General features: G+C 44.0%; 5 protein-coding genes and 2 non-coding genes across 7 annotated transcripts; 2 read left to right on the forward strand and 5 right to left on the reverse strand.

The window, feature by feature from the left end:
* Nucleotides 1-4,308: 4,308 nt before the first annotated feature.
* Nucleotides 4,309-6,132, reverse strand: LOC132468218 (olfactory receptor 4D9). Its single transcript, XM_060065934.1, has 2 exons — nucleotides 5,892-6,132; nucleotides 4,309-5,634 (listed from the first exon to the last, which is right to left on the reverse strand). The coding sequence occupies exon 2, from the start codon at nucleotides 5,423-5,425 to the stop codon at nucleotides 4,418-4,420; it is 1,008 nt and encodes a 335-aa protein (XP_059921917.1). The 5' UTR covers nucleotides 5,426-5,634; nucleotides 5,892-6,132; the 3' UTR covers nucleotides 4,309-4,417.
* A 10,667-nt stretch (nucleotides 6,133-16,799) lies between these two features.
* plekhf2 (pleckstrin homology domain containing, family F (with FYVE domain) member 2) lies at nucleotides 16,800-42,423 on the forward strand. Its single transcript, XM_060064216.1, has 2 exons — nucleotides 16,800-16,977; nucleotides 37,505-42,423. The coding sequence occupies exon 2, from the start codon at nucleotides 37,516-37,518 to the stop codon at nucleotides 38,245-38,247; it is 732 nt and encodes a 243-aa protein (XP_059920199.1). The 5' UTR covers nucleotides 16,800-16,977; nucleotides 37,505-37,515; the 3' UTR covers nucleotides 38,248-42,423.
* An 8,109-nt stretch (nucleotides 42,424-50,532) lies between these two features.
* Nucleotides 50,533-56,260, reverse strand: wdr73 (WD repeat domain 73). Its single transcript, XM_060064469.1, has 9 exons — nucleotides 56,125-56,260; nucleotides 55,704-55,771; nucleotides 55,432-55,517; nucleotides 55,148-55,236; nucleotides 54,925-54,992; nucleotides 53,834-54,013; nucleotides 53,203-53,577; nucleotides 51,854-52,098; nucleotides 50,533-51,070 (listed from the first exon to the last, which is right to left on the reverse strand). The coding sequence occupies exons 1-8, from the start codon at nucleotides 56,184-56,186 to the stop codon at nucleotides 51,863-51,865; spliced, it is 1,164 nt and encodes a 387-aa protein (XP_059920452.1). The 5' UTR covers nucleotides 56,187-56,260; the 3' UTR covers nucleotides 50,533-51,070; nucleotides 51,854-51,862.
* Nucleotides 56,261-59,836: 3,576 nt separating this feature from the next.
* Nucleotides 59,837-63,399, reverse strand: cfap418 (cilia and flagella associated protein 418). The gene is made up of 6 exons (XM_060064854.1): nucleotides 63,203-63,399; nucleotides 62,871-62,934; nucleotides 62,628-62,722; nucleotides 62,389-62,454; nucleotides 62,117-62,212; nucleotides 59,837-60,859 (listed from the first exon to the last, which is right to left on the reverse strand). Exons 1-6 carry the CDS (start codon nucleotides 63,334-63,336, stop codon nucleotides 60,700-60,702), a joined length of 615 nt encoding a protein of 204 aa, XP_059920837.1. The 5' UTR covers nucleotides 63,337-63,399; the 3' UTR covers nucleotides 59,837-60,699.
* A 173-nt stretch (nucleotides 63,400-63,572) lies between these two features.
* trnas-aga (transfer RNA serine (anticodon AGA)) lies at nucleotides 63,573-63,654 on the reverse strand. Its single transcript has one exon. It is a non-coding gene; the product is annotated as a tRNA-Ser (tRNA).
* An 11,319-nt stretch (nucleotides 63,655-74,973) lies between these two features.
* Nucleotides 74,974-78,856, reverse strand: cd83 (CD83 molecule). Its single transcript, XM_060065126.1, has 5 exons — nucleotides 78,701-78,856; nucleotides 78,477-78,598; nucleotides 78,037-78,256; nucleotides 77,384-77,481; nucleotides 74,974-76,035 (listed from the first exon to the last, which is right to left on the reverse strand). Exons 1-5 carry the CDS (start codon nucleotides 78,747-78,749, stop codon nucleotides 75,874-75,876), a joined length of 651 nt encoding a protein of 216 aa, XP_059921109.1. The 5' UTR covers nucleotides 78,750-78,856; the 3' UTR covers nucleotides 74,974-75,873.
* A 14,615-nt stretch (nucleotides 78,857-93,471) lies between these two features.
* trnai-uau (transfer RNA isoleucine (anticodon UAU)) lies at nucleotides 93,472-93,567 on the forward strand. Its single transcript has 2 exons — nucleotides 93,472-93,509; nucleotides 93,532-93,567. It is a non-coding gene; the product is annotated as a tRNA-Ile (tRNA).
* The last annotated feature ends 34,178 nt before the right edge of the window (nucleotides 93,568-127,745 follow it).

Here is a 127,745-nt window from a genome sequence, read left to right on the forward strand (position 1 = left end):
CTGCACCTGTTTTTGAAGAAGAAGTGTGTATACAATTAAATACTGTCTAAAGAACAGAGTTCTGAATTAAATAGTTGCCATGGATACATAAAGGACATAGTGGAAAGTCTTGCTGTGCTCTGGAACACTGATGTCTGTGCTGGTCCAAACATACCAGTTAATGAGCTTGGGTTTAAATAGCCGATGTAGAAAACGAGAGGAAGCCAGTAAGAGATCATTCATTGTCAACATAAGGTTGTGTTTCAAAACCCTAACTTTTTTGGTAGTTTCAGCATTTCAGCAGTGACACCCATTAATATGAGTTCCCCTCGCCTGCCTATTGTTCCCCGGTAGCTAGAAATGGCGTCAGGTGCAGAACGAGCACTAGGTATCCTGCTCCTCCTTTGAAAAATGAAAGCTCATTTGGCACCACATGTCGTCATAAGGGGCCAAGTTACCTCCCCTTTCTCTGCCTTGCCCGCCCAGAGAATTTTGCCCGCCAATGAGACGATGAGCTACGATCGTGCGAGCGCCGCGCGCGCGCGCGTGTGTGTGTGTGTGTGTGTGTGTGTGTGTGTGTGTGTGTGTGTGTGTGTGTGTGTGTGTGTGTGTGTGTGTGTGTGTGTGTGTGTGTGTGTACACACACTGTAAGCAAGTATTGCACATTTCTTTGTTATTTGGATAACCGTTCTGCTGTTATGGCGTGTTATGGCACATAACACGTCGGGTTCTCTGACGCCTCTGGTATTTCCACAACGAGACTCGTAGTAGGGATTATCTCAGCCATGGTTGAGAAGGAATTGGGTTAAAGGAACTTTGGCTTTGACTCCCTGAAGTACATGAACCACGACGGATGGACGATGGAGGAGAAAGGGATTATTGCCCGCGATTGTCTCCCGCCGGAGCCCCGCTGCCCGCTGCCCCCTGCCCCCTGCCCCCTGCCCCCTGCCCCCTGCCCCCTGCCCCCTGCCCGCTGCCGAGGCGGTGGTGGCTCGGCAGCGGGCAGCAGGGCTCCAGCGGGCAACAATCACGGGCAACATCCCTTTCTCCTCCATGTCGTGGTTCAGTCTACTTCAGATTGATGTGGAAGTGGAAGAACCAGAGACGTCGGAGAACCCGACGCAGTCATAATATCGTCTGGAGGCGCACACAGCTTTTGGCCGTGATAATATACAATATCGTAATCGATGTATAATATGATATTTTTTAGATATAGAGCTCCAGGACTCCCGCCGGAGCACCCGGAGTGTTCTAGAATATTTACAGAACACGGCCAAAGGCTCTGTGCGCCTCGCCATTGCGATACATCCACTGTAAACACGACCGCATGGTACCGTGGCTGCAAGCTGTTCAGGGCCACACCCCCACCCTCCACATTGACCCACCCTTAAAAAACGGCACGTTTGTGGAAAGCTCATTGTGGGAATGGCTCGTAGTGGCTGTAATTCTGCACCAAGGCTGCATTTGAACATCTTCAAGTAATGTATTAAGGGCCCACTAACAGCTATATAAAAACATTCATAAAGCATGCCATGGGATCTTTAAGGACATGTATCTCTCTGACAATCAAAACAAGTAGGCCTACGCAAGTAGCATTGGATAAAAGCTTGGCTAAACGACTTAAATAGTTAATAGTATTCACTCACACAGTATTCACTCTTGGAGGACACTCTGGCAAAAGCTCTCAAATACAACCTCCTCCAAGTCAGGGCTGTGTGTCTTCTATCATGACACCTTTTTATAATTAAACACTACTCAGCATGAATCCTGACTGCATAAGTGAAAAAAAGTAATTTGCTTGAATATTTCCCAACTAAAGTTCATTCCCATGATTGATCAACTCTTTTGTACAAGCAGTCACAGCTCCGCCAGAGGGTAATGGGAAAGCATTTTATCTACTTGCAGGTCGCTGGCATTGTTGTCATAACAGGGACTTGAAAGGCTTTCAAGATATCAATCAAGGAAACCAACGTCCCAACGCTGATGCGTTAACACAGACGTGTCAAATGCTTGGTTTGTTTACGTCATTGAATCCTGTCTTTGTGTAGTAAGTACTGGCTTCACTACAATGATCCCATGTAGTGAACTGATGAGGAGTAAACTCGATGCCTCTGGTATCGTGGTTTCGGGGCTGCATATGACTCAAAGAGTGGTGAAGGTTCAACAGGGTTGTTTATTCAGGAATACGAGGTAAACAGACGTGCACTCTAGAGCTGGTTGAAGCAGCATCCGCCCGACCACAGACAATCTCCAGTCAATATAGATATGGGAGGAAGGGTAAAGAAGCCTCGCATATAGGGTCTGATTCATCACAGACCCATAAAACCTCCATTGTCTTGACCACTATGTGTAGAAGCAGAAACTAGTCAGAACTGGGGATAGCAGTACCAATGTATGGTCCATTAACGTAATAATGGTAGCTTTGAAATTGTGTGGACTAATGAGGTAATAGAAAACATTTACAATCACTTAAAAGCCGGCATACGTGATTGAAAGAAGGGAACATGAAAGCTACTGGGTGTATCCACACCAGGTTTGAACACGTGGTTGCATGCCCTTCAAAACCCAACACTGGACGTCAACCTGGAAGGACTGTGGTATGATGGAGAGAACTGAAATCTGACGAAAAGGTCTCACTGCCCTTTATCGGTGTTCTTATAACAATGTGAGCGAGAGCGAAGAGGGAATTTGTCCTGTGTGTGTGTCCTTGCGTCAATCTGTCCCTCTGTCTATAGAGCTCACTTTGTCCCCATACTGCACCCACACACTCACCTCCTTCTCCTGCGTCTGTTGAGATTACGCACACGCTCTTAAACAGCTCCATGTCACACCCACGACACATGTGCGACCTCTCGGGTCGCACTCCCTGCCTCCGCACTCTGCGCGCTGACGAGATCGGAGAGCATCTCACTGGATGGGCCCCGCGGTATTCGCCCCCGCTCCAGTACCACGATAGGGCTGGCACCTCTTCTCTCGGATGCAGATTTCACCAAGGAGGAAAAGAGAAACTCTGGCCATTCCCCAACCCCGATCCCCGCCTGCTCCAAAAGATAAAAAACATCTGCACGAAATCATGATCCCCTCTTCCTCCTCCTGCTCCCCCTCCCCCTCCCCCCACCTCCTCCCCATCCTCCTACGCAGCTCCTCCACCCCGTCCCCCCTCCTCCCCTGGCTCCCGACCCACCTCTCACTCTTCCCCACCCCCCCCCCTTCTCCTCCACATCCCTCCTCCTCATCCTCCTCCTCCTCCTCTCCCTTCTGCTTCTCCTGCTTTGAGCGTGCTATGAGCCGAACATAACAAATAGCCTTCTAGTTTGTACAGCTGCCCTGTGCCGCAGGAGCCTGATGTTGGCCAAAGGGAGACCACACACCAAAAGCATGCCTGCTAATATGTTTGATAGTGTATGTTTAAAGTTAATTTTTAACCGTGGAAGGGAAGTCCCTGTACAGCATACGACAAAACACCATCGGTGGTGCTTTATATAGTGTCAGGCAGTGGGGCCGTATGAGATCTCTTGTGAACAACATCGTTTTGCTCATGCCTCTTCCATCGCTCCCTCCGACTCTTCGGTTGCCCACAAGCTCGAGGGCTTAACCTCCCCAACCTCCCCCCCCCCCCCCCCTCGCTCCCCAACGTCTGCATTGCTATTCGTCTCAGCGTTGTATCACGCACGGGCTGAAAGAGTTGTTCACGTGACTCTCGTTGTATCTTCCCCCCCTCCAGCGTAGTTGGAGACTGTGGACGGACGACCGCTGATGTGATGCTGTGAGTCGGAACCCGAGGGGATTGGGAGAGAGAGTGACGGGCTGAGAGCTTGTGTCGTTTGGGGTGCATGGCTGCCAGGGGCCCAATCCCTAGGGGTCTGTTCTGACTCCATTAGAAGAGATTTGCCTAATGCCATTGGAGATATTCAATGGCGTGACTTAACGCAAGCTCTTCCATAAACACATCATTAATTTATCAAAAAAAAGAAATTTTATACAATATAATGCACAACCAGAATCACCGGTTGTAAGATGTGAGAGAACACACACACAACTCTTTTTTTTCTTTTCCACAACTCCTTTTCTTTCTTTTTTTGCGCAGACAGAAATATAAGTGAATACATAAAGAAGAATGCTATTATACCAAAATACCTTTTTATTTTTGCATCCCAAAAGGTTAGTCGGCCTACATCAAATCACAAAGGCCGAGCGAGGACCATGCCAACATATTATGGAGACAAACGCAGCGCAGCGGGCTGCTACAACCCATCAAACATGCGACGCACTGTCATAAAAAAATAAACCAGTTCATATGACATGCAGCCGAGTCTCAAAGACGACATCATGGTGCACAGAAAGAGCCACGAACAACGTATATACATGCGTCCAACATCCATAAAGTAGCCATAATAATCTGGTTGTTTTTCTAATGTCCGACGTGTTGTGCAAAGTGTCAGGTGTTTGCGGCATTGCTCCTGCAGGAACAGGTGCACAGCAGTTTTTGCGCACGCATTCTGAACTTCTGGTCGCGCACGCTGTAAATTATGACATTCCAGCCGCTGTTTGTGGCCAATATCCAGAAGGAGAAGAACGAGAAGTTGCACCACTCATTCCCAAGGACGTTCCCCACCACAAAAACAGCGATCGGAGTGAAGGAGGCGGTGAAGACGAGCGTCAACGTCCCGATGATCTTGGCAGCCTTGATGTCCGAGAAGGTGGGTTTGGCTGCGCTTTGGCACTCGCTCTCAGCCAGGTGTTTCCTGCGCTTGGAGTATTGTCTGATGGTTGACAGCGAAATTATGTTTATGACCACCGTGCCGCCGAGGAGGGTAAAATCAAAAGTTGGGAAAAGGAGAAGTATGTTCCAGGCGCGGGTCGGAAACTCCCCGATCGTACCCAGTGCGTAATTACACATCCGGCTGCAGGGGTTGTACTCCAGCGCTATCTCGCTGCTGAAAAGGATGGGAGACACGGCGAGGAAGAAACTCCCGAGCCACGAGAAGACGATGAGTATGGTGGTCCTCTTGCGCGTAATGACCGACTCCTTGTGCAGTGGTCTCAGCACGGCGATGCTCCGCTCGATGGTCAGCAGGAAGATGGTGGAGATTGACACCAGGGTGCAGCCCGCGAACACGGGGCCGATGATCATGCACGGGTGGAAACTTATCGCCGGGGTCTGGGAGTTCTGCGAGATCCAGTCCGGCGCTGGGTCCCGCAGCATGAGGGACACCTCTGCGTAAACGGTGAGCGGCACCACCAACAGGCCCACGGCGAGGTCCGCCACCGCCAGCGACGCCTTCAGGTACCCTTGCGGCGTGTGGAAGTGCTTGGTGCCCATCACCACGGCCAGCGTGAGGAAGTTCCCCAGCAGGATGGCGAGGATGAGAAGGACCAAAAACACCACCAGGAGGATCTTGTTGGTCAGCGTGCAGCAGTGCGCCGCGGCCGCGTCCTCCGACATATTCAGCGGGTGGCTGCACCGTGAGCCGCGAGGGGGAATGACATTGGTTCACTGTTTGGGAGCTGACGACGAACGCGTCTCCAGAGGCATGCCACTGTCTACAGCAAGAGGAGCAGCTGGAGTAAACACATCTGGCTGCGGGACATGACGCACGCTCTCTGCACACACTCACGCACTGATGCTGCTGCTGACACTCCGTCCGGCCGCCTCTGCACGGGATGGAACAGATGATACCATGGTTAGACTCGACAGCAGCTGTAGTAGTAGTAGTAGATATATCTGGCACAACATTATACCACCAAGAGGCTTAATCCTCCGAAGGCCATCAGAACAAACTCTCCAAGTTGCGCTTTTAATCATCCATGAAAACAACCTTATTTAGGTTGTTTCTGGGTACGATCGGGGAGTTACTCAGTTAAATATGACTAGTTACTTAGTGTTATTATCATTCGTCATTATTTTCTACCTTTAATTGTTATCCAGATGTTATTGTCCTCCAACACGTCCAGGCTATCCAAAGAGCGCGCTCATTACGCTCCGTGACGCTCAAAACCGAGGCGAAATACTGCAAAGATGTCTTCTCAATAGCACACTCAAAAGACAAAGGTGCCACATTGCACATGAAAAACTGGAAGATGCAGGCAATCCGCCCCACACTGGTACATATACTAAAACAGATATCACCGTCAGGAAAGCCCTTCGCCGGGAGCCACCTCGTTGGTCCGCGCTGTGGCCCCGCCCATATTATTTGGCCCCTGTCGTCCCGCCCCTATTAAACTGACCGTTCCCTATATATTCCACTTAAAATCAATCAATCTGCTGTAACTCTTATTACCACTATGCTTGACGCACACGCGCGCACACACACACACACACACACACACACACACACACACACACACACACACACACACACACACACACACACACACACACACACACACACACACACACACACACACACACACACACACACATACACAGATAAAGATGTTATACAGAAAAGCAACATTAGAAAATCAATGTGTTGATTTTAGTTTAAATAGAAAGTTTGACTCAAACCCTTGCAGTAGACAGTGCCATACAAAGCATAATAATCTCATGGCAATGTGTTTGTGGTCGATAATCTCACGTCCAGGGGTCATAATGTTCAGCATAGGTCTTTCAGAGCATGGCTTCAACTATGATAGAAGCCATATCAGACATGTGCAGAACACACGTCTGCTTCTGTAAGACGATGTTTGCAGACAGTTAAATGTCCTGAAACACACAAGCACTTTATTCTCATGTATTGTGGAGGCAAATGCATGTGCATATGCCTCCACTTAAAAGCATTGACTGGGTTTTTACAATGTCGGTGCCTTTTACTACTTTAACGGCACCGACAATCCCAAAACCCAGTCGAAACTAGATGGGAAAAGTGTGTAGCTCAAACGTGACGCAGCTTTTACTTCTTCGCCACCTAGAGATTGTTATGTAGGATCATTCAAAAAACCCATGTTATTATTTCCCATAGACATTTGACCGAGGGCACTGGGAGGCTCGGAAGCTGGACTCAGAGGTCGGAACTGCAGTCATGGGGTTGGCTGAAAACGAGGGAGGCATCTGATTGGCTACAGAGAGTTCCTTGTTGAAAGAAATGCATTTGTGAATCTAGCGAAATTCACACATAAATACAGTCCAGTTCACACACAAATGCAAACAAGTTCACAAATGAAAAGCGCCTTGTTAATTCATGTTTAACAGTTTTTATATAAATGTAACAACATCCAAATACATTTTTGATGAAAATTGCAAATATTTTTTTAATTAATATATTTATGGAATTATATTAGGCTACATTTATTCTTTGATGGCCACTGGCCCTCGGTTACCTATTTGATAACATCCTGGACCATTTGGGAAGTAGAGAGAAGGAGCATTATGTCATCCATACGTTGACAGTAGGTTATCTCGGTTAACCAGATGTTTTTAAAGACATAATATTACACGTGTCCAACTTTATCATGGTGGTGACCCGCAACACTGGCCGCACCACTGATATCAGAACCCGCATCCCTTGTTAACACGGAGACCAGTGTCCGCAGCGGTGTGGAGAGCGGGACGCCGGCCACTTTTTGAGCCAGCCTCGAGATGACGAACTATGTGGGAGTAAAATAGAGAAATCATACTTGGCGTGTCTGTATAAAACACAGTGCTATGCATCATGCTTTGGGAGAGGACGTGCTGGTAGAGGTAGGCTTTGCCCAGTGGGAACTTTCTGTCCTTGGTCACTGAGAGCTGTTCAGCCAAAGTCTTTTACTGCTAATTAGTACTTTTCCTGAACCTCGGTCATTTGGTTGGCCATAAAAGATGTATTAAGGCACGAACAATTTGATTCTAAAGGTGAACAGGTGCCCACAATGAGCACAGTCAGTTTTGGAGCTCGGTTTAAGCAGTATTATCCAGTATTATAGTATTCTATTATACTGATAATACTGTTTAAACTATCATAGTATTATAGTATTATATTATACTCATAATACTGTTTAAACACTGTCACTGTGAGTATTACATTATACTCATAATAGTGGGTGCTTGGAGCTATAATGTAAAATCATGTGCCATAAGTAAAAAGTATTTAATAACTAGTTTTATCTCGGTTTTACAGCCACTTGCCCCTCAACCAAATATGAAAAGAGGACATATTGTAATCGCATGAAGCTGGAATGCGATGTTAGTAGTAAAAATGTAAAGATGAACAGAAGGAATTGGCCATTCATGATTTCTGTGTGTGTGTGTGTGTGTGTGTGTGTGTGTGTGTGTGTGTGTGTGTGTGTGTGTGTGTGTGTGTGTGTGTGTGTGTGTGTGTGTGTGTGTGTGTGTGTGAAAGGTATTTCAAAGCTCAAGTAATATAAAATCATAAAACACTTGCCAAATGCCATGGCAACACAGGGGTAAAAACGTTTATAATGAAAGAACAAAAACAAAAAACAAAAAAATCAGTCCGTAGAAGGAGCCACATGTTCATGGCTGACATTACATAGCAACCCTGATTAGGCACAGGGGGAATAAATAACAAGGCCAAGACATGGAGGACACTTTAGTATATATTAGCACAGAGATGCACAGAGTGGAGAGAGAGAGTGAGTGAGTGAGACAGAAAGTCAAACCGAAAAAGAGATGCGGAGAGAGAGAAAGAAAAAGAGAAAGAGGGAGAAAGAAGAGTGGATGCAGACTCGAGTATGAGAAAAAGAAGAGAGTTAAAGAAAGAAAGAGACACAAAGAAAAGCTGGAGACAGAGAAAGAGTGAGACGCAGATCGAGAAAGAAAGAGAGAGAGACTGGAGTATTTACCATGGAGGACAACAGAGCATCAACCGGGCTGAAGGCACCTAATCTCACGGCTGACTACCCTGCTGTCACAGAGGTGGTGCTGGGCATGCAGGCTCCCCTGGGACCGGGAGGGCTCTGCTGCGACCGTGATGGGCATGGGGACAGACAGGCAGACCTGGAGCTCAGGGCCTCCCAGGCCACTGACCCACATATCAACCACTCCCGCGGGCCCTTTAATACCCGCAATCCCAACATAACCCCAGTCCTGAACAAATAACATGGTCACATATACACCCCCTAGCCCTCCCTAATACCCGGGTACCCAGGTCCCTATCGCTGTTCACTATCACACTACACCCTATCGTACGCTATTCACTGTCGTACTACTGGTCCCTACGCTGTTCACTATCATACTACCGGCCCCTACGCTGTTCACTATCGTACTACCGGCCCCTATCGTACGCTGTTCACTATCATACTACCAGTCACTATCCTACTACCGGCCCCTATCGTACTACCGGCCCCTATCGTACTACCGGCCCCTATCGTACTACCGGCCCCTATCGTACGCTGTTCACTATCATACTACCAGTCACTATCCTACTACCGGCCCCTATCGTACTACCGGCCCCTATCGTACTACCGGCCCCTATCGTACTACCGGCCCCTATCGTACGCTGTTCACTATCATACGATCCCCATAGCACTGTGCGCTGTTCATCATCATACTACCGGTCCCTAATGTAGTTCACCTATATATCCCAAGTCACTAACGTACAGTGTACAGTAATATTACCCAAGTCTCTAACTTTCAATTACAAACCTCCGATGCCTAACTAATTGTTTGCATGGTAATATGAGTCTGTGTACGTGTGTGTGTGTGTGTGTGTGTGTGTGTGTGTGTGTGTGTGTGTGTGTGTGTGTGTGTGTGTGTGTGTGTGTGTGTGTATCTGTGTGTATATGCGTATGTGTTTTCATGGTGATATGTAGGCTGTTTGTGGCGGTGTGGTTGTGTGTGCGTAAACATGTTAACATGTATGTGTGTGCGCTTATGTATGGCAATACGTGTTTGGGTGTGTGTGTGGATATGCATGTGTGTTTGCATGGCAATATGTAGCCTGTGTGTGTGTGTGTGCTTATGTATGTGCATGATAATACGTGTGTGTATGTGTGATTTTAGTCAAAAGAAGGGACACTTTGTACCCCCTCCTTTAGTGGTCTCCAGGGCTCTCTCCTGTGAAACTGTTACTTTGATCACCAGGCCGTCTTACAAATGCCTGACAAGCCAGTTTCTCATCTGCATTTCTTTTACAGGCCGTCTTCCAACAGTGCAGGAGGGAATTCACCATTTTAGTTTACCAATTTCTAGTTTATCGAAAATGTTTCCATATAAAGTATCTACAATATTAATCCATTCTTTATTTAATTTTATTTTCAATTTGGACGCACAATTGTTTAAGTTATTTAACTCTCAAGGCAGGCACCGGTTTACAGCTGACCACCCAATCAGGACAGACACTGTCATCTGTCAGTCAGGAAAATTTGAATGACAGCTATGAACAAATGTTGAGTCAGAGTGGCCCACCAAAGGTCTGCTGGAACTGACGACCATGGCGTTCTGAGAATGACAATAGCACCGGGGCTCAAAAGACAAACTAGAACAATCCCAATACAGGCAATGTACTATTATCTTATCGATAAGATAATCATATCTTATCGATAATATTCGATAAAATATGATTGTTCTAGAGCCTAGAACAAATATAGATTATCGTATGCAACTTGTGGTTAATGAAATGTCATGTCTATCATTTGAGGGAAGAATAGATGTACAACACAGACTAACAGACGTATATCATTAACTGACCACTTGTGGTTCTGCCGTTGAATGCCTGGATCCTCCCGAGAGGATGGAGGACCATGAAGAAGCACCTTTTCTGCTTCTTTTGTTCTCCTCCAATGGAACGTCTTGAATCTTTTGGATAACTTAAAGGGGACATATTATACCACCAGGTGTGAGTGTGATTAGCCTAAAAAGCCGTTTAGAAAATCTGCCCCATATGACATCACTAGTGGGCGAGTCCACCTAGATCTGTGCTGGATAGATCAGTTTACCGGCCTACCCAGTGGACTGAAGTAAACGTTGCTCATCTATCCAGCACAGATCTAGGTGGACACGCCCACTAGTGATGTCATATGGGGCAGATTTTCGAAACGGCTTGTAAGGCTAATCACACTCACACCTGGTGGTATAATATGTCCCCTTTAATTACTAAGAAAGTACTTCAGCCTTTAGGGGAGAGCGATGCGGAGAAAGGGACAATTGTACATTTCAGGCGCACCAGGATAAGCTTTTAAAGTACACCACACAAACTAATGAAAGTACTTGGTGTGTGTGTGTGTATCTATGTGTGTGTGTGTGTGTGTATGTGTCCATGCATTTATGCACGTGTGTGTGTGTTTGTTTGTGTGTGTGTGCGTGCATGTGTACGTGCATCCATGCATTTATTCATGTTTGCGTGTGTGTATGTATGTTTCTGTTTGTGTGTGTGTGTGTTCGCCCATGTGTACGTACATGCATGCATGTGTTTGTGTGTGTGTGCGTCTGTGTGAGTATGAGTATGAGTGTGAGTGTGAGTGTGAGTGTGAGTGTGAGTGTGAGTGTGAGTATGAGTATGAGTATGAGTGTGAGTGTGAGTGTGAGTGTGAGTGTGTGTGTGTGTGTGTGTGTGTGTGTGCCTGTGTGTGTGTTTCTGTAGTCTCTGTGCCCCCTGCTGATGGTTCTATTGGACATCATTGGCACAGGAAAGTAGAGTATTCCCATTGTATGACCAGGGCGATCACGATGTTGTGTGGACCCGTCAAGGAACAAGTCCTATTAATACGCTGTTCTTTATGAAAATCCTACATGGTTATTTTAATATGATGTGTAATAGTCCGGAGTCCAGACAGTGTAGCGTCTAAGTGCAACTAATTAGTGCAGACTAATCTACCAAAAAGGAGAGCATTATGGTTGAAATTCAACTATCCACCTTTCGCATTGTAATTCCTATTGAACGATGCTGTGTATATTTATGAAGCATATCAGAGCACACTGTGTGACGATATGGGACATAAGCAGTGCCGCTGCTAGCTATTTTGGGGCCCTAAGCATAACTCCTTTATGCCCCACCCCCCCCCCCCGAAAAAAATAATTGGTTTCTGCCAGTTTAACATTTTATTAAAACGCAAAAGTTAAATCTACTTTGTAAACACAGTTCACAGAACAGCCAAAACATACATACAGTACACACAAGTATTGGAATGTCCAAAATCTTTTAAATTAAATAGTTATCCATAAATACAAACTTAAAACCAGAAGTATACAAGTAAGACATTTTTATTTTTATTTATTTTTATTTTTTGGGGGCCCCCTCAGGACTTGAGGCCCTACGCGCAGCGCGTAGTGCGCGTTATGGGAGCGGCGGCACTGGACATAAGGGCAAAATTGAATGCGTCATGGACACACAGGTACAGTGATGTAAAGGCAAGTGCTGCTCATGATGGTTCACCAATGTGTCCTTGTGGATGGAACATAACAGCAGAGTACACGTTCCTGTGGAAAAAGGCTTCTGAGAAATACTGCTTAGTTCTGCTTTTATTAGTTTTACTTCTTATTCTATGTTAGACCATAACACATCTATATTAGCATACAAATGCAAATAAAGGACCATTCACATATTGAACATAAATATAAAGACCTAAAAGGGTTAGGAGGCCAAAATTGGATGTTGGAAATGGGTAAAATGTATGAAAGAAAATAAGTGTCTGCACAGTGCACACTGAAGACCACTTGTGGTTCTGCCGTTGAATGCCTGGATCCTCCCGAGAGGATGGAGGACCATGAAGAAGCACCTTTTCTGCTTCTTTTGTTGACTCTTTTGGATAACTTAATTACTAAGAAAGTATTTCAGCCTTTAGGGGAGAGCGATGCGGAGAAAGGGACAATTGTACATTTCAGGCGCTCCAGGATAAGCTTTTAAAGTACACCACACAAACTAATGAAAGTACTTGGTGTGTGTGTGTGTATCTATGTGTGTGTGTGTGTGTGTGTGTGTGTGTGTGTGTGTGTGTGTGTGTGTGTGTGTGTGTGTGTGTGTGTGTGTGTGTGTGTGTGTGTGTGTGTATGTGTCCATGCATTTATGCACGTGTGTGTGTGTTTGTTTGTGTGTGTGTGCGTGCATGTGTACGTGCATCCATGCATTTATTCATGTTTGCGTGTGTGTATGTATGTTTCTGTTTGTGTGTGTGTGTTCCCGATGTGTACGTACATGCATGCATGTGTTTGTGTGCGTCTGTGTGAGTATGAGTATGAGTATGAGTATGAGGGCAAAATTAAATGCGTCATGGACACACAGGTACAGTGATGTAAAGGCAAGTGCTGCTCATGATGGTTCACCAATGTGTCCTTGTGGATGGAACATAACAGCAGAGTACACGTTCCTGTGGAAAAAGGCTTCTGAGAAATACTGCTTAGTTCTGCTTTTATTAGTTTTACTTCTTATTCTATGCTAGACCATAACACATCTATATTAGATAGTATACAAATATGCAAATAAAGGACCATTCACATATTGAACATAAATATAAAGACCTAAAAGGGTTAGGAGGCCAAAATTGGATGTTGGAAATGGGTAAAATGTATGAAAGAAAATAAGTGTCTGCACACTGAAGAAATTCAGTGTGCAGATAGCACTGGAGCAGAGATAAACACAAGATGGGACTCTCTGCAGGGAAGCTGATGTTTCCAGTGGCTTCGTAAGGTCCAAGCATGCTGGCTCCATTAAATAGCTTACACGCTGTGACAGATTTGGTTGTTTTGAGCTTGTCCACTTGGTCATACTACTAACGGAAGGAAATCTGCTAATCAATATTAATGACGTACAAAAAACATTACGTTTATATATTTTTTATGTTAAGATATAGCCAATATTGTTGGGGCTTCTATAATCAGTGTGTAATCATCAATTAAACACTATATAATAAGAAGCATAATGTGTTACTCTTATCCAATATGGAAACTCTTCTATATTTATTGATATGTTAGGTTTTCATGTTTGATCTGATTTCCTGTCAAATATTTAAATAATTATAATAATAATTGTTATTATTATTACTATTATTATTATTATTATTATTATTATTATTATTGATGTTGTTGGTTTTTGGTTTTGTTAATTAATTACATTTCCTATAACCTACATCTGTAATTAGTGCAATCTACATTGAGTGACAAGAATGTATAGTATGTAAGTCATAATCTTAAGGATTTAAAGCTTACTGTAATATGGTTGAACTCGGACGACAATGCGGAAAATTTGACCATTTATTTCTTGAGAATACATGTCCGATGATGCCTATCAAATGAAACAGCCTTAGGTCAATCTCGGCTACAATTAAGTAGCCTAATTTCATTACTTCTGGATCTCTTAACATTTTAACTCGGTTACTTAAAAAAGTATTAGTCGTAGGACCAGAGGCGTCGTCAGCCCCTTTTTACTGGGGCACGTGCCCCAGTAAAAGTCTCCAGTGCCCCAGTAAAATTCCATTGATCATTATTAAATTCATCTGCAGAAGCGCCGCTCTCGCTATGGAATCGGCAGGATTCATCAAGTGCATCTCCTGCTGCCTCGTGAGTCTTCAGTCGAGCCTGCCTCTTACCAGCCAATCAAAAAACGAAAGGGGCTACATAAAAGCCAATCAGAAAATAGCCCTATTGTATCTGGGTAAGATTTAACGCAACAACCAATGAAAAAAATCAGTTATTTACGGATTCGTCCACGTGACTCTTCTGGAAGTGTGTAAAGTATGACCAAGTGTTTCTTTCTGTTCAATAGTCTAGATAGAACTTTATCAATCCCCTGTAGGAGAAATTTGTTAATAAAACAATAATGGTAAAAAAAAATAAGGAATCTCCCACTTCCGGCTTCCATGAAAGAGAACCATACTAATTCACACAATAGCGTTGATGCAAATCTAGCATTAAAGGTTAATTTAAGGAAGTTCTCTCCAGTCACGCTGAAACTAGTTTGCTAGTAGTAGCGCTTTAATTTGCAGTGTAAGAGAATTCTGGGAAATCTGAATGCTGACAAAATTCTCAGAATTCTGACACTGCAATTTATTTGCACGCTACGACTAGTGAACTACTTTAAAAAAAAAACTCGACACTGCGACCAGGCGACAAATGACTGGTGAGAACCTTCTTAAATGAACCTTTAATGCTGGATTTAATTATCAGAATTCGGATTTTATCCAAGTATTCTGACATTATTATCAGAATGCTGAATTTATCTCACAATTCAGAGTTTATTAGCCTATTCGATTTCTGAATTAAAATTCTTGTGATGAATAATCTACATTTGTACAGTCGATGTGCAGCACTTTAATTCCCGTCAACTATGTTTTCTAACACCAGCATTTCCACAACTATGCTCATGTTCGTGACTGCTATACAAAACCATTTATAGTGCATCTATTTTTCTGCTGGGTAGTGATCGTCGCCCTAAATGCAGCTTTAATTTGGGCTCTGATTCTGAATAAATGCCGCTGCTGAACTGTGTGAATAAATAAAGGGAACTGAAATCTAAAGAAGACACGTGGTTTTGATGTACCGTGAATTCCAGCTGAAAGTGGAACATTGCTGCCATCAGGGGAAATTAATGTAACCTAGGCATATTGTAAGTAGCTTTCAATTCCTTGTTTTTTTGTTGATCATGTTTCGTTGGAAACCACGGGAGCTGGAAAAAGCCCAGAGTAACTCATCTCCTTTTTTAACGTTACAACAAATTCACAACTTGTTTTACACAAACAATGACAACTTGATTGCTGTTAAAGAATGTTGCCCACATAATTAGCACCAGTTTTCAATACTGAGCGTCTGTAGCCTGTAGTTTTATAGCACACACACACACACACACACACACACACACACACACACACACACACACACACACACCATGCGTGCACGCACACACACGGAAAATGAATAATGAATGAAAAATTGTCTGTCTTCAAAACTTGAGGAAGTTTTAGACAAAAACTTCCTTAACACAAAAAAGGAAATTATGGATATACAGGGTGTTTTTAACATACTGGATCCAACAATGATCCCAACATTGACACAGATAATTCAGATCATTGCACTCACAATTCCTGTAAACAGTTGTAGTTGTGAGCGATCTTTCAGTGTGTCGAGAAGGCTCCACACCTGGCTTAGGTCAACCATGGGGCAAGGAAGGCTTCACCAACTTTCTCTTTTGTCCATTGAAAAGGAGCAACTATGCAAAGTGAGTCAAAGCCACGTTATTGACCGCTTTGCCACCATGAAGGCGCGGCGATACAGCTTAATAGTGAAAAAATAATCATTTAAAAAGGCTCTATGCAGTAGTGTATGGCCTTATTTAGTTTAATTTAAGAGCTTTGATGGTTCTATAACATTTTCCAGGTTGATTGGTGGCAATGAGCCACCTCACCTTAAGTCAGAAATTCTATTAGTTTTAAACCTTGTTTCTTGCCTTTTTAGTACATGTCGTTCTGGCAAAATTATGCTGTTTCCACACAGCTTCTAAATAAATATAGATGTGTAGACTTCTCCTGATAAAGAGGTGAAGGTCATAAAGAGACTTTTTGTTTATTTGTAAATCTTTGAGATGTGTATGTGTTTAAATAAATATAATTGTACGGTACTCATGAATCCATCTTTGCGTCTTTACCTTTACCAGTGCTTTAATATAGCCTACAGTATGACAGTGACAACAATTTTGAAGCTCGTACATACCCTTCTGTATCCATATATTTCATATTGTGCACACGTAAAAAAAAAAATTTTGGCAGTTGGGGGCCTGTGCCCCAGTAAAACTCTAGGTCTAGCAACGCCCCTGCGTAGGACTACTTACAAGTGTTGTTCCTGCCTGTGAACAACAAAATGTGCCCGACCGTCAGGAGACTCCCACCATGTCCCGTCCTGTTTACATCTGTCAGTGCTCTAGTCCCGCCCCGGCTCTGCTCCCAGCCCGTGCCCAGCTCCGAGCCCCGCCGCCGCTGAGACCGCTGCCTGTCAACGTAGCCATATTGTTAGACGGGGGCAGACCAGTTACGATCCTGACTTGGGTTGGGAAGAGTATACATTTTCACCTAGTTTGGAATACAACGGAGTTCAAACTTACTTGGAAGTTTCCCGAACCGCTGAGTGATCGTCGGGTATGTGCTTACCCCTCACCCAAACTGTCTGTTTTGTTGTGTTGGAGCAGTTTTGGTCATGTTAGCGTTGTACTTTTTCCATTCAGGCTAGCACAAGCTAACAGGCGGAGTGAGGGACATTGGACTGGACGAATGAAGCCAGCAGTTAGCTGCAGTAGCACTCCTAAAAGCCTTCATAAAACAATATATAGATTGGGAGATTACTATAGTGCTCAACGGTAGCATCTAGACCATCTTAGTATCAATTCAGAATGGACATGAATGCCTTTTTTGATTCTGTTTTGCACTTCTCTAACTTTCAAACCTGCTACTCTATGGCAGAAGTGAAACACTGCCCAGGATATACTGCTAATGAACAGTGTTGACTCGTAGAGCTCAGCAGGAGAACAACATGCTTCTGCTGAACGGAAAGCGTGCTACTCTATGGGCCTACAACACGTTTAAATTTCTAATCCATACATAAATAAATACAGATATAGGCCTCCGTATTCCACAGCTTTATTCATCTATGAGTGACGGTCGTCAACGTTGTTCGATGGGTTGCTTACTTTTAAACCTTCTGTACGTGTTTACATAGAGCCACCACCACTTATTGTCATTGAATGTGTAGTCAATGACAAGTCGGTCAGAGTATGTCAGGTCACCTGAGCCTCATTCCTATTGGCTGTGACTATAACTTATCATAATTTAGCAATCTGACATGCATCTTCTAAAATAAGTTTTACTAAGAAAAAGTTTAACCATTCTATATAATATGTATCATGTACTTATCTACTTAATCATTGTTCAAATGAATGTTTATTCATAAAAATGTAATACCCTGTTAATCCCCCATAAGCGCTCATTGGACCAGGGATCCTTGCATGGAAAATACTTTCTACTAAAACTCACATAAGGCGAAGCATGATTCCCCCTATTCACATAAATGCTGACCGTTTCTTGAGTGGGTCCAACTCAGGGCTGAGGTAGGATAGTGGAATGTCCCAGATAAAGGCTGATGGCAAATAAATTCCTATCCTTGTGACTGTTCTTCCTGTGAGACAGATCTATTCACTTATTTCCAGGTAATAGGAAACTGCTGTAATTTAGTTTAGACCTTGCCTCACTTTTTTTTTTCTCTAAACTTGTCAGCCTTGCCTTGTCATGAAACTGGCGTTTTCAGAATATATGTAGGCAAGATGAGAGAGGTAAGCTTATCTGGTGAACCCACACCAGCAGGAATCAATGTACTGCTCCTGTTTATGAATGGTTTGTTTTACTGGGAGACCACTGCAGGTATTCCATAAGCAGAGGTGACTATGATGGAAAGGATTTTAATCTATTCAAATAGTCTTCTGTCTCACTTGCACACATTACCACACACGGAACACATGATGTAGACCCGACAGACCTAACCGTATTCTCAAAGGTCCAGTGTGTAGAATGAACCCCCCCTTCCCCATGACTTTGGTGGCCAATACTGGCCTGTATTGTGTAAGGTGCCGGTTGGTATACTATATTCATATTGCGAAAAAATCCACATTTATTATATTTCTGTTAAGTTCTTTCCACTAGATGCATACCACTAACATTGACGTACTACACCTTTAAAGAAGATTTAAGAGAATTTGACATTATTCAGTACAGGTGTATTGAGAGTGGCATCCTATATAATGCCGCGTTTCCACTGCAGGGTGCGGAACGGATCGGATCGCAAAGGGGCGGTAGGGAGGGGGCAGTATAGCCCAGCTCAGTTCCGAGGTCGCGTTTCCACTGCCGACAGTACCCTTGGTGGTAGGCCGGATGTCAATCGCCGCGGCAGCTACGTAAACATCGTAAACAACGTCTTCCTCCGCAAGAATGCAGACGAACGTCTCCACCTCCTTGTTCGCCCAAGCAAGCTTTTTACGCGACATGTTAATTGTAAAGAATAATACCTCGAGGCTACTGTTTGTTTGTTTTTATCCCCGCGTCACCCGGAAGTGACGATTCTGTCGACCAATCAACGGAGGGGGGGTGTAGCTAGAATTCCAGGGTACCCTTTCAGGCGTCTGGTCTCGTTTTGGGTACCGCAACGGAGGAGTCCCTAGAATGGGGTCGGAACGGGTACGGCAAAGTCCGGGTCACGCCCACTTTTGGCGGTGGAAACGCGATCCGACCCGCACCTTTGCGATCCGATCCGTTCCGCACCCTGCAGTGGAAATGCGCCATAACCAGCTGGTTTTTTCCATAATTTCTTCATTACAATGCGGGAAGTTGAGCTAATTATATAACACATTAGAATACTATATATCTTGAAACCAATCGTGGCTACTGCAGGGCTGCATGTTGTATACAATTTATAAGCAAATTTGAGTCATAAACCTGCACTTGCTCTGTCCCTTTTTCATTGCTGCTGCATTTTATTTTTTATTAGACTCACTGTACAGTACCATCATAATAGTTGTCATTTTTGAAGCACGGTGGAACCAGTTTTCCCCGAGCCAGGCTAGGAGAGCTGCTCCCTGCCTCTTGGGCAGGGCAACAATCCAACAGATCCTAAGGGCACCTCCCTGTAATCTAACATGCAAGCCCTCTAATCCAATAGGGAGCTGTGTATATAAGTGGCTGCAGATTACATGTGTACGTATAGATAACTTCCTGTCTGGACAGGATGTGTTCACCTCTGCTGGTTACGACCTGAGCTTAGACTTGGTTAATAAGCCTTTCGGTCCCTTCTATATTTGTGGCATGCAAGCAACAACATGATCTTAAAGAGGCTAACAAGACTACTCCCACGTGGTGGAGGGATGTCTGAGTGTTCTACTGTTCTCCTCTGTCTAGTTAATATTCAATTTGCTAACTCTGGCCTATATTGCTGGGTAAGAGATCACTTATTTCATCTCAGTACAGGCTGCAGCCAGACATATATAGAGAATTAAACTTATCTATGTTGATCTGATGGCAGAAATAATAAGGGTTTCCTTCATTTGCATTTTTATCTTTGTTTATTAACGCTAATGGGTTGAGTTAACCTACAGATACAGGAACTAGGCACTACAATCATAAATAGAGGAAGGGCTATTTTTTGTTGGTCAGGATGTTTGCCATTCTGGAGGGTTCATCAAAATGAGGGCAGACACTTTCTTGTCTGCAATGCTGCATTGCATTCAAATTGTTATCACATTTTAATTAGAAATTTAAAATGTTTTGTCTATTCTATCCATCTACTATACAGAAGAGTGTACTACTTAAAAACTACAGTAAGAAATACGCTGTGAGCTGAGAATGTACCCTGGGCTTAGTGTTCACATGCTTCATACTAGTACAGGTCTGCATTGTTGCTATTGTTACAGCTTAGAGCAATGGACTTTATTCACTATATATGCACACTAGTGTGTTCACAATGTTAGGCTAATAACAAAGAACATACGTGTGGTTTTATAGCATACATTTGTTTCTGCTTTCCTTGTCTTATCTAAGAACTAGCCATGGATCAAGTAAGCAGTGTGCCATAGAAATTAACATCTTCCTTGGAGAAATCACAATAGTGGTGGTGGAACTAGTATTTTTATTGTACCCTGTAGGACATGTTTGAGACACTTGAGTCAGTTGTAACGCCTTGCCCAAGCACTCTTAAGAAAGCAGAAGTGAGTCCTAGACAAATAACCCCCAAGTCAACAATTCACCTTCCGCCTGGCTCCCCAGCACTATACAAGAGACTGTATATTGGCAATGAGTTGATGCTTGATGACCTTGCATCATTTATAGAATTAGAACATAATGCAGCAATTATATGATAAACCATAGCTCCCTATGCCAATGTCATAGTATTTTAAACTATGATAAGCATAAAAAGAGAATAATCTTTACTCCCAACCTAAAGAGGTCATCTTTAGGTTGGGAGTGGGGGGTGGGGGGCGGCAAAAGCTTGAGGCTATATCGTGACGTTGCGTGGACGAGATACGTATGTGCTCAGCCCCTCCCTGCTTTCAACCGTATTTAAAGTTCACCACGGTCTGAAATATCAGCTAGGATCAAGATCTTGTAGGCAAGGCTGTAAATTAAGCTTGCCGCTGAGTAATTTCATTTTTAGTTTCCGGACAACTTGTCTGTCAGTTATTAAAAGCAACTGAAACTTAAGTAGGTAGAAAATAATATGACGTGATGATGATAACAGTCAACCTTAAAAAGGACCAGGACCTCTCCTTATACAAAGCATAGACACAGACTCATGAAAAATTATTTAGCCTGGCTCGGACTCCCAGCCCGTCTGATGCTTGATGCAGAGAGCAACGTTCCATGTAAATTAAACTATATAGATGATATAGATGATGACTCAATTATTTGATTATTTAATACTGGATTTAAGAAATTAACGACATATCGATATATTGCCCGATATTCAAAAATATATGTTGTATATATACCCTTAGGGTGGAACAGGATACCACCGGCTGATAAAATAAGCTGATGGATTCTATTATATTCTATTTTGCCTACAAACTGTTCCTATTTTATTTTTTTCTAATTTTGGAAGCTTTGGTGTTTGCATCCGTGAAGAATATCTTGTCTCTAAATTAAACAGTAGTTGAGTATGCCTTTCAAAGCAAAGAAAGGAATGTTTGAAAGTTGTTTCGACACATGCTGCTGGTCAGCATTTAATGTGGGAATTTACTGATGTCAGCAGGGTGGGACCAATGTACCATTTCTTTTTTCATTTTGTTAGCTGCTGTGATGGTTTAAAGCCATAATTAGCCTCCCCTTGAGTTGGGTACTTTTTTCAAAGGGAAATGACACTCTCCTAAAATAAAAAATCATCAGATCTGCAGTCCAGTATCCTCACAAATAGGGCTGAACGATTAATGAAATTCAAATCAAAATCGCAATGTAATAGAACACTGTATGCAAAAGTGCTTTGTTACCCATTACTGACTGGAATTCAGTACGATTCTTTTATTTTTATTATTATTTTACATTTCAATAGTTAAATAAAGAATAAAGTGTTTATAAATTGTCTCAACACATTTAGGCCTGGCCTAAATGAGAGAGCAGTTTTTATGTTGAATGCTTCCAATGTTGTGTTGGTCATACATTTTTGGTCACACATTTTTTTGTGAAAAATACACAACATAAGGAACCTAATAAATTAAAAAAATCTCACATTAAATCGCAATCGCAATATTGGTCAAAACAATTACAATTAGATTATTTCCCCAAATCGTTCAGCCCTACTCAAAAATGAGACTTTAGATTCATTTCTGAAGTCTGATGGCAGAAGTGTCGAATTAAGGTGAAATCCAGGGACTTTTCTCTTTCTTTCTCTTCCTATTCCTGAGCATCCGGCTGTACTATGGCCTTCAAGGGAAACTGACTTGATAGCCTGCAATAACTTGGACCTCAATGCATCAGCCTTCAGTTTGTTTCAGCACCAAAATACAGTCACTCTCCAACTTCCCATTGAAATAGACAACCTGCCTTCTTATTTTCTATTGAGGAGCTTTGGCCTCCGACATGACAGAGTGTTAAGTATCATTCACTGAGGCCTCAGCCTGTTATTACTGTGATAGTTGCAGTGTTTAGTACCTCATGCCTCTACCCAAACAGTTAGTGTGGTTTTCCCCCTCCTACATGCTTGATTGTATATTGGTGATGTGTTTATGCGGTATGTGTTTAACTTTAGAGACCTGTAGATGTAGTAGTTTCAACTGCTTTGTGGCTGGACATATGGAGAGAGGTCCATTAACTAATTTTACAGTAGTCTGACAATACACACATCATAGAGAAAGCCAACCTTGCTTTGACACTTGAGGTTCATAATGGTCTATGTCGTTTTTCGTAGTTTTCTGTAGATTTCTTCTACATTTAGACACCCCCACTTGTTGGATAAGGGTTAGCACATGGTAATGTTGGATGGTCTTGCTTATAGTGCAGAAAAATATTTAGTTTTGACCAGTGGTGACTTTTCAAAAGTCAAAAATAAATCAATGTTGCTTGTGTATTGACTTTCTTTTGTAAATTGCGATGATATCAAACTGTCATGTTCTCCCAATACTAGACTCGATCCAACACATGACACATGATCGATGGTGCAGCTTAAAGGATTTGTCCGGTCCACTATGACCCCAGGTTAATCGTTAATATTGTCTACGTCCAATTGTAAAGAAGCAGTGAATTTTGACTTTAACTTTTAAGACATTTACAACTACATTTACCCGGGGCCTTAAAGAAACGGCCGAATAACTTATTCAATACCTAGCTCGATGGAGCTTGGTATTTATGAGAGACTTTCTGACGATGGCAATATTGCTCAGAGACAGTGTTTCCCCTTGATTTTTTTGTTGCAGTGGTGCTGTGAGTTGGTAACCTTTTCCAGGGACATGCCCCCCCGAAAGAATTTTGTGAAAAATAACCCTTCAAATGGTTGCTTCTGGTGAGACTTTTTAAAATGTACAGATTGAGCTTCCAAATATGACATAACAACCAATGGAGTCACGGTATCTGCTGAGACTAAATCATTGTGCCTTGAACTTGGGAGAAACGTTATTTTATTTTTTCAGTGGCGCTGACAATCCAGCAGCGGCGCTGAATGCATATAGGGGTAAACACTGCAGAGATAAGGCTGATACGTTTGAAAAACAAAATAAACACTGAATTATCTCTGGCATAATAATGGCAAAAGTGAATGTCATGGATCATTCTCATTAGTGTGAACCGTTACCAGGGAATAGGTTGACCTTTTTTGCCTATTTCATTGGAGTCATGGTTTCAAGTACCCAGTCCTAAATAGCATACATCATTATTCAGGAGGCAGGCCACTATTTGGCGATTCATGCTGTCACATCCGACCACCCGTTAATCGTCCCTATCAGTAGCAGAGCCTGTGTAAGCTCTTTATCATTGTCTATGTTGACATGCAGCGTGCTGGTCTGTGTTCTCCAATTAGGCTATATAAACAATCCAATGTATGGAATTAAATGGTGACGTCGCGTGGAGGAGATGCGTATGTGCTCAGCCCCTCCCTGCTTTCAACCACATTTAAAGTTCACCACTGTCTGAAATATCATATCCCGAGCAAATTCGGGCTATGAAGGAAAATCATTAAAGTTAATCAGGCAGAAGAGGTAGGGGTGGGAATCTCTTGGCACCTCACGATTCGATTACGATTATGAGGTCAACGATTCGATTCTGAAGCGATTAGCAATGCATCTTGATGCAACAATTTTTTTTATGTACATTTCCATGCATGATTTTCAAAAATATATATATACGTACATCTGGGTTTGCTACTCAGAGTTTGCTAATCACTTCCTACTTTTGTGATGATCATTAAAGACATCAACAGATGAATTAACTTATCTAATATTTTATAAGAGAGAAAGCTTTTGTCACAAATATGACTTTTTATGAACAATGCAATAATCAATGCAGCTTGCATTATAACTAGGGGTGTAACGGTACATGTATTTGTATTGAACCATTTCGGTACGGGGTGCTCGGTCCGGTACGGAGGCGTACCGAACGAGTTTCCATAAGGACATATTAAGTAGAGGACCGCATGTGTGGAACATGCTGCAGCCACACATGCACAGTTGCGCACACCATAGCTGTGTTTGAAATCGTTCCCTATTCACTCACTCATTATTCCCTATATAGTGTTCATGATATATTGCACTATTTAGGGAACGAACAAACGAGAATTCGGACACAACGATGAACATTTCTAAACGTAATTTGCATCAGTAAATTCGCCGGGTATTTGTGTGACGCAGACAGATGCGCCCACATCATGTAAACAAACCAGGCACTCACGAGGAAAGCTGGAGGTTGTATTGAAGTTGAATGTTACATTTCCTTGTTCAAGTTTTTTTAAATTAATTTTGAATGTTAAATATTCTATGTTAAATCCCAAATAAATTGTTGAAATTTCTAAACGAAAGCCGGAGACTCTTCTTCTCCTCCGAAAAACACGACCGCATTGCATTGTGGTATACGGGAGTAACATGTAGGGTACATCTATGTACACAAAAATTGTGGGTATTTTAAGTGCACTATATAGTGCATGAGTAAAATTTAATCTGAGCAACAACTTCAAACTGTTTATTGTTGCAATTTTTCAATTTCGCCCATGGAGAAAATATATTTTTTTAGAAAAACAGTCTGAGCTAATGTTATTTATTTTTATTTCTACATTTCACAATTCTAGCTTTGTATTGTCTAATGTTCCCATTGTTAAAAGCACAAAAGTGTGTTATGAACAAGTAGCACATTTATATCTTGCATTTTGTTTTCTTACTGTACCGAAAATGAACCGTACCGTGACCTCAAAACCGAAGTACGTACCGAACCGAGATTTTTGTCTACCGTTACACCCCTAATTATAACACAATATGGAAGCATGCAAAAAATAGGTTTTAGTTTTATTTTCTTTCTAATCTTTCTTTTCTATGTCATTAAAGGAAAAGCTGCTCTTGAATTAGAAGGAGTTCTTGTGTCTGGCTGTGAGTTTGCGCGCATGCTATGCGTAGGCTGAATCGCAAAATGACAAATCAGATTGGCCAATACACACTGAAGATAAATTCAATAATTTTAAGATTACAAAAATTATCCCTCTCTAGCGAACAAAATGTTGCAGCAGGAAAAAAAACTTTTTAATTCCAATTATTTATCTGCATCGAGACAAAATCGTTCTAGCGAGAATCGCGATGCATCGAAGAATCGATTATTTTTCCCACCCCTAAGAAGCATTGCTCCTTCACATAGAGAAGGAGCAATTTATCGGCCATTTATCGGCCATTATAAATGCCGATACCGAATAGTTTGAAAAATGCCTAATATCGGCCTGCCGATATATCGGTCGGGCTCTAATTTAAATACATTTCTGCAAATGTTCACGTGTCAGGGGGGTAATTCCTGCACATTGATGTGTAATAATGTTGAGCCAACGTCGGCTGGTCAGAACACTTACACCGGTATGGAATGCAGAAAGGGCTGTTTCAAACTCAACTGTTGCTCGGGAACCCACCTGGCGCTCTCTCTTTCACTCTCTACCAGGCTACCAGCCACCCTCTGCTGTTGCAGCATCTTTCAATAGCATATGCAGCAGGGTTTCCCACAGCTGTCTATATGCAAGGCACAGGGCTTCTGCTGAATGACTGACCTCTCCAAACCACACAAATTCACTTCTCACCATACGTCTCCATTGTGTGCGTTTGATCATGTCAGCCTCTGCATTCAATTTCCATAGAAAATATAGGCTATGATTGGCCTCATATACTTCATCGGCTAATATGATAAAACAAAGTCTAATTAATATAATATCGGACACTTTTTGATTTGAAAGTGTGTTTGGGAGATGAAGTGCTGCCTGCTGTCTGATATACATTTCCCATCCGATCATGACAGAACTAGGGTTGCAACAACGAATCGATGAAATCGATAAAAATCGATAACTAAAAGCGTTGGCAACGAATTTGGGACGTTCTGGGACGTTGGAGCAATATCCTGGTGTTTTTACACTTCAGTCTGCACTGTGAATTTTACATAATGTTCCGTTTTTGAATAAAGATGCGTCAATTACAAATGTTTATTTTTTTATCCGATTCATCTATTAATCGAAAAAATTATTATTCTATATAATAATCGATTATTAAATAATCGATTATTAAAATAGTCGTTAGTTGCAGACCTAGACAGAACCCATCGATAATAGAATGTAGAAGTTTGACTGATTCCAAATTTTAAATACATGTGAATGAAGCATTACAGCGTATAGAACAAATTCTGCATCAATTTAACAACAGCTGAAACAACTGAATCATATCTTTGTGAATTCTCATGTCCTCAAGGCCACAAAGTGCAATGAAGCGATCTAAAGCGGGGAGCGACGAGGCTTATTTGTGGTCAAAGTCCCCTTGGGTCTAGGATGTAAACTGCTAGAACCCGCTATTGCCCCATTTACCCACCCGCTTTAACGTCGTTGTTTCGGTGCTTCAGTTTTCAGTTGATTGGGACTGCAGATTTCTTCCTGGCTCAGCATCACTTTAGTACTCAGTATGAACAGAGTAAATATGCACAGCTCGTTTTAGAGGCATCATTTATAGACAATATAGACATAAAGCATTCGCCCATCACTATATTTAGTTGAAGGTATAGATCTCTCATTAGATCCAACAATAGCCTACAAAAACCTAATGCAATTGATTTAGGCCTGTTAGAATATACTGTAGGCTAGCTCTATAGACCCTTTATTAAGATAACGCTATCATTTGAGTGCAATTTGTTAGAAATGGCAATGTCCTCTGTCAGGTATACGAGTGAAATGTAAAATGATCTGTTCCTAGTTGACTGCTGTATCAGGCTTTTTAGATGTTAGAACTCTCCTGATTCATTTAGACCGATCATCTGTTCTCTGATTGGTTAGAGGATCTCTGTCATGTGCTATTATAATGCACATAATGCACATTATTATGATTTTTTTCTCAACCCACGGTTGTTTGACTGAGATAACTTTAGTCTACTCTGAACAGTGATAAGAATATATCCATTTTAGGGTCCATCCCTACGCCACTGCTTAACTCTATTCAGAAGTATTTCCTCTCCACTAAACATTTTTTAAAGGGAAACCCTGTGCAGACTGGTTTAAATTACTTGAGCTTGAAGACATGCAGACATGGACTGCTCTCTGAATATAACGTTAAGTAGAACCTGCTCGAAAAACAAACACAGGAACCCGAAAGTACTTGCGTTAACGCAAACCCAAGTGTTAACAAAATGAACCCTCAGGTTACCAAGCAGTCCAAAGACAAGTTTCAGCTTAACTGGCACAGAATATCCATGGCTCGAATTGACCAACGTTGAAATCAGGTGCTCCATTTTCCAAAATTGTAGTATCCAGGGACACATGAAGGTATTATTCAGGAGGATAATTCATACACATTAGAGAATTTAGTCATAAAATAACAGTACATCCAGAAGGGATGGGTCAGAATAATGGAATATTTGATTATTTGTTCCCAAGGGTAAAAAACATTTTTTTACTTTTGGACCAATGTAATTTAATGTGTTAGTATCCTTGGGGTGGAGCAGAGGTCATGCCAACAACATCCTAAGAGAGGAAGAGTGATCCTACTTTGGATAGTAAAATGGCAAAAATGTGGCACTGGAACAGTAAACGAACGGATGACGGACAGATATTTTCCCCCATCCAAGGCCTACTGTGTCTTGCTCCTTCGCCTCTGTGTGCCCCTCACTAATACATTATCTTTTTAGTTAGGGTTATCAGAACGTAGCTTGTTCGGCTGGCAGAACTACGGGCTGACAACCTTTCTAAAACACCCCAAGTTTATTTTTCTGCATAATTTCTTAATTGGCTTAAATTTGATGAGGATTAATACCAGAATAACACATTCTTTCACTGTTAAAGTTAAGTGATTTCTTGCCAAAGATCCATGGCTGCCTTTGTGAATCTGGGAACACATAAAATATTCGATCATTCGTTCATACAGCACCCCGGGTTATTCAACCATGAACATTTCTAGTTATTCACATCCCTTATATCAAGGATATCTTTTTGTCGTTTTTTGATATTGTGTACCTTTCATGCTTCTGAGACCGAAGCATGTCTGGTATGCCAAATGTTTAAAAAGTAAATAGTATATGTTTTATTAACCGAAGAGCTAACAGTCAAAGTCTAAATCCACACGTTTGCTTTCAGATGCGTATGAAGTAGGGTAGTGGCCGACACAACAAACAGGACTTGTGGTAGTGGTGTATCCCCACTTTTGACTGGCCAAAGTACCTGTTGGAGGAGATAATTGCTCTAGGCAGAGGATGTAGAGGATGGGCTGCCTGGACTAACTGGCTAGTCACAACGAGACACTGTGGTTGTCCCGGGCAGATGGGGTTGCCAAGCCAAGTTCTTTTCACGTCACATGTTTCACCACTGGAAAATGTCGGCGCTAAATAAAACTTGTTGAGGTTACCTGGAAGTTACCTGTGGACCACACACCGGTAGAATGCCAATGAGGCCACTTGTCCTGGGGCAGATCTGATGTGTTCTTGTAAAAGGTAGGTCACAGAGATGTATCAAGAAACTGGTTGGGTAACCTGGCTTAACTTTTCAGAAGTGCTCTCGGCTGTAATATATCCACTACTTCGATGTGTGTTTATTAAAGCATGGGTCATACATCTACACTTACTGACTGGATTACTTTTCACCAAAAGACTCAGAGGCTGATATGATATCTGTTTAAGAGTATGAACCTCTATAACCTACCTTTTATGGTTACATTTGGTTGAACACCTGTGGCTAGATATATCAAAGCCATATGTGTGACTTCAAGTACACCTCGTTATTAGATATTGCTGTTGCTAATCAGAAGAGAAAATTGCCCATGATTTCATGGTGAACTTTCTGAGTTGCTGGGGGAGAAAAACTGTTCTTTTTTTTCCAAATTTATTCCATTGTTTTGTGCCTAGTTTTATTCGCTTCAGGGCTGTTTTCTGATACCAGTGCCCTATTTTATTTGCTGTGTGCACAACAAAACAAAACTTATAATTCAATAGGATTGTTTATTGTTTTTTCATTGGCATACCACATCATTGCATGATACATATTTCAAAATTATGTAGAATGTCAAAATTATCTTACTTGAGATGCGATCAAGATAATCCAAATTATTGTATTTATATATCTTTTATGACCATAGCCCCTTTTACACATGCAGCCCAATGCCGATCTGTATAAGAGGTTAGAACATTTCCGGTAAAGTTCAAATGTCCGAGAAGTACGATAATATTAACGGCACAAGCAAACACAACGTACAAGGTGCTGCTGTATGGCTTTGCAGTTGGCGGCTATACATCCATGTTAAACACGTGCAGGAGGGAAAAATTATATATATTTTTTAAGCTGCAATGACATGTTACATATAAAATCCGGGAAATGACTAGGTTACTATAGTGGCATTGGCAAAGGCAGCGTTCTGCTAAAAAGGCAGAAATGGATAGCTTTTACCAGAGAACTGAACCGGCAAATATTAATTGCAGCATTTATATGTGAAAGGGGCTCATGTGTGACAATTTAATGAACATTAATTGTTTTGCCTTTTTAATTCGTAGTCATAGACTTTTTCACAATGCTTCCATGTCAAATTCCATTAGATGATCCAGATGGCACATGATTCATTTATATCATCTAGGACTAATCAATTGATTTAACCGCACACATGGCATACATCACACTTTAATTATTGTGCCAAGTCAGACTCAAGTCAGTCATTGAAATGACTCAATCAAACTTTAAACTCTATCAGTCCTTTCCTTTGCCATTGTGGTATTAGTTTTGTTAATGCCTTCATCACTATGAAGAGTGTACATCACTTCCCCCGATCTCTGATCCATATGAGGTCATGACCAAATATGGATGTTTGGATAAACTACATAATAACAGGCATCCAGTGACTAAGGGCGCCCAATGCAAACAGTTTTCATTTGAGAAACGATGGTTTGTTTAATGACATCCAGTTGCTTATTGTGCTGTTATTTTCTGTTGGCTTCAATACAAATTAACGGTAAAAAAAATATTATCAAACATATTTGAATGTGACGGAAATAAAGATATTTGGCCCAGTGGCCAACGGCCCACGTCGTGGAAGGAGGTGGTCAACCCCTGTGTTGGAGGATCTTACCAGCAAATATAGTTCCTGTATGATGGGTTGCGTCTCTGGGGGCCTGCATGTGGTGAATTTAAAAGCAGTTTGTGTGGGTCCTTGAGTTCTCTATGTGTGTTGTCATGCATGTGAGCATCTCTCTGCTCTGACATCCACCCACCCCCCAGCCCCTGGCAACCTGACAGCCGGGATGTAGTTCTCCGACTCCTTCCTTTGGCCAACAGCTGCTCCGGGCTCTCCACCTAGCATGCAGCAGTCCTCACCGTCTCCATGATGAGGAGCTGTGACCCCCCGCTGGTGTGCAGTCAGACACTCCAGGCAGCCCCTCCAAAAAAGACCCCCCATGCTGTCATCTGGGTCACAGAAAAGGAACCAGCAGAGGATAACTAATAGGCTCTGTCTGAACAATAGCGATCATTGTAATGGTCTTATTGTATGTCAGTACTTAAGGGGACTCTAAGATAAGCTTTAATGTATTATAGCCAACGACTGTCTAGCACTTTGGAGACTGTACACAAATCTTTCAGCCTAATCTCTATAATAATTAAATTCTGAAGTTCACAGACCCTCATTCAGCTGTACTAAGACGACACCCAATTACCTTACAGCATCTCACTGACCAGGGTAAACCCCTGTTGAAACCAGTGGGGGAGCCATGAGACGAGATAAAGGCTGGCCCTCTGAGGGGCAGTTCAACAGCTGTTGAGCTGGCAGAAACAGTTCAACATTATTGCTGTCCTGAGACAAATGGATCTAATATCCTTGTCATTCACAACAACAGATTAGGCTAGTAGAGGCACCATGCAGTTTGTTTCTGTCATAAAGGTTATATGCATCTGCTGTCAGTGTATAGTGCTGAATCAGCCATGGTCTACATACACGTGTGATTAAGTGGCCCGTATGCTTTAAGCCGACTGGAAAGAAAATAGCCACGACTGGACAGAAAATGTGCGCCTAGTTCTAAATACTTAATGTATCTCGATCTCTGGAAAGTAAGAGCAGGTTAAGAATACCTGTGGTTAGGGAGTCTCTTTTGTGTCATATTTCCCAACGGCCTAAGAAGCCAAGAGTGTGGACTATTACTAACTAATGAGAGTACCATATGGTTGTATGGCCCCTAGCGAATTGAAATGTATTGTAGTTACACCAGGGTTATATAGGCTTTATAGCACTTCCTTTTATGTTCTACCAATTCCCTTTGTTGCTCTGAATCCCTAACCCTCACTGTCAAAAAGCATAAGTCTGTCTGTTTGCATTCAGCCAGAACTAGAAAACTACCATAGCTAGCATACTGCTAGAACTAGCATTACCCAGAACTAGCACACACCAGACCGAATACATCTAGAACTAGCATTATTCAGAGCTAGCATACACCAGTTCATTACATCTAGAACTAGCATTATCCAGAACTAGCAAATAGCAAATTGAATACATCGAGATCTAGCATTATCCAGAACTAGCACACATCCAGAATGAATACATCTAGAACTAGCATTATTCAGAATTAGCATAAACCCTGAACAAGCGTCCAGCTGAATATACCCGACAGCTATAATGCATCGTAATAATCACATGCATGCTTTGCTCTCTCATCACGTAGCTGACAAAGCTCGATGACCTACAGGGCTCCAGTGTTTTGATTTGGTCATTGGTAAAGCAGACCCCTGCATGCACCCCTGTCACATGGCTCTGTCAACCAGAGGTGTGTGAATAGGAACAAAACCCATTTAGGGCTCACTTTATATGGCTCATGGATATTTTATATGGATGTTGAATATGACCTACACAGATGAAACGTCTTTAAAAACGAAGGAGTGATTAGTCATGCGAGGGCTCAAGACTGCAACCATTTATCATGTGGATGTGAGGTAATGTTTCCATGTGTCCCATCAGTCAGTGCGTTTACATGACACGAAATCAAATTATTGGGTTAATCCAACTATGATTGGATTATTAAGATGTCGGACTAGAATCGAATTGAGTTTCTCATAGTCTAATGAAGTCCCCTAGATTATTCGATGTTAGTCGCATTAAGCGTGCATGTATACTGTCAATCTGATTTAAATTGGATTTTGCGTTCTGCGCCTGCTCGAGATTTTTTCGGGGGGCCGTGGGGGGGCCATATTTATTTCTCCTCTCCGATATCCCATCCAGCGTGATGGGCCAATATCGGACTGATACCGATGCTGTGGATCGGATCGGGACATCCCTAATAAGAGTGACCCCGGCCCTGGGAGTGCGCATGCATCCAGTGCAGGTGGAAGCACACAGACACTACGCTTCGATTTCACCCAAGGCTGAATTAAAAGTACATGTTTTTCATCAACGAGGTTGTAAAAGTATTAACCTCGAGCACATCTGTCAAATTAAGTGTTTATTTCTTTCGACGTGTGTACGATCATTATTCATTCAATGCGCCGCGGCCCGAACTGATGGGGATATTCTCTGATATTCAGAATCTTAAAGACTGCGTCGGGTTCTCAGACTCTCTGGTACTTCTACAACAAGTAATGACTCGTAGTGGGGGTTATCTCGACAATGGTGGAGAAGGAATTTGGGGAGAGGAACTTTGGCTTTGACTCTCTGAAGTCCAGATTGAACCGCGATATGGAGAAGGGTATTGTTGTCGTATGCTGGCTCCGCAACATAGGTGATCCACAAAAGCCGGTCGGAACAATGGGATGTCGGAGCGTAGGGTTTATTTTTTTTTCAAAAAGAGGGACGTCGGACTAGTGGGCTGTAGACCAATGGGGAATTTATCGGGTTATTGTGAAGTCGAAACAATTGAGTGTCGGAAAAATGACAAGGAGCCGAACTGACAACTGTCTACTGAAAACTACGAACGCCGCCCGAGTTTTTTGTTGCTGGTGACGTAAAGAGGTCAGCAGCTCTATTAACACTACTTGAAATGGGTACATTGCCACCTATTGTACCGGGGCATGACGTGCTTCGGCCAATGAATCGATTTTCTCACCGCCATGTGAACTCGGACAATTGCAGTTGTGCAATTGAGGAGCATGGTCTAAAGGTACGGCCACACCAAACGCGTTACCTGCGTACCACGCATATAAAATCGGCAATTTTTCCATAGGGAAGCATTGGTTTACGCGCGTATGAGGTGCGTACACGCGTATCATGCGTACCAAGCAACATTTTACTCGCTGTAGGGGCGTATGAGGCGCGTACATATACGCGCGTACATGTACGCGCGTACATGTACGCGAGGAGTTCAAAAAATTGAACTTTTTACGCTCATACGCGCCGCAATAGCCAATCAGCGTTGAGCTTGACCCGACGTCACTGGCAGAGAGTAGTGAGCTTGGACAGAAGCATACGGCCGACATCTTTCTTTATTCTGTGTGGAAATAGTAACATAGTTACGCCATTAAATGCTTTTATGGAAACATTTTTAGCGAGAAATGTGCATTTTACTTTCATAATGTTCGCTCGGTGAATGTGAAGGATGTTTGGTTTGATAGTTATGACGAAGAGGGAACGCTCCGTTCACTTGCATGGACAGAGTCTCTGGTTACTAAGCAACCTCAACGTCTTGGCGGACTATATATCTGCTGATCAACACTACGAATGCTGGAAACACACCAGACACACCATGTGAAGTTATTTAACCCGATTATTGTTATTTATATCCAAGATTATTTAATCTAACCCGATCTAAACTCTATCACCCAAACACGGCGACGTTTGGGTTTCCTACCTCGGACTCCAGAGCAGCCATGTCCATGGCAGCCACGGCCGGCAACTTTCTTTATTCTGAGTGGAAATAGTAACATAGTTACGCCATTAAATGCGTTTATGGAAACATTTCTAGCGAGAAATGTGCATTTTACTCTCATAATGTTCGCTCGGTGAATGTGAAGGATGTTTGGTTTGATAGTTATGACGAAGAGTGAACGCTCCGTTCACTTGCATGGACAGAGTCTCTGATTGCTAAGCAACCTCAACGTCTTGGCGGACTATTTCTCTGATGATCAACACTACGAATGCTGGAAACACACCAGACACACCATGTGAAGTTATTTAACCCGATTATTGTTATTTATATCCGAGATTATTTAATCTAACCCGATCCAAGCTCTATCATCCATCCAAACACGGCGGCGTTTGGGTTTCCTTCCTCGGACTCCTTAATCCAGCGCAGCCACAGGCTGGGGGGGGGGGGGGGGGGGAGTTTTGGGCGGTCTCATCTACGCGCGTATGCGTACGCGCGTATCTGACAATTTTTGACACAAAATGGTCAAGCAACATTTTCGCTGCGTTACGCACGTACATGGTACGCGAGGTACGCGCTTGGTGTGTTCGCACCTTAAGTCTGACTGTTTCAGAAGAGCTTCAATGCGAAACGGGTTGCTCACCAAACGATCCACGGAGCGCCTCGTCCTGTAGAAGGACAATATACATCAGACGATTGGATTTAGATTGTGTTCTTGGTTTTTTAATGAAATTAGTGGTAACTGATGGCGCAGCAATGCGCGCCACTTACCAAGGTTTTTTTCAGTGCAAGTTATAGTGTAGCTGTATGGCGGTTTCAATGAAGACGCACTGCTTTGATCATAAAACCATAAAAGTGTATAGTGTGCATGCATTGTGCAAAGTTTTAATGAAATTGCACTGCAGCAGTAGCGCATTTCAAGAGCATGCTATTCTTGTCTGTTGAAGGATCAGCAGAAAATAAAAGAAAGTATATTTTGAGTATGCAACCCAATTACCAGCCTGTTAATATTAGGAGATATTTCATATAGGAGGAGGAGCGCGAAGAGTTGGTTCTAAGGAAAGAGATGTCGAGGCGCTGGCGGTAATAATAAAAAAAGATCTGCTTTCAATAAAAACATATAACACAACTTATTTAAAGTGAGTAAATCTGTTCAAATGATTGATGGTACTTGACAAAGGACATTCTCCTGTCTAGTGAAAAGATTTAGGGTGCCACCAAATGATGATGTAGATGGCACCAATGGCACCAGTAGAAGTGCTAGTCTTGAGCCCGGCATGGAGATGATTGATCAGCCTTCGGCCACCCAACCTCTGCAACCTTTGGCATGTTCACCGGAAGGTTGGCCTTCCATTTCCATTAATGTGTAGTTAATTAATCAGTGTTGGGTCTCTTCATTCAAATATTTGGCTGCATGTTGTTGTTCAGCCTACATTAACTTTCTTCTACAGTTTAATCAGGGCCGAATATCAGTTTTCCCTCCCTCAGCTCGTTCATCTTGTTTCTGAATATTAACTGACTGGTCAGTTATTTTCTTACGTATGTTGGAAGAACACAATTTCCGGCACATGACCGTGTAGATATTTTAAGTTGTCTAAATGTTTTATCTCTTAATTGATTATATTTAATCGTTCATTTCAAGTTAATCTTAATTCAAAGAGCAACATTACAAACAAGGACATCACTGGCTCCCCCTGGCCTTATCCAGAGGCATGGAACAGAAAGAAAACCAGAGGATTAATGAATCCATATCTACATACTTCCAGCTATGGCTGGTGATTTTTTCAGTTTAAATATTCACTTGCAATGTTACGTAACTACGTTGGCTGTGAAAGAGCAAGTGAACCCGCTGTTACAGCTGGGATTGCGTCTTACGACCTAAGTTAACCTTGATACTTTTTTTAGTAACATTGTTTTGTATTTATAATGAACATTGTATAGTGAATACACCATATATCCTGGCGTTATACTGAGAAGCCTCACTTGAACACGGACATCAAAATAAATGGCGGCTCCGAATGAGCGTGATACAAATCCACAAACATTGTAGTGTTGGACTATATTATGTGTACATATTTTTTGTCCGAGAAACCTTACTCCCACGGATGTGATCATCAAATCAACGGCTGTCCATAACGAGCTCCATCACACACACCGTTGTGTCATACTTTAAATGTGTGAGAAGCTAAACCCTCTCTCGGACGCCACATACAGCTGCTGCAAAAGCCGAACCGTTAAAAAACACAGACACTACGTGCACATAGTGCTTTTGGGAGATAAAAAACAATACATCAAATTTTGTTGTTTTTCGCTAAATTAGGATCTTATTTCTACGGTGTTAAAATGGCATAGATAAATGTGTTGACAATCACTAGACATATTACCACATAGATGGGGAACACAACCAATGCATTCGGGCACCTGTGATGACCGACACATGCAGGTGTGTGCAGCACCACCTGGTGCAGATGCCACTCCTTATTACAAGACCTGACCTATTCCATCACACAAAATACGATTAACTCTATTATACTGTAGAAAAAAGGGGTTGAGAAAGATGCTGCAAATGATGGAGCATTTATTCAGGTCTTTTTTAGTTTGTTTAGAGAAAATTAGCAAATATTTTGCTGGTTTGAAAAAGTCGAGAGTGCATTAACAGGGGAGATGGCCGAACACTGCTTTCAGCAGGCAAAAGCAGCTGCAAAAAAAATTAAGTCCAGTGGATACCAGGGAAAGAGAGGGGCAGTACTAAACTGCTGAAAGGTTGCTTTTGGTGATAAATGTGTTGAGCATTGAAATGCCCCCTGTGAAGCTAAAGCAAGGTTTTCAGGGTGGTGCAGACTAATGGGTTTTTCAGCTGAGAAAGCTAATGTCTCTCTCTCTCTCTCTCTCTCTCTCTCTCTCTCTCTCTCTCTCTCTCTCTCTCTCTCTCTCTCTCTCTCTCTCTCTCTCTCTCTCTCTCTCTCTCTCTCTCTCTCTCTCTCTCTCTCTCTCTCTCTCTCTCTCTCTCTCCCATTCATCCAATCTTTCTCCATTCATCCTCCCATCCGCTTACTTTTCTCCTTTAATTTCCTATTCTCCCGCTCAATAATTTCCCCCTTCCGCCCATCCCCTCTTTTCGCTCTCCCTCCACCCCTCCTCTCTCCTCCCTCCGTCCCTCCCCCAGGTGAGGTTACCATGGTGGACCGGCTTGCCAACAGTGAGGCCAACTCCAAGCGGATCGGCGTGGTGGAGGGCTGCTTCGGCGCGGCGGGCCAGCCGCTGGTCATCCCGGGCCGCGTGCTGATCGGCGAGGGTGTGCTCACCAAGCTGTGCCGCAAGAGGCCCAAGGCGCGGCAGTTTTTCCTGTTCAATGACATCCTCGTGTATGGCAACATCGTGATCCAGAAGAAGAAGTACAACAAGCAGCACATCATCCCGCTGGAGAGCGTCACCATCGACACGGTGCCGGACGAGGGCGACCTGCGCAACGGCTGGCTCATCAAGACGCCCACCAAGTCGTTCGCCGTGTACGCCGCCACCGCCACGGAGAAGTCTGAGTGGATGAACCACATCGCCAAGTGCGTGGCCGACCTGCTCAGCAAGAGCGGCAAGTCGCCGACGGGCGAGCACGCGGCCGTCTGGGTGCCCGACTCGGAGGCCACGGTGTGCATGCGCTGCCTCAAGGTCAAGTTCACGCCCGTCAGCCGCCGCCACCACTGCAGGAAGTGCGGCTTTGTGGTGTGCGGGCCGTGCTCGGATAAGAAGTACCTGCTGCCCAGCCAGTCGTCCAAGCCAGTGCGCGTGTGCGAGTTCTGCTACGTGCACCTGACGTCAGCCGTGGGGGGCTATGCCCAGCGCGCCGACTCCTTCGGCCGGCAGGGCTTCAACCTGTCGGACGACGAGGACGAAGACGACAGCAGCGACTGAGGAAAAGGTCTAGCCCCGGCGGACCCCCTGAACCCTAGCTTCACCCCCCCCCCCTCCCCCCTTAGCTCCCTGCTCTTCAGGGAGGAATAGTTTGTTGATTTATTTCCCTTTGATTTTCTTTTTTCACAACCCTGGCCCAGAATCCCGCTCACTAGCTTGAGTTGAAACTTGAACATGCAGCTTGTGACTGCGTTTGGTCACCGTGCTTTGGTGGCCTTGATTTTTAATGAGGATGTCTTCCCGCCCTTGGAGTTTGGAAGTATTGACTTAAGACACACATGCACACACACGTCTCTTTCAGCCCCTTAGCCGACGTGTTCAGACGTCATTACACAAGACAGTGGTGCTACTACATCCCCATGCTACCCCTTTCTGTCTCTTCGTCTCTTCATTTTCCATGATGGATTATAGGCATGATAAGGGCCCTAACATGCTCCACTATCAAACGGCATGGTGCTCTTTTTTTTTGCAAATGTTTCACAAGGCTTTATTTGTGAGTTCTAAACTTTAATCTCCCGCTCGGGATCGACCTTGCACTGCAGGCCCTGGCTTGCAGAACGTGTGTTTTGAGAGTTGTATCTGAAACCTGCAGTAGGACCAATCTATGACTCAGTGGAGCTCTTTACAACCACATTTTGTAGTGTGGAGTAATAATGACAATAATGGAAATATGAGGTCTTCAATAGATAATAACAATTCAGGTAGGTCAGGTTCGGTTTGTTTCACTGTTTTTGGTCACGGTTTTTGGTTAAAACATAAAAAACAAAAAATAGGTTTAAACTCGGAGTAGGCTCACTAAGGCATCAAATACTCTACTCCCTTTCTGTGTCTGTACGTCTTCGACTGCAGAATGTGTCTGTAAATGCTTTAAACATGCCCAAGCCTAGTCATTTTCAACAGATTTAGATGAGAACCGTTTCTCCCCAAAGTTTTGGTCTTTCAAATTGGGTTAAAGAATATGCCATGCATTACATTTTATACTACATTCTACTTTCTAGGGAAAAGCAACCCAGACAATTTATTCCCAGTTTAGTTTGCGAGGGGCAGGATTGTGGCTGGAGCCAGATGGTGGGAATGGTCAGAGATGGTTCAGAGCGAGAATAAGATGATGAAAACCTTTCCTGCTACTGCTCACTCGTCCCATGTTGGTGAGTGTTTTTGATTACTAGTTCCATTGAAATCACCAAACCTTAATTCTCCCGGTCCGTTCAAGTCTCGGCTTGAACTTGAGCTTGTGTTATTTTTGCAACCCAAGAACCGCAGTGGAAATAAACAGTCACCGTAGCATTGGCTGAAGTAGCTCTGAGTTGTGCTCATTATCACTTTAACATTGGGATGGTTGTGTCCAAAAAAACATTGGAAAATCTCAGGAAGTGGAAAATTCCAGATTCTCAGCGCTAAACAGAAGCTCGTTCCTATGGGAGAGTTCCGGGCCCCAGAGACGCTGCTGCTGTCACTCATCCCCAGTCATGAGCGCTTCTCTGGCCTGAAATATTATCAGCATGATGGGTTCTTTGATGACACCCATTCTGGTGGCTGAGGTGTGTGACACCCAAGGAACACATGGACCCTGGCCAGTATCCTGTTAGGTGACTTCAGTGGTTGAGACGTTGAGCAGAGTGGGGTTGCTTGGACAATTTGTCGTCCGTCCGTCCCGCCTTCCACAAGAAAGAAAACCGTCGTGAGGTTTCTACCACCCCCCCCCCCCCCCCCCCCCCATTCCACAAGGCAGTAAACCGTTGAAAGGGCTTCCATTGTGGCCTGCCTCACTCTCTCAGTTTGTCAGGCAGCGATGCGTCATAAAGAGAGCGTTGTTGCTCAATGATTGTTGCTGCCATCCCGTCGCTGACGGCTCTAGTGAGAGGATGGAATAATCAGGAAACCCACACATCGTCTTCCCTTTCACGCCATGTCACACAAAAAGACCACCTGGGCCTTACCGACCCCCTCGCTGAGCCACAGGAAGTTAATCTAACCTACAGGAAGTCAGTTCCCCTCAGGGCCATCCCTCATTGTGTCCATTCATACATCGGAGTGCATTGTAAAGTCAATGACCACGGATTACCCTGGTCATGTGATCAGAATGCAGAAATGGCAGATAGGGAGGAGCTGCTTGGCCGTTGTGATAAAGTGTGTGCGGATGTGTGCACATATAAATGATGCAAGCTGTCAGTCCTGCCACTATTTTCTATTCCTGTTTTTCTACGCTTAACCCTTTATTGAACTCGTTGAGTTTAATCTTTGAATAGGGGACAATAATAACCACAGACATTATTAGAATGTACTTTGTGCCCTTGAATAAAACCGCGACGGACAGTGATTCTAAACTCTGAGGTTGTTGAGCTTCAATTCACTGGTGAGAAGCAGTCTATTTTGTGTGTTTGAGATGCAGCTCCTACACCACAGGCCCAACCCTACACCACACCAAAGCTCAACAGTTGGCACCTATTTGTGTGTGCGTCATGTTGGGTGGCTTTGTGGCCACTATCTAAAGCGAGAGTGGTCCTCTTTGAAAGACACGTCTTCTCCCCGCATTAAGATATATTTTTGTATTTGCCCGACACCCATTTGGATACGATGGGCATGACAGACCACATGCTTTGTATAAAATCAAACGTCACCGTTCTTGCTTTCTGGGTGAGTGTCTTTATAAAGATATTAAAATAACGTTTCTTTAACAGTCAAAACCTAATTCTTTGCAACCAATTGCTACGGTGGTTTCTGAAACGGTCCACTGTAGGACTGTTCAGGCCCATATGGTTGTGTTCACTGCCCCAACTAGCTAAGCTATGCTTTCTACGCCGCCTGCTAACAATCACGTTCCCACATGTGGAACAAAAAAAAGGGATCCTAGTCTATTTTTGTACGTGTTTTGAAGATGATTTGATGTATGCCGTGTGAAACCCCTGGAGATGCTGCGCCGCACCACAGGAGGGGGCGAAGACTTTGGAATTAACATGGAAATCCACATTTGTAACACGACTCAGAGGCTGTTTCATGGGACGGGTTGGATCAGAGAATCTCCTCCCTGCCGTCCAACGCATCAGCTCTGAATTGCACTTAACCCGTCGATCTCCGGCTAAGAGCTTTAAGTGGCCGCTCAAACCGGCACATCAGCGGAGAGCTGGTTCTGTTGCCCCTCTCCCCCCTTTTGATGTTAAACAATGATTTCCTTTTCTTTTTTTGTACAGATTTGCGTTTGTCCTTGTATTGTATTAGTTGTGTGACGACGCTGTCTCTAGCGCCTGCCCCCCCCCCCCCCCACCCCCAAGACAGGAATTCCTCTGGGTTTAGATGCGATGGACTTCCTGAATTACAGAGAGATTGTGTTTGCATGTGTGATGGTGTTTTTATTTCAGAAACTCAAGTGAGGTCAAATTTAATTGTATCGCCTTTGAGCACAGTCAGACAGGGCTTCACTGCCCCACACTGCCCCAAACCACAGACCAGTCTCAAGGGCAAAAAAAAAGCACAGTCGACTGTGGACTTTCATCCATTAATTGGAGGATGAGGGTCACATTGGCCGGGCTGATGCTGACCATTAAAACAGACTGCCCAGACCAGTGGATGAGGCTCCCAGTTATAGGCCACTAGGTCATCGTTAACCCAGGGAGAGGGTGCTTGTCCTGGGCTGTCCTCACCACGTCCACCCCAATATGCTTCAGTCGTTAAAGGAGCCCTATTTGACCACCAGGAGATTACAAAATGGGTCCATTAGTGACATCAGAAGTGGGTGTGTCTACCCGGATATGTAATATAATTGGTCTAAAATAGAGGCTCTTTGAATGGGATAGTGTTTGTGTCTGTTATCTGTGTGGCTGTTCAAGGACCAATCAAACAAGAGGGAGCTGGGGCTAGAGTCGATAGACAGACGAGTTCTGCTCGTGACCAACTTGGAGTTGTAGAGCACAGATCATGTTTAAGGGACTATAATGATATTCAGGTAAACTGATGAATGAATTCTCCTGGATTTCTATATGCGCTCTAATGTGCTTCTTGGTGTTGTATTTTTATCTCCATTTCATTTTTTCCATCGGTTGGTTTGATTGGAAGGTGTTTATTTTTGCATTGAAATTCTTTGTTTTAAATGAAAAGGGCTTCAATTTGAATGTAATCCAGTATGTCATTGTTAGATACAAATTTTGCCAGAATTTTAAATAAAAGAAAATCTAAATATTTGTATGTGTGTGTATTCAAAATAATAATGTGTGTATATATATATATATATGTTCTCTACGATCACTCCAACTTTTCTGCTGTGTAATCAAGCTTCAACTTTACCTGACAAAACAATGTAGGCTTGTAATAATGAAACCCATCTGATAATAATAATAATAATAATAATACATTTAATTTAGACACCCAAGGTCACCTTACAGAGCATATAGTCATCATTCAAAACTATGTAAAACAGACTAGGAATAAAAGGAAAACAGAGGTTAAACATGATAGAATAGGACCCTTATGAAACAATTGGATGGCTTACCTGTCTGTCTACCTACCTACCTACCTAGTACCTACCTACCTACCTACCTACCTACCTACCTAGTACCTACCTACCTACCTAGTACCTACCTACCTACCTAGTACCTACCTACCTAGTACCTACCTACCTAGTACCTACCTACCTACCTACCTACCTAGTACCTACCTACCTACCTAGTACCTACCTACCTACCTAGTACCTACCTACCTACCTACCTACCTAGTACCTACCTACTACCTACCTAGTACCTACCTACCTACCTAGTACCTACCTACCTACCTACCTAACTAGTACCTACCTAGTACCTACCTAGTACCTACCTACCTACCTACCTACCTAGTACCTACCTACCTACCTACCTACCTGCGCCTGCCTGCACTTGCTCTGTCTGTGCATTCTGGCTCATGAGCAGAGTCTCCAATTAAGTCAGGCGGACCCAGAGCCCTGGGGGGACCCCGAGCCCCGGGCGGACCCAGACCCAGAGCCCTGGGGGGACCCAGACCCAGAGCCCCGGGGGGACCCCGAGCCCCGGGGGGACCCCGAGCCCCGGGCGGACCCAGACCCAGAGCCCCGGGGGGACCCAGACCCAGAGCCCTGGGGGGTCCCCGAGCCCCGGGCGGACCCAGACCCAGAGTCCTGGGGGGACCCAGACCCCGAGCCCCGGGCGGACCCAGACCCAGAGCCCCGGGGGGACCCCGAGCCCCGGGCGGACCCAGACCAGGAGCCCTGGGGGGACCCAGAGCCAGACCCAGAGCCTTGGGGGGACCAAGAGCCCTGAGCGGACCAAGAGCCCTAGGCGGAGCCGGACCCTGGTTGGACCCAATTAGGCAGACCTAAAGCTAGCGAGCGGGCAATGTTTGTTGGCTTTGGAGGGAGGCCTGAAGTGTGGGCTGGGAAGCTTACGGTTGAATAGCCTTAATAAAACATTGATTAATGCAAAGTGATAAATTACACCACCTTGATATTCTTTCTTAATTTGAAACCAGGCCAACGGGTTGACCTCAAAATCAGACAAAATCCATCGCAAAATTAACACTGCAGGAAGGTTGCTGAGAAACTCCAGCGAGCGGGATAGACAAGTCATTGAGTTGAAGGTCTCATTCATAGGCATACCTTAGACAACATTCTCTCTCTACACCTCCCTGAACCCCACACAAAGTGTCCACTGAAAGGCATATACAACCTTGTTCATTCTTTTAAACTCAAACACGTTTAAAGAAAAACACAACCGTCTATTTTGTGGGTGAAGGCTGAGCTTTACATTGTTGAGGTAAACCTCACAAGGTCAGTTGAGGCTTGCCTGCAGCCTAAAGGTGTTTCACAGTCTTTACTGGCGCAACTTTTATCTACAGTAAGAACCTCCTACGTAACTAACCTTACCCAATTGAACCATTGGGATTATTGATTCTGTATTGATTCTTGTATTTTTGATAATTTGTGGTCGTGGGACCCTTCATTCATTGACGGGGTGTTAATAGAAGAAGCCTGGACGCGATGGACCGATTTCAATGACAGATTTCCAACCATGATGGCCTGCACTCATAATGGGCTATGTTTTCTCTTAGAAACGTTGTTGCACGCTTTTTTAGTATTAGTTTGGATTGCAGCCATCACTTTGAATCATGCGTGGTCTATTGACTTAGTCTCATTTGTGTCCCTTCTGCAGAAAGCATCTGCTTAATAATGAGTAAAGGTGTCTGGGTAAAAAGGGAAATGTCTGAGCTCCTGCCAGCTAAATGCCAAACAGCTTTTTAAAATGCCTCTGGAATCTACAGGGACACGTGTTGAATCTGTGCCGCCCTAATAGGAGCTCAGTTTCCAGTGCTGGGAATAGGGGGAGTGGGTGTAAGGATCGATGATGAATATAATGAAGAGATAAAAAAGCACGTCTTCTTTTAAATCCGCAGCTGTGAGAATTGAAAGGATCTTTTTATTTATAATTTATTGAAAGTACATTTGTACGAGGGGTACAATCATCTTTATGAGTGACAGAAAAGCTTCAAAATGATTGTTGGTGAGTGGCGCTCAAGTAGATAATGAGATATAATGTCGGCAATCATTTCTATTATATCAAAAACACACGGAATGACACTTCTCTCATTCACAGTTCAGCGATTGAATCGCCTACCAAAGAGATGACCCCGGGCGAAGATGTGAATAGAATAAAATCCACATAACAAAGGGTTGCTAGTTGGAATTGGGATTCCAAGGCTCTTTATACTGTCAACGTGAGCGAATTCCTGTACACTTTTGGCATAGCAATTCCAGGATTCCAGCCCTAAATGCCTTATTATTGCATTGCAAAAATATAAAGAACAAAAACATTTCTTAATGTAAAGAATATTATAATATGCAATCATATAAAGAACAAAATACTTCCTTAATGTAATTCATATGTTCTGTACGTCACCATTCATTCTGCTCTGCCTGCTTCAGTCACACACACACACGCACACACACACACACACACACACACACACGCACACACACACACACACACAGTCAAAACGTTAAAAGGAACATTTTATATATTATATTAGACATTATACACTGAATTCATGAACACATTTGGCAAAGCAATTCGAGAATACAAATAAGCTTTAATTGCCTGTGTTGCATTGCAAAAAAGTGCAATTCATCTCCTTGAAAATCATTCCTTACGTAATTAATATGTCGTGTACATCACCACTGGGCTGTTGAACCCTCTGATAACAGCAACTCAAGGTAAATACCTTTCCATTGAGTATGACATAAAGATAAAATCATTACAAAACCTATAAACACCAGAACGCAGATACACTTTTCTGTCTCTTGCCCACCATCATTATTATAGTAGTTTGTTTTTAAGTGTATCATATTTTTATGTATAATAGTTTCAAGAATGGCTGCACACATATCACACTATTCTGACCACAAATAGAGCATGTCCCAGAACCTCTCAAAGGGAATTCACTACATACTGACAAGATGTTCAACATAATCATGTTCAGATTTGAGAGGCGTACCGTGTATAGTACTGTGGATAAATGATACAAAAACCAGGCACTTTACTTCTGTATTGGCCATTCCAACAAGGGTCGGTCTGATAACCACTCAGCACATCTTGAGAGGAGAAACCATGCCGTCTAATCAGAGAACATGACAGCTGATGGGTGACAAACATACCAGATGCATGCACAGTCCGGTTGGGTCCAGGATTATCAGTCGAATCACATTCTAAACACGGTTCAACTTGGATTGGATGTCTAAATAAGATGGCTGGAAACACGCTTAGCTTTCAATTTACTGCTTTGACAAAACAGATAAACGTTTCATCTCAATGTTAAACAAATCTGTAAATCGTGGGCCGGATATGAAAGAAAAAAAAAATCTGACGTTGTCACAGGAGAAGGGAGGACAACCTCTCAGCCTTGAGTGTGAGAGAGGGACAGCACTTCCGGACACTCTTTGTTAGGCTGCAATTGGGTCGATCAGGGGATACTGGCCAAGGTGAATAGGAAACCTTGCCCTCTTCGGAGGAGAAGTTGTTCATAAAGGAAACAAATCCTTAAACATGCACTCAACCCTTTATAATCTACAGTATAACTAGTGCAGCTGAATCGATAATTGAGTAAGTCCGCTCCTTGGTTCATGTGTTTTGTACCCAGGATTATTTTTGTGTGGAAAGGTGATCGGGATGCTTGTCACCTTTGACCTGAAGTGAGGTGGCCCCAATGAATGAATGAAAACCCAGCATTAAGGTGTTAAATTACCCTCATTCCAATGGGATCAATGGAGTAAGCCCAATCAGGCCTACTCTATATCATACGCTGTGGCACAATGGAGTATTCAAACAAGCTTTGGATCAGACTGGATCAGTAGATTTATTTTCTACTCAGTTATTGCAAAAAATCGTTCAACACAAGAGGATGTTTGTTGTTAAAAAGTGACTCGAAGGCTGAGCTTTATTCCTGACAATTACACAATTTGCTTCCTCTGGACGATCGAGAGGAAGCTGGGGTGTCTGCCCTGCACTCTGAGGAGAGCCTGAAGGGCCCGCTGAACACAGTCCATGATTATTAGACTATGTTTCGGCTATAGAGCAGGGCCCGCCTCCACCGCCACATCAATCAAAGTAATTGCAGTTCCTTGGGTGCATTGCAGCCAGAAACATTAACAAAAACACTCAGAACTGCAATCAAAAGGTGCCTTTTGATTTTATCCTCTTCCACGTTTCCACATCGGAAATCACACACACACACACACACACACACACACACACACACACACACACACACACACACACACACACACACACACACACACACACACACACACACAATTATATTTGATAATTCACCGTTGCTAAGTATAATTGACCAGTGGCCTGGCTCAGGGATTTTTTTTAAGGAAGCCAAAAACCTTCAAGGAGACAAAACCTTCAATCTACATATTTACCCATTACACATATTTATTTGAAGGTGGGGGACAGAAAAGAGTACATTGCAGCTTGTATGCATTAAATGTCACTACAAGAGCTATTTGAACGCCTGGTAATTTTACCAAGACTTACACACGCCTGTAATCTGACCGACACGACACACGCGCTCGCTCTCTCACACACACACACACACACACACACACACACACACACACACGCACACACGCACGCACGCACGCGCGCGCACACACACACACACACACACACACACACACACGCACACACACACACGCACACACACACACACAAACACACAGACATACGTATATTTCAGGTATTAGATATCAGCGTTATATTTCAGAAAATAGGAACCGTCCTCACCTCACCCAAGGCCACAAAATGTTTGTAGTAAAGCAATATAATAATATGATACAAACATTTGTATAATTAATAATATTTTGTAATTTTGTTGTGCCTTTATTGGCATGATATGTGGCACAGGACCCCAGGTTGGAATTTACCCTGGGTCACTACAAGGCAATGTATTACCCATATATTACCCATAAGCTCACGACTGGGATCAGCCACCCAGCCACCCAAAAATGTTATTATTGGATATTAAAAGTTACCGGAGAGGTATGACAGGCTGAAATTGGGTTTATGTTGTTGTTGTTGGAACACGTGCATCACGTTGCTATGGTATCATTGCAGTAGGTGATGCATTGGTATAAGCAGATGACTCCTCTCACAAATCACACTTTAGTCTGCAGGTTGGGGCCAAGGTCAACAGTCGACAATGCAGCTCTTAACCAAATTGAGGCCTTCAGAAATATGTCGGCTGGAGTCATTCAGCAGATGTTTTTTCGATGAGATTCTTTTAGCCTTATTTTATTGAATAGTTCCTAGTGGCTGTTATGAATAAAGGATAGGGCCAGACGGGGAATGGCTTCTCTCTAGTGTGTCATCAAACTTACAATGCAGTTGAAATCCCCTCGAGGCTGCCTGCATGGTAACGAGCAAAACAAAGTTGCAACCAGAGAAAGCATTGGGGTTGGCCTAAAGTGCAGGGTTCTGTGAGGTAACACTCCGGTGTGTGTGTCCAAGGCTCAGGCTGAAGAGGAGCTTCACCCTCTCACTATTTTATCCTCTCCTTGTCTGCCCTCCCCTTAAGGACTCGATAGCGACTGCGTCGTTAGACCTGGGCATCCGAGGATAGGGCCCCACATGTTTAATGAATAGCTCCGGAGCTGATCCTCTCTCATTCTGAGAGGGCATCCGAGCTCTGGAGAACAACGTGATGCAGGGGATCAAAAGGCTTCTTTGAGGTCACCTGTGTGTCAATCATGCAGCTTCCTCTTCACACGACTTGGCACATTCGCATTATGTGTAAGAGGGAGAGAGAAAGACAGAGACAGAGTGAGAGTGAGAGTGAGAGTGAGAGTGAGAGTGAGAGTGAGAGAGAGAGAGAGAGAGAGAGAGAGAGAGAGAGAGAGAAAGAGAGAGAGACACAGAGACAGATACAGAGAGGGAACGAGACACAGAGACAGAGACAGAGAGAGAGAGAGAGAGAGACAGAGACAGAGACAGAGACAGAGACAGAGACAGAGACAGAGACAGAGAGAGACGGAATTGTAACAGATTTACTCTAGTCTGGTACTACAGCATCAATAAATGTTTAATGATAGCTGTTTTGAAGTTTTCACCTTCTACTCAGTACGAATACAAATGACTAACAATTACTGATATTTTTTACATCACAATTAATGATGAATCTGGAAAGTATACAGCTTTTGAGGTACCCATTTCTATTTTCAATGATAAAGACATGTACTTGAATGTAAATAGGTGCCAGAGTGCCCAAAAGATCATCTAAATACTCCGTGTCCTGGGGAACCCCCCTACAGAGTCCCAAATGACCTCAGATCCTAGGAGGGCGCTGCTCAATACAGAGAAACATTAACAAAAACACTGTGTGTGTGTATGTGTGTGTGTGTGTGTGTGTGTGTGTGTGTGTGTGTGTGTGTGTGTTTGCGTGGTCACACCGTACACTATTAAATTTGTGTTTACATCATACAAAGCCTACGACACATTTATGGAAATTACTTGACATACTCAACAGATATGTCATCGCCTCTGCTAAACATCGCCGTAATCCTTAAATCCCAACATTTGCATGTCAAGGCGATTACTTTCTTGATGTGCTAATGCACCAAGAAAATAAAGTTCACTATTTTATTTAAAAAAAGGCTAGACCTAGAAAACCAATTAAATATAATGAAGAACCGAGACTGTAATTAAACTAACCCACGTTACACCCACAGACCCCCCCCCCCCACAGGGACCAGACCCCCCCCCCCCCCCCCACAGACCCCCCTTTTTGTGTTCTGTGTCATTTAGACATTTTGAACAACAGAGGAAAAGTTCAATTGAAAAAATATTGAATACAATTAAATAAGAAAAGTACGTAGGCCTAAGGCGATGGTTGACCTCCAGCTATCTTTGGCGAGATATGAAATGAGACAGCTGACTGAAAGGAGGGGTACAGACCCTTTGCCTCTGGGATTTGATAGAAGAACATTGCTTCTGGGATCTGGGGGGCTCACAGCCATATTGTCAAATCTAAAGCATAATCCCGGTAAGTCCCATGGACAACCCAGTGGATCGGTGAAGAACTTACACCAGGTGTAAAGCAGTGTCACAGGAAGACCTGGCTAATATTTTGCTTGTGTTGACCTGATGTAATTTCCTGTGAAGTCGAGCCCATCAGCTCAGTAGCAGCACAGTATTCCAAGAACCATCGACATAACTCCCTCTTCATCCTCATCCTCATTTTCAACCGCTTATCTGGGGTCGGGTCGCGGGGGTATAGCAGCTCTAGCAAGGGACACCATTCATCCCTTTCCCGGGCCACATGGACCAGCTCTGAAGGGGGGGAACCAGAGGCGTTCCCGGGCCAGTGTTGATACATAGTCTCTCCACCTAGTCCCGGGTCTTCCACGCTGGATGTGCCTGGAACATCTCCCTAGGGAGGCACAGAGTGGGCATCCTTACCAGATCCTTATAACTCCCCCCCCCTGACAGCTCACACTGCACAAATATAAGAGAATTCAGCTGGAGGTTTGTCATTTTCTCACCCATTTCTTCCTAAAACAGAGTGTATACATGGTGTGCGTAAGTGTCAAACCCTTTCAAACTATAAAAGGTGGTACAAGCCCAGTCTGACTTTTCCTGAGGTTTTCCAGTCAGGCCCAGAGTAAGTACCTGAGTTGTAGTTTTGGATGATGTAATGCAAACGATGAACAATTTTATCACACCATGTAATTACATCTTCCTTCCTGTACTAGTATATAAGAAATATAATGATGCAAAATGCGAGATATACTATTTAAATGTTAATTTAATTTTTCATTTATTAAAGGTTGGATTGCTCTGTGCATACTCTGTACTAAAGATATAGTACGTATGTTACAACAAACATAGTGCTGATATAAGGATGTTGGAGTTACATCGAACCTCAGCTACCTCCAATACAGTGCAGCCAGACACCAACTCCAGAACCTCATCTCATAATTCCCCACAGCGTTTGAACCATCAACGCCCTGCGAGTGGGCACAGCAGTGGGTGTGCAGTCCTTCCCATAATCACGTTCAATAATGAGGAACCAGATCAAGTAGAGCACGGACACTGACTCCTTTTTTTTTGTAGGTCTGTATTTAATGTAAACTACTTAATGGTATAAGCCGATTTATCTGTCATCACCAGCCGACAGTTCCTCTCCGGTCCGGCAGTATTTGTCTGACAGCTGAAGGCCACAGCTGACGACAGACCTCCAAGCCAAACACGCTCCTTTGTTTGGCAGTTCACTGTGTTGAGGGGGTGTTTCAAGTTGCAGTTCCAGTCCATTTGCTGTTCTCCGTCTTCAGGAACGACAAAACAGGACAGACCGTTGGTCACAGAGTTCAACGTATACAATATGCAATAAAGTACGGAACCTCGTGGGACAAAGAAACGATCAGAACTGTTATTTACTCGACTCAATTCATTTGCATAACAGATTATGCACAAGCACAATCTACAATGTCCACAGCCATGTGCCTTATTATGTGCCCGATATGTAATAGAACATTCTGTCGTTTGGATCAAGGAGAACAACATGTTCTACAAAAAAAAAACAGAATTCATATTGTCCAGGCAGCAGAATGCCAGAACAGTGTAGCAGTTCCGGTGTGCCGACAACCAGCCAGAGGTCGCTAGGTACATTCCCCAATGTCCGTGGGGACCCTTGAGCAAGATGGACCAACATCTACTAGCTGCTCCGACAACCCACCCATCTGCAACTAGTGCGTGAACTCCATGAGCCGAGCTGTTTACACTGGTCTGCGCCCGCCTCTGTGGGAGCCCATTCAGCTCCTGGCTCATGATGAACTGATCAGGGCTTCACTCTCCTGATTGGTTCGGAGAGTCCCTCCTTCCTTTCTATCTATCACAGGTGCGTGAAGTACAAACATTTTCAATGGTGGAGAAACAAAGGAAGGGAGCAGACTGTGAGTAAACCTTCCTTTTGGTTGTCAAGAATCAAAATCTTGCTCTCTTGTGATCTTTTTTCTGTTCACTCCTCTTTGCAACTCTCTAATGTACCCTTCAGCAGCTAGAATGAGGAAGTCAAACAACGTGTGATGGGGCAGGGGGGGGGTCCATACCTTTCCCCTTCAGTCCTGGGCGGCCCCTGGGTGGACCCAGTCCCAGACGTGGACCGAGCCGTCCGTGGCGGCCGAGAGGAGGGTGCGCGGGCGGTCTGGGTGCCAGGCGTGGGCGGTGGTGCGGACCGGAGCGGAGCGCTCCGACGGCAGGACGGAGTGCCCTCGGTGTTGGAACAGAGCCCGCTGTTCCCTCGCCTCCGGACCCCACGTGGACACGCTGAAGACCTGCACACCGCCGTCAAACCCTGTTGGAGGAGATGTCAGCCCACAAGCACACACACACTTATATTATGCGTCACCACATAGCCCTCACTCCCTAACATTGACAACAGGGCCAGCGGATGACGAGTGCCCACTGAGTCCTCCTGTACAGTAATACAACGAGGTAATCATTAGTGTCTCCTCCATCGGAGGAGACGTAAAACCGAGGTCCTGACTCACTGAGGTCATAAAAGATCCCAGGGCACTTATCGCAAAGAGTAGGGGTTTCCCCGGTGTCCTGGCCCAATCAGGCTCATTCAATCTGGCCCCTTAATCATCATCCTCCTGTCTAATTGGCTGACTCATTAATTCCCTCACTCTCCACCTCAAGATGGTGTGTGGTAAGCGTTCTGGCGCAGATTGGCTGCCGTGCATCACCCAAGTGGGTGCTACATACTGGTGGTGGTTTGTGAGGTCCCCCCTTCATTGTAAAGCGTCTTTGAGTGCCTGGAAAAGCGCAATATAAATTCAATCCATTATTATTATTATTATTACTGCGTGCGGTTGCAATGCGCGACACTGTCTGACACTTCATGAGCTACTAGTTGCCATGGTGACGGTAACACTCAATAGTCATTCATGGTTCAAGGAACCAGAAGAGAAAAAGAAAACCATGACTCACTGCGGGACTAGGGCTAACGTAGCAGAACGTCCTCAGCAGAAGGCTGTTGTCTATCGCTGTCCGTCTCTCTCCACGCAGAACACATGAAGGCTAACACCACTGTACACCTGCTTCTTCTCCCCGGGTCTACGTCTCCTAACCCACTGAAGACACAGACCGGCGCCCAAACTACTCTGAGCGGGACACAGCTGCCCCAATTAGGCAGATAAGGCAGCCCAAATTGACGCTTGTCAGACGGGGGAAAGTGTTTTCGGAGCTTCTTTGGTTGGGATTAAAGTGGTGTCCTCATCACAACAGAGGATTTGCATTAATTGCAGCAGTAGCTGTATTAGCGGGCCAAAGCAGCAGCGTAAGCAGCACTCTTTTCCCTTATCTCGACCGTGACCACAATCTCTGACGGTCATGATAAAAGATGAAAGCTACGGAAGGACACCACTCATCCTCCTGCGGTCGGGTGGTTCCTCACCCGACACCGCCAGGCAGTCCTCCAGCGCCGGGGCCCAGGACACCCTGAGGTGGTCCCCGGCCGACCCGTCGGCCGGGACGTCCAGCAGGGCTCTGCGCGCGGGGCCGCCCGGGTTCCTCAGGTCCGACACCACCACCTCCGCCCCCGACGAGAGCCTCGCCACCCGGCAGCCGGCCACGTCGGTGCCGGCGGTGGCGTGCATGCCCCAGTGGACGGGGTCCGTGGAGTCCTCCGGCGGGGGCGGTACTGGTGTGGGCGGGGGGAGGGAGGGGCTGCGCGTGTCCACGGCGAAGAGGTTCCCGTTGCGGCAGCAGGCCAGGAACACCCAGGGGCTGACGAACTGCAGGGCGCTCAGAGGCTCCGAGGAATCCGTCTCTGCCCAAGTGAGCAACCACACACACACACACACACACACACACACACACACACACACACACACACACACACACACACACACACACACACACTTAATTATTTAAACTATTCAAAAACAGCCCCTGATTGTATCTGACACCGAGAGGAGGATCTGACCCACAGGAACAAAAACATTCCACCGTCTCCGTCTCCCACCGCCGGTCGTTAGGACCAGCGGGCCCGGGCGGACCCTGGCTCCGGACCGCCTCCTCCTCACCTAGCGTGTAGCAGGCGTCCCCGGAGGCCAGCTGGCTGAGCTGGACGTGGCCCAGCAGGGCCCCGTGGAGGACGCAGGGCTGTGGGGACGGGCCGGCTGCCACCTGGCTCCCCCGCTCCCCTGCTGCCTGCCCTGCAAGAGGGGCGGCCCCCTCGATGCTGCTGGTTCTCCTGAACACGTCTGAGGGGGACACAGAGGGGGGGGGGGGGGGTTAACATGACGTTGGGAAGTCAGATGACATGAGGGAGAAGCTAGGAGGATGACATGAGGGAGAAGCTAGGAGGATGCCTGCAGATTGAGCTACGGACATTGGGGATGGAAACCCATAGAAGCTTTCAGCAGGGAGTGAGGGAACTTAGACAACGCTCCCCTGCGTTGTTTTGATGGGTACTTTATGATCCAGGCAGCTGGATTCGCAAGACCGTGATCACTAGAAAATCCATCTTGCCAGGCTTCAGGTTAGGCGTTTGAAGTCGAACCACAAGTATTCTTTTAAAATGCCTCTGTTTTTCATGGTTTCTAAGGACCACTTCCCAGATGGTTCATTGTAACAACCAATCTGGTGAGGTTAAAGTGGCCATTTCAAAGATCTCTTTCATTCTCTATGGCAGCATTTACGGTAAAAGAAAATCTGTATGCTGCAACACAGGGAAATTAGTTGAAGAGGGCTATTGTTGCGGTGGCTCTGCCATTCACTCTCTAGTAGAATAACTACTGCTAGGGGATGGAAATCGCGTCACAAACAGTGCTGCTTCTGATTTGCATGCCGGATGGGAAAGTTGCCACCGACACCTAGTTCGTAACATTAATAATACTGCAAATGCGAGGGCTTTCCTCAGAATCAGCATGCATATCCTCATTGTACAATGGATAGTGACTTCAAAGACATTTATTTGCATGAACATCTTGGAGATAAGGAAGCGCGCACACACACGCGCGCGCACACACACACACACACACACACACACACACACACACACACACACACACACACACACACACACACACACACACACACACACACACACACACACACACACACACACACACACACACACACACACACACACACACACACACACAGTCCTCACCGCTCTCATCGTCCCCGACATCCCACACCTGTAGACTGGAGCTCCGCCCATTGTTAGTTACCACACACCTTATAAGGGAAGTCAGGTATACCACGTTAGACTGCAATCAAAGATCAAGGACAACCGAGATGCAATTGTCAAGAACCATTACACACATTAGAATATTTTTGCATGCTTTCTTCACTATAAATAGCCTCATTCATTTTCAGCCCTGAAGTGGTACCGTGTTCCTTGAATGTGTCGGAGACAGTGAACGGGGCCGTCGGTGAAACCACCATGCACTACTTTAAAATCCCGTTCTGCACAGAGACCCTAAAACCATCACAACACAAAGCAAACACAGGCCAGCATGTAAGCACACGAGTACATACACTTTAGCTTGGGTAACATTTTATGAAGTCTTTCACTAGGTAGACTTCGGCTTGAAAAGCAACCAAATGCGTCTGTGGAATAGCTAAGATAGGATTGAAGGAATGGTTAGAAGGCTCAGGCTGTATTTAGAGTTACCTTATTTTCGTCAGCAAAGAGCTTTGGTGGTAAGTGCAGTTCCAAAATTTCATTTCGATCTGGTCCGAATCCTGCTACACAGATAGCTGCAGCATAAAATCAAAGCATATTTTGAGTCAGTATTTTCAAAGTAATCTTATAACATCTATATAAAACAATGATGTGCTTTTTACTACTGTATTGCATTAGGCCATAGGAAAGTTAATCTAACATAGGCTATGCAATAGGATTACTCTACTCAGTACAAATGATCTAACATCAAATGGTCTTACTTTTTCCTGAGGTCCACTCTAGGACTCTCGTGGGATGGTCCAGCTGGTAGACATACAGATCCTTGTACCTGAAGTAAAACAACACGTGACGTTGACAGGTGATATTGCGCTTGCGCACTTTACACCGATCAAGTATACTTCCTCAAATTCGCTTTCATGGCGCGTGCATTGCGCTGTTGAAACTTCTCTCCGCAGGGGCGGAGCGCTCGTCCTACTGCTGCTCGTAACTCATCGTAACATAACAAACATGCATCGAAAGTATATTCTGCCCTTAGATCAGGGGTCTACAGCCAATACTTTAATTTGAACAAGGGGTGGTCAATGAGGTAAACATTGTTTTGACTTCTGTGTAGTGTAGTGTAGTGGGGTATAGCTTCAAGTTTATCACAAAGGCGACCGTTTGGAAATGAATATATCTCACGTTTTCAGCGACTCAATGAGCCAGTCATCAAACTCATCGTCCTTTACATCCCAGATATCCATTAAGGACGATGTTTTGTTGCTACGCCGCCAACCGCTTCTTCCTCTGTTTTTTTCCAGGGATTTACACTCCGATATAAAGTTTATACTGCCCTCTATCGTCAGCTACAGGGATGCAAGTTACTTCCTTAAAGGGCCCATGGCATGCTACTTTATGGATGCTTTTATATAGGTGTTAGTGGGCCCCTAACACAGTATTTTAAGACGTGGCCTTGGTGCAGAATTTGAGCCACTACGAGCCAGTCCCACAATGATGCTGTAATCCATTTGGATGGTAAGCCGGTACGTGCAAATTGTAAATCGCAAATATCCCAGCTTTCTTGCGGCATTTCACTGAGGCACGCCCCATTTTGGTCGTAGTATCTCGTCGCTTTGAAAGTAGAGCGACTTCAGTGAGGCCGAATGTAGACTCGTCAACAAAAATGGCTGCGCCTGTAAAGAGATTTAATTTCTTTGTATTTGTGTCACATTGGTAATTTTAATGTAGATTTTAAATGATTTTACACACTTGATTACATTACTACTTTATGCCGGTCACCAATTTATGCATTGTACGGTCTTGCTGTGCGTGCAATACAATGTAAAGTCGTGTTGTTTGTTTTCGAGCTGGTTTGCTAAAGAGGCTAATGTAGCTAACTATAACAATTAGTAGCCAATGAGAAACGGGAAATATACTAGGGACGTGTCTCCGCAAATTACGGAGATTGAACCGCGACATGGAGGTGAAAAGGATTGTTGCCTTCAATTTTTGCCCGGGATTGTCTCCCGCCGGAGCCCCGCTGCCGGGGACCCGGCGCTGGAGCACCACAGCAGTGGGGCACCGCCTCCGCAGGGCACTGCCACCACGGGGCTCCACCGCCAGCGGGGCAATCCAGGGCAACAGTCCCTTTCTCCTCCATGTCCTGGTATGGACTTCAATCTCTGGGCGGGCAAGGCAGAGAAAGGGGAGGTAACCTGGCCGCTTATGACTACATATGGGCCAAAATTCCAAATCGGCGTGTCTGAGCTTTCATTTTTCAAAGGCGGAGCAGGATACCTAGTGCTCGTTTTACACCTATTTTAATTTCTAGCAACTGGGGGACCATAGGCAGGCTAGGGGAACTCAATGTTAGAAATCCTCATAAAGTGAAATGTTCATGCCATGGGACCTTTAACCCCAAAGGGTAGGTTAAGATCAAATAAGATGGATGTACTCTATTGCATTTGTGAAATAGACATATTGTTTTCACGTCAAAATATGCAACCAGTCCAACGTTATTAATTTATTCATTGTTACTTTTGCCCACTTTTTATAGGCATCCTTTAATATCATGCATGATCGATTTTTTAAAGGTATATTGTGTTATCAGAATTTGACTGCCATAATTGTATTGCCTAGGTACAAACTGACACACACATTGTAAGTATAATATTGTACAACAATGGTTTGGTATGACGCCTCTTTTTTTCCATTGTCTACATCTGTATCGCCTAAAAAACCTTTCTTTGTTGAATCCAGGGGAAAAGGAAGCATATCAAAAAGGGAAATAAGGATTTCCTATGCCCAAAATGGACATGCTGGATAGAATGAGATGTGACATAGTTGAGATGTGCATTGCACTTCAAAAAATATGTGCTAAAATTCTGTTATCAGTTTAAATATTTTAGATTGAATATATATATAGCCATGAGGAATTAAATATTCCTCATGGAGATCGAGATGAGAAAACAAAATGAGGTGAGCTAGAGGGAGGGAATCATTTGATTGGTTTTGGGCAGAGGCTGAACACAGTGATGCTATTCTTTATTGGAGCTAAAGTCCTTTGTATTCACCACTGCATTGATAGCTAGCACTGACATTTCAACAATGCAATGTCATTAGCTTCCGGTAATCATTGGTATAGACCTGGGTACAGATTGTGATAGCCAATCATATTTTTGTATATGCATCTGTTCTGTTCATCAATGTTCATAAAAAGCCTCTGGCTATAAAGATGATTGTCCATTTAATTTTGGATGAAACAACCAGTTTCAGTTTACATTTTATTCCAAAACTAAAAAAAACACCTTGAAAGTCCCCACTTACTGTTCTTGTCTCTTGTCCATGCTTTCATCTCCTCCTAACCCACAGCAATGCACTCTTAGTATACACCACAAACCCCCCCCCCCCCCCCCCCACACACACACACACACACACACACACACACACACACACACACACACACACATACACTTCATCAGCATGCGTAGCAGGAACATCCAAAGGCCCCAGTGTAGTCAGAGAAGCGCTTGTTCATGTTCTTGTTGTTGAAGAAACAAAGACGAAACGCCTGCGGCCATTCCCTCTGAACTGGCGCTTCCTGTCACCTTTGGGGTTTTACCATCAAACCCCTTTTCCCATGCAGGTTATTAAATATGCCCCAAATATCAATGATTACCCCAGTCTTCCCTAGGCACATGTGTTTCAGACTTCAAAGCTTTCCTCCCCACAACCCCCATCTCAAGGATCCACTCAACCAAGTGTATTGCAAATCACATGAATGGAGGTCATAGTTATGACATTTATGATAAAAAAAAAATCTATATTTCCTCTGGAACAGACCAAAGACTCAGACCCACACCTGTTGTCATCCCTCCACATTAGGTGAACTGGTTATCCACTCCCTCCCTCCCTGTGGGTATTCTCCTCATCTTTTTGTCATAGTAGAGAGTAGAGTTCTGAAAGTTCTTGGAAGCAGGAGGTAGTACAACCCATGGCAAATTTGTCATAGTTTTAGTACTGTTGTTGTGGATTAGTTTTATAATGAGCGACGTTGTACATGAAATGCGTGGCATTATGCTGAGAAGCTTGACCCTCAGTCAGAGATAAACCAAAAAATAAAACTCTGCTCATTGTGAGTCATACAGATATACAGTATACGTGTCCAGGAGGCCTAATCCTCTCTCGGTAGCGATCATCATAAATCAATGGCTGTTCAGAATGAGCTCCACAAATCAGGACATCACTATACACCATTGCGTTACAATATAAGCTTCCGAGAAGCTTAACACTCTCTCGGACACCGCAGTCAACCGCTGCCCAGACAGAGCTTGCTGTCCAGGGCTGTAGAAAAAATGCAACTTGGACTTGCTCGACCAAGTTGTATGCATGAGGGAGTTGGGGAGGGGCTGGACCAGAGCCAGGTTGCGGCTGGACCTAGATATAGAGCTGGACTAGGTCGCCCGTTGGCTTTCCAGTGAGCAGCCTCACCATATTTCTAGCCTGGTTGGAGTAAGGACATCAAGGAACTGTCCCGGGCATGATATGTCTTTGCAGCCTCAAAAATAGGGGGCCCTGCCTTGAGACCCTTTACAGACCTTGGGTCCCTTTGAATGGGATGTGATTGCTTGGCCCAGCGCCCATATAATCGGCACCAGTATTATTTTACTTATTTGACCAAGTGGGCTCAGGCAATCCTCCTTCCCGGAGGCAGGTACGGTTGCCTCCGAATTGGTGGAGAATTTTGAAAGGTTTGGGGCGCCACCTACAGTCCACTGAGACAAAGTGAGCAGTTTTTTGTTCAACTGTGTGACCTCTTAGATCCATAAAACACGTACGACCTCCTCCCACCCTCAATCAGATAGTTCAGTCGTTTCTGATCTACTGGAACAGACGGGCTGTACTGTGACTCATCTTTTCAAAACAAGACATTTTTTAATGCTTTCATTGTTAAATACATGATCCTTGAACTATGTACAAATAAGACGGATAAGAAATAATCACAAATTGTATAAGATTTAATAAAAATAGTAAATATATATACAGCTCTCTTTGGGACAATATTCCCATAACTTCCTGATATGTTATCGGCTAAAAGGGCCCATTGACTACCACCAGGGATAGTGCTCAAGGATAGATACTTTACTCCGAGACCAGAAGATTCCAGTTTCTACCATCCTTATCCCTTAGAAGATTCTATAATCTAGGTGCAGCCATATTTAGCTCTGTTGGTTCCTTCCCTTATTGAATATCCCTAGACTCATAACCCACTTAGTGGCCAAGCAGTGAACTACACACTTTGGGGTATATGGAAGCAGGGAACAGAGCCCTCTGACAGAATACATTGTCTGTCCACGACTCACCGTTATTCAAATGTAATCCCCAATCATACAGCAATTTACTCACAATGCAATTGCATTAAGTGAATTGAACCATCACCTGTAGTCCCGGGACAAAGTAAACGGCAGCAGATAAACAGGGAGCTTGTCAATAGTGTGCAATGGGGGTGAGCTTTTCATATAGGTATCCAAATATTTGAAGTTTATGCTACAGTTGCAACACAGAATTATGGAATCGATTAGCTGGACGTGAATGGAAACAGGAGAGTTTTGAATCAGGGAAACGTGGAAACCATTCCATCACGGACTGGATCTCAAAACACTGAATGACCAAGAACCTTCCAAGAATTGCCAGATATATCTAAACCAAAAGGGACAGGGCTGAATGCAACTACGGAATAGGCCTCAAATTCTCCATTTGGGTGGCTCTCAACCCCTTTCATGCTGGATGTTTACCACACACCCATCTGAGCTGAGGCTGCTGGCCGAGGTCGGCCAGGTCTCGAGCAGAGAACCAGCTGCACTGGCAAGCGTAGGCCCGTTTCCCTTTGCTCCTCCTCAGCTTTGCTCGCAGTCTCTCCCCATCTGGCATATTGTTCCTGGAGAACACACACACACACACACACACACACTTCCAGGTTAATCTGCAGGAACCTTCACCGTTTTTTTTCTTTCTTTCTTTTAAAAAGGTTAATTAAGGTTTAGATAGAAGCGCACCGGTGTAATTTTAGTTTGACGATATTCTCTTTCAAAACTAAATAGTTTGAAATAGTTTAGTCTTGGTGTCAAGACTGGACATTGGACAATATTTCACACTATTAGATCGCTGATGTTGATACTGAACACATTTTTTCCCTAATATCAAGGGTTAGAAACATTTTACAATGTGTAAACAACACTAATCTGAAATAAATCGTCTCTCAATGAGCTGTTCAGATTAGGAAGCATAAAAGGAAATATTCAACGTCAAACTATAATCATCATGGCGGATATCTTTGTGTGGGTTCCGACCCAAGTATATTAAATGTCTCTTAAACGAATCAATCCGATTTTTCGGAAGGCTTTAAAAAGCGAAATAGGCAAGTGGTCAATGTTATGTCTGTTATTCTTTTCTCATAATTTGAAAATCTACATGGTTATTTAAAAAAAAAATCTGAATATCCGAGTGCTATCCTAGGGATAACATCAAAAAAAAAATCAAACAGCCACGAGACATGTATCTTTAGAGCTTAGTGCAGCCATCATCACATTGGCCAAACATGATGACCAAATTACCCTTCTTGGGTTTTAGATTCGGCTATTAGGTTTGATGCTTTTAGAAGGGTTTTGATAATGAACTCATTCAGCAACTATTTCAATCTTTAAAGGAGTTCAAACGAAACCCAAAGCTCTACCTACATATAATAACGGGATGGTAATTTGATAAAACATGAATAGAAGACGTAGCAATGATTTTTCTTTTATGGTGAGCCATTACCCACAATAGTGCCCCTGAGATTTCTCTTCGGGTGAAATAGTGCTAGTCCTGCCATGCAATTTAATCACAATTTTGCAAACTTTTCAAACCACCTTATTGTTGTATTATTTGCTATTGTTTAGGCTACATTGAAGCTCTGCCGAAACAGTTGATCCGAAAGCCACTGGCTTCCGTGCAACAATCTTACGTGATATTGTAGTTGGGTTATTAAAATAACACTGTAGAGCAATCTGCTCATATGAATGTGTGCATATTATTTTCTAATTTTATTTCGCCTTTCGTCTTATATTTTTTAAAATATATGACGAATATTCAATTCTTCAAATGATGTATTTGGGCCAGCCCTAGGGAACAACTCTTACATCACTGCTGTCCTCACCTGAGGAATAGATAGTCACAGGCGGAGTCCCATTCCTGGTCTTCAAACGTCAGGATCCGGAAGTCACAGGATGTACACCTCAACTGGTCACACGACCTGTTGGCCAGGGTCAGAGGTTAACTGTTAATAGTAATAATTATTGCCTTATAATGTTTTCCTTATAGTGTAAAGCGTTTGTTGTCTAATGAAACCTACATCTCCGGTCCTCTAACACAGGTAACAAAGTAGGAGAAGAGTACAAAATATATCAAACAAAAAGCTAATTCAAGCACCTCTGTGACAACAAAGTTCCAACTCCATACGGGATCGAGGTTCCACCGAGGAAAACAGGACGGCATCTGCATGTCAAATAAAAAGCACAATTTTTCTATTTTTTTTTAGTAAACTATTGTTGTGAATATAATTATACCATTAGGTTTCATCCCTTACTAATTATAGAATAATCCCCTACACCTTCCCTTGGACCTCTGTATGTATGCTTCTAATCTCCCGTTAATTCAAGCCTACTTACTTTTTGTCTTCTGATTGAGTCAAGGATTTCCCTTCTACCTTGCTTCCTTTGGGGATCTGGTCAGTTTGGAAAAAAGGCAATTTATCACACATGTTTTACAAACGGGGCCTATCTCATCTCTTTGAGTAGGCATACTATATTTGTAAGAACTTACTTTCCACAAAATGTGATTAATAGTCTATTGGCTAAAGATGGTCCACTATACTACAGTATGCATGCCCAATAAAACCAATATGGAATCACCTGTACACGCGTCGAACCATCATCTAATAACTCTTCCAGGAGGGCATCGATGTCTTCTGGAGCACTGGTTTGTTGACAGGCCAAGTGTTTAGAAAGGATGCAATATGGACATATCCTAGGCTTATCCTGTTGCTGGGGCAAACAAGCCAGCATTCTTGTACTTAATTTCAATTAAACAAAATATGCGCAAAACAAGTCAAGGAAGTGTGTCATTATTATTCAACACTGCAAAGCTTGCCATTTTAAACCGTGACGGAAGGTGTGCGTCTACCACGTTCACGTCAGTAAGCTAACATTGTTAGCATGATTGCTATCCAAAGTAGCAGGCCTACCTCTGTTTATTATCATTTTCTCTCGGGTATTTTGGAGTGTTGCTTGAATCGGTCCGCGTTTCAGATCGTGTTGAATCGTTGCGGAAAAACTTTTTTTCAACTTCATCAAGCAGTTCGTCTAGGTCGTCATCCATACTGAGCGAAGACTGTGTTCTGGGCTAGCTTGCTAACAGCCTACTGGACGCCTGTTGCTAAGAAACAAAGTGGATTGAAAAACATATACACGGTTTCTGTGGCGTAATCCGAACTATTGGGTACAACACGAGGCTGCATAATGTATTTGGTTGCATATATTACCTCATTATGAATCAAAGTTATTTCGTGAGTTATCAGCGAAATAAATTAAATGTGTGAACGCCAAAAGGGAATACGTTGTCGGCAGGATTCGAACCTGCGCGGGAAGATCCCAATGGATTTCTAGTCCATCGCCTTAACCACTCGGCCACGACAACTTGGTGCAACATATATATAACTGCTTATGTAAATTTTCGGCTCGCCAGACCGCATGTTGCGGGGCACCTATTCTGCACAATTGGGGTATATCAACAGATACTCTGAATACCTAAAAATAGTACTGTATACATTCGGTTATGGACAAAAATATGAACTAATCAGTACACAGTATACAACACACAAAAGAGCTGCTCGAAATAATTTATTTTAAAAAATGAATGTTGCAGTGCTGTATCTCTTTTCTACAATGCCGGCTGAGGTTCTCGATAAGCATAAAAAAAATAATTCTCCATTTGTTTTGATCCAATTGCAAGAACAATTGTCAGAATACTCGATGAGCGTTCTGTTTCGTGTATGAATCCCCTGCCAACACAAATTTACGTTTTAAGTTTGTTAATGGTACACCGATGCCATCTACTGGCGAAAGTTGGATGCTTGTAAAGTCTTGTCTAATGTTGTCAGGTGCACGCTCCATAACCGTTACTGGAAGATTGTGTAACCTCACAAGGTGCGTCTTCTTACAATTTATTTGTTACCAGCATTCGTAGTGTTGATCTGCAGGGAAATAGTCCGCCAAAGATGTTGACGTCGCCAGGGGCGTTTCTAGGTTTCTGAATTATCCGGGGCTAATGCTGCGTTTTATTATCCGTCCGTCTAGGAGGTCCGAGGGCGTTGCCTAGCGACACGCACGAACACGCCCCTTTTCCTCGGACGGCGAACTCGCCATCTCGGTTGAACTCAGTGGTGACCGTGCAAAATTCCGAGACATAATTCAAGAAGGCTGGGGGGGTATACCACGAACCTCGCTGAACATACCCAGGCTTTCTTGGGAAAACCTGGCTCGACAGAGCCGCAACTCGCAATCAGAGTTAAATGGTACCACGAAGCTCACTTTAGATTCAATTAGTTGAACCAGGTTTTCCGCTTTTTTTTTTGCGTCATTTTCTCACCTTTACGATAGATCAAGCAGTCTATATGCGTATAAGTGAAAAGATTCTGCATATTGTCTATAAAATAACTATGCCAAATGCAGAATTGTTCTCCATTAATCCAAATAGAATGATGATGATTTAAAAATGCATAAGCAACGTCCATCCTGCCTTATTCTATCATTTAGGGAATTCACTTTAAATACACCCTATGTAAGATATGTATCGCATGTTATCAACCGCTGAGAGGTAGCGGCTGTAGTGTAGTGGATTAGTAGACCCGAACGCCAGCGACCGGGGTTCAAATTCGCCGGTCTATCATCATGCATTTTACCCCCATAGATGTGGTGCCAGCACGGCCTTGAAAATATGGGTTCAAGTTCGAAATAAGCACAAAAATATAATTCCATAAGCTTTAGTGAATAAGTATTCCATATGCATGAGAATTGGGACTTTTTAAGCTTCACATAAATTCGCGTCACTTGGGAGTCGAACTCCCCGCGCAGAAATTCAGGACTGACGCGCTACCTCCACTCTAGCACTCTGTCACGGAGACACAATGCGCAACAGTAAGCATTGTCTACATAAGGTCCAAAAGGACGATCAAATAACGAACACCCTCTGATGAGAATCTGTATCTCTCATGAAGAACCCCAATTTCGTTGTTTGCACAATGACAATAAAGTCTGAAATCTGAATATCGTCAGACAATGCCAAGGGATCGGTTCTGTCCCGTAAAACCCTCTGGCCGTTTCTCAATTCCTAGCACGCGTACTACGGACTCGATGACTTGCAAGCACGTACTTGGCAAGTCCGTACTTCAAGCACAGACTTGCGAGCACGCGAGTACGTAGGCCTACCTGCAATTGGAACAGCAGCGGACTCGATGACGTCACCACCTCTGCTCGTCCGTTAACTGTGCTACGGCCTCATTTAGGCATATACTACTGAACAATATAAACAAATGATATAAAACAAAATCCCAGCCTCTTTCATTTTCAAATAGTATGTAAATATTCTGAATGAATAAAAATTGAAAAGATATGCGTGTCCTGTCATGTGTATAAGCTATACACACACGACTTTATATATATATATTTATATTATATATTATATAAATATATATATAAGTTAACAGTAACTTAAGCTACAGTTGTGCGTCTTCTCCATATTGTCCGCCATCGTACTGCTGCGAGTGCGAAATGCATCCTGGGATTTATAGCGATTGCAAGCACACACGAGCCACCTCCGATGCATGCTCGGTAAAACGGCGAGATCGAGCACGCATCAAGAACACTTGCCGCTTTTCCACTGCATGGTACCAGCTCGACACGACTCGACACGACTCGACTCAGCTCGCATTTTTTGCGTTTCCACCGCGGTACCATGGTATCTGGTACCTGAAGTGGCTGCTTTTTCTAGTACCTACTCGCTCTAGGTTCCAAGCGAGCTGAGCCGATGCTAAAAGGTGACGTCGGCAGACGGCCGGCGACTGATTGGCCAGAGAGTGTGACGAAGTCACGAGAGCGACATGGCAACCATGCTGGTAACATCCATAGCAGCGCCGCAGCCAACATGTTCCACTTCTCCAACTTCTTCAACATGCCAGCTAATAATAGTAATGTGATCGATGTCCTCCATTGTTGTTATGTGGGTTCTGTCCATGTGTGGGTTGCGTATGTGTTGTTTGCGTCGCGTACACAAATACGTCACGGCCCTTTCGCGCAGCCGACCCCGCCCACGTCCAGGAGGTACTATTTGCGGTGGAAAAGCACCCGTGCTGCTACCGTGTCGAGTCGTGTCGAGTCGAGCTACATGTGCGGTGCTTTTTATTTTTCTTATTACACCGGGATCCCACCGGACGCGTACGCGCCGCGGAACGGCCGCGTCCTCTGCCCTGCGTCCATTCCTACCGGGCGCGTAACGGCAGCGTAGCGCTGCCTTGCGAGCCAGTCGTATTCACGCGAGATCACGAGATCACGCGATAATCCTAAACCTAATGTACTCACCTTCCACTCCCAAAACTATTGCAATTAAATGCCACGCTTTGTCCTTTCTGACATTTTCCTTATAAAAAGGATGATTTGGTACATAAATGACTTCATGTTGCTGAACTTCGACAATGAGTCTCTCGTCGTCCATGTTGCCGACCCTCTGAGACCCACCGGTCATGACGTAATAATGTTGATGTGAAGTTACATGAGCCGAGTATTGTGTTTTATTTTGAAAATTGACCGGATGCTCTATGGCTTTTACTTTTCACTTCCTGCCCGGCTCGACCTGCTCTGTCGAAATTGACGCGGTTTAGCAGCGGCTCGCGGCAAAAATAGAATTGGACGGAAAGATAGCGCCGCGGCGCGGCACGCCGCTCCTGGGACGCTGCTGAAACGTTCCGCGGCGCGCCCGGTGGAAATGGTCTCATTGATTATAGTGGAAGCGATCAGCAGCGGTGACCGCGGCGCAGCCGTCCCGCGGCGCGTACGCCTCCGGTGGAATCGAGCCTTTACGGGTTTTACGACAGTAGGCCTACTCGCTCGTTTCGAATTGGAACAGTGCTCGGGCAACGACCAGAGCCGGATTAAATAAATGGACTACACTAGGCAGACTGTATTTTTTGGGCCCCCCTCCATCGATAACCTAACCTAACCCTAACACTTACCAAAGTTACTAATAAAAGTTAATTCACATTTTACATAGCGTTAGCTGTGTTAGCTGTTAGCGTTAGCTGTTAAAATCTCCCACCGCGAAGTTGAAGCTGAGAAAAAATTGTAAAGATTTTGAATGAAGCCAAAAAAGGAAACTGCTTCTAGGCAACATTCTGCTGCACATGCACCAACTAAATTAAGAGAATGTGCAGAACATGGTACGAAGTCAGCATTAGGATTTATATTTTTTATTCTTGCCTGCAGTCCAGAATATTTCCCTGCCATATTACTTGCATTGTCGTAGCTCTGCCCACGACAGTCCATCAAATTAATGTCCAGTTCTTTTAACTCAGATTTGAGTGTTTCCTCCATGTGCTCTGCAGTATGACCATGTAGTGGTATGAACTCCAAAAATCTCTCGACAGGCTCCCCACTTTTCTTCAGGACATAGCGAATTATCAAAGCGAGCTGATCAACATGTGTGACATCAGGTGTTGAGTCCACAATGATGGAGAAATACTTGCCATCTTTAACTTCTTTTACAATGGCACGCAGAACCTTCTCAGCCATCAGCTGAATGAACTCATCACAAACTGTAGAGGACAGGTAACTGGTATTTCCCCTGCCCTTGTTTCCGTATCTGGCTAGATGTTCTGACAGTAGTGGATCAAAGCGACTAATTAACTCCAAGCATCCCAAAAAGTTCCCATTGTGGGAGACTCCTGTTGCTGTACTATGTTTGAATCTATGCGTGCATTTTTATTTCCAAGTGATGATAGACTTAGCACAGCAGTGCGATGATCCATACAATTCTCATGTTCATGCAAGCGATTAGCACAGTTTTTCCAGTCATTAAATCCCGTGACAAATTGATTGTCTCTTATACTGAACAACTTGCAGCAGTAACAGAATACATTACCAGTAGACGGTGAGTACACTAACCATTTTCTTGACAGGGTTTCTCCATTTATCTTTTTTCTAAAGAAATGTTCCTTAGTTAAGCTTCGGTTAATGTCTCCATATTTCCTCTTTGATGCAGAGAAATCTCCAATATTTTGACAGGGATGGTTTCGTGCAAAGTACTCACGCATCCTGTCGTCAATTTGGTCCCACTTTGCAGGATCAGATGGATAGCTTGCCAATACTCTTACCGGGTCTAGAGGCTCCGTCAAAATGATATTGGGCTCACTTTTTCTGTCCGGCTGCTGTTCTTCCATCATTTTGTCATTCTGTGACGGCGCTGATGTTGACGGCGCCACAGCGTCTTCCGCCGCGTCTCCGGGCCTGGCTCCGGGCCTCGCTCCGGTCCTGGCTGCGGGCCTGGCTCGGCCTCTGGCTGCGGGCCTGGCTCGGCCTCTGGCTCTGCTGACACGAGCAGGTTCACAGCTGTCGGACGGCTGCCCGACAGAAACTTCTGTAAAGCCCCCCGCTGTTTCTTCTTTTGTTCCTCTTCATTTTTTTCTTTTTACGTTTTGCCGCACCCGAAAGCATCTTGAATGTTAGCCTACTCAAGAAACGACCTGCCTGCTAGCTTTATTGTTCCGCTTAGTCTTGACCCGCTGACCTCCCCTCGGACTTAACTGATTGGCGTTAATGTGACGTAACGTTAAGATAAACAACGTCACTATTTTTAGTTAATTAATATATTTTGATATATTATCACTGAAATAAATAGTAGGTAGGACATTTGTATTGGCTATTTCATTTTTTTTACTTCTGTCTGGGCCCCCCCCCCCCCGCCGCCAATCAGGCCCTAGGCACGTGCCTAGGCTGTTTCCCAAAGTGAAGGCTGCAGCCTTGCTAGGACGCGTCCTTGCTAGTCGCGTCCTATGGAGATGAGACTAGAGTGCTAGCTCGAGTGCTTCCTAGCGTTTGTAACGTCGGACTTTGGGAACGAGCTCTGACTTGGTAGTGTGGAAGCGCTTCCGCTTCCGCTTTTTAATACTGCGTGTCCGCTTGTAAACACATGTGCGCTTATGAATAAAACATGGCAGCAATCAAGCTGATCGATATTTATTTGACTTTTGTCTGTTATGAATGCGGTCATGTCTCCTTCGCATGGAGCCTCTTTGGGGAAGTCACAAAAGCTTTGTTGTGGTTGATCGAATTGTCTTTATTAAAAGGAAAATCCATTCAATTTTTATAAAACTAAGTGAAATTGTCTGAGAACTTAATTCATGCATCACATTTACAGTACGGTTGATTACTATTATGCAGGGGGAAAAAGACAAAGAAAGAGATGATAAACGTGTATTTATTTGGATATATTATTTAACTGATCTGATTCATTCATTCATATATGCCTACAATCTACCAGTGCTTTGAACACATACGTATCATATAAAATACAATTATATACGTTCATTAAAAATTACAAACATTGCAAATGATCGGTTGTGCATTAATTTTACAACATTGGATAGTGGCACTATCCCTTCCACCGGTAAACAAATGTTTGTGCGCCACCCTAAGGCGCACAAAAGCCTCCGTTTGCTGGGCTGACCCTAAAAAAAACGATTCAACACAAACATAAATAGGTATACATAAATAATGTAATCTTGTGAGCGAGTAAATTGACATTGGTGACAGTGGTGTTTAACACCAGCTACGTCCATGCAAAATATAGCAACGTATCATTAAGTTGCAAAAACGTTTGAAAAGTGGCATAGGTTTGATTATTTGCATTAACATGATGAATCTATAAAAAGCAATACGGCACAAAATATTTCTGAAAACTAATATAACTTCACTTCGTTTGAACGTGTACTGCTCTGTCATTTTCAAGAACCCGCCCAGTGAACGCAGAGGATTGTGGGTAGTTTTGGCTCGTCTAGGATGCAGCGATGCATCCTTGAAAAATCTCGGAATTCTCAAAAACAAAGGACGCAAAAATGGCGCGGCTTTCGAGTGTCCTCAACATTGGAACAGTGCTTGTCGGCGTTCTATGACGTAGCGTCCTTAAAAGGGCGGCCGTTGAGCATGCTTCCTTGACATTGGGAAACAGCCCTAGTTTGCCTTTGGGTTAATCCGGCTCTGGCAACGACTGATGACGTTTCACGAGTCCACGAGCACACGAGCACGCACAAGTACGCGAATTGAGAAACGGCCTCTGTCTCCGTAGAGATGCCTGTACGAGAAGTGCGCCGAGGTCCACGGGAACACCCACAAATGGTGACGCCATTATCAGAGGAGGGGCTAGGAAGCTGCGCACGCCGATTTAAGTAGCCGATCTCCGGCTAGACTAAAGGTACGGCCACACCAAACGCGTTACCCGCGTACCACGCGTATAAAATCGGCAATTTTTCCATAGGGAAGCATTGGTTTACGCGCGTATGAGGTGCGTACACGCATCATGCGTACCAAGCAACATTTTACTCGCGTTAGGGGCGTATGAGGCGCGTATATATACGCGCGTACATATACGCGCGTACGCGAGGAGTTATTTTTTTTTTACTTTTTACGCTCATACGCGTGATACTTAGCCGCAATAGCCAATCAGCGTGGAGCTTGACCCGACGTCACTGGCAGAGAGTAGTGACCCTTGCACAGAAGCATACGGCCGACATCTTTCTTTATTCTAGGTGGAAATAGTAACATAGTTACGCCATTAAATGCATTTATGGAAACATTTTTAGCGAGAAATGTGCATTTTACTTTCATAATGTTCACTCGGTGAATGTGAAGGATGTTTGGTTTGATAGTTGATAGAACGCTCCGTTCACTTGCATGGACAGAGTCTCTGGTTGCTAAGCAACCTCAACGTCTTGGCAGACTATTTCTCTGCCGATCAACACTACGAATGCTGGAAACACACCAGACACACCATGTGAAGTTATTTAACCCGATTATTGTTATTTATATCCGAGATTATTTAATCTAACCCGATTCAAGCTCTATCATGCACCCAGACACGGCAGCGTTTGGGTTTCCTTCCTCGGACTCCTAAATCCAGCGCAGCCACAGGCGCGTAGCTGCGTATGTAGGACAATTTTTGACACAAAATGGTCAAGCAACATTTTAGCTGCGTTACGCGCGTACATGGTACGCGGGATACGCTTTTGGTGTGTCCGCACCTTAAGCCGAAAAACTGCTCCCAACCAGGTTTGGTTTCGAGCATAACACCGGGATTCCACCGGACGCATACGCGCCGCGGAACGGCTGCGCTGCGGAACGGCTGCGTCCTCTGCCCTGCGTCCATTCCTACCGGGCGCGTAACGGCAGCGTAGCGCTGCCTTGCGGGCCAGCCGCATTCACGCGAGATCGCGAGATCACGAGATCACGCGATAATCCTAAACCTAATGTACTCACCTTCCACTCCCAAAACTATTGCAATTAAATGCCACGCTTTGTCCTTTCTGACATTTTCCTTATAAAAAGGATGATTTGGTACATAAATGACTTCATGTTGCTGAACTTCGACAATGAATCTCTCGTCGTCCATGTTGCCGACCCTCTGAGACCCTTTGATTGATTGACTGCTGACCTGGTGCCACCGGTCATGACCTAATAATGTTGATGTGAAGTTACATGAGCTGAGTATTGTGTTTTATTTTGAAAATTGACCGGATGCTCTATGGCTTTTACTTTTCACTTCCTGCCCGGCTCGACCTGCTCTGTCGAAATTGACGCGGTTTAGCAGCGGCTCGCGGCAAAAAATAGAATTGGACGGAAAGATAGCGCCGCGGCGCGGCACGCCGCTCCTGGGACGCTGCTGAAACGTTCCGCGGCGCGCCCGGTGGAAATGGTCTCATTGATTAAAGGCCTCCACACACCGGCGCCGCAGCGGCGCGGCGCGCATTTTACTCGCGTCAAAAGCACGCCCCTAGCACCAACAGGAGGCGGCGCGACGGCCGCGCTGCAGTATAAAATCAGGAAGTCACCTGTCAATCAACCGCAGCAAAGAGACGAAACGCAATGGGTGAGTATCCTATTGTAGCCTAGTTTATTTATTTTCCATATTTTTGGCTGAATAATTTGAAAAATGTATAATCAATCTGCAAAGTGAAAGTAGTTTTTCAAGCATCAGATCAACTTAGTATGTAGGGCACTTTATCGTTTTATTTACTGTCATTTCTTATTTATTTTATATTTTGCCATTATTCATCTACTGCATCAACAATCTCAATAACTGCAGGACCTTCTATTAAACCTTTTTAGTATATAGTGCAGTCACCTTTGAAGGCCAATTGTTATTGTGTGTATTTATTGTATTGAGCTCCTGGATGGCTTTATTGATCCCATTGGGACCAATACAGTATCTATCTATCTATCTATCTATCTATCTATCTATCTATCTATCTATCTATCTATCTATCTATCTATCTATCTATCTATCTATCTATCTATCTATCTATCTATCTATCTATCTATCTATCTATCTATCTATCTATCTATCTATCTATCTATCTATCTATCTATCTATCTATCTATCCATCTATATAGCCTTAACATAGCCACACATTTGCATGTATGCAGCCAGTAGTTATCTATTTTAATTGAGCAAGCTCTTTTAGCCTACATTTTATTGAGTTTTTTTTTTATTTCAACAGAATAAATAACTGTTGCCAGACAGAGGGGGGCTGCCCTTCTTCTCCTGCGCTGTAGGCGGCCAAGGAGAAGACGAAGGGTTTGGGTGCACCCCATCAATGAATAGAGACAAGAACAGGGGGTATGCCACAATCTGGTCCAGGAGCTCCGTGCAGATCCTGAGAGGCACGCCAATATTTAAATTCGCCACTAAGTGTGCAATGGCAGAACCATATGGTGCAGCCTATATGATGACCTATAATCTAGTTATTATCCCTCTCTGGTATACTCTTTTGCATATATATATATATACTTTTTTTTTATCCCTCGGGATAAATACAGTGATGTTATTGCTGTGCTGGATTCAGTAGCCAGTGTATTTTATTTGAGTGCTCGAGACACTTAATGTTATTGAGACAGTTAATACATGATCTTGTAGGCATTACAAGGTTATGGGTTTGGCAGCAGGTGGCAGTATAGGACCAAAAACCAAACATTTCAAACCGCAAGACACCATCACATCTATTTTGGGGCTCGATTTGAACTCTCAATTATTTGTATAGACGTATCCCTAATTACTATTATACTATTAGGCCTACATACTCGTCTATATATAATTTCTTAGGTTTTTAAATTATCCCTATTGTTAATTTCGTAACTTCAACTGTACACTTTAAAAAGTATATGATGATGTCGTTGCTGTGTCACAGATGATAGACTTATTAGGGGGCCAAGCCAACGGGTTGGAACCCTATTGTTTTTGTAAGGATTTTTCTTATTCATTTTGTTTTCAGTCATCAATCCAGGCTCCTGATCAGCTGCCAGCCAGAAAAAGGGCCACCTTCTCTCTGGTTCTTGGGGGGCCTTAGCCCCCCTCCTCTAAGAACCGAGGGAAGTCCAGTGGTGGTTGTATCAAAAAATAATAATTCCCTAGGGCCCCCCCCAGGGCCCTAGGGACGGCCAGCAGAAGGATGGAAGTCAATACATATATGAGCTAAAACATTTGAAAATCATTTGTGGATATAATGTTATAATATTTGAGTTATTTCCATGAATATGTTCCTCTGTCTCCTCTCCTCTGTCTCTTCCTGTCTCCCCTTCTTTGTATCTTCCTTGGTTTCCTCCTCCTTCTCTTACTCTGTCTCCTCTCCTCCCCCTCTCCCTCCCTCTCATCACCCTTCCAGAGCTGGTGACGGAGCTTTGCCCCCGCCGGCCCCAGCTGGTGGAGCAGAAGGCGCTGCCCCTGCTGTGGTGCCTGCTGGGCCCGTCCAACGGCAGCATGCGCCGGGCGACCACCAGCCCGGGCAAAGCCCTCCACGATCAGATGGGGCCCGGCCTGGCCGAAGGCGCTGCCTCCCAGCCCCCGAACGTCCACACGGTTCCAACAAGTTTCTGAGATGAGAACCATGTCCTGAATAAAAAATGAAGTAATGACAGGAACGAGAACGCTAGGGCCCAACGCGACAGCTTTTATTTGGAATAAAATAGATGTTCTGCATTACTATCAGTGCTTGCACTTTTTCTATACTGTTTAAGAGAAAGTGTCTTACTTCTCACTAGCTCCTCGACTCTGGAACCTTAATATCTCAGCGAGACGTCCTCCGCGCCAAGGAGTGTACGGGCGGCCCTGCATCACGCTGGTTTCCATGAGGTCACAACCTGCTCCCTTTGCACTTTAACAGGTAGCTGTTAATCAATGTTGCTATTTCGTTGTTGTTTTTTTTGGTGACGCTCTGTCTGAGCAGTGATATATTTAATACCATTGTCTGAGGGTCATGCTTCCCGGACACCTATAGTATGCTAGAGTGTGTGACGTATTTCCTATACACAATCGCTTTATTTATAACTTAACACGGTACTCAAAAGGTATTTTAACGTTGGTGTGGGTCGTAACAATGGGGATAACACCCTCTTACCTAAAACTCTCAGCCCAAATTTTTCAGCCAAATATAGTTTTCCATTCCAATTCCATTTAAATCAGCGGGTCAGCTAGCTCTTTAAAGGTTTTTTCCAACAAAATCCTAATGAAAGTGCAGTTTCCTCTATTTATGTTGGTAATTGTCTCACAAGATGGTGCCAGATGTGACATAACTTCACATTCCCTTTTGAGTCTTTAATGATCAACTTTATATCAGTTGAGCCAAGAAATTCATGCAGGGAATAGAGTAAAAACATCCTCTGTTTTTGTATTCTTTGAATTTCACGAGGAGACACACAATTGTATTTATTGAACCTTTATTAATAATCTATTCAGGATTTCTCATTGAGGTTAGGATCCTGCTTTGCAAGTGAGACGTCATAGTGGCACAATCATATACACATGTAACATACAGACAATTAATATGCACACATACGATGAAATAGGCAAGGATTAATATTATAAAGTAACAATACGGTTGACCTATGTAGCAAAACAGGCACAACTACCAGCGTTGCTGTCAATCAAGGCTTTGTTCAAGACAGATCGAAACTTGCCTAGAGAAACTAGGGTCCCGTGACTGAAGTTGACCTTGCAGGTCATTCAGGATGTGGGTTTGCTAACTGCTAGCTATACGGCCGGTCAGAAGGAGCTGATCATTTGACCGAAGGACACTGTTAGTGTTTGAATGAAGAATAAAAAAATATACATAATGTACAGGTACTTCCCAGGAGTCAGAATCACCAGAAACAGGCTTCTTCCAATCACAAATCAGATTTCTATTTATGATGACTTCAGAGAATTACAGCGATTCAAAGCAATTTTATGAGTCTAGCGTCTCTAGGTCAGGAACAGACAGGGGCCATCAGCAACCTACCACAGTTGGGGGGTCACAGCTCTCTGACACACCAGAGATCATCAGGCCAATCAAATAGTCTGAGTGTTATAACACATTCATAGTTAAATTAGATTTAGTGTAAATCAACACCCTCAAACAAATTAACTTCTTGGTCTAAACATTACTGTTGGAGGCGAGTGCAGAACTCGGTCAATGTCATGTTGAGGAATGTATTGTCTTTTACGCTTAGTTCAAATACCTTACTGTACCGATGTACTGTACCGATGTACTAATTGTAAGTCGCTTTGGATAAAAGCTTCTGCTAAATCCCCTAAATGTAAATGTAAATGTAAATACTAAACTCAAATATTCAAATGTTTTGTTTTAGAAACACTGGACCATTTTGGACCCAAGGTCTGGATGGACTTCAGTTCGTTCAGGTCAAGTGGATGAAGGTGTGCTCCTAAACTGACTCTTTTTATTATCACCTTGCTCCTCTCCCGTAGCAGATCCTTTAGACGGCCCTGTGGTACAAACAGAAGATATTATTATAATTATTATGTTATTATAATAATAAAAAATATATTATTTATATTATTATTGTTATTATTATTATAGAGTTCAGATTGTAGCACTAAAAGAAGGAGATGGCTGGTAGTGGCCCACAACAGCCTCTCTTATTCTTACAATCTTACAACGATACTGAAAACAGCCAATCATGTGTACATCAAGACTACTATTTAATAAATGTCTCCAAAGAAACTTAAAGTGCTTTGCAATTTGCTTTTAGATACATAAGTTAACAAACTGGGAAGGGTTAGGAATCTTGCCGAAAGATATCTTCAACTAGAGACATCGGGTTTGAACCATTAAAGGGTAATTCCGGTGTAAAATGGATTTAGGATATGTTTTGTATGATAACAAGTTGAAACATGTTGTTGAAGCACAAAAAAACGCATATAGACGCCTTCTTCAGTTGGCTGTTTTTAGCCAATTCAATCAAAACGCAATAAACTTGGAACGATGGGGGCACTGGTTACGGCAAAAACTAAATCGCTATTTTAAACCACTTAAAAGGCTAAAAGTAGCCCGACACTTCTTTGGTAGTATAATAAGGGTCTTAACATATAAAACGAGGCTTTGAGAACTTTGTAAGTCTACAGATTGTTTATTAAAAAGGACATTTTGTACACACAATACCATCAGTAGATCACCCGTCGACGCCATTTTGTTTTTAAGACTCGATAGGTAGATTGACGAACACAGAGATTATGACATCCGTCAGCAACACGCAAGCTGTGTTCGCCAATCTACTTATCAAGTCTTAAAAACAATGTCGCGACGGGTGATCTACTGATGGTATTGTGTGTATAAAATGTCCTTTTTAATAAACAATCTGTACACATCTGTTCTCAATCCCTCATTTTATATGTTAAGACCCTTATTATACTACCAAAGAAGCTTATAGTGTTTTGATAGAATCGGCTAAAAACAGCCAACTGAAGAAAGCGTCTATATGCGTTTTTTGTGCTCCGAAACGAAAGTTTCAACACGTTATCATACAAAACGTATACCAAATCCATTTTACAGCGGAATTACCCTTTACCCTTTTGGTCTTGGATTTAAAGAACACTAGCACACCAGACGCTTCTGCCAAATTTGAGTCGTTTTTAATTTAGTTTTCCAAGCCAAAATGTACTGGGCCCGGGATCCGTCCTCCATGGCTCCCGGGTAGGCCAGATGCCTACCCACCTCTTTAATAACACTGTATGTAAATTAAAAAAAATAGTCTGCTAAATAATTACAACTACTCGGTTGATTAAATAATACATTCAGGTATGATTACATAGTTCTTACACAGCATCAACTTACATAGCTGTAGGTGAATAGCAGCAGTGCTCCGACCAGCATCACTGTGGCTAAAACCACAAACACCAACACCTGGAGCCTGGGTGGACCGTCAGGACCGCCTGTGAACACGAACAGCCGTTTAAAAAAGAGAAAAAAATCATGCAACACTAAAAAATACAACGCAGCAAAGAAGTAATTCATGCTGAGTTCTTAATCAACAGCCCGCAGCAACCCTGAACAATAAACATTTCACTTTCACTCTGTGTTGTATCTGTCAGCGAAAGAAGTCCTGGGAATTCCCATGCAGGGGAGGAACCGAAACCGATGGAAAGTACAATGACCTGTTATATTGACTCTTACTTCCTCTTGCAACAGCTTGTAGAGAATGGTCTTGCTTGTTCGAACTTGATACCTTAATCTGTGGAAATTCAAACACTACACTACACTAGTAGTAAAATACGTGGTTCCCAAACTTTTTCCGAAATTGCCTTGGGACCCCAACTTGTTGTGCATCGTTTGAACCAATACAACATCCGCCTGTAATATCAACGTCCCGGTGAAGTTAGTAGTTAAGCAGTAGCGCGCCGAGTGGGGTATCGATCCCCGGGTTGGTAAATACTAAACTAGCATAGTCCAGAGAGACGGAGAATCTGAGTGTATATCCGAGTGTATACCTGTGACGGCGAGGTTGAGGCGTCCTTCTCGGCTTTGTTCTCCCACTGGGGCGGCTAGGTGACACAGGTAGGTGCCACTGTCCCCAAAGCTCACGTTGGGCAGGAGGATGTTCCAGCGGTCCTCCAACAGCTGCACCTCTCGCCGCAGCCCGATGTACCGCCTGGTGGTGCCGTTCGGCAGAGCTCGGATCAGCAGGCCGTCAAAGCGCTCCGGTGTTTCCTGTATAGGGAGGAGCAGCACCACACGTCAGCAGCACACGGTTTAGACATACTGGATTGGATAAGACCTCCTCGACTGTGTTGAATTTTTAAACCTAAAACCCAGGGCTGATCTGATCTTTTTTATTTATTTTTTGTGTATACATCACAGATATCTTTTTTAGGTTGTATGAGGTTACGCACGGTTAACAATGTAGCAACCGTGTTAATAACACACCTACCTTATACCAACGCAGAGCCTTGTACTGCACTCCCGGTTTGTTCACTGCGGTGCACGTCAAAACACAATCTCCTCCATTTTCACACCTCCGCTCAGAGTCCAGGGAAACAGCCGTGCAAGTACCTAGTGAAACCAAAGCCATTCTTTCAGTTGCAGTGCAGAAAAAAACAGCCTGGATTAGGTAAACGAAGTTTAAATCCAGTATTTTTTCAGTAAAATACTTACAAAATGCGATCAGTAAGACCAGGCTTTGATTCACCATGCGTACGGCCATCCTATGGTTTGAGATTGCCACTTCACTGAGTTTGAAATACCAGGTGACAGTAACAGTTCAACAGAGAGTGAGTGGTAAATAAGCCTCCGTTTCAGGGAAGTAGGCTACGTTTAGGATAAGGGGATTCCCAGGGCGGTCGGCAGAGGTTTCATCATAGGTTAAGTAGATTGTCATGACGCAGATATGTTTCGATTTCCTGAATCTGTGACCTTTTCCTATCAGGGTTTCTCACATTTAATAACCTTTTCCATATAAAAAAGAAATTACTACGCCACATCCGATGAGATCCCCAACCACTTCAGTCAGGTTCCTTCTAGGGTAAATTAAGAATCAAACAAGGACACTTGAAACCATCGACCGATAAAAGTGGTTATTCATAGTTTGCCTACTGGTATGTTTCGTGCTAGAAATGAATGCTGTTGGTCGTGCGAACTGAATATATATTTTAATTGCCGCATGTTACTCCTGCGCTCCGTCGTTGTATGACCTGGGTGAAGATATGGCGCGTTCAGATCGCTGGGAATTATGGGGAAAACATTTTCGCGACGTAGGAAAGTTCTCGTGGACACCTCATGACGCTCTGATGATTCGGGGCGCCAGAGGATCAGTGTAAGGTCAGGGGGGCGTTTACTCAAATAAGGTTGAGAACAACTGGTCTATAGCATGTAACCAGGTTGTCTGATTAAAGTTTAATTAATTTTTCACAATTTACCAGCTCTCGTTTTGAAGAATAATCACCGCACCATTCGTCAATCGCGACGGCCGGAGTGAATAACTAATAGCCGGAGTGAATGACTAATAGCCGGAGTGAATGACTAATAGCCGCGGCTATTAGTCATTCAAAACCGTACGGAATCCATGCGGAAACCGTACGGATTCCGTACGGAATTCTTGCCAAACCGTACGGTTTCCGTGCGGTTTTGCACTTTTACCGCGCCATTCTAGGGCCGGATTGTGGCCTTCTTGGCTTTCCATACGGGGTGGCTCTCTGCCGTCTACCTATTGATCTCTGCCTCTGGAGTTCGAAATCACCCGCTAGAGAGGACGTCAAGTGGGCGTGGCCGGGGTGACGTAATGGCTTCGGCTTCTTCACCTAACTAAAGGTGATGCCTTCTGTGGTGGAGCAGCCTTCAATGAGGTCTTGCTCCCCTTGTGGCTATGTGAGGGTAATGCAGCTTCTTAAAATACTTAACAAGATGCTGAGCACATCTCAGTCGTTTCAGATGACCCATCCAAGATTTGTATTGGCCTCCTATCATACAAAGAGCAATATTGTCTGAGCACTATGCCGAGGCATTTACAACATAAAGTATAAAATAGTCCTAACGGACTTGCATCCACTGGAGAATGTTCGATCGTAGCCGGCGGCTTCATTACAAGCACTAATCCATCTTGATCTGTGAAGATGATGAATTGTCACTTTTAGTTTTTCTACCCAGTTACCAAAAAAAGAAACATTTGGAATAGTATGCGCTGTGGCAGGCACACGGTTTGCATGTGTTACTTCGAAGGCAAAAAAAATCTAAAATACAAGAAAACACAAAAACCGGGGTGGGGTATGGCCCCTGACTCTCTGAGGAGGTAGGTACCTCCAGGTACCCCCTCCATGCCAGGGCGCCCTGAATTTATGTTTATATTAACTGGGATATTTATATATTCATGGCTCAAATATTAAGGATCATGCTTTTGACGTGTAACTAACGCATTTACGCGGTCAGCGATCCGCTGCCAGGCTTTGGTTCTCCGTGTTGCAGAGGCTTTAGCGTTCCCTTTTCTTGTGATAATGTCCCATCTCCTCGTCATAGCTCTCCAGGAGAACCTGGAGTTCCATTTCATTGAAATAAGCGGCCCGTTTCGCCATATCGATCAGGGTTTCCATGATCCATACAAAACGTCTTTTTAGGTTTGGCGTGGACGCGCACAACCCTGTGTTAACCAACCCCGAGTTGATTGAACTAATGCATAACCGCTGCTGTGGAACCGAAAACTCTGGGTTGGTCGGCACAGGGTCAATCAACCTAGAGTTCAGCGTTAACTCAGTGTTTGTTAAACCTCCGTTCGTGGAACACCCCTCTGTTGGGTCTAACACCACTTGAGACACTGTTTTGCTTACTTGAAATGAAGGCCTAATGCTCTTTTTGTGTTTATTTGAAATGTAGGTCTGGTGTACCTGTTTTGCTTACTTGAAATGTAGGCCTAAGGCACTTTGTGTTTTATTTGAAGTGTAGGCCTAGTGTTCCTGTTCTGCTTACTTAATGCCTTATGCACTTTTTATATTTACTTGAATTGCAGGCCTAATGTACCTGTTTTGTTTACTTGAAATGTTAATATGCGTTACTTTGTCTTACTAGTTTTTCATGGTTAAAAGTAAGCTATTTGGAAATTGAAAATAAATACATCTGAAATTATAAGGTAATATGCTGTGTTGATTGTATTTGACAAAAGAAGGCTATTAGGACGTGGTAGGTTCGGACCTTTCTTGGAAGGAATTTTTGGTAACTGGACCTTGTTCAATTTTAATTGAAGACCCCTGGTATATACCATAGAAAGTACTGAAACATCTCAATGTAGGTAATCACAGTATGTCACAAAACTACCACTTTCGTTCAAAAAGGAGCATTAGCCACCCTGCAATACAGTACATGTGATATGGTAGAGTATGCCCTGTTCTTTTGGAAAACATTCTGCCGAGTCAGGATCGCTTTAACTCACTTTATTTGGTAATGTTTTTGACTAGTCTCTATGAAGCAAAAGGATGGGAATTGTATGGGCACGCGTGGAGATACACTTAGTAGGGCATCAGAACCTGCGTTACCTGGGCAGGCGTGGACTCAGTTATGTGCTCTGATTGGCTAAGCATGGTGCTGAACTCCCGCCCCCCTGGATACCCGTATGTGTCTTTATGCTGTCCTTTGCGGCTATGTGTTGGCATTGTAACTTTTTTTGCCGCTATGTGCGGGAATTACACTTGTTCTTGTGGCCTTGAGCGTCTGGGTCTCTCGAATATCTTGACTGCTCGTATCTCTTCAATTGACGCATGATGAATGGCCTCCTTTAAGAGCTGGACGCCTCCCTAGGCTCCGGATCCCTCAGCATGGGAAAGAAGCCTCTTTTAATTGGCAAGGGCATATGTGGCCTTGGTATGAATGTGTGAATTATGTTACAAGTACTGCAAATACTCTAGATACAGTCTGAGTAAAGTAGAAAGTAGAGAGTTAAAGACATACCTGTTTTCCAGTCGGAATGTCCTTATTATGGATGAAACTGTGAAACGGCTTAGATTAGGGTGGACTCTGCCCAGCTTCCCTCATAGTCAGACCATGGTTTATGACATGGTGGTGCCAAGGAGTACTTTCGTAGACTGCATTTAGAGGTTCTCGACAGCCGTGCATAAGCAGCAGCTTATGAGTGTGAGTGTGAGTGTGAGTGTGTGTGTGTGTGTGTGTGTGTGTGTGTCTGTGTGTGTGTCTGTGTGTGTGTGTGTGTGTGCGCGCATGTGTGTGTGTGTGGTTTGCATTTATCTTTTGAGTTTTATACGTCACCATAATCACGAAACATTAACTGAGCGACTCTCTCACCGTCTCTGACAGCAGACAGGGCCCCGAGAAAGGACCTGTCCCAGGTCTTGGGGAACGTGAGGGTCCGGGTGAAGAGATCAAGAAAGCAGAGGGTTGAGACAGCTACCATCGCCCTGACGGATCAGGAGGAGGTGAAGCCTTTCCGGCCCTTCAGGACGGAACCCCTTCAGACGCATTAAGATGGCCTGGGCCGAAACCAAAGCCGTCTTCACCACCGACGCCCCCCCGAACAACCCTGAACATCAGGATCTGGTCGTTGAGGCTGAGGAGGAGGGGGAAGCCACACAGCAGGCCGAGGGGAAGGGCCTCAGGCCTCGGATGATGTACAAGAATGACACTATCAAACTTGTGTTTGAGTATCAATAGAATTGATCAGAGACAAACTAATGACTAGTCTTTCTTGGCCCCACTGTGAGTGTTAATGCAAATGTTTGGGTATAAAACATGAACAGATTTGGAAACAGCTAATGGACTTGGGAGAACAAATTTCAAATGGTGACTTTGTAAACACGACTGTGTTATTGTCAACTTTTGTATTAAAGTAATATTCTTATTTCAGTGGTTTCCATTTGAGTGATTAAAAGGCCTATTCGGTAGATTGCAATAAAAACAAATCCAGTTGCCTGCGACGACGAATCAACATCAGGTACCACCTCTGGCCAGTCGGAACCCGACCGGCCTTCATGACATCACCGCCTCTATATAAGTCCCCAGTCCTCAGTGGTGATCAGAGAGCAACGACAGAGCTGCCATATTAATAACCAGCGATTGAACAAACTGCAAGATCCACTATGGTGAGGAAGAGATGAATCAAGAGCCAGGAGGGAGAACAGGAGACCCTGTGTGGGGACTCCTCGTCGCCCCCTGGAGAACAGCGTCTGGCACAGGTGAGGAAGGAGAGGACACGCACGCCGACCGCACACGCACACTTTGAGTCTGCCGACGCACATTTGTATTCTGTAAAAACTTGTGGTTGTACATGATTATATAATAATAATAATAATACATTTAATTTAGAGGCGCCTTTCAAGACACCCAAGGTCACCTTACAGAGTCATCATAAATCGTTTAAAAAACAAGACATTGTGGAAAAAAATAAATAAACATAATAAATAAAAAATAAATAAAACAAAAACAAGACAAAACAAACAAACAATCAAAACAGTGATCAGTTAGACGTTGTGTGCGAGTTTGAACAGGTGAGTTTTGAGTTGTGACTTGAAGGTATATAGGTATATACAGTGGGACTCTCCTGTGCGCCCTGAACCACATTTTGGTGAAGGAGGCAGCACTTCGCTTGGACTGCAAACTACAAAGCAGGACGTCGATTTCATTCCGACTGGAATAAGCTTACATTAGGTTAGGTTCCATCTGACTTTCTTTAAAGAAGTGCAGGCAACACACACCCACACACATACACTCACACACACACACACACACCCCCACACACTCAAATACACACACACACACACATACGATTGTACACATTTAATATCAGTGCTTTATAAAAAATACATAAGATATCTATATATATGATCTATAAATATGTTTATGCATGTTTTTCTTGAACTTTTCTATTCGAAAAAACATCAAAATTATTGATTTATGCTTCAGCATATTTTTGCCATTTTCAAAAGAATGTATACCCAAACATTCCGTCCCCGTGACGACGTCCCCTTGACGACGTCACCGCGGCGGCCCTCTGATATCACGGGGCCACGCTCCTCGATATAAGATAATAATAACAACTAGAAAATGCATTTCCGGCAGAAAATTAGTGCTTTAGTGCAAAGTGAGGTTGGAAATATTATGAAAAGCGCTGTGCTGTATCTGAAACGTGCCGAATGGCCGTAGCCAATAGGGTCCGACTGCGTCCTGCGTCCTCCTGCCAAGACACGCCCTGTGTACAAAGACACGCCCCTTGTGTGAAATACACGCCTATACTACGACTGACCAATCTCAGCGTGATGACGTAATACGTAGGATTGTGACCAGGGCCGTCGTAAAGGGGTGAAAGGTGATGACGATTCTAGGGGGCCACAGCCCAGGGGGGGCCCACAAAAAAATAAGCCCATAGTACCCCCCCCCCCCGTCAACAATTTAGCGCAGGGGGGCCCATCAGTACCTCTTGTATAGGGGCCCAGGACTTGGTGCAACGGCCCTGATTGTGACTGACCAATCTCAGCGTGATGACGTAATACGTATTGTGATTTCCTACTGAAATCGGGGAGTAATTTTCCAACGTAGCACAGAGACGGGTAAAAAATAGCGAAATATTTTTCCTTGTACTGTCGAGTACGGTGTCACAATGACAATGGGATTTCCACTGAAGTTTCCCCCGTCCTTCCTTACTCTGATGTTGGAGTTTATTTGTAAGCAACTTTATTGGAGCTCCAGCAGTTGTCTTGTTGAGCAACAACATCGTTAACTCTTCTGTTACGAAGCTGTTCCGTTTTTGTCAAAACCTACAAAACGTAGTTATCTTTGCCATACAGCTACACAGCCTGCCACACCATAGGTACACAAAATGGGGTTTCAATATTTCAGTTAACTTCTGTAAGTCCAGATATTGCCTGGTGTTTGTAGGCTACGGGAGGGAGTCAATTTACTGTAACAGTGGAGTTAAAAAGTTAGTGTAATATTTTTCTCATGGGCGGTGTCATTTAAATTCTGGCTCTTAATATTCACAAAAATATTGATTGGAATTTACTCTGAAAATGTCAGGCTGACCAAAGAGTAATGAAGAGAAACCGAATTTGCATTTACTGATAACTGTGATGTCAAATGCATATACTTGGCTTTACAGAGGTACAAAGTAAAGTTACTTAAAGGATACAAGCCTTAGAATTGTACATTTTCGCCCCTATTCCACTTGTATTGTTTACAGACAATACTTATGCATACGATAGGGAAGGCTATGTGTGACGCCAGACGCCGTCGTGAATCAGACCAATCAGGGCCGACTAAATACACATAATATTTTAAAAGTAGAATAGCTCAAAAAGTATAAAATATTTTCAAAATCTGAAAAGAAACGTGCGATTCCAAGCTATTCTGAATATTTAAAAAATTGGATGGAGTCTCTAGGTGAAAAATTGAGGAAGGAGATAGGTCCCAAAGTTTGTAGAGAATAAGAAAGAAAGAAAGAATAAAACTTATGAAGAACAATAGTTGAGCGCTGCATGCAGCACTCACCTAATAACCTTTATTTATGCATTGCTTTTCTAAACAGAGCTACAAAGTGCTTTACAAATAAAAAGAAAGACAGCAAAACAACCAAACAAAAATTAATGTCTAAGAATAACTGTATCACAGGTCTTCTTTTTTTTACAATTATAAAACCAAAAATACCATCAATGAAAAGTGTACCAGGCAAAAAACATAAAAAATATTAAACTTAAACTCTTTAAAAGCTTTGCGGTACAGGTGAGACTTAAGGAGGGACTTAAAAGATATCACAGAATCAGTTAACCTTATTTTCTCAGGCAATGCATTCCAAAGCTTTGGGGCTAACACAGAAAAAGACCCGTCCCCTTTAGCAGCTAGCCGGGACTCAGGAATAGTGAGTAAAATATAAGTCACCGCTCCTCAGTGCCGTGCTCAGTAGTGATCACAGAGCGGAGCGATGAGCGTTACCTCTGTTTGTGTCCTAGGTGGTGATCAGATGGCTGGAGACATATGGCCAGACTTTTCTATTGTGACAATAAAACAATAAAATAAAGTTTATTTTTAAACTGCATTACCTTATTATTTTAGTAAGGACTCATAAATGACTACAAATAACCAATGTTAGTTAAATCTGATTATGTTTTGTTACGCGTTTCTGGATTATTATTTTTTAATATATATCGGCTGATATATCGGAATATCTGATTTTTAAGTCACCAAATATTTGTATCGATATCGGCCTTAAAAATCCTTTATCGGTCGGGCTCTAGTGTCATCTGCAGGTTTCAGCAAGTCAAATTTAAGACTTTTTAAGACCTTTTTAATACCACCTTGAATGAAATTTAAGACCTTAAACCCGCGATGGCGGGGGGGATCCCGCTGTATTACAACCCAAGCATAGCATGTGTGTCACTCAATGAGACTCATTCAATTTTACTTTCTGTTTGTTTATTGAACATAAAGTGATACTCCAGGGCTCCGGACTAACTTTTTCCTTGGGTGCACTGGTGCGCCTAAATTTTTAATTTGGGTGCACCAGCACGTATTTATGGTGCACCCAAGTTGTAAGTTGTTGAGAGGGGGGAGACAGCGTCTGGGCCCCCGGGCAGCTGCACCGGTTGCACCGTCGATATTTACGCCACTTATTAATAATATTTTCACCATTAAATAAATGCCTTCAGTAAGACCTGGGGGGTTTACCACGAACCTCGTTGAACATACCCAGGCTTTCTTGGGAAAACCTGGCTCGACAGAGCCGCAACTCGCAATCACAGTTAAATGGTACCACGACGCTCACTTTAGATTCAATTAGTTGAACCAGGTTTTCCGCTTTAGGTTCAATGCGCGTTCACATAAAAGGGGCGTTTCTCGCGTCATTTGAATCACCCTTATGCAAAATAAATCGCGCAAGAGCGTTGTATTTCATCCAAGGCGAGCAATGTATTATTATGAACTCCTACGAGGAATTCAAAGTTCAAATCACAGCCAAGAGGAACACGGTTGCCCATAATATGGCTAGGGTGGCGTGCTGGCAAAAATAGCCAACCGTGTTAATTCGTAAGTGAAAAGATTCTGCATATTGTCTACAAAATATTATGTATCATCATCCCTTTTACCCCCATATATGTGGGCCCCCATGAATTGCGAGCCCAAGTACCGGGAATGCACTCGATCTCCGACCCAATATCGGACGTGCACGTCAAGTTGCTTGCTTTTAGTGGCGTGGTTCAACGTCTCAAATATCAAAACAAAATCAGCCTTGTTGACGCTGCAGATTCGCTCGTTTCGGATGAAAGGCGCTGGTCCGAAGCGAGTTATATACGCCGTTTTGTCCCTTCCAGCAGTAAAGGTGCTCGCGATTTGAGAGTCAGGGAACATCAAACCGAAGAGATCTCCTATCCCCTCATTCGAGTTGTATGACTGGTGCTTGACCACTGTGTTTAGAATCCACAACACCTCCGCTTTCAGTGTTGGTGTCGCACCAAATGCTACCCTAAGGTCAGTGCTAGCAGCGCGGACCGTCTGCGGCGGTGGCGCCGGGGCAGAGATGCAAAACGTAGAAATGGCTGGGGTCTGTGTGTGGTTCCTGGCAGAGGTTTTATGTTTTTGGCTCTGCATATGGCTGACGACAGCCTTAATCCCCATGGTGCCGAGCTTGAATGTAGGCTACTTTTGCACGGAATGCATTTGGCCTGTTCTGGGTTGGCAACGGACGCTAGCCAACCTCGGAAACGGATGTCTTCCAACCAACTGACGTTGAACTTGCATTTACCCATTGTTGCAGACTAGCTAGCAAGCGCGCAGACATCCGTTATATATATGCAGCTAGCAAGAAAGTAGCCCCTCGTACATCTTCTTCCCGAAAAGTCCCGCGAGAAAAATAAAAATGTAATTACCCTGCCCCAACAAATTTAAGACCTCCGAGTTATAAATTTAAGACCAGCATATGACATTTTAGACGAATTTAAGACTTTTTAAGGCCTTAAATTTAGAAAAATGAATTTAAGACTTTTTAAGACTTTTAAGACCTCCGCGGACACCCTGAGTGTGTGTCTGTGTGTGTGTGTGCGTGCGCGCGCGTACGTGCGTGCTGTATTGTATGCATTTATCTTTTGAGTTTTATGTGTCAGCATAATCACGAAACATTGACTGAGCGACTCACTATCTCCGACAGCAGACAGGGCCCTCAGAAAGGACCTGTCCCAGGTCACGGGGAACACGAGGATCCGGTTGAGGGGACTCAGGAAGCTCTGGGCTGAAACCCTTACCATCACCCTGCTGGATCAGAAGGAGAAGCCTTTGGGCCGCCCTCCAGGCCTGAACCCCTTCCCTGGCCAGACCGCCCCGGACCAAGGCAAGACCGCCCCGGACCAACGCCAGACCGCCCCGGACCAAGGCCAGACCGCCTCGGACCAAGGCCAGACCGCCCCGGACCAAGTCCAGACCCCCGATGAACCTGGTGAGTTCGCTGCAGTTTTTTTAATCTGTTTGTGTCTGTGTTTGTACCTGCTTGTGTTTGTACCTGCTTGTGTGTGTGTGTTTGTGTGTCTGTGTGTGTGTGCGTTTGTGTGTCTGTGTGTGTGTGTGTGTGTGTGTGTGTGCGTGTGTGTTAGAATCCGACAAATATATCGGCGGTCCGATATTATCGGCCGATATTAGGCATTTTCCAAACTATTGGTAACTGCAGATTAATTAATATTAAAAAAAAAAAAAATTGTAATTGTGTTTTTGTTCAAAGGACATTGATTTTCATATCTTAAGTTTGTAATACATTTTGTTTAATAGAAATTTAATACATTTTGATTTTGACTTTTCTATTGTGACAAAACAATAAAAAAAAGTTTATTTTTAAACTGCATTATCTTATTATTTTAGTAAGGACTCATAAATGACTACAAATAACCAATGTTAGTTAAATCTGAGTATGTTTTGTTACGCGTTTCTGGATTATTTTTTTTTATATATATCGGCCGATATATCGGAATATCAGATTTTTAAATCACCAAATATTTGTATCGGTCGGGCTCTAGTGTGTGTCTGTGTGTGTGTGTGCGTGCGCTCGCGTACGTGCGTGCTGTATTGCATGCGTTTATCTTTTGAGTTTTATGTGTCAGCATAATCACGAAACATTGACTGAGCGACTCACTGTCTCCGACAGCAGACAGGGCCCTCAGAAAGGACCTGTCCCAGGTCACGGGGAACACGAGGATCCGGTTGAGGGGACTCAGGAAGCTCTGCGCTGAAACCCGTACCATCGCCCTGCCGGATCAGAAAGAGAAGAAGCCTTTGGGCCGCCCTTCAGGCCTGAACCCCTTGGGACACATTAAGACGGCCACACAGCAGGCTGAGGGGAAGGGCCTCAGGCCTTGGATGCATGTCCTGTAAAAAAAATAATATATATATGTATATAATAATAATAATAATAATAATAGCATACAAAAAACAAAAAAAAATAAAAGCCCCATAAAATGTATTACTGCACCATTGTACAGACAAAGTATGTACGTCAAACATCTGATGGCGCCCAACCGATCATCAATGTGGACTTGGGCGGGACCCATCCGATGTTTGAAGTCCATACTTTGTCTGGGCCCAGGTGAATTAAAAAAAAGTATGTACATCAACATCTGATGGCACCCGACCAGGTCGACATCGATGTGACATCACACAGGAGTGAAACCCCAGCTTTGTCTGAGTCCGGGTGAATTTAAACAAAGTAGTCAAACATCTGATGGGACTCAACCAAGTCCTCATCGGTGTTACATCACACTGAGGTGTGTAATGCTTCGTTTAAATTCACCTGCGCTTGGACCGAGCTGCGGTTTCTCTCCAGTGTGATGTCACATGAAACAGACCCCATCAGAACAGAACTGAGCTCCATCAGATCAGAACTCAGCTCTAAACAGACCCTGGCCTTCCAACAGAACAGAACTGAGCTCCATCAGAACTGAGCTCAATCAGAACAGAACTGAGCTCTATACAGACCCAGGCCTTCAAACAGAAGACAACTGAGCTCCATCAGAACACAACTGAGCTCCATCAGAACACAACTGAGCTCTATACAGACCCAGGCCTTCAAACAGAACGTAACTCAGCTCTATGAAGATCCAGACCTTCCAACAGAACACAACGTAGGTTTTAACAGTCCCAGGCCATCCAACAGAACACAACTCAGCTCCATCAGAACCCAACTCAGCTCCATGTAGACCAAGGCCGTCTTTCCTGCAGAAAGGTACACCGAGGCCGACGGGAATCAAACCAGGAACCTGAGCCATCAGACACGGAGTAAAACACCATCGCCAGTACAACACTTTTCTGCCTCTACTCGTCGTCTCCTAATAGGAAACAACGTGCGCCATGTTCTGCCATGATAAGAGAAATCATCAGGAGGCACGTCATGCATCAGCGCGCTGTGATGAGTATTTAAGAGGTGTGCATGGCTTAATGTAGTGAGCACTAACAGAGGGCCGGGGGTGTGTGCATAGGGCTCTGATGGGAGTGTGTGCATCTTTAAAGACAGGGCTGCCAGCCACACTCTATTACAGGACCTATAACAGGTCCCCACCCCCACCCCACCCCCCGGTCGGAGGATCAAGAGTTTATGGAGCCCATCGTCGGGATATAGACTATCTTAGACAGCGCGCCATCCGTTTCCCTGATCTCTCTTATAAGACACGGCCTACGATGTAATTACTAACCGCCCCGCCCGGTTTGTCTCACTTCCTGCCCGCTGCTCTGCCGTTGTGCCCTCTGTCTAGCTAATGGACGTACACACTTTGTTTCAATTCGCCTGGGCCCAAATGCCAATTCATGTATATAAAATCGAATAAAAATATGTTTGCCAAAATCTTCATCCTCTTGTGTCTTCTTATAGATGTATACGTATATCTTATACTTGGTGGCAGACACACACTCTATGACACACACGTGTGTGAGCGTGCACAAACACAACAATAGCAGGTGGTGGAAGAAGAACCTGAAAGCCATGAGTCTTCCCAGAAAAGGGCCCTGGTAAAAGTAAAAGGCCCCGAATAGAATACGACTTGAGTAAAAGTCTTCCACTATCTGATATTAATTGCACTCAAGTATCAAAGGTATTTTTCTGATGTTATATGTACTTGAGCATGGAAATTAAAAGTACAAGTATTGTTAATAAAAAAAAGCAAACCAATAAATGTTTTCCGATTTGAGATTTATTGGAACTTTGACAATAACACACACACAGAGAGAGAGAGAGAGAGAGAGAGAGAGAGAGAGAGAGAGAGAGAGAGAGAGAGAGAGAGAGAGAGAGAGAGAGAGAGAGAGAGAGAGAGAGAGAGAGAGAGACAAAGAGTGGCACAGCGATTGTCACCGCATTATGTGTCTTTTCTTTTCACGTCGTATTCACCTCTGTGTGAAATGGAAAAATGACTCAAGCAAACTTCACACAAAACTTTACCAGACTCGCTTTGCACTCGTTTCACCCAGGGAAAGATAGTTTCCCAGTCTTTATTGTAGCTGCATTCCTGTTCTTAGCCGCACGAGTCGTGCTTTCCTCCGTCTTGTGCTGAATGCAGTTTGACCTGAGTTGAATTTTTTCTTGTTGGTGGGCGTGCCCTTAACCTGCGTCCGCGTCCCAGTTTGATTGACATGATCAAACAGCCCGCCCCGCCCCCTGATGAAAGCCCTCACTGCTGTCTCCGCACACAGCTATTTGATAAATACCAGATTATAAAACACGCCTTTCAAAAAAATAAAAAATTTAGTCTGACTGTCAATAACAATGCGGGACAACGTCTCAATTTGCGGGACGTGTAAAAAGTAATGAAAATGCGTGAATGAATGAATACTTTATTCCGGACTCGAAGTTCCATTTACAAGACAAGAATACAAATTACATGACAATACAAATACGAGGTCACACAGATTAAAATACATATAAGCATCGATTCCAATGTTTCCACAACCCAGAGGAGTACCTTGTATCACTCTGTTTAGTGTCAGTGAGTGCAATTAATAGTTTGTTTTTTGACTCTAGAAGTCGACACATAAATTTGTACGTAAAATTCCTTAATACAGCATGAAAGGTGGGGACATTACTAGTCACAAACAAAGAGCTAGCACTTGTCCATCTTGGAAGCTTAAGGAGGATCCTAAACGCATCATTATACGCTACCTGTAGTTTCTTCAATTTTGCTGTTCTATATTTACACCAGAGCTGAGCTGTGTAAAATGGAGTACAGTAGGCTCTGAAAAGACTTACTTTAACATCTTCTGTGCACACATGGAATTTGCGTGCCAACATATTAGCCTGTGCATAAAGCTTACAGCCCTGGTGCTGGACATCATCATCATCACACAGATCATCAGTGATGATGTGACCTAAATACCTTACCTTCTTAACCACCTCTAGAGTACGATCAGACAGTAAAAATAAAGGAAACTTTTGATTCTGATCCTCCTTAGTTTTAGCAATCATAATAACGCTCTTCTTAGGATTGAAGTTAATGTCATATTGCACTCCGTAGCTAGAGCACAATTTAAGCAGTTGCTGTAGCCCAGCACTATATGGAGACATGATGACCAAATCATCAGCGTATATGAGGTGGTTGATAAGACTCTCTCCCACCATACATCCAGTCTTACACTCTTTAAGCTTCTTCGAAAGATCATCCATGTAAACATTGAAGAAGACAGGTGATAAAATGCCACCCTGTCTCACCCCATTAGTGACTTGAAAGGGTGCAGATAAACTACTGCCCCATCTAATTTGCATGGTTTGTTGTGTGTACCAGAACTTTAAAATCCTTATCAGGTAAAGGGGAACCCCTCGCTCTTGGAGTTTGACAAACAATTTACCATGATTAATCCTATCAAATGCTTTGTGGCTGTCCCCTCCAGCACAAAGCGGGACATCTGGTCACCCTACCCCATTTATGTCCATAAACGTTTGACTGATCCCTATCAATCAGGGATGAATATAATGGAGGACCCATAGTGAGTTTTTATGTTGGTCCAACAATTTTTTCCTCCAATATCCTCCCTTCTTCCAACCTGTCTTCGTTCAAGTGCACGAATGCAGGGAGGAACAGTTGGAAGAGATTGGATAAACCTGATAGAAGCACTTATGGTATATAAGTCATGTGCAATATAGTCAGCAATAGATGGATTTGATCATATTATGTCAGATAACTGACATAAGCATTGGATTTGAACAAAATTGAGATTCTGAATCTCAGTTCGAAGAACTTTGCATTGCATTCATGTCTTGAGAGCAGATGAAGGGGATGACCACGAACCACCAGAGGGCAGCAAACCCATTAGAGCTCAGCTCTTTCAGAATGAAATATGATCACATGAATGATCACATGAACACACACGCATTCAATGTACATTACCTTATATGTATGGACATATTACACAACTGTTGATTTTTTTTGGTTTAGATTAACATCAAATCTTGATCGAATCATCATCAAGTCTTTATCATTAGTAGTGCTCCAGTGGCGCAATCGGTCAGCGCGCGGTACTTATAAGACAGTAACCTGCACCAAGTCATGCCGAGGTTGTGAGTTCGAGCCTCACCTGGAGCAAGCTTTAGCTTTATTGAAGATAGTTTAGGACATTTGGACTTCTTCTGTAAACTAACAATCTGTTTACACAAGCAAATTACGTCAAATAAATCTAGTCATAGCCCTTGAACCAATAATAAAAGATCATGTTACACATTTAACATTTTCTCTTTTGTCTTTGTGTAAAGCCAAAGCTGTTGACCTAGTAAGTTTTGATATAATGTTTAGATTAAGATCAAATCATTGTCATTTTGTTAAAAGTGCTCCAGTGGCGCATTCGGTCAGCGTGCGGTACTTATCACTAACCTGCACAAAGACATGCAGAGGTTGTGAGTTCGAGCCTCACTTGGAGCAAGCTTTAGCCTTCTTAAGGTTATCGCTATTGGGTTATCCCTAGGCGTGAGCCGTAGCACTGAAAAATTTGTAATCCCCGCCCACCAACAGCGTGGGCCCCAACAACGTCCGCAGATATAACCGGGCGCCGGCGGACGTTCTGCTCCCAATAAACAGCTTTTCTTCAGCTATTTAAAGGACAATGAGGCCGACACTTAAAAGGCTGCACCTATACTCATATAATCTAGAATTACAATACGGAACTATCGTTCTATGTCGTATAGGCTTCACCTTTTAAGGCTATCGCTATTGGCTTAAAGGGCGAAGCACGATATAGTCTATGCCTCATTGGTCCCGATCAGTACCAGAACCACAGCTACATACGCGCTAGTATCATGCGTCAGACGTAGCATAACTTACGTCATGCGTCTAACGGCACGTCATCAACGAGCAGCTCCAATGTGTCTGATAAGACACAAGAGCTCTCAGCATGAATATTTGACTCCTCCTCACATTGTTTAATATGCGAGGGGAATAGTCAAACAATCACACTCACTGGGACAAAGCGCCTAGAACTGAGTGTGTCATAGAGAGGCTCGACATGTCTCTTAGGTAAAACCTAATAAAAGAGCATGGGGAAGCCCAGGAGGCTGCTGTGCAGATATCCTCCATAGGCATCCCTCTTTGCAGAGCGACAGAGGACGATATTCCTCTGGTCGAGTGAGCTCTGATAGTCTCAGGCGGCTCTGCCCCCGCTGACACATAAGCCTGTGTGATAGCATCACACAGCCAATGCGACAGCCGTTGTTTCGTCAGGGGGAGGCCCTGGGAATGTTCTCTGTAATGCACAAATAACTGTTGAGATTTGCGCAGAGCCTCCGTGTGCTTCACATAACAGGCAAGCGCGCGTACGGGGCACAAGAGATGGGCTGTTGCCTCCACCTCAGATTGATGAGGAGGTAGAAAGAAACCATTGAGCGTTATTACTCTTGATCTGAACGAGCTAGTAATACTGTTAGGTTTAAAAGACGGGTTCGGGCGTAATATGGCCGAACTGCCGTCCCCTTGTATTCTAAGACAAGAAGGGGCTACAGAGAGTGCAGACAGGTCGCTTACTCTCTTAGCTGACGCCAGGGCCAGCAGCAAAGCTGTCTTGGCTGACACAAACTTGAGGGGCACCCGGTCAAGAGGCCCAAATGGTGCTTTAACCAGTGCGCGCAGCACCAGTGTTAGTGTGAGTGAGAGAGCGCGTCACGGGTCTCTCTCTCCTCACACCTTTTAGGAAGCGCTTCATTAAGGGGTGACTAAAAACCGTTTTATCCCCGAAGCCTTCGTGGCATGATGAAACAGCAGCCGCGTACGTCTTAACTGTGGTAAAGGCCAGCCCTCTTTCCATCAGTGTCTGGAGGAAAGAGAGCACACGCGGCAAAGGGCAGGAGATGGGATCACAACCCCTCTCCGTGCACCATTTCTGGAAAGCCGCCCATTTAGCCGAGAAACACGCTCTGGTGGAGTCAGCTCTTGCACCCTGGATGGTCCGTACAACCTCCTGGGAGAGGCCGAGACCCTAGGCGCTCGCGTTCAGCGGCCAGGCCCACAAGCGCTGGCCGATCTCTGGGTAATTTATGATTGCTCCCCCTGCCTGTGAGAGAGCGTCCCGCCGCCAAGGGAGTTCCTTTGGCGGCCCAGAGAGCAGACGCTGGAGGCAGGGAATCCACGGTGCACTCGTGCGTTGCGGTGCTATGAGAATCATATACAGCCGCTCCTCATGGACTCGGTCCAAGACTTGGGGAATCAGGGGGACGGGCGGGAAAGCGTACAGGAGTGTGTTCGGCCACGGTCTGTGAGCGAACGCATCCACCCTGAGTGGGGGATTGTCCTTCGCGCAGAGAGGGAACCACAGCTCGCACTGTGTGTTCTCCCGCGTGGCGAATAGGTCGACCTCCGCCTTCTCAAACTCGCTCCATATCTGATTGATCAGATCGGGGTGCAGAGTCCAGTCTCCTGGTTGGGGACCCCCCCTCGACATTATGTCGGCCCCTCTGTTCAGGACACCGGGGATGTACGCCGCTCTGATGGAGAGCAAGTTATGTATGCTGCTGTTGCCTTGTTGTCCGTGCGAATCATTACGTGTTGATTCGTCAACAATGGGGCAAAGTGTTGGACCACTTTCAACACAGTGAGGAGCTCCAATGCGTTTACATGCATGGTCACGGGGGGGGGGGGCAAACGCCGCCCACCACGTGAAACTCGCATGTTCCTCCCCAGCCCGACAGAGAAGCATCCGTGAACACCAAGATGTGTGACGTTGCTCTGCCTAACGGCACCCCTCTCGCGAGAGTTCGGGGATCGCCCCATTGGGTCAAATCGGGGCCCACTGATAGGGGAATGGTCACTGTGCGCCGCTGTTTCGCTAGAAGCTGCTGGAGCTCCGCCAAAAGTGACAGCTGTTGATCCTTGGATGACAGCGTTGTTTCCACAATCCCGTTGAATCGCGGCGGAACAGAGGTGAACTGCAGGGTGTGACCCTTGCTGATCAGCCTGTCCATCCATTTGGCCAGGGTGCATGCGTTCAGCCATTCTGAGTAATGCTCTGAAAGCGGCTGTGCAGCCTCTTGTTTTGATGCGGCTGTCATGGAAACGAGCCACGCTTGAGCCACTGCCGCTGCGAGGGGAGGAGTCCTCCTCGCAGCCCATGGGGAGCTCTGCCCGAAAGGGCTGGGTGTGTGTGTCATTAGCAGGGGGCTTGGAGCGGAGCGCTGCCGCCCGGGTGGAGGCGGAGGGCGGGAGACGTGTGTCCGGAATTTCTCTGCCTCCTCGGAAGCGGCCTGCATGTCATCCACCATAGATGACGGACGGTGCCCGAACAGCACGTCCGGGCTGATGGGGCACTCCAGTAACTGCAGCCTCATCGGCTCAGGGATGCCCGGGGTCTGCTGCAGCCACAGGTTCCTCTGTATGAGGTGCTGCCATGCCGCCATCCGGGCCGCTGCCACCGCGCCGGTGGAGCAGAGGCAGAGGATGACACCGGCGGTTTTCGCCACGTCGACTGCCTGTTCGGCCAGACGATGAGGGTTAACCGCCATGGTGGAGATGTTATGCGCCAGCAGGGCGATGTTATTCATAACAGCCTCTTGCTGCATCAGCTGGTCTTTGGGAGTGGGGCAGCGGTCGCTGAGCCCCGGCTTCACTCCAAAGACAGCACACAGAGCGGGATCCAGCGGCGTTACCGCCCTGTAACCCCGGTCTGTCAGTCCCTCCATCTTCGTGACCTGGATAAATGTTTTCACCGGGGCACCGAGCCTCCCGGGCTCCGCCGCAGCCCCACTGAAGTACGGGCTGATGGCGGGAAAAATCGGCCAGATCGGGTCGAGACGGGCGGGGCGTGTTGCGGCCTCGAGCCCCCAGATGCCACGGAGCTGGTCCGGGCGTTGGGGGTCCTGAGGCATGGGCACCGCAAGGCCAAGGTTTGCGGCTGCCCTGGCGATAATGCCCGGTAGCTCTGCCACCAAAGCTCCAACCACTGGAAGTGAGGTGGTGGCAGAGACGGGCAATGCTGCTGCCCCGGGCCTCTCCATTCGGAGAGGGGAAGCCGGGGGAGACGCCCCCTCCTCCTCGCGGTCGGAGTCGTCTGACTCCGAGCTCACAAGGAGAGAGAGGGCATCGTTGAGCGGGACAGTAAAGTCGTTGGCCCATTCAGCAATGGCGGCGGCAGTGTCGGATCTGCGCTGTCTGGGCAGCGCAGCATAATGCCGACACAGGCAAGATGTAACCCGCGTTACATGTCTTGCAGATGCCATTCGCCGTTGAGTCCATAATATCTATTTATTTACTTTGGTATGCTACAGGATCGTCCTGAAGAAAATGGGAGCAGAACGTCCGCCGGCGCCCGCTTATATCTGCAGACTGCGGACGTTGTTGAGGCCCATGCTGTTGGTGGGCGGGGATTACAAATTTTTCAGTGCTACGGCTCACGCCTAGGGATAACCCAATAGCGATAGCCTTAAAAGGCGAAGCCTATACGACATAGAACCTGGGCTGCTCTGGTCTGTCCTGTACAGCTGCATCCTGAAGTGCATCCAGAAAAGTTATATGTTCGGTATGGAAGGGACCTAGTTTTGCTTGATGGTGCAGTAGCCCTTGAAGGCTTATGGCAGCACACAATGAGATATTTCCCCCGCGCTGCCCCGGGACTTGCACAATTGCCCTTTGGCCAATTATGTTACGACCCCGTCGGCTTGTTTTGCTGAGGTTGAATTCAGCCTCATCAATATAAATAAATTCATGAGGCTGTGCAGCTCCATCCATCTCCAAAATGCTCTGTAACAAAACAAAATACATGTAATACATTTTTTGGATGGCATTACTCAAACACTCAACTACAGTACTACACATACAGAACCCCCACCCCATCAAACAGGTACCTGGTACTTCTCTGAATGTATCTATGTGGTAATGATACAATGACACATATTCAGCTGTAACTGGATGACGACAATGCTGTATTGTAAATGTAAAGGACTATTACCTGACATATTCACGTCGAAGTCCTTTGACCCTGACACTGTTCCTCTCAAATGGGACCCTGTACAATTGCTTCATGGTAATTTGGTGCTTTACTAAGATGCGTCTGATAGTGGAAATGCTTACTCGCTCTATGTTATTGAATACTTCTCTATCTGCAAGTATTTGTTGCTGTAGCTGGTTGAGCTGGTTGTTACTGTATTGGTTTGCTTCTTTTTTACAGTGTTATGTAGCACATAAGCTGCCCCCACATAGCCACTAGGAAGCAGGACGAACACACCAGCTGCATTACCCTCACATAGCCACTAGGAAGCAGGACAAACACACCAGCTGCAATACCCTCACATAGCCACTAGGAAGCAGGATCGAACACACAAGTTGCATTAATAATAATAATACATTTAATTTAGAGGCGCCTTTCAAGACACCCAAGGTCACCTTACAGAGCATATAGTCATCAATCAAAACTATGTAAAACAGACTAGGAATAAAAGGAAAACAGAGGTTAAACATGAAGAATAATAATAATTAATAACACTCAAAGACGCCTAAAGTGAAGGGGGGACCTCACTAACCTCCACCAATATGTAGCACCCACTTGGGTGATGCACGGCAGCCAATCGGCGCCAGAACGCTCACTACACACCAGCTTGAGGTGGAGAGTTAGGGATGAGGTGGAGAGTGAGGGAAAATAACATATTTAAACACTATCGACCATATTTAAACACTGTCGATCACATTTAAACAATATCGACCACATGTAAACACTACCGACCACATTTAAACACTATCGACCATATTTAAACACTATGGACCACATGTAAACCCTATCGACCACATGTAAACACTATCGCCCACATTTAATAATAATAATACATTTAATTTAGAGGCGCCTTTCAAGACACCCAAGGTCACCTTACAGAGCATATAGTCATCATTCAAAACTATGTAAAACAGACTAGGAATAAAAGGAAAACAGAGGTTAAACATGAATAATAATAATAATTAATAACACTCAAAGACGCCTAAAGTGAAGGGGGGACCTCACTAACCACCACCAATATGTAGCACCCACTTGGGTGATGCACGGCAGCCAATCGGCGCCAGAACGCTCACTACACACCAGCTTGAGGTGGAGAGTTAGGGATGAGGTGGAGAGTGAGGGAAAAGAACATATTTAAACACTATCGACCATATTTAAACGCTGTCGATCACATTTAAACAATATCGACCACATGTAAACACTATCGACCACATTTAAACACTATCGACCATATTTAAACACTAGGACCACATGTAAACCCTATCGACCACATGTAAACACTATCGCCCACATTTAAACACTATCACCCACATTTAAACACTATGGACCACACGTAAACCCTATCGACCACATTTAAACACTATCGCCCACATTTAAACACTATCGCCCACATTTAAACACTATGGACCACATTTAAACACTATGGACCACATGTAAACCCTATCGACCACATGTAAACCCTATCGACCATATATAAACACTATCGACCACATTTAAACATGTAAACCCTATCGACCACAATTAAACACTATCGACCACAATTAAACATTTAAACATGTAAACCCTATCGACCACATTTAAACACTATCACCCACATTTAAACACTATGGACCACACGTAAACCCTATCGACCACATTTAAACACTATCGCCCACATTTAAACACTATCGCCCACATTTAAACACTATGGACCACATGTAAACCCTATCGACCATATATAAACACTATCGACCACATTTAAACATGTAAACCCTATCGACCACAATTAAACACTATCGACCACAATTAAACACTATCGACCACATTTAAACATGTAAACCCTATCGACCACATTTAAACACTATCGACCACATTTAAACACTATCGACATTACCCTCACATAGCCACTAGGAAGCAGGATCGAACACACAAGCTACATTAGCCCCACATAGCCACTAGGAAGCAGGATCGAACATATAAGCTGCAATAACTACTCCAGCCACGGATGGCAGCACCTTTGGACAGGTGAGGAGGGCGGAGCCATTACGTCACACAAGCCACGCTTACTTCACATAGGCCACTCCCACTTGATACTAACCAGCGCGGGAATGAGATTGGAGGGGAGAGAATCATATGCCGCTTTTCCACTGCATGGTACCAGCTCGACACGACTCGACTCAGCTCGCATTTTTTGCGTTTCCACCGCGAAAACATGGTACCTGGTACCTGAAGTGGCTGCTTTTTCTAGTACCGCCTCGCTCTAGGTTCCAAGCGAGCTGAGCCGATGCTAAAAGGTGACGTCGGCAGACGGCCGGCCACTGATTGGCCAGAGAGTGTGACGAAGTCACGAGAGCGACATGGCAACCATGCTGGTAACAGCCATAGCAGCGCTGCAGCCAACATATATTCCACTTCTTCAACTTCTTCAACATGCCAGCTAATAATAGTAATGTTATCGATGTCCTCCATTGTTATGTGGGTTCTGTCCATGTGTGGGTTGCGTAGGTCTTGTTTGCGTCGCGTACAAAAATACGTCACGGCCCTTTCGCACAGCCGACCCCGCCCACGTCCAGGAGGTACTATTTGCGGTGGAAAAGCACCCGTGCTGCTACCGTGTCGAGTCGTGTCGTGTCGAGTCGTGTCGAGTCGAGCTACATGTGCGGTGGAAAAGCGGCATTAGGCAGACCCGCAGAGAGCCTCGGGCCTAAGCCCCGGGGCTTGAAGTAGCTATACGGTATTTTCTCTCCACGCGTGTTGGATACAATTCCCCCCCTGTCGCTTCATGGTCACCATACCGAAATACTTCAACAAATAAAGTGAGTTAAAAGCGACCCGGATTGGACTACTTTCTTCAAGAACGCGACAACAGTACTGTATATACTGTACTTTACTGTATATACCAGTAAAGTACAAGTACTTCCCCCCCTGTCGCTTCATAGTCACCATACCGAAATACTTCAACAAATAAAGTGAGTTAAAAGCGACCCGGATTGGACTACTTTCTTCAAGAACGCGACAACAGTACTGTATATACTGTACTTTACTGTATATACCAGTAAAGTACAAGTACTTCCCCCCCTGTCGCTTCATAGTCACCATACCGAAATACTTCAACAAATAAAGTGAGTTAAAAGCGACCCGGATTGGACTACTTTCTTCAAGAACGCGACAACAGTACTGTATATACTGTACTTTACTGTATATACCAGTAAAGTACAAGTACTTCCCCCCCTGTCGCTTCAGTCACCATACCGAAATACTTCAACAAATAAAGTGAGTTAAAAGCGACCCGGATTGGACTACTTTCTTCAAGAACGCGACAACAGTACTGTATATACTGTACTTTACTGTATATACCAGTAAAGTACTTTTTTTTTTTTTTTTTATGATTTCACTATACAAAGCATGACTATGTTAGTAAAATCATTTCTCGCTGAAATACAAATTGAAAGGCAGAATAGTCTGTAGTGCAGCATAAAAACAGCAAAAAGCAATGATCTTCACAGAGCGAAGATCATGCACTCACCGAACCTCCCCCCGCCCTCCGTCTGTCACGGCATGTGCGTAATAGCGTCACTCAGAAAATAGCCAATACATTTTTTTGTTTACCGGAACAGCAATTTGGAATGAGAAAATGGCTTGCTCAAAAATAAGGAAAGTTGACCCCGAAAAAAGACATTTTAAAGATGAACGGACTGACCAATACTTGTTCATTCTCCCGCAAGGCAGTACAAAACCTTTGTTGTGTCTTTTATGTGTTGAAACCGTGGCGCTGATAAAAAGGGGGAATATTAAGCGGCATTACGAATCCAAACACAGATGATCCTTCGAGGAAAAGTATCCCCAGAAGTCAGAAGTAAGAGCGTGGAAAATATCCGAGCTGAAAGCTCAGTATGAGAGGTCTACGCGTGTCTTCACACACTCATTTACAGGCCAGCAATGTGCAAATTAATGCTCACTTAAGATTGCATGGATTTTGGGGCAACATAAAAAAATTCAGTAACACGACTGTTGTGAATGAGTGCTTGCCGAGACGTTACTTGAAGGTAAACAAAGGAATGAATTGTGTGAAAAAATAAAGCAAATCCCAATGTGAGCGGCAACGACAACCAGAAAATCCGAAATGTTATCAGTACGCACTGTCACAGCTTCATGCGGCTGTTCAGAGTGCCCCATCCTTAGCCATTGACGAGTCTTCAGATGAAACGGATAATGCCCAGCTTTTGGTTTATGTGTGATTGTTTCATCAAGACAAGAAAGAGATCTGTGAGGACCTGAGGGGTATTCCACAAAGCCGGTTTTATCACATAACCGGGTAAGTTAACCCAGGGTTTGCGGTAACCCTAGGTTTTCCGTTCCAAAAGGATCACGGTATGTTAGTTGCTATAGAAACATATGCTCTGAATCAAACCTGGTCGGCTCGGAGCAGGTTTTGCGCAGGTTAAGTTTGAAACATAACCCGGTTTTGGGTATTTAAACCGGCGTTCACCGCAGATTTCATGTGTTCACAATGGCATGCCCTTTTGATGAGAGAACTGCTGATATCGGAGCTCAAATGTATACGTACAATCCACCGGGAGCGATTGATAAGACCACGGCTCGACATCTTGGCATATCGGATGACTTTTTGCTGGTGTGGAGAGATATAGATTCTCGCGCAAATCTTTAATATATTTAAATAGCCTTACATAGCCAACACTACCAATCGAGGACCTGGCCTCAGTTCACTCCAGACTATTTGCGTAGCCCTCCGTTTTTTGCAAATGGTAGTTTTATCTAGGCTATAATGTTGGAGATGCTGAGCACATCTCAGTCGTTTCAGATGACCCATCCAAGATTTGTATCGGCCTCCTATCATACAGAGAGCAATATTGTCTGAGCACTATGCCGAGGCATTTACAACATAAAGTATAAAATAGTCCTAACGGACTTGCATCCACTGGAGAATGTTCGATCGTAGCCGGCGGCTTCATTACAAGCACTAATCCATCTTGATCTGTGAAGTTGATGAATTGTCACTTTTAGTTTTTCTACCCAGTTACTAAAAAAAGAAACATTTGGAATAGTATGCGCTGTGGCAAGCACACGGTTTGCATGTGTTACTTCGAAGGCAAACATTTTTTAAAATACAAGAAAACACAAAAACCTACATTCAACCAGTGGGGTATGGCCCCTGACTCTCTGAGGAGGTAGGTACCTCCAGGTACCCCCTCCATGCCAGGGCGCCCTGAATTTATGTTTATTAACAGCTCCTCCACCGGGGTCAAGACAATTTGAGGGCCAGATCCAGTCTGCCGACTGTCGGCCTTTTCACGATTGGCTTAAAAAAATGGCTTATTTAAATGTATACCACTACGATGGTGGGAAAAGCTTACCAGTTTGTATGTTTTTTATACTGCATTTTTATACTTGATCCGCTGGCCGCTTGGAAGCAATCGGAGTACATATTTTTTTAGAAGAAAGGGGTGGTAGGATCTTTAAGAATGCTTAACTGGGATATTTATATATTCATGGCTCAAATATTAAGGATCATGCTTTTGACGTGTAACTAACGCATTTACGCGGTCAGCGATCCGCTGCCAGGCTTTGGTTCTCCGTGTTGCAGAGGCTTTAGCGTTCCCTTGTCTTGTGATAATGTCCCATCTCCTCGTCATAGCTCTCCAGGAGAACCTGGAGTTCCATTTCATTGAAATAAGCGGCCCGTTTCGCCATATCGATCAAGGTTTCCATGATCCATACAAAACGTCTTTTTAGGTTTGGCGTGGACGCGCACAACCCTGTGTTAACCAACCCCGAGTTGATTGAACTAATGCATAACCGCTGCTGTGGAACCGAAAACTCTGGGTTGGTCGGCACAGGGTCATTCAACCTAGAGTTCAGCGTTAACTCAGTGTTTGTTAAACCTCCGTTCGTGGAACACCCCTCTGTTGGGTCTAACACCACTTGAGACACTGTTTTGCTTACTTGAAATGAAGGCCTAATGCTCTTTTTGTGTTTATTTGAAATGTTGGTCTGGTGTACTTGTTTTGCTTACTTGAAATGTAGGCCTAAGGCACTTAGTGTTTTATTTGAATTGAAGGCCTAGTGTTCCTGTTCTGCTTACTTCACATGTAGGCCTTATGCACTTTTTATATTTACTTGAATTGCAGGCCTAATGTACCTGTTTTGTTTACTTGAAATGTTAATATGCGTTACTTTGTCTTACTAGTTACTCATGGTTAAAAGTAAGCTATTTGGAAATTGAAAATAAATACATCTGAAATTATAAGGTAATATGCTGTGTTGATTGTATTTGACAAAAGAAGGCTATTAGGACGTGGTAGGTTCGGACCTTTCTTGGAAGGAATTTTTGGTAACTGGACCTTGTTCAATTTTAATTGAAGACCCCGGGTATATACCATAGAAAGTACTGAAACATCTCAATGTAGGTAATCACAGTATGTCACAAAACCACTTTCGTTCAAAAAGGAGCATTGGCCACCCTGCAATACAGTACATGTGATATGGTAGAGTATGCCCTGTTCTTTTGGAAAAAAGTCTGCCGAGTCAGGATCGCTTTAACTCACTTCATTTGGTAATGTTTTTGACTAGTCTCTATGAAGCAAAAGGATGGGAATTGTATGGGAACGCGTGGAGATACACTTAGTAGGGCATCAGAACCTGCGTTACCTGGAGCGTTCTAGCCCCCTGGGCTATGTGTTGTGACTTATCTACTGGGCAGGCGTGGACTCAGTTATGTGCTCTGATTGGCTAAGCATGGTGCTGAACTCCCGCCCCCCTGGATACCCGTATGTGTCTTTATGCTGTCCCTTGCGGCTATGTGTTGGCATTGTAACTTTTTTTGTGGCTATGTGCGGGAATTACACTTGTTCTTGTGGCCTTGAGCGTCTGGGTCTCTCGAATATCTTGACTGCTCGTATCTCTACAATTGACACATGATGAATGGCCTCCTTTAAGAGCTGAACGCCTCCCTAGGCTCCGGATCCCTCAGCATGGGAAAGAAGCCTCTTTTAATTGGCAAGGGCATATGTGGCCTTGGTATGAATGTGTGAATTATGTTACAAGTACTGCAAATACTCTAGATACAGTCTGAGTAAAGTAGAAAGTAGAGAGTTGAAGACATACCTGTTTTCCAGTCGGAATGTCTTTATTATGGATGAAACTTTGAAACGGCTTAGATTAGGGTGGACTCTGCCCAGCTTCCCTCATAGTCAGACCATGGTTTATGACATGGTCCACCAAAGTGGCTCTTATGTCATCGGAAATAATTTTCCGTGCACGGCCTCTTCCACCACGTCCTCCTCTATGTCTCTGTCCTCCTCTTCCTCCTCTACCTCTGCCTCTTGCTCTACCTGCATCCATGCTTGCAAAGTTCTTAAAATGGCTTACTGTAACTGAGGCCTTTTTGTAGCTGGCTGATTGGTGTTCAGTTTTGGAAGAAAGTGTTTTCAGGTGTGTATGTAAGTATTTTCAATGAACCAATGTGTTTAGGATTTTGAATAGATGTGTTTTCCCAATGGTACATTGGGCATTTTTGAATTTAGTGTCTTATGTATAAAATAATGTGTAGTGTGCAGGAGCAAGTGTGTTGCAGAAAGGAGCAAGTGTGTTGCACAATTGGGCGCCCGCTTTGCCCAACCTGCTGGACGATGCGAGTGAGTGTCAAGTCAGTTCTTGCGAACTATGAGAGCCTGGCGAGTTACTTCCATGATTTCTCAGAAATGTCTAATGGTGATGCGTGTAGCAAGTGCAGTGGTTTCTTGAAACAACTACGGAAATTCTCCTTCTACTCTACACTGCGGCTGTTGGTGGATGTCATGTACCCCATGGAAGAGGTGAACGCAGCTATCCAGTCACCGAATCGAAGTGCTGCCTCTTTCAGCGCGGTCTACCAAAATGTGGTTCAGGGCGCACAGGAGAGTCCCACTGTAGGTGATCCTAAGGCTCCAAAGTCTGCGGCCCGCTCCACACAGACTCCACGACGTAGACACTGCCGCCAACGCATCTACATTCTCTGGTGGTGCCAAGAAGTACTTTCGTAGACTGCATTTAGAGGTTCTCGACAGCTGCATTGCCTGTTTGAACTACCGGTTCTCATCTGAGGCTTTCAACCGAATCGAACTCTTCGAGCGTGCAGTGGTGGGGAAAATCAACTGCGAGACCGGCGCTCCTGTGTGGGACAGCAAAGACTTGGATATGGGCCACTTGGAGGTGCAGCTGGATATGTTTGGCGATGTGTGCAGAGCGTGCAGTGTCAATTAGGGATGGGATAGATGGATTCCATTGTCGATCGTCTAAAGCTGCCAATAAAAAGGCGCTAATTTATTTTAAATAATTAATTTTACATTTTTTATTTTTTTGAAAAACAGCGCTGTGGTAGCTATTTTTACAACTTAAAAAGCCCCTCAAATTGTAATTGAAATTAACTGGCACAGGTGGAAAACATACTCTGTAGCGCTGACCTGCCGTATTCACTCACTGCTGGAAAATCATATGTACACTCAAATTTGGGGTATTTTAAGTGCACTATATAGTGCATGAAATTAACCAGTGAGAATTCGAACAACACTACAAAATGGCGAGCACCCTATATAGTGCACTATATCCGTGATAGGGAACGATTTCGAACACAGCTACGAGCTGTGTGTCATCAGCGTGTGTCATCATGACAGCGCCGCCGGCACCGACGTCTTGAAACCTAAGTCAGCGGAGGCTCACGCCGGTCCTTAATTATTATTATACAATTATTATAAAGTTGCCCCCCCCCGATAGTATCGACTATCGGCGATCGCTAGGGTGCACTATCGGACGATGGAAGCTTGTAGACAATTGCCCAACCCTAGTGTCAATATATATTCATGAATATATATATTCATGAATATATGAATATATATTATATTCCACGAACGGAGGTTTAACAAACACTGAGTTAACGCTGAACTCTAGGTTGAATGACCCTGTGCCGACCAACCCAGAGTTTTCGGTTCCACAGCAGCGGTTATGTATTAGTTCAATCAACTCGGGGTTGGTTAACACAGGGTTGTGCGCGTCCACGCCAAACCTAAAAAGACGTTTTGTACGGATCATGGAAACCCTGATCGATATGGCGAAACGGGCCGCTTATTTCAATGAAATGGAACTCCAGGTTCTCCTGGAGAGCTATGACGAGGAGATGGGACATTATCACAAGACAAGGGAACGCTAAAGCCTCTGCAACACGGAGAACCAAAGCCTGGCAGCGGATCGCTGACCGCGTAAATGCGTTAGTTACACGTCAAAAGCATGATCCTTAATATTTGAAGTTGAAGTTGAACCCATGAAGTTGGGTTGATGGAACTGTTCAGCGAGCTTGTGAGGACGTCAAGCTTTTTTACACCCTTCCAGTCACAACGTGCACAGCGGAGAGGTCATTCAGTGGATTACGCAGACTGAAGACCACCGCTGCGGAACACCATGACAGCTCGTAGGCTGAACCACTTGGCCCTACTTCACACACATAAGCGACGCACAGATCTGATTGACGTTGAAAATCGCCATTTTTACATAGGGAACCATTGGTGTAGACGCGTTACACGCGTTAAAGCGGCGCGTTAGTGGCGTTAGACGCGGCATACGCACGTAATGACGCACGTAAACGCACCAATGCGGCAAACGCACCGTTCAAAAAGTTCAAAAATATTTACTTTTGACGTGCCTACGCAAAGTAAAAAAAAAATTACTTTTGACGTGCCTACGCGTGACGCTTAGCCGCGATAGCCAACCAGCGTGGAGCTTGACCCGACGTTACTGGCAGAGAGTAACGAGTGACGCTTGCACAGAAGCATATGGCGGACATCTTTCTTTATTCTGGGTGGAAATAGTAACAAAGTTACGCCATTAAAAGCGTTTCTGTAAACATTTTTAGCGAGAAATGTGCATTTTACGTTCATATTTCACGTTTCATATATCTCTCTGCATTGAGATTGCCTTCAATGATGACAAGCCTCGTTTTTCCAGCGAGGGAGATGCCGCCTCACACCATCACACTGCCTCCACCAAAATATGTTATTCTATCGGTGCAGCACTCAGCATAGCGTTCTCCGCGTCTTCTCCACACTTTGACACTACGATCCAACTGCCATAAGCAGAATCTAGACTCATCACTGAACATACCGTTCCTCCACATGTTCAGATTCCAGTGCACGTGTTGCCGACACCAGCGCAAACGGGCCTGACAGTGAAGGGCAGTCATACAGGACTCCTGGCAGCCCTATGAGACCGGAGATTGGCTGCCTGTAGTCTGTTACGGATTGTCTGGGCAGAGAGCCGTCGGCCATAACGTCCTGCAAACCTTGACTGCAAATCTGTAGAAGACAGCCTACGGTACCTCAGTGCTGACAGGGTGAGGAAATGGTCTTCTTTGGGTGTCGTCTTGTTGGGACGCACACTTCACAGCCTGTCTTTGACATCCAGTTATATGGAACTTGGCCTTCAGTTTGGAGAGGGTACTAGGGCTCACTCCAAATAATGCCGCAACTTGGTTGTGCGGAACAGCTTGAAGTTGCCCTATCCCAAGGGCTCCGGATTAGTCAAGCGCGGCATGCCGATTCTTGGAACAGACACTTACTGACTGTAGCTGTACTTACAGTAGTAGGGCTCACAGAAGCTTATTTTTTTTTGCCAGATGAATAGCGTCGGCCGATGTCTCTCACAATGACAGTGCAGGAAATTGCATCCACCAAATCCAAAAATTGGTACAAACTACATAGTATTTGAATAAAATCGATCAATATTAGGGATGGGCACGAGTAGTAAATTCCAAACTTGAGTGATCGAAGGAATTCCTCGAGGATCAATCGAGTACTCGTTAAATCAAATCTATTTTTAGAATGCAACGCATCTGCAGCAGGAATAGGCCTGATGATGAACGGCAATATTACCAACCAAACATGTAATGCTTATTCTCCATCAAAACAGTCAGAGTTATCAGAGTATTCATTATTTATTTTTGCAAACGTTCAAAACACATTTTCCTTACAAAAATAAATATGCGTCTCACAATTTAAATCACGTCGAACCAAGGCCTGTAACAGTTTAAAAAAAAACGAAACAAGTAGCCTAACCATTGCAAATAAATGCTTAAAGCTGCAAATAAAACGGCAGCAAATGGACTATGGAAATACTCAGCGTTGTGATCTTCTCTACACGCCCGGGATTACAGCTGCGTCTTGCGGCGGTGAAAATAGCCGACACACTTTCACTTTCACCGTTGCTGCGGGTCTGCTTTCCCGAACTCACCGTTGTGTTTCAGGAGCATATGTTGCCGCATAGTACTTTCTGGTAGCTCGATTTCGCTTGGCATATTTTACATTTCACCTTATGATCTCCTATTTCTTTAAAGTATTTCAATTCTTCGCTGCGGTTTGCTTTAACCGCCATCTCTTAACTTTTTGAATTCTGGCGTGCCTGCACACGGCACGGAACGCGCCATGGAAATGGATGCATTTAATTTTCTTTGTGCCCACGTCATGCGTTAGTGGCGCCGACAGAAAATTGATACATTTGCTTCAGAAAACTTTGTTTGTGTGTGTATATGCAAACTCGAGTTTGCCTGTCCACCAACCGAGTTCATTTGTAACGAGGAGTACTCGAGTAATCGATTCCTCACGCCCATCCCTAATCAATATAGCACTTTATTTTTTCTCAGATGTCTGCAAAAAATTCTCCCAGTTGAACATACCCACCAAAACTTCCACAAGGTAGGCCCAGTGTAGAGGTCTATAGCCTATCTCCCAAAAACTGGTTAACTCTGAAGATATATCATTCCATATCCCGTATCTATGCATAATCCATACAAAGAAATGTTTCATTTGCTTTTTTTATTAACAGTATTTACTTCTACTTTTACTTTCAATACTTAAGTACATATAATATCAGAAAATTACCTTTGATACTTAAGTATAATTAATTTCAGATATTGGAAGACTTTTATTGAAGTCGTATTCTATTGGGTGACTTTTACTTTTACCGGGGTCATTTTCTGGGAAGATATCTACTTTTACTCAAGTATGGCTTTCAGGTTATTCTTCCACCACCTGCTGTTGTTTGTGTGTGCGCACGAATGGTGGATTCAATGATTCGTTTCCGTGACCCAGTTCGCGTGATTCAGTTCGCCACGAGGAGTCGTTCGCGAATCGTTCGTTCAGTCGAGTTTCCGGTAGCACTAACTCCACTGAGTCTGACTGACTCAGCTGAGAACCGTGCAATGGGGTCCATTCCATGATGCGATTTACCGCTACCGGAAACCAGGCTGAACGAACATACGATTCGTGAACGACTCCTCCCAGTTCAGTCGAGTTTCCGGTGAATCGATTCACCGGAAACTCGACTGAACGTGGAGGAGTCGTTCGCCTAGTTTCCGATAACGGTGAATCGCATCATGGAATGCACGCCATTGCACGGTTCTCAGTTGAGTCAGTCAGACTCAGTGGAGTTAGTTCTACCGGAAACTCGTTCGTTCGTTCAGTCGAGTTTCTGGTGAATCGAATGGTGAACGAGACGACCGAACGAACGAGAGAGACGAACTGGTTCAGTTCGTTCGTCCTAAAGACTCGGTCATTCGAACCGGTACGCGAACGAACGAGCCAACACTAGTGCACACGTGTTGGGAAAAATAACCTGATGAGCACATCACATGGCAGGCACATTAATATATAGTCGACTCTTGCTCTAAACCCAACGAACACATAACACAAACATGATAATATAGTCAGGTCAAGGCCAGAGCCGAAGGCCCCATTTCCCAGGCAAATGGTAGACACTCAGACAAGGCACCAGTCATCCTCAAGAACGGGAGAGCCACATTAATTTATCACACAGGAGACACCTCGAAGCTCTCCCCCACTAGAAGGAACACATGCAGATACTAGGGGCCTGAGAGCCACATTCAATTATCACACACAAGACACTTCGGGGGGCACTCCCCCGTTTTAATTTATCACACCGGAGACACGAGGAGCTCTCCCCCGTTAGGAGGCATGGACCAGGGCCTGGGAGCCAAGGTCCAGCGAAAACACACAGAACCACACATATCTAAAACGCACACACCTCATCGAGAGGAGGATACAGCATAAGACTGTATCACACAGGGACTCTTGATCTTCTTCTGAAGCAGACCTTCCACGGAGGTGAAGCTCTGGACGAACCATCAGCGCTGATTAGGGACTTAGACATATTCAATCTCTCACGCTTTATGACTGCATAACCGTTGCCACTTTACTTAATAAATCCAAGGTCCTCGTGCCGACAGACTTTATTACCTCTCCGTCTCATTTCATCTGGTCCAGTAACTAGACAGACCGTTTTTCCCCTCACACACGTGTGTGTCTGCCAACAAGTATAAGATATACCTATACATCTATAAACAGACACAAGAGGACGAAGATTTCGGCAAACATATTTTTATTTGATTTTATATACATGAATTGGCAGTTGGGCCTAGGTGAATTGAAACAAAGTGTGTACGTCCAACATCGGATGGGACTCGACCAAGTCCACATCGATGTGAAATCCCACTGGAGAGAAACAACAGCTTGTTCCCAGCGCAGGTTAATTTAAACAAAGCATTACATACCTCAGTGTAATATAACACTGATGAGGACTTGGTTGGGTCCTATCAGATGTTTGACTACTTTGTTTAAATTCACCCGGGCTCAGAGAAAGCTGGGGTTTCACTCCTGTGTGATGTCACATCGATGTCGACCTGGTTGGGTGCCATCAGATGTTTGACGTGCATACTATCTCTGTACAATGGTGCCGTAATACATTTTATTTTGCATTTTTCTTATTTTTTCTATTGAATGCTATTATTTTTCTTTCTTCGCACATACGACCCACAATAGAACCGGGCAGCAAATGTTGACAGGTCCTTCATCCTGGGGTTCAGCTACTTGTTGATCCGAGGCCTGAGGCCCTTCCCCTCAGCCTGCTGTGTGGCTTCGCCTTCCTCCTCAGCCGCAATGACGAAATCTTGCTGTTCAAGGTTGTTCAGGGGACGTCGATGGCGATGACGGCCTTGGTTTCGGCCCAGGACATCTTAATGCGGCTGAAGGGGTTCCGGCGTGAAGGGCGGTCCAAAGGCTTCACCTCCTCCTGATCCGGCAGGGCGGTGGTAAGTGTTTCAACCCTCTGCTTTCTGAGTCCCTTCACCCGGATCTTCACGTTCCCCATGACTTGGGACAGGTCCTTTCTTGGGGGCCTGTCTGCTGTCAGAGACGGTGAGAGAGTCGCTCAGTCAATGTTTTGTGATTATGCTGACGTATAAAACTCAAAAGATAAATGCAAACCACGCACGCGCGCGCGCACGCACACACACAAGCAGGTACACACACACACACACAGGTAAACACACACACAAGCAGGTAAAAACAACAATGCAGCGAACTCACCAGGTTCATCAGGGATCTGGCTCAGGTCCAGGGCAGTCTGGCCTGGGAAGGGGCTCCGGCCTGAAGGGTGGCCCAAAGGCTTCTCCTCTTCAAACCGGGAGGTGGTTGCTGGTTCAACCCTCTGCTTTCTGAGTCCCTTCACCTGGAACCTCAGGTTCCCATGACCTGGGCCAGGGCCTTTCTGGGGGGCATGTCTGGTAAACACACACACAAGCAGGTAAACACACACACAAGCAGGTAAACACACACACAAGCAGATAAACACAAAAATGCAGCCAGATCACCAGGTACATTGGGGAGCTGGTTTGGGACGTCCTGGGCGGTCTGGCCTGGGTCCATGGTTGCTGTTTCAACCCTCTGCTTTCTGAGTCCCTTCACCCGGACCCTCACATTCCCCATGACGTTGGTCAGATCCTTCCTGGGGGGCCGGTCTGCTGTCGGATGCAGCAATGCCACGAAAGGGCCCGAGTCTTCTCCCTGGTGTTGGGGTCCTGTCAGAAATGAACGACAAAACTGTATTTAGTGATGACCATAGTGGCTGTTGTGTGTTTGTTGCTGCTATTGGTTCTATTTTAGTGTCTGTTAATCTGAGAGTCCGTCAGTCAATGTTTTGTGATTACGCTGATGTATAAATCTCAAAAGATAAATGCAAACCACACGCACACACACACATACAGGTTTATGTGGTATAGCCGGACCTTATCCCCAAACCAGCCCGGTGGTGGTTTAGATGGACTACCCTTTCCTGAGGTCCTAGAGTTATGGGGGTTGGATTGAAACATTGCAAAAAATCAGGTCACTTGATATCTCATACACACCCTACACAACCTGCTTACACACCACCCTGACCCAATTGTGGTTTGAGCGGACTGACATATGTGGTTTAAAGGGTACAAGAAAACACTATTGGGTCTTTAAAGGGCTAATGATGTCACGACTCATTAACATAAACACACATACATGACCTATTGTGGTTTAAGCGGACTGACATATATGTGGTTTAAAGGGTACAAGAAAACACTATTGGGTCTTTAAAGGGCTAATGATGTCACGACTCATTAACATAAACACACATACATGACAGCACACAGCATTACTGTCAATTTATTACAATATAAAGTACTTTAAATACTACAGTAAAAACATTTCAACAGTGAAAATATGACACCAGCCAACAGCCCGTCAAAAATTAAGTGCCATGAATTTGAATTAAGTCTCATTACAAAAACATTAAAAGTTACAGCATAAAGAACTTTAAATACTACAGTAAAAACATTACAACAATGAAAATATGACACCAGCCAACAGCCCGTCAAAAATAAAGTGCCATGAATTTGAATGATTTAAAGTCTAAATACAAAAGAACATTAAAAGTAACAGTAACCACAAATTTATACAACAGTATCAATAAAAATAAAACAAAACAGGTAGATAAAGAATAAATAAAAGATCACTGATCTTTGCCAAGAACCTGCCTCTTTGCCATAATTTCCCGGTTCCTCACAAAGTCCCTTACATTCTGGACTGTTCTGTCCTTGAACGCAGGACCTTGTACCTCCTTGCAGTGACTACACTCATTTACGGAAGCTAGTTTTCCTTTCTGTATTGTGCCTTTGAAATGCCGCATCACTGCAGCGACCTCCACCTGGAAAATCTTTTCCTGGAAAATATGCAAAGTAGAAAATAAATCACACAAACTTTTCATTTTGAGTTCAACCATTGCCACGGAATGACAAGAAGAAATGGTTTACCAGTTTCTGTGATGACTATTATTTATAACATTATATAAATAATATAATTTTATGTAAGGTTTTCAGTTGACTGCTCACTTGAATCACACACTTTTACAAAATGGTTGACAACTCAGTAAGAATACTGCATTATGTGAGAGACAGATAGGGAGACAGACAGGCAGCAGACAGACATGCAGTGCAGTCTGGTGTCTCACCGCTGGCTCTCCTTGATGACATGGAGGGTTTGCCTGGGACGGCGGGACGATCACTTCCTGTCTTCACTGTAACAGGAAGTGGAAGTAATTGTTATCAATATCCTATTAGCATTGACCAGCCATACGGGGAACACATTACTCACACATACACGCATTATTCTTCCTGTTTGAAAGATGTACACATCCTCTTTAAAATACATATAGATATATTTCCTGCCTAAGAGATCTACCCCTCCTGTTGAAATGATATACCCTTCCTGTTTAAAATACCTACATCCTTCCTACAACATATTATATAAATAATATTATTTTATGTAAGGTTTTCAGTTGACTGCTCACTTGAATTACACACTTTTACAAAATGGTTGACAACTCAGTAAGAATACTGCATTATGTGAGAGACAGATAGGGAGACAGACAGGCAGCAGACAGACATGCAGTGCAGTCTGGTGTCTCACCGCTGGCTCTCCTTGATGACATGGAGGGTTTGCCTGGGACGGCGGGACGATCACTTCCTGTCTTCACTGTAACAGGAAGTGGAAGTAATTGTTATCAATATCCTATTAGCATTGACCAGCCATACGGGGAACACATCACTCACACATACACGCATTATTCTTCCTGTTTGAAAGATGTACACATCCTCTTTAAAATACATATCGAAATATTTCCTGCCTAAGAGATCTACCCCTCCTGTTGAAATGATATACCCTTCCTGTTTAAAATACCTACATCCTTCCTACAACATATTATATAAATAATATTATTTTATATAAATAATATTATTTTATGTAAGGTTTTCAGTTGACTGCTCACTTGAATTACACACTTTTACAAAATGGTTGACACCCTCTTTGCTGTTCTGTCAGTTTAAACGTAACTACATTTACATTCACACTAGATAAACAGTATAGCAACTGGGCATGAAAGGATCTTACAACTTTTTTTCTTAGTTTTGTACACCATGTTCTCTTTTTTAACATAGTCTATCGGTTGTGTCCTTTGTCTTTTCATCCTCCAACCCTAACCCTTCAGATCTGTTTGCTTAACACCATAAGCTGATAATCAACACTGCTTGAAAAGTGATTAATACACTGAGGATCTAGGGCCCTATTTTAACGGTCTGAAACGCAAGTGGGAAGCGCAAAGCGCAAGTAGCTTTGTGGGCGGTTCTATGGCGCTATCGCTATTTTACAGGCGGATAAATGACACTTGCGTCGCGGCGCAAGTGTCAAAAGGGTTGGTCTGAAGCAGCCTAATTACCCGTAGGTGTGGTTTGGGCGTAACGTCCAACAAACCAATGAGAGTGCCAGCTCCCATCCCCTTTAAGAGCCATGAGCGCATTTGAATCGGACGAGTTGATATTTTGACAGCGCGTCTGCAGTCTCCGATGAGACAGATGCACATGAATTTCAAACTGCAAATGGCTCAGTTTATTGCCAAATAATATGGCCTAATTCACACATGGAATAAGGGGTTTTCTTCCACAACTTCAGAAATACTGAGTCTTCAAATAAATTTCGCCAAAGAAAACGTATATGATATAACATATGATCTGCGGTAACTGTGGTTCTATTTAATGATATACGCAATACATTATAAACATTGTTTCTTATCAGTAGGCCTATTGTATGCTATCCTAATATGCATGTGTCCCCGCGGTAATAGACATTGCCATTGATTGTATTATGCGTTACGTGTTTAGTTTGCGTGTGTTTAAACAGAGCACACACGCGCGCCCGCATTCATTCATTCTTTTTAACACTCACTCGCGGTAAAACAATGTTTTTCACGATCAAATACTCATCAATCCTAGGCATGTAGGCCTACACGATGTCTGGGTCAAGAAAATATGTTTTTGCTGTACGGTGTTTGCAGATGCATTGATTTAAAAGTACAACTTATTACCGCTGCATCAGCTGTTCTTTCCCAAATAATTTACCAAGAATGTGCGGCTAGGTAGATGAGAGAAGCAAAGTGTATGCGCGAGGTGCACAAGCAATCCGTATGCATCGCATGCGCATGTATGCATCCGCCCTTAAAATAGCATCTGAACAACGCGCCAATGACTTTAAACCAGGTATTTCGATGTCAGTAGCGCAATGGTATTCAGCAACGGCAAAATAGCGTTTGCGCCAGAACACGCCTCCTCCTTCCGCCGAACCGCCCCTTGGGGCGCATGATCAATCCCTAATTTACCGGCGAGTGGCGCTGGTGGGAAAAGAACGCTCTGCGCCAGTTGTAAACTAGCAACGACACATGCGCCAGTGACTAAGTCACTTGCGCCGGATGCAAGATAGGGCCCCTAGTGTGATGACTCAGAGGTGAAGTTACCTGGCTCAGGCTCACTTTTCCCACACTCAGTCGGCAGGTCTGCGGTGTCACTGCCTTCAGAGTCGCTCCCGTCATTGGCCTCAGCATCACTTACAGCCAATTCATCTGGGTAAAATTATTAGGGAAACTCACTTGAATACTTTGACATTAAAAAACAAAAACTTCATATTTGCTATAAATAGTATTTTTTTTTTAATATATGGAGCGTTATTTAAGTGGTATAGCTAGTGGAATGGATATCAGGGCATCAGGGGCTCTGTTGATTTTCATTAGTTTGCTTGGACATATTAATTTTATTACACAATATAATATTAAAACAATGAATTTCTACTGAAACTTGATTACCCACAATGCTAACCAGTACTACTTAGGGTTTTGATTATTGTATTTCAGTAGACATGAAAATGAAATCTATAGGAAATCTAAATGCCGTTAAAATAAACGCTACACTTCCCAAATTCTACATGTCCTAATTTCTGTACAAACCTTCAATTTCAAACTCATCCAGGGATTTCCCCTGCATGCCGGAAAGATATCCTTTCTCCATCGACAGCAGTAGTTTGGAAATCTTGGCCAGTTGCGTTGTGGGAACTGGTAATCTGTAGAAATCCCGGTGAACACGGATGTTGTGACCCAAGAAATCTGCAACCTGATCAAGTTCATTTTTTTTTAAGTTGAGGACTTGGGACAGTGTGGCGATATGTTTCCTGAGTTGTGTTGACCTGAGGTGCTCAGGGTGCTTTGCTCCACACTGGCTTGCATGAACATGCAAACAGTCTTGTCCTCTGTAGTGGCTCATTGCTTTGGTTCTTGCTAAAAGGAAGACGTTTGTTGCACAAACACCAGATTCAGTTCTGTTACTTGCAAGTAGTGATAGAGCATCCACCATGCTCGGTGTGAGCAGAACTGCAACCTTTCTGCCCCTTTTCCCCATAATTTCGACACGGCAGAAGTAGTTGCAGAGCCTCTGTTCAGTCTTTGACAACCCCATGGCAACATCTTCATGAAGCTTTGAGGTGTCCCTTTCAAGAAAACTTTTGAGGCCCATTTTTGAAACCTCCCCAGCACGTCTCAGATTAAACACAATGATTTGTGCAAGTCTAACTTTTGCAAGTTGAGCATAGTTCTGGGAGGTGGCCACCTCTTTCATGTTGCAAAAGGCTTCTTCTGCAGATTTGACAAGATACTGTTGAAGAATCTGGACATCTTCGGTGAAGGGTAATGTTGATGGCTTGTTGTACTTGGCATCACTCAGTGTGTTCAGGGCACCGTTTGAAACCAACTCCGACCACTTGGATGTGTACAACTGTTGGGCAAAATAACCTGCTGAGTACATCACATGTACATTATAAATATAGCTAACTCCTACCCTAGCCTGATGAGCACATCACATGGCAGACACATTACAATATAGTCAACTCTTGCTCTAACCCAACGAACACAAACATGATAATATATAGTCAGGTCAAGGCCGGAGCCGAAGGCCCCATTTCTCAGCCAGGCAGATGGTGGACACTCAGACAATGCACCAGTCATCCTCAAGAACGGGAGAGCCACATTAATTTAACACACAAGAGATACTTCGAGAACACAGGTGACACAAAGGAGCTCTCCCCCGTTAGGAGGAACACAAGAGATACACATGGATATACTAGGGCCTGAGAGCCAAGGTCAAGCAAAAACACACAGAAACGCACACACCTCATCGAGAGGAGGATACAGCATAAGACTGTATCACACTGGGACTCTTGATCTTTTTCTGAAGCAGACCTTCCACGGAGGCGAAGCTCTGGACAAACCATCAGCGCTGATTAGGGACTTAGACATATTCGATCTCTCACGCTTTATGACTCTGTATAACCGTTGCCACTTTACTTAATAAATCCAAGGTCCTCGTGCCGACAGACTTTATTACCTCTCCGTCTCATTTCATCTGGTCCAGTAACTAGACAGACCGTTTTTCCCCTCACAACTTCTTGAAAATGTCAGTGGACCTGATCCGATCTTCATCTTCTGCCATGAGTGCTGTACAATGAATAATGTCACTGATTTTATGTAGCGAATGTCCCAGTTTCAGTGCAAGGCTTGGTGTTAGGAATGAGTGTTTTTCTTCGTCAAAACCGGACACTTTCTTTAAGGGCTCCGAACCGGTTCAAGGAAGGAAAACGAAAACCGAAAATGAACAGAATTTTAAGGGGAACGGAAACGAAAACGAAATGGTCTTCAACTGTTCCGGAACAGAAACGTTATTCTGAAATCCCCAAAACCGGTTAATAACGGTTTTTTTCTCTATATAGCCTATACAATTTCACAAAAGCATAGCCTCATTCATGAAAAAATAAAAATATTTCCGGTTGCCGCGTTCACTTCGCCGCCCGCCACGCTCAGTTGTCACAAATTCCCATCACCACCCTGGCGAGAGGCGATTTGGAAGCAACAGTTGCACTGAGCTCTATCGACAAAGGTAACTTGAGCTTAATTAACCGAGTCCACTATATCGCCTTTGCATTGTTTCTTGTTGGTGGGCGTGCCCTTAACCTGCGTCCGCGTCCAAGTTTCATTGACATGATCGAACAGCCCGCCCGCTCCTTGATGACAGCCCTCACTGCTGTCTACACACAGCTATTTGATAAATGCCAGATTATAAAACACTTATTTCCAAAATCGAGTCTGACTGTCAATAACGATTAGGGCTGGCCCGAATGCCATTTTTCAGGCTTCTAATACTCGTTGGTTTTTCCCAGCGAATATTCGAATACTCATTCCAGAAAAACACACCATCAAAAACAACATTAATAATCCCTATATACTCCCTGGAACCAATTTTGACAGTATCTACATATTTTGTTGAAGATTGAATGGCTTTTGAACGTTAATAAGTAGGCCTAAGTAAGTTGGAGTTACTTAGTTTTCCCCCGTCGAAGCGAACAGCTGTTGTTCCGTACCAAATCAGCTGTCCTCTGCCATCTCAGCCCTTGCGGGAGCTTTTCAATTCATTCTGGAACGTGCATCTTTTCAGGGAATTTGTACAATAAATTTGTTGACCGGGTATTCGCAAGACGCTCAAGCTCTGCAGCAAGCCAGTCACAGTTGATTGGTGCTGCGCTGTACAGCGAATGTAAACAAACAACTAAGCTAAGGTTAGCATTTCACTAAGCATTTATTTTCCTCCCGGGATCCCGCTAATGTTGTTATAAAGTAAAGGGAAACAAGATATCTATTCTTCCTCCACCTCTCTCGCTTCTCTGCTTGGTGCCGCTTATAGTTTGCCTCCCTCGCTCTGGTAACGTCACGTACGTGAAACAACAAAGCTCCGAATACTGATTTAAGCTTTGAATACTAATTTTCCCAACGAGTATTTGAATATTGGAATAATTCGGACCAGCCCTAATAACAATGCGGGACAACGTCTCGATTTGCGGGACGTGTACAAAGTAATGGAAATGCAGGACTGTCCCGCACAAAGCGACACATCTGGTCACCCTTTTATCGACCACAAACATAGACTAGGCCCATAACACTGCCGGAACATTAAGAACGAACGTTATTTTACGTTCCGAACCGGTTCAGGAACGATATGTTGGTGGCGGAACGCCACCAACATATAAACAATAATTTCGTTTTCAAGCCCTGCTTTCTTTACTGCTCGCACAACTTTCTGGAAGTTAGCAGGTTTAACATCCTCCTCCATGTTATGTATGGAGAATTCTGTGCGCAGACACAACAACAAACGCCCCACTTCACGGAGCTTCTGACGAATGTAGTCATACTTTGTAGGGTCTTGTCGATGTTTGTTGTAGAGTGACTGTGCAAACTGAATAATCGAGAGGTCATTTCGCACAATTAAGGCAACCTCATCCTGCTTCATGACACCAAGGAGCTTCCACACTCCACTTGAGATCTGCTGACAGGATGCAGAGTCGTGTGCTGCAGCCAGACCAAGTACTTTGGTTCTACCAGGTTCTTCCACCAAATCTTCTGGTTTACAGGGGCATCTGCGGACATGTCTCCAAAGGTCCTTGCGAATGTACATACCTTGACAGTAGATGCAGTGAATAAACTTTCCTGCCATTATGTTAGCCTTCGGTTGTCGTTTCACTTTCAGTGATCCTTCTCCAGCCTGTAAAACTGCCGTATTAAGTTTAATAATAATGCGCTCGTTAGATTTTTCTGGGAGGGAAAACACATGAACTAGTTCAGCATGTGCCCTGTGCGTTTTCATGTGACGGGAGATTTTACTCTGTGGCTTACCACAAACGTAACAGTAATTTTTTCTAGTCATATTCTGAGATGTTACTTCTTGTCCGTGTCGTCCAGCTTCAGCTTCTGGCTTTTCCTCTGATTGGTTTGAATCTCCTGACTCAGATGCAACAGCAGCACTGGGATCCATGGGCACATCTTGGACACTGGTGTCTGATCTAGATGCTCCAACATCAGGCCTTACTGGTTTAACTTTCGACTGAGGCATGAAATCTAAGCTTGCATCTGGATCTTAACCATCATCCTCATCTGACTCTGTGTCAGGTATGTATTCCTCATCGGATATTTGGTCAGATTTTGGATCGCTGTCCTGGTCTGAAAGCAGTCCATCTCCAGAAAACTGCTCCTGAAATGGGGATAAAGCAAATTATATTATGTGCTGGACACTTAGAGACAGTTTAAGAGTTCAACAAACCTGGATACTCACCTGGGATGGGTATTTTTTACTTTTTCTGAGGCAGGATTTATGCCAGACCCTTAAACAAACTTTTAGGACACACAATTAGAAACATACATTTTAACATCGCAGGTCTATTTACGTAGTTCTCCATTCATAGTACTTTTTTTTTTTTACTATTCAAAAGATACTTGATTAATGTTAATTCACATCAAAGTGGAATACAAAGATTGATTCAGATAATCCTCAACCTCATGACACCAACACAGATGTCCGTGTCAATGAGGCAAAATAAAATATCTTTAAGTAATCTGAACGATATGTCATACTCGGCAATCAATCTCCCACCGATAAAGTGAGGCATCAGTGTCCAATTAATCATCATGTCACATTTTTGTAAAAAGGTGAAAATAGTTTGTATAATAGCCAATGCTGTGTATAGAGCTACATTTTCCTGCTTTCTTTATAAAGTTATTAATCAAACATTAGAACAGAGCACCTACTATATCCACCTACTGCCACTATTTTGAAACACACTGTACCAATTAAAAAAATATATGGCTTATCCCATACATAAATGGTAATGGCAATCATGTTTTGATCATTTTTTATTTTTGTCATCTTGACCTGGTTCAAAGCTTATATATGCATGCCTGGCAACGGACAACTGATTACGTACCCGGTACAATTTTTGCCCCCGGTACAATTTTAAAGTGACACAGCCATGGTGCCATGCGCTCTGTTTACAGTGGATGTATCGCAATGGCGAGGCGCACAAAGCCTTTAGCCGGGTTCTGTAAATATTCTAGAACACACGGGAGTCCTGGAGCTCATACCTAAATATGATCATATAGCCTACATAGATATCTATCATATAATAAATATTATCACGGCCAAAAGCTGTGTGAGCCGATATTATGAATCTCAAACGACCGCGTTGGGTTCTCCAACGTTCCTGGTTCTTCCACGTCCACATCAATGTGAAGTAGACTGAAACGTGACAAGGAGGAGAAAGGGAATGTTGCCGGGCAGCGCTTAGGCACCTCCGCCTCCGGCGGTGGTCCCTCAGCGGGGCTCAAGCGGGAGACATTCGCCGCCAACAATCCCTTTCTCTTCCATGTCATGGTTCATCTTCTTGAGGGAGTCAAAGCCAAAGTTCCTTCCCCCCCAATTCATTCTCAACCTTTGCTGAGATAACCCCCGGTACGAGTCTCGTAGTGGGGGTTAATACCAGAGACGAGAGTCCCACGTGTTATGCGCCATAACACGCTTCTTCATGTTTAACCTCTGTTTTTCTTTTATTCCTAGTCTGTCTTGCATAGTTTTGATAGGGCAATATGTAAAGCGTCTTAGAGTACCATATTAAGCGCTATATAAATTTCATTTATTATTATTATTATTATAACACCAAAAGCAGAACAGTTATCCAAATAACAAGGAAGTGTACAACACTTGCGTTTAGGGCTGGGTATCGGATTTCGATCTGGTTATGGCACCGACCGAAATGCTCCGATCATATCGAATATCAAAACATTAAAGTGGAAATGAAGCAATGAGAACTGTGACCATTTTTTGGTTGCTTTTTCATTTTTGAAAATACATGGATTTTCGTTAAACCTGAAATTCAAGTAGTTTCACTGGAAAATTACATGTTGATGACGACTTTCGCAACTAGGGCGCGGCCATGTTTTAAAAATGCAGGCGCTACGTCATCAGAATGGTTAGAGCTTTCAAATAAACATGTCAAATCTTGGAAGAAGAACAGGGGGGTCATTTTGTATTGCCCCTGGCTGTTCAAACAAATATTATCGGGTAGAAGAGAGTGGTAAAATAGTTAATTTCCATGTCATTCCTGTCAAGAAGCCTAAACTGCTCCAAAGATGGTTAGCTGCATTGAAACGCCTCAGCCGCCGAATGGGATCAGGTCAGAGAGTATGTAGCGACCACTTTATAGAGGCTGATTACATTGAAGAGGGAGCTTTTGCTGTCCCACCAATCGCCTGAAGCCAGATGCTGTGCCAACAATTTTTAATTTTAGTGGCTATAGTGCTGGAGACACGGACAGACCTGTCAAATCTGACCCGGGCGCTGCTCTTATGCGCAGAGAAAGAGCGCAGAAACGCGCTTGCCAGGCAGAGGAACGAGAGGTAAACTTAGCTTCTAGTACTAGAGAAACAGAGAAATTAGTACACTCACTGTTTGAAGATTGTCTTGTTTGCAGACTAGCTCGCTCCATGCTCTTGATAATTTCTAATCCATCGCCAAAATAATCCATTGATTTCGGAAATAATCCATTTGCTAACACCGTCGGTTGCACTATTTTCGCATATTCATGTGCACACCCAAATGGCACGACAATTACATGTATCATGAAATGAACGAACTGTAAGGCAGCGTGGTAGCCCAGCTGCTGCACCCGTGTACTACTTTTCATAGCTGTAAACAACACCCTGTGGACGGGCAGAGCCGGGAGATGTCAGTTATTATCACCTCCACCATATATATATATATATTGTGCAATATATATCCATTTTGCCGCGTTTACATGGACACATCTGTTCCTAATAGATTTCTATGCGGAACAGAAAATGATCATGCATACGCCTCATTCGGAATACAATTATCTGTTCGGCATAGATTCTATGCCGAATAGAAGAGGTGGTGTAGTCCGTTTTAATCGCCATGTACACACTTATTCCGAATAGATTGGGGTTTAACTTAGAGCAGCCGCAGTAGTTCGCAATTGGTCCACTGAGCTCCGTCGGTACTTTTAAGCACACCGAACTTCACCGCTGTCAAGGAAAGTGGATTTATTGCCTGATTCACGTCTTTGTTATCACTCCGTAAAAGTAGTCCGGTAAGCGTGTCCGGTTGCTAGACGACGGGACATGGGTGTTTATTAATGACGTGTTTGCGTATCGTAGTGTCCGCGCGCGTCCGAGATAACTGTAAATGAGTAGGCTACTACTAGTACTTTTGCAGGCTGAACGTTAAAATACTTCTTAACTTAGAGAGATGGCAGCTGCAGTAGTTCGCAATTGGACCTTCGAGGATTCCTGGTCACTAAATTCCCGTAAGACCACTCTCTCCCACCAGTCTTGGCTGCGGACTCGCATCCAAATTCCTCTTATTTGCGGCGGAGCTTAGGGTAAATATATAATAATACTGCACATTTTGCATTTCCTCTACAATAGTCTGTATAGTAGAGCCAGGTACAAGCAGCTGTCCTTGCAGTTTAAGGTAAAATAGACACATGTTTCTGAGATAAGAATGACTATCAATCTCTGGCATATCACTGGCAGCACTGGCTGTTGGCATAGCATCATGTGTGTTTTCTGAATCATCTGTACTGGCAATGAAATTTGGGGGCTGAGGGCGAGTTTCCCTGTACATGTCATCAATACCATCAGGGGAGCATGCTTTATGCTTCCTACACATGTGAGAAGTAAATGATGACTTTTTTGTAAACATGTGCTCACAACCACTTACTGGACATGACACAGACCTGCCCTCTCCAATATGATCATTTAAGTGAGACACTAGCTCTTTCACTGTGTGAAAATGGCGGGCACATAATGAAACTGCGCATTTTAAATCTGCAACAACAGCTCTAGGAGTGGCTTGCGGTTCATGTGCATTGTGCACGCGATAAAAATGCCCCTTGAAAGCTGCATTTTAAGTGGTAAATGTTTGACTACAGTTGGCGCCAACACATTTGAAAAGACAACGAGGCTCATTCCTATGCACTCTGCAATGTAGTACATAGCCTCTTAATGTAACCAATATCTTTCTACAAAAGACGCAGGTGATCATTTTTATAGAGTTATCAATCTGTTGGTCTTTAGCCTGCTACATATCAACTGTTTTTTGTGAGAATTTTTATTAGGCCTATCTCAATTTGCATAGTTTCATCAAGATCATGTTAAAAGTACAGCATAGACTTGTATATATGATTCCATATATGTTTTGTATTTTTAAATCAACTGGCTAAAACTGTATTTTTTACAATATTTGCATGTCAAATTAACAGTGGAGCAGGTATTTCGCTGTTTTTGTTACCAATATTTGTAGTTTTAACAAATAAATTTGATTATAATCACATATTGTCATTGTAAATATAACAAAAACATTTTGTTTAATACTTTACAAAAGTTCACTGTGATTTAAATTAAAAATATATATTTTTGGGTTTACTATACTCTTCTGTAGGGATTTTACATCGTTTTTATGTAAATTTCACAGCCATTTTTTACAGTGTGGGCCAGTTAATCTAGTTTAGTGGACTAGCTATGTTAAAGCACGAGCTTTTAGTCACACTAAAATCAAGCTATCTAGCCAGGACAAAGGCTTTTAGTCACTCACACATCACCCGCATGCATAATTAATTTATATATATATGAATGTATTGTAGTAATTGGTATCACAAAGCATGTGTATGTACATTTGACATGAATATTCATGAGGAGATACATTTAAATTAAGGTGATATTGTCTTTTTCATTCCTAATAATGACTGTCCCAGATTAGAGCAAACGCATTTTCTTGACCAATTTTGCACATGGAGCACTAATATATGTGAAATTTCTTCTCTGAGTATGATACCTGAATATTCTTTTCTGTTTTCAGTAGCCAACATCTTGGGGATTTCCGAATAGTTTCCGGTGTGGGTCAAATGTAGTGGCTTAGTTTGGTAATATCGCACATAAATTTAAATTGCAAAAAGTGTCCCACATAAGGGCAATTCACCCTACAACCACAAGTTTTTACAGAATACAAATGTGTGTCTGCAGACTCAAAGTGTGCGTGTGCGTTTGGTGTGCGTGTCTTCTCCTTCCTCACCTGTGCCAGACGCTGTTCTCCTGGGGGCGACGAGGAGTCACCAGGGCCTCCTGTTCTCCCTCCTGTCTCTTGATTAGACTCTTCCTCACCATAGTGGATCTCTCAGTTTGCTCACTCGCTGGTTAATGTTAGTTACGGTAGTAACTGGTTAGTAGCTGGTTAATGATAGTTACGAGGGGGGGGGGGGGGGGGGCTACATGCTAGGCTTAAAGCCCGCGCTAGCCGACCACGGCTACCCAGCCTCTTGCTAGCTAACGTGCGGTCTCTGGAAAACAAGCTGGACGAGCTAAGGGCCAGGATTACAACTCATCGCGAAGTAAGAGTGTTGTGCTCTAATCTTCACCGAGACCTGGCTCTCAGACAAAGTCACAGACTGCGCCATTCAGCTACATCCTAACTCCGTAAACCAAGGAGACCGGGAGAATGTCATTGGGTCAAGGAGAGATGAAAATGTGCGTCCTTTCGAACATAGAAAAAGACAGCGCTGTTTAAAATGAATTCAACTCAATTTTTCCTAACCGACGCCATTCCGCGACGGGGAGTATTGCTGACCTCTAGCGTCTCTACGGTGGAACTGCATTTTTCCGAAGTTGGTCTACTACACAACAAGCGCTCTTTTGATCAATGCGTTCTTGTTGTATTGATTTTAATCAGGTTGTCGCCAACAGTGAGAATCCCAATTCACGTGAAAAAAAAGAGGCTCAACTTATGTTGATTTTGAAATTAACTAGTCTTTCTTAAATGTGAAGTCTGCATTTTACTTTCTTAGGGTGTATATTGTGTGCTCACTGCTTAATGACCAGCAATATATGATTTCATTTCGATTCAAATAATATGTTTCTGGAATTGGTATCCATTATTATCAATTTTACTTTCTGCTCTCCTCTTCAAACAAACCAATGAAAAATAAAGAAATAAAGGAAAGACAAATATTATGTGTCCTCCATTTCGGACAGTTTGCGCTTCCTCGGGATACGGAAGATATGTGGTAGAGTTCCTCTTGCCATCTCTCTGCCCTCCTCCGTGAAATTAGCAAAACGTCTGCCATGACTGCACACAAACACACACACACACACACACACAGACATACACGCACACGAATAGTTTTTGTAGGTC

The sequence above is a fragment of the Gadus macrocephalus genome, chromosome 11 (genome assembly GCF_031168955.1).
Source record: "Gadus macrocephalus chromosome 11, ASM3116895v1".
In the NCBI taxonomy this organism is placed as follows: Eukaryota; Metazoa; Chordata; class Actinopteri; order Gadiformes; family Gadidae; genus Gadus; species Gadus macrocephalus.

Excerpts from the sequence above, each read along its gene's own strand:
- cfap418 (XM_060064854.1), bottom strand. The coding sequence starts at position 63,336 with ATGGATGACGACCTAGACGAACTGCTTGATGAAGTTGAAAAAAAGTTT. Across the intron at positions 62,935-63,202 it reads GAAAATGATAATAAACAGAG|TGCTCCAGAAGACATCGATG; the intron begins GTAGGCCTGCTA and ends TCAACAAACCAG. Across the intron at positions 62,213-62,388 it reads GGAACTTTGTTGTCACAGAG|GTCGTGTGACCAGTTGAGGT; the intron begins GTGCTTGAATTA and ends CCTGGCCAACAG.
- cd83 (XM_060065126.1), bottom strand. The coding sequence starts at position 78,749 with ATGGCCGTACGCATGGTGAATCAAAGCCTGGTCTTACTGATCGCATTT. Across the intron at positions 78,599-78,700 it reads GGTCTTACTGATCGCATTTT|GTACTTGCACGGCTGTTTCC; the intron begins GTAAGTATTTTA and ends TGGTTTCACTAG. Across the intron at positions 77,482-78,036 it reads CCTCAACCTCGCCGTCACAG|GCGGTCCTGACGGTCCACCC; the intron begins GTATACACTCGG and ends TCGTGTTCACAG.
- plekhf2 (XM_060064216.1), top strand. The coding sequence starts at position 37,516 with ATGGTGGACCGGCTTGCCAACAGTGAGGCCAACTCCAAGCGGATCGGC.
- LOC132468218 (XM_060065934.1), bottom strand. The coding sequence starts at position 5,425 with ATGTCGGAGGACGCGGCCGCGGCGCACTGCTGCACGCTGACCAACAAG.
- wdr73 (XM_060064469.1), bottom strand. The coding sequence starts at position 56,186 with ATGGATATCTGGGATGTAAAGGACGATGAGTTTGATGACTGGCTCATT. Across the intron at positions 55,237-55,431 it reads TCTTTGCTGACGAAAATAAG|GGTCTCTGTGCAGAACGGGA; the intron begins GTAACTCTAAAT and ends TGATGGTTTTAG. Across the intron at positions 54,993-55,147 it reads CGACACATTCAAGGAACACG|GTGTGTGGTAACTAACAATG; the intron begins GTACCACTTCAG and ends TTCCCTTATAAG.